This window comes from Raphanus sativus, chromosome 1 (genome assembly GCF_000801105.2).
Source record: "Raphanus sativus cultivar WK10039 chromosome 1, ASM80110v3, whole genome shotgun sequence".
NCBI classification, from domain to species: domain Eukaryota; kingdom Viridiplantae; phylum Streptophyta; class Magnoliopsida; order Brassicales; family Brassicaceae; genus Raphanus; species Raphanus sativus.
Genome location: NC_079511.1, coordinates 9,973,206 through 10,095,101, shown reverse-complemented (window position 1 = coordinate 10,095,101; position 121,896 = coordinate 9,973,206). Strand labels below are relative to the sequence as shown.

Genomic DNA, 121,896 nt, shown 5'->3' with positions numbered 1-121,896 from the left:
AAAAAAAATCATGAATAGACAATGCGGAAAACAGTTAGAGTAGTTATTACGCTATCGTGATAAAGAGTCGACAGTTTTGATAAATCTATAAAAGATCATAAAATATGTGTCGGCAACAAAGTAACCAGAGAGATTGCAACCGTAAAGAAGAAACTGTAAGAAAAGTCCAAAGGGTCAGTCGCCTAAGACGGCCGGCCAAAAGCAGCGTCGGAGATTGTTTCTGACCAAAGTTTGATGACCAGGTTGACCCGCGTGAGAGGTTTAGTTAGTGTTTTTTTAGGTTTAATTGGTTAAACTCTAAACAAAAAGTAACACGCGTAATGACAAAGATGTTTAAGGAACACGAAGTTAGTTAAGGAGCAGTTGGTAGTAAATGAAGAGACCCCACGAGTTGTGGCCTTCTCCGGCTCGGTCCAGACATGAAACAGCCATGCTGGACCACCTCTATTCAAAAAGCTCGCGACTGTAGCTTTCGGTGCGAAGGAACTCATCGATGGTTTATGTAACAATTGGCAATCCGAATAATGTTACTCCAAATTCATCAAAGTTACTCTCTTTTTTTTTCTCTATATGAATGAGATATTTTGGTCCAAAGTTCATACATTTCTTTGGGATTTCAATATGTTATGCTTTTTATGTTCTATTCAGTACTGGTCCTTTAATTTTAGGGATCCAATACGAAACTAAAAATATAGACCCTAAATGATAAATTAAAATAAATATTTGTATTTAAATTGAAATAGAAATTGACAATATCCCTAAAACTTATAAAAGTATCACTTCTAAAATTTATCTTTCTATTTTACTTTATATAAAATAAGGAAGAGAATATTCAAACATTTATCTTATTACATGTTAGTAAACCCAAAACCCTATATAAACTACCGACCCCATACCAATGTTTCTTATGCATGTGCTCAAGCCCGGAACTGGTTCTACTCTATCCCTTTTAAAACGATATATGTTTTGGAAATTTTGCGCATATTAAAAATATTAAAATTTGATTAGAAAATATTATTTGTGATTAACTATTTTTATCATTTTTACCCAATCAAAATTCAATCAATACAGTTATAGTTTCTGTTAATTTACCATCATTGTATTTAATAAAGAATACAATGAAAAAGTAGTTATGTATTTTTGAATTATTTATTTTAAAACATAAATCATTTTGAAACCGAGAGAGTTAGGGGTGTTAAAATGGATAAAAACTAACGGATAAATACAACTCAATCAAAATCATGAGTTTTAATGAATAGAAAAATTGGATACAAATAGATTTAATGGACTGTGTTAAATTGATTTGAATTGTAATGTATAATGAGTTATCCATAAACAAACCAGTAAAAAATTATAACATGCATAAACTCAATTTAAATAATAAAAAAACAATCCAACTTTCTAAACTAATTTTTATTTTACACCAAATTTTATCTTTTTCTCATATATTTTTAAAAAGTTAATAAATTAAATCTAATCCAATTTCCCATTTTTTATCAACCCCCAATCTCTCAAATAATAAATATTATTTGTTTATTTTTAATAAACCAAGTTTAATCAAAATTTCCCACCAAAATTGCAATTTTTTTTCACCAAGACCTCAAATCATTTTTTTTACGAAAACCACGAAATCGTGTTTTTTCCCAAAATTGTAAAATCAAGTTTTCCCACTAAACCCCAAATGGTATTTTGCCCTAAAAATCGCAAATCAATTTTCCAACCAAAATTGTAAAATTGAGTTTTTTCGCAAAAATCACAAAATCATATTTTCCGCCAAAACTGAAAATTTTTATTTTCTGTCAAAATTTCAAAATTGTATTTCCCACCAAAACAACAAATTTATATTTTTCCTGCAGAAACAGAAAAATCGTATTTTCCCGCAAAAAAATAGAAATTTATATTTTCCGCCAAAACGCAAAATCATATATTCCTGTCAAAACCGTAAAATTATGTTTTTTCCACCAAAACTGCAAATCTGTGTATTCCCGCCAAAACCAAAAAAAAATATGTTTTCCCGAAAAAAACAATAAGTCCATATTTTCCGCAAAACAACAAAATTAGATTCCCCGCTAAAACCGTAGAACTGATTTTTCCCACCAAAACTGTAAAATCATGTATTCCCACCAAAACTGCAAATCCGTGTTTTTCCGCTATAACCGCAAAATTTTATTTTTCCGCCAAAACCGCAAAATCATGTTTTCACGCCAAAACCACATAATCATGTTTTCACAAACTGCAAAGTCAAAATTTCCATCAAAACCGTAAAACTGTGTTTCGTGTCAAAACTGCAAAACTGTGTATTTCAGCAAAAAAAAAAACAACGAAAATTTGGTTTTCCGTCAAAACCACAAAATTATGTTTTCTGAAAAATCTTGAAATTGAGTTTTACCGTGAAAACCGCAGAATCATATTTTCCCGCAAAAATCGCAAAATCATGTTTGTCTGCCATACCGCAAAATCATATTTTCTGCAAAACCACAAAATCATGTTTTCCTGCATAAACCACAAAATTATGTTTCTGCAAAAACCGCAAAATTGAGGTTTTCCCACCAAAACAACAAAATCGAATTTTCTCGCCAAAATCGCAAAATCATGTTTTCTGCCAAAACCGAAAATTATGTTTCCCGCCAAAACTGAAAAATTAGTTTTCTCGCTGGTATCGCAAAATCGTGTTTCCCGCCATAACCGTATAATCATGTTTTCGCCCAAAATTTAAAATCATGTTTCACGTCAAAACTGTAAAATCAAGTTTTTCTCTATAGATGTACAATTAAGTTTTGTCGCAATAACCGCAAAATCTTGTTTTCTCGCAAAAATTGTAAAATTGAGATTTTCTGACAAAACTATAAAATCTCGGTTTCGTGCCAAAACATTAAATATATATTTTTCTGAGCAAAATCACAATATTATTTTTCCCACCAAATAGCAAAAGTGTATTCTTTCAAAAAATCATGAACCCGTATTTTTACAAAGTCTAAGTAATGCTTTTATTTTCAGTCCCCAAAATAATACTTTTACTTAATAATCATTTAGAACACAAAATTATTATCACATGTTAATTATTAAAACTATTAATTCATTAACTTAAATGAGTAATGGATTCACTCAATCCATTTGTGAAATGAATTAGTTTGAACCATAACTCATACTGTATAAGTTTAAAACTATGATATGACGGTGCTAAGGCTCACCGATTGGAGTAATGACGGTGCTAAGGCTCACCGATACGAGGACCTCAGTTTTTATTTCAGTCGACAACATTCATGATGGTCAACAGTGTCTGTTCGGTGTTCCCTTCTTGCCGCCGATACTATTCCTAAGGGTTTTGAGGACGACCCGACGCGATGGTGTCACTGGCCTTAAGGCGAACCCTCTTCCTGATATCTCACCTGCTTTGAGGAGTGCTATGTTTCTCCTCCTGCGCTTCATCTCCCATCTCTTTGCTCCGGTACATATTTGGTGTGCACCCTTGATGTCTCTACTGCATTCTAGTGTTGTGTGGCCGGTTGGGGGAGCTTAATACCGCCTACGCTTGACAAGGAATTGTTTTTCATCTTCAGCAGTGAAATGTTGGGTCAATGCCTTTGTTCTGCAGCCGAGTTAGCTTTGGGATTGTATTGCTCGGCGTCCTCCTCGTCTGGTGATCCGGGGCCGTTGCCAGTCGCCTCCGTCGAAGCCGTTTGGAGCCACCCTCGGGTGAGTGTTCGTGCGATCTCCTTTAGCTTTACTCTTGACTCTTTTGGTTCTATTAGAGTTATAGAAGTGTTATGAGGTTGGAATCATATGTTGTTGGTTGATCTATCTTCATATTGGCTCCATTAACACCTTGTTTGGTTGTTTTAGAGTCAATATTTTTACATGTTTCTTATGAGTTTTTTAAAACTTTTTGCGGCTTCTAAAAACAGAATAGCTTGTAAGCAGATTCTGGTTCATCTTCATGTAACCAAACCTTCATTCTATGAATGATATTTACAATTTAGCACAAAAAAAAACTATGATATGGTTTGGTTTGTATTGGTTTATTCATTTTGACACTTCTAGAGACAGGATTATAGAAGATTATTTTAATGCAGAATTAGAAGCATACAAATTATATACTTTTATTTTCTATGTTGGAAATACCATTTAATATCTAATGAAAATTAATCTAATAAATTATACAAAATAATGGAAATGCAAATGATCACAAAGCTAATATATAGATATTCTTAGGATAATTAATATTTCTTAATTTTGGGTGTGATTGGTAGTGGCTGTGGGTGCTCTCCACAGCCCTAATTATTTCTAAAGCACCAAAATCAGAGCAATCAAGTTTTAATTTATTTTTTAAAATCACAGCTCTTGAAATAACCTACAGCTGTAGAAATGCTCTGCAGAGCCAAATATCCAAAGCAATTTTTTAGTGCTTTCCATAAAACTCTACGGCAGTAAAATCTAAAACTATAATAAAAAATTCACAGATTTTTTTCTACAGCAATAATTTCGAAGCTACAGCTATTATCAATCAGACCCTTTGTATTCAATATATATATTACCAAGAGTAATGCTGAACTCATCTATAAGAAAAACTGGTTATTTCCGATATACGTATTTTAAAATTAGTTTCCTTAATGCTTTGATATTGTTTACTTTTTCTTGCATTATTCTTTTGAGCTATGCATGCATGGTGTGATTCTGTCATCTAGAAGACCAAGTTGCCCAACATGTTGATATAATAAAAAAACTATTTGGATACTTGTTAGGATACATAGCCTTAAATACTAGTTTGTTTTTTTCCTCTTTTCTGGGTTTCTTTATGTCGTAGTGTCATATTCTCAATTTCATCAAATTAATACGTTACATTGAAAACCCTTACAAACATAATAAATATCTGTTGACATAAGAAAACATAATAAATATCCTTACTGGACAATTGTAACTAAATATGAAAATATATGATTTATCGAACCCACCCAAATCATCTTTGATTTGTTGCATGATTGCACGGACAATATAGGTTGAACCATAAGGTTTAAAATGAATATTGACTGATAAGTTCATGTGCACACAAAAAAAAAGACTAATAGGTTCAAAAGAAATCTTAACGAAATAGTCAACTAAATAAATCTACTTATCAATGAAATTATCTAAAAATATATGTAGCATATATACAATGTTTTTGATAAAATATTTCCATTTTTTTACTAAGATATAGTTTTTAATACATAATGTTTGTAAATACATGTAGTGATTTTATTAATTTTGTAAGGGTTTGCATTAATAGACGTAAGCATGGATCCTCATCACCATCAGAGGGTTTCATTGTGTAACGTGCCTAGGAATTGTTGGAGTTCACCTAGTTTCCAGCTCATCGATTAGCATCTAAAGTTTTAATTTAGCTTTAGTTTTAGTTTTGATTAACTATTGAATTAAGATCTTCATCTAGCAGAAAAAAAAAACTTAGTGTTTGAATAGCCCCGAGATCATTTGGTTATGCATACGTTTACTTAAAAAAAACTTGTCCGAACTTTTCACTATAGTATATAAAAATATTTGAGTGACAATTAGATGCGCATGGTGTATAAAATTCGTGAAGGATTTGGAGAGCAAAATAAAGCGATTCAGATGCTTGATTCGACTATCTTATGTGATGGCGGTTCGATCGATCTAGAAATTGCTCAACCAGGAAAAAGGCGAGATTCTTTACTTAGCTAGATATTAGTCCCTTTTGAGCTGATAATTTGAAAGAGATTTAGTAGGTACCAAAAATTTTATAAGAATATTAATAGCAACGTTTTAGTATCAAACAGTGGTTAAAAGTCTAGGATATAAGATGATATTTTCAGCTTGACTAACATTATTGCCTAACTCCCTTTTCTCTTAAAGTAGATTCCAGTGTTGAATAGTACCTTTGTGCTAAAAAAAATGTAGTACCTTATTATTTTCAAATGAGCATATGGGTGATTTGCGTATACGACAAAAAAATAAATAAATAGTTGGACGAATAATTCTTGAGTTAACTAGCTCAATATACCAAAACAAACCCAAAATTAATGATCTACCATGTACAGTGTAAAATTGGGCCGAGAAAATAAAGTGGTGCTAGCAAAAATACCGAAAAACCCTTTTCGACAAAACTATTATGTTAGGTTAGTGGAGCTCGGGTCGGGGGGGGGGGGGGAGGCGGAGTCGAGCGTAGTGAATTGAGCGGAGGTGGCGATTGAGACGGCGTGAGCTAGCCCCTACTTCTTTTTCTCCTCTCAAATCCTTCCCTCTTATCAAAACTAAACCCTAACCCTCCTATGGATTTATAAACCCTTTGGAGACGAAGCGGTTCGAGCGGCGGCCGGAGAAGTCGGAAAAGTCGGACTTGAGATGACGGCACGGGGGTGGGAAGGGACGCGCTGCGGGAACCATCGACAGTGGTCGGGGTTGAGTTGTCGGGGGCTCCGGGGATGGGTGTTGGTGGTCATGGACGTCGGGGTAGGGAAGAGCGGAGGGAGGACAGAGAGGTCTCGATGTGGAGAGGAGCTCGGGGGCGGAGCTGGGCGTCGAGAGATCTCGGCCGCCAACGATCTCGGTGGGTGTTGGTGGTCATGGAAATTGGGGAGGCTTGACGGGGGTGGAAGTCGGGGTAGGCTTGACGGCGGAGGAGTTTGATGGAGATTTGAAAGCGGTGGAGTTTGATGGAGGATTTACGGTGGTAAAAACCAGAGAAAGTTTGAAGGTGGAGGAAAGGAAGCAAGCGGAGGAGAGAAAGAAGGAGAAGGAAGAAACATAATAGGGATATAGTGGTCTTTCTGTTTTATTGTACAGTGGATTACAGTTGCATATGGTATATAGCTAATTATGACATATGTTATGGGTAGACAATGCAAATATACATAATTCTTTGTATATGTAATAATACATAATACATTATTATTCTTATACAAGTTTATCTAACAAGATTTTTTTTACTAGATTCATATTTGTTTTAACTAGATTCACATTCACATGCAGGTTTTATCCAATGTAACTTATGAATATAAATCTAACCAAAATATATATAAATCTAACCGTATGTATATAGTACTACTCATTAATTAGTTAATGTTGCGACCATACATTCGACGCCTACAGGTCAACCACACTGGCTGATGTACGTGAGACAAGTTGAACGATACGCCTCTTAGTGAAAAGTTTGAGATCAGCGTATTTTTCCAGAGCAAGGCAAGTTCTTGAACTTTTTCTGTGCTTTTGTTTTCCTATAACTCTCTATAGACATTAATTTCAGATTGATTTCATTCACTAACTTAAATATTTAAATATAGATTTATTTTTAGTATGTCCAATATATCATTGTTTCCCCCTTAATCATTTAATATTACCTATATATATATAATATGATTAGTGTTCCTTTATAGTTGTTGTGGTAAGTTGGTAACTAATGCACCTGTCTTTTTAGGCCACCACCCTATAAGAATAGGTGGAACAAACTAGACTGATGTAAAATGGTAAAGTATGCAGCACCGTCTTTTTGGTCACCATCCTGTGCAACAATATATCATAGTAGGTGGTACAAAATATAGAATGTTGTACAAGCGACATTTAAGAAGAGAAACTGTTAAGCTTATCATGCTAAGGTTTGTACCACCTATTCAATGCTAATGCTTTTTTATTATGAGAACTGTGATTGGTCAACGTGATTTTAACAATATATAACCACTCGGATTTGCTAGCTTCAGCTTATCACTTAGATTAAAAGACCCTAAAAACAAAATTAGAGGTAAAATCAAGCTGAGTACGTAACTAACCACGGTAACGTATGTACCTAGTATATACGAACACTTTTGTCCGTTGGCCGTTACTTATGACACAGCAGTCAAATGTTAGAGACTCTTTTGTCTTTTAATTTGTGTCCAAAGTCAATGAGTCTCCGAGTGACCCCACTCCTTTCTTTGACTAATGAGTCATTAACTGAGTCTTTTTTTTTTTTTTTTGTCAACTGGTCACTTTTGGACCTTTTTAATCCTCAAACTGAGGTAAGTGGGGGTCGAACCCCCGACGTCAGGGCCCGAAGGCAGAGCTCAGCAGCCACTTGGCTACGAACGACCCGACAGTCATTAACTGAGTCTTAACTGTTTTTTTTCTCTTTTGTTTTGTTTATCTGCGAGTGCACGTAACCAACCTCCTCTGTTTGTTCGAAGACGCGTGAACTTCACTCTTCTCATTTTATGACGTGTCTTGCTCTCTTTTCTTTTCAGAAATTCCTTAATTATTCTTTTCTACCGACCATTCCTATACTTTTATCTTAATTTTTCTTTTAATTATCCTTGTTTGTATATTTGATTTATATTTCCTTTAATCATTTATTTAGTATTCTCTTTTGTTATCATTGTGGAGTTTGGTGTTAACTTCTCTTTCAAACTAAAGTGCACACCGCTTGTGACTTTAACTCATCTTAAATGTGTTATCCCAACAAAAATAAGCTCGAGATTTTTTTTAGAAATAGAATAATTTTTTTCACAAGTAAATTTGTTATATACGTAATAAAGGCCTTGTTTTATGGATGTATATTTTCAGAGCTTAAAAATCATTCAAGTTAAGGATAAGAACATAGCATTGGGAATATCGGACAAGATAAAACAGAAGAGAAAGCTTTAGTCAACTTAGAAGTGATAACATCTTAGTGAAACGCATACAAACCTTAAATATGAACAGACAATTGGATATAAATATAAACTTAAATGTTGAATTAGAAAATAAATATAAAATGAGTTTTAAAAAATAAAAAATCAATAAATATAAATTAGTAATTGAAAAGAGCGGAGTGGCAGTTAAATAGTTAATGGATAGTTTACTGAAGTCAATGAGTTAATAACTTCTCTTTCTTCATTATTCCTTTAATGCCATAAGTTTGTTGATCCCTAGAACTGGTCGACACCACGTCACTCGAAATCTCTGATACATAATTTATTGAATTATCTACAACTTTTCTTCAAAATATTAAGGTTTTCGTCTTTCGGTCAAATTTTAAGAGTGTAATTTATTCTTTAGATTTTTGCCTTACGTACTTCGGAGTCCTTTTCATATTAATATTTTTATTAATTTTAATAATTAAATAGGAGTTTTCAATTTTCCATATTTCTGAATCAAATGCTTCGTACTAAAATGATTTTTTTTAGGAATACTTACCTTAAAAGTCTTGATATTAGATATATGTTTATCCGTTGAAAAAAAAAAGATATATGTTTATCCTAGCCACCAACATCACGACTCGGATTTTTCTCTTCATCTTATTCATATTTTGACTCTTCTCATATAAGAAATTTTAAAGAATTAAGAAACGTAAGAAACAAATCGAGGCAAAACCCATGTTGCCGAGTCATTGCCAACTACGGGTGCATAATGATGAACCAAAGCACAAATCTTTTAACGCAAACTAACTACAACCTTCTTTAAGGGTCCCAATCCCCGACCCTAATGTTTTGGAATTAATAAAACTACTACTAGCATTCACCCAAAATAAAAAATCCTATGAAGTTTCCAAAAAAAAAGTATGAGGCCATTATAATTTCTCATCTGATTTTATTGATGAATAAATGTGGTTTCATACTACTTATCAAAAAGTGGTTTCATATTATAATTTCACACACATTTGGTTTGTATTATTTATATGGACCATGAAATCGTTTGCATATGAACTGCAATGATACTGCATCCACTTTGTTTTGTGGGAGACATTTACCAGATTTTGTTAAATTCGTTTTCCTCCTTTTATGAGCTGGGTTACTGATAGTCGGTGCAATCTTCTTTATTTTTATTTTTGAACTTCCAGTTTCTTTTCATTTTATCGAAAAAATCTGTTAAATCTTCGTGAACTGACAGATTATATAGCCATTGTGTTCGAAAAAAAAAAGCTTGAATGTGATCAAATTATATATGATCTTATTACAAGGCTATACGTGAATGATTTTATTTTACCCAACTAACAATAATATTCCCATCACAGTGTTTCAATAATATACAGGACATGTATATTTACCATGTCTAAGTCTACGTCATTTGACAGCATCACAACAAAACAAATTTAATTAAATTATCTCGAGGCAGATTAACAAAAAAACTTATTCAGATACACGTTTACAATTTAGCTTCTCATCTCTACTATCTTAATCTTCTTTTTGTAACCAAAACAACAATTTTCTGTCTAGTTATTTCTCTTTGACTTACGACCTCTACTTCGTTTGCTCTATTTTCTACTTTAATATTTCTATTTCACATATATACTACATATAATATTCTCCTTATCTTATATTTTTAACAATTAAGGCTAATAGTCCTATAATATAGGTATTTTATTTTAAAACATATTTCAAAATCATGCAAAAAACTATGAAATACAACAATCATTTATCAATGACTAGTGGGTCAACAATACGTTTCTTATAGGTGTGAGACTTCGGAAATAAAAGAGTAAATTAAATCGACAAACATGTGATCATATAATCTTAATAAGACCCAGATATGCCTGCTTATCTTCGTTTAATCGTGGATAAGAGAATATATAGTCAAAATGCCATCGAAATTTAAGACGATCTCCTTTATTATTTTTTTCTCCGGAACCATATTGATTTTCTTCAAAAGTCTTTTGTTGAAATATTTTGTTTATGTGGTTGTCAAATGGTACTATTCTCTGTCTTTATTCTCTTCACAATATATTTGTAAAATATCTTGAAAGCATAAATTTATGATTTTAAAAATAAATGGTGATTATATATATATATATACATACATTAAAGAACACACCAACTATACATGTGTATATTTCAAGATATTTAATACATTTTAAGTATGAATGACATAATTGTAACAAAATGACCCTTCCCTTAGTTGATTATTACTAGCTCTGTTTAATAAAAAGGTGTCATTAGATATTTTTACACATATTTAAAAATGATTGAAATGCATTTATATTTTCATTTATTATACTCCCTCCCTTTCATATTACTTGTCGTGCTAGATTTATGCACATATTAAGAAAATATTTAATTTTATATATTTTCAAAATAAAAATACTATTACCAATACACCTAACCATATATCAACCAATAGAAAAATAAATAAAAAATAATATCAATAAATTTGCATTGAAAACCGAAAACGACACTTATTTTGAAACGAAAATCCTACTCTAAAAAACAAGTAATTCGAAATAGAGGGAGTATATATTTAATTAATAGTATTTGAGATATACAGTTTGGTTTATAAAACTAATGCATTTTACAATCAATTGTAAACTAAAAGCAAGTATACAATTTGTATTAGAATTCTAAAACAACAAAAATGTTTTGTATAACAAAAAAAAAGAATGGTAAAATGACATTCTTTAAGAAACATAAAGATTACTTATTAGTCACATAGAAGAGTTGAAAATACAGATATATAATCGCCCAAAACTATAATCTATTCATCTAAATATCTGTAGAGATGTTTAAGTTTATCCTTTTGTTTGTTTACTAATAATTAATGTGTCTTTATGTGTATAAATCTTACGTCTGAAATAAAATAATAATAGTTTATCAAAATAGTGTAACACCAAAAATTATTCCAGTGCCACTCGCTTAGATCGAAATTCGGCAGTTATATTCTTTTTTTTCTCTTTAGCTAATTTAAAAATCACAAAATAACTTCAATCCGAATATATCTATCAGCATAGTATATGCTCTTACATATCAGTTCCGACTTTTCTCTATCCGAATTTCTCGGTTTATGTTTTTCTAAGATATATATTTTCATTTAAATTCCAGTTTTATAAAAGTAATTAAAAAGGTGTAACGAAAGTAAAGTGCCAGAGAATCGAAGGGTCCATATCAATAGATAGTAAGAGCATATATATATTTTAACCGCAGTAAGAGCATATTATTATTGGGATAATTTCTTATATGTAACATTAAGGGTGGGCGTTCGGGTATCCGTTCGGATTCGGATCGGATATTTTGGATTTTCGAGTATTTCGGTATAGAACTATAATATCTGTTCGGGTATTTCTGCATTTTGGGTCGGGTTCGGGTATTTTTAGTTTCGGTTCGGTTATTTCGAATCGGGTTCGGATATTTAGATTTTGAAAGAAAAAAATTTAATTTTCCATTTTTTAAAGTTTATTATATTTAAAAATATAGATTTTCCTTAACTTATTTTTTTAAATTTAACAGATTAAATAATTAATAGACTTAGAGATAACGTTTCAAAAATAAATAAACATTAGTTTTATTATTACTTTCAAATTTCAGATGTAAATTTTGTTAATAAATGAAACAAAAAGCTTAGCATGTATTTTAAGTGAATGTCAAATCATTTTCTCTGTAATTACATGTATATTATATGATCTTGAAGTATGAGTAGCATCAATATAAATATTTTAAATAAAATGAAAGATGTAAACTAGAAATATAAGGTTAAGTATATATATGTTCGGTTATCTTCGGATATCTATTCGGATTCGGGTATTACCCGTTTGGGTTCGGATATCCAATCTCTTTTTAACTTAATACCCATTCGGATTTCGATTCGGTTTTTCGGATCGGGTTCGGATGCGGCTTCGGATATCGGGTAAAGTGCCCACCCCTATCTATAACACTAATAAAAATTATTTTTGTAATCAAAATTTAAATATATAAAATAATAAGACCACTTATAGAATGACATGTGGCTCTTATATGTTCAGCAGAGGTTCCTAAAGAAACAATTTGTCCCATTTTGCACTTTTTCTTTCTTTTTAAACTTTTTTATTATTATAAATGTGAGAGATTACTTTCTCAATGCTGATGCTAATAAAGAAAGTGAAATCACGATAACAAAGAATTTAAGTTCCAAATACAGAAATTAATATGACACTAAAAAGAAAAAAAATATTTAAAACAGAAAAATTAATATAAGATGGACACGTGTCAGTACTGTACCCTACACCAAAGAGACTTCTTAATTTTCTTTTCTATGCTTCAACTCTATTAACTTGTCTCCTGTTCGGATAATCCTATCCCTCTCCTCCTATAAATACGGCTCCACTCTCCCCTATTCCACCACCACCACAACCATCGGAGACACCACCGAAAAAAAACAAAACACAAAACCCCTTAAAAACAAAGTTTTAGTTTCTTCTTTTTCTACTTAATGGAGAAAGCTTCCAACGGTTCCTCCGCGTTGGAGATGCATACGTCTGAGCTTGATCAGCCGGCGGCTCTCCGCAAGATCATATCGGTTTCCTCCATTGCCGCCGGTGTACAGTTCGGTTGGGCTTTACAGCTATCTCTCCTGACTCCTTACGTGCAGCTACTCGGAATCCCACATAAATGGGCCTCTCTCATCTGGCTCTGCGGCCCAATCTCCGGTATGCTTGTTCAGCCCATCGTCGGTTACCACAGTGACCGTTGCACCTCAAGATTCGGCCGCCGTCGTCCTTTCATCGTCGCCGGAGCCGGTCTAGTCACCGTCGCCGTGTTCCTTATCGGTTACGCCGCCGATATAGGTCACAGCATGGGTGATCAGCTCGACAAACCGCCGAGAACGCGAGCTATCGCGATTTTCGCCCTCGGGTTCTGGATTCTCGACGTGGCGAACAACACTCTCCAAGGACCATGCCGTGCATTCTTGGCTGACCTGTCCGCGGGAAACGCGAAGAAAACGCGGACCGCAAACGCGTTTTTCTCGTTCTTCATGGCGGTGGGAAACGTTTTGGGTTACGCGGCGGGCTCTTACAAGAACCTCTACAAAGTTGTCCCATTCACGATGACCAAATCTTGCGATCTCTACTGCGCGAACCTCAAAACGTGTTTTTTCATCTCCATAACGCTTCTCCTCTTGGTCACGTTCATGTCTCTATGTTACGTGACCGAGAAGCCATGGACCCCTGAGCCAACCGCAGACGGGAAAGGCTCGAGCGTTCCTTTCTTCGGAGAGATCTTCGGAGCTTTCAAAGAGCTGAAAAGACCGATGTGGATGCTTCTTATAGTCACTGCACTGAACTGGATCGCTTGGTTCCCTTTCCTCCTCTTCGACACTGACTGGATGGGCCGTGAGGTGTACGGAGGAAACTCAGACGCAAACGCAAGTACCGCCTCTAAAAAGCTTTACAACGACGGAGTTAGAGCTGGCGCGTTGGGGCTTATGCTTAACGCGATTGTTCTTGGGTTCATGTCTCTTGGTGTTGAATGGGTCGGTAGGAAAATGGGTGGAGCTAAACGGCTTTGGGGAGCTGTTAACTTCATCCTTGCTATTTGCTTGGCCATGACTGTTGTGGTGACTAAACAGGCGGAGGATCACCGGCGAGATCACGGCGGTGCTAAAACAGGACCGCCTGGAAGTGTCACCGCTGGTGCTTTAACTCTCTTTGCTGTTCTCGGTATTCCCCAAGCGGTAAGCCTCTATTAGTTTTGTTTTTTTGTTTACTTTACAGAAAGAAGTTTTGTGTACGTTAGTTAATTATTAGTATTAAATTTTGTTTACCAGGAAATATAATAATTTATTACCTAATTTGACCAGATTTATTTTCAAATTTTAATTAATTGCAGATTACGTTCAGTATTCCTTTTGCGCTAGCTTCCATATTTTCAACCAATTCTGGTGCCGGCCAAGGTAAATTTATATATTGAGTCATTTATTTAATTTAATCACGCGTTTTGTTTTGGATAATGTAAGTCTACAATCTTCGTAAAGTGTTGGGACCTAGAAAAGCTATAAGCATTTAATACGTACTGATTCGTAATTTAACAACTTATTGAGATGATTCTATAAGTAACCATATATTAATACATGGGGTCGGATTGACTCTATATACGAAATATATAATAATAAAATAAAGTTTTACCACACCTGAGGAAAACTATAATCTTGTATAAATAATTTAAAGTAAAGATCTGTATGTTTCATTTCAACAGGGCTGTCCCTAGGTGTTCTGAATCTGGCTATTGTTGTCCCACAGGTAAAAAAACGTTTGAAATGATCAATTGTATTTATTTCTTTACAAAAAATCTTCACATCCTTATATGTATTTGTTGTTTCATTAAAACGTAGATGGTGGTATCAGTGGGTGGTGGACCATTCGATGAACTATTCCATGGTGGAAACATTCCGGCGTTTGTGCTAGGAGCAATTGCGGCCGCAGTGAGTGGCATATTGGCTTTAACGGTGTTGCCTTCGCCGCCACCGGATGCTCCAGCTTTCAAGACTGGGGCTATGGGATTTCATTAAGTTTTAGCAGTGTTTGAGTGGCTATGTAACTCTCATAAAACAGTAGTGTTATTGTGCAAATCCTACATAAAGAGAAAAAGGAAATTAATCTCCTTGGGTTGCTGGTTTGTATTGTACCTAAACCCATTATGTTCCTTTTTTGTAACTGAAATTTTCAATTTGGAGTATAATTCACCGTTTGCCACCTTCAAGGCTAATTATTACTACTTCATTGTTTTTGATCTTTCAGTCATATCTCACACAAGAAGAATTGCAATTGTTTTTTCTTTGTTTAAAAAACATAAAATGTAATAGTTACTCTAGAAGAAGAATTACCTTTGTTGGTTTTGTTTGTCAAGTATGTTAGAACCGAAGAACAAAAAAAAGTATATTAGAACCGAGTACAAATAATAAATTTTTAAAAAATCCAAAATGCATTATGCCACCTTACTCAAAGTTATGCATACATTGAATTTTGCATCAACCAAGATACCTTATGTTTTACCTTCAGTTATAAGCCTAACAAATTACAAAGCTAAAGTCAGGATGAGCTAGGCTGATACTATATCTTTTCTTTGATGAGTGTAGCCACAGAGTGGTTCTTTCAACCCATATGATCCTGATGAAGAAATTGTCTCCTAGAACAGAACAGATCAAACACACAAAAGTTTAGTACTCCCTCTGTTTCATAATAAGTGTCACTCTGAGCTCATTTTCTTGTTACACAAAGAGTGTCACTTTATAATTCCAATGTAAATTATACTAACTTTCAGCTGAAAATTAATTGTAAACTGCATTGATTTTATAAATAATTTTATTTATTTAAAATACTATTGGTCAAAGAGGTATAATTAATTACAACTTACATATATTTCAACAACTTTCTTAATCTGTGTGAAAAATGTCACAACGACACTCTTTAAAAAACGGAGGGAGTACATTAATTCTTCATTAGCTCTTGACCTGCAAAACTGTATTTAATATTCAGATTAATTAATAATCCGAATATTAAATACGTGTCTTATTAATTAATAACGTTAGTCAGGGTATAGAACACCATCAATTCAGGACTCATCTGATTTATGAAGCTGATTTTTTTTTTTTTGCAATATAGTTAAAAAAAATAGAGCACAAAATGATGAAATATTCATTTTTGTTTTATATAGGATTAAAATAAATAAAATGTGCAGATTAAAATTTTAAGAGAGAGAGAGAGAGAGTCCGGGCGGGCTAAACCCGGAGTAACGTGGGTGGGCCTTATCTTCATCTTCCTCACCACACAAACACAAAACACGCACACTCGTGGATTTTCAGACTTTCAGAGTAATCTTTTTTTTTTTTTTCACTTTCAGAGTAATCTCATCGAGCATGATACTCCATACGTTATCTCCATCGTCTCCTCCCATTCACCGCCTCTATCTCCATCACTCTCAGATTCTCCCTTCTTCTCCTGTATCGCTCAAGCTCCATCCCAAAACGATATCTTTACAGGTAAACACTCCAAGTTTCTCTCAAAGAAGCTTACTTTATTGCAATATTGGAGAATTCACTGGCTTATAATACATATACGGTTGCTAATCTTCCTCCATGTTTTGTAAAACCTGTGGATGAAGGCAGATACATGGAAGGACTAACGCAGAACTTGCTGCTAGAGGGTTACCGGTTTTGAAAAAAGCTTCTTTGAAGAAGCTACCGAGCAAAGGATCTACCTTTCTGCTGGGGCATAGCTTGTTGATGGTCTCTGCTTATCCACAGCTGGCAGCAGCGTCAGAGATCGTGAAGCCTGAACCGATTTACGAAGTTGGAGAGTTGTTTGAGCTAGGGATTCAGCTTTCTTACTTGCTGTTGCTACTTGGTTTGCTCGGAGTTGGTACTTTCTATGTGATTCGCCAAGTACTTGTCCGCAGAGAACTTGACCTCTCTGCCAAAGAACTACAGGTATTGCTTATGATCCAAAAGTATTAACCTTTGTGGTAGATAGGATATATTACAATAATAAACTGAGATTAAATGTAGCAGAGCACTGATGAAATAGTATTTATTGATGCCTCTCATGTTTCTAGCAAACCACTGTTATTATACTGACTCAAGTAAGTACCCATACTTGTTGATCAAAACCCATATTCAAAAAAATAAAAAATCCCTAGACGGTAGTTAGCCGCTTTATAGAGGGTGATTGTTTAGGCAGGTGCTTAAACGCCCAGACCCATCGGGAAATGATTCGTGTTACTGTGCGAATGAGTTGAAAAGTTGTTTCTGGTTAGAGTCAATTTACTGATTAGGCGGGTACTGCTACCTATACCGATTTTAGAACACTGATCAAAAACTATGTTATATGGTTTTTTTTTTTGTCTGAATAATCTAAAGGAACAAGTAAGGAGCGGGGATGCAAGTGCAACAGAGCTCTTTGAGCTCGGTGCAGTGATGCTGAGACGCAAATTTTATCCTGCAGCCAACAAGTTCTTGCTTCAAGCCATCCAGAAATGGGACGGTGACGATCAAGATCTTGCTCAGGTAAATAATAAAACTTCGCACACACACACACACTGTATATCCAGCAAGTGCAAATGACAAGTACAAATTCTCGAGACAGGTCTACAACGCTCTCGGGGTGAGTTATGTCCGAGAGGACAAACTGGACAAAGGAATCGCTCAGTTTGAAATGGCGGTGAAGATTCAGCCTGGTTATGTAACGGCTTGGAACAACCTTGGAGATGCTTACGAGAAGAAGAAGGAGCTGCCTTTGGCGTTGAAAGCGTTTGAAGAGGTTTTGTTGTTTGATCCGAACAACAAGGTGGCTCGGCCTCGAAGAGATGCGTTGAAGGATCGCGTTAAGCTCTATAAAGACGTTGTGGCGGTTAAGTCCAAGAAACGGTGACGAAGAAACCAATAAACGGTGTCTCTCTCTTATGTTTAATTTTGTAAGGACATTTTGTGTTACTGTTATGAGTATGAAACTTGTTTCCTGTTTTGTTTACTCTTAAACAATAAATTACTCATCTTATTATTCGGAAATCGATTACAATGTTTTGAATAATGGCAACATAATGGGAAATATATAAGCTCACACAAGATACAATAGAAGCAAACATATAGTTTATTAGCTAGAAGATGATCAGAGCATGTAACGTAGAGGTTTTTTTGTAGTCTCAAGGACACTTGAGCTTATTGCCATGTGTACGGAGATTAGCGTAGCAAGGACATGATGCTGTGTTGCCTGAGGTCCCCGGCGGTACGCACTGACATTTTGCGCAGCAACTTCCACAAGCTCTGTAACACACTTTCTTCCTCGACGTCTCTCTGCATCTCCTAGCGCAGGCAGACCCACAATCTGCAAATATTTTGCTCATGCATTAATCAAGAAGTTGTCGAGTAGACCAAAAAAAAAAGAACCTGAAAAGAGAGGACTAGAGTGTTACTGAATCGTGGACGGTGATATGTTCTCTTAAAAGCCTCCTCTTGGTTCTCGTCGTTCATCTGAATCTATTAGCAACAAAAGAAACCAAATTTATTTACGGTATTGGTAAGTTTGTTTTAATATGTTTGTATCAGTTTTATTTACCTGAGAAAGAGAGGAAGTTTCACCGTTGCTGGGTGAAGATGCATCTGCGAGTACCTTGTGAAAGAACAAGACAATAACGTTTCAGTGTTTTTAGTTAATATGTTTGTAACAAAGAGAAGCGAATCTTGAAAAATGTGTTTGATCATTTTTTACCTGAGAAAGCTGAAGAAGAGAGATGAGCATAACAAAAGCCACCACTTTCATCTTCTCCATCTTGTCGGTTTGAAGTAGTTTGTGAAAATAGAAGCTGTGGATGGTTCTTTATATAGACAAAGTTTAGCTATTTTGTCTTCTTCCTCTCTTCTTTTTTTTATTGAGTGAAAAAAAACTCATGTTGGATAGATATCACATGCAATATAGGCTTTCATCGCTGTACTAAACATAAATCACAGATTTTAGATTGAGTTTAGCTGTAAAGTGTTGGAGCCTTGATACAACAGTTTTGATTGGTCTTTGAGGTTATATATAATTAATTTAATTAGCATGCACGGACGAGGAAGAAAAGTTAAACCTAGTCCACTGAAATCTAAAGCCAAGTCAATTTGTTACGTGAAAATTAGAGTAAACTTACAGTAGATTTCAGATGATTTTAACAATAATATATGTACTGTAATGCGTGCGACTTCACTGACTTGTCGATACACGTGTAGAGACAAGTGTACTAAAGTGTATAAAGAAGAGGCAATTAGGTAGTTTGAAAATTAATGTCTTAATGATATCTTTGCCATAAGAGTGATAACAGCTGTCTCTTAATTAGTTCAGACATAGAACAGCTGAGACTGAGAGAGATAGATGAAGATAACCGCATGCAGACGCAATGTTGTTCGAAAAAGTAGATGTCATTGTTTGGCTCCAATTCGTGAAAACGCAATACTATTACTGTTTTCTATAAACCACATTCAAATTTTCAAAGCGCGCATTATGAGACTTTAAACGGAGAACGAAACCGAATAACTAACTACTTAGGCCACGATTATTTGCGTAATTGCGTCTGTGTTGGTGTTTTCATGTTATATGCACCAAAGGCTAAGTTTTATAATTTTACTAGGATCGGCCCGCACTACGGGCGGGATTTGAATTATAAAATAATTTTAAAAACTAAAGTATATGTATAATAAACATTGGTTGTTATAATTTATTTTTCTATAAGCAATATAATCCACAAACATCGATAAGTAACATATATATTTCAATCATATGTTAATTAGACGGTTTAATGTAAGCTGACAATTACAAAACCATAGTATTGTAAACAGTAATTCTTTACATGAATAAATTTTTTTCTGAAGCGATGTTAGAAATACTATTTTAAAATTGAGATTTAACTATTTTTTGCTAACTTTGTAGTTTTTAGGATATGCCCGCCCTATGGGCGGGATTTACATTACTTATGATCTCAGTTTTTGTTCTTTTGTATGATTTTTTGGTTTGTATTTAGATTTATATTTCCAAGATATGTGTATAATAATGTTTTAAAAAAAAAATTAAGTTATGATGGATATTACATTCTCTTACTTAGCGTTTTATTTATTATATTAAAATATAAGTCATGACTTAATTCATGTGTGATTTGTTTTTGTTTGAACCACCCTTAAAAAATTGTTTAAATTATTTTTGTATAAATATTTCAATTATATGAATTATCCTATAACAAACAAATCAAATAGATATTTCTATATTTTCTCTCAAATTGTATCTGAATAAAAATCTTTTTATATCCCTTTTTACAATATAATATATATTAAATTTTTCATTAAAATAAACCTTATAAATATTTAATTAATTTGTTATATGTTTAAAATAAATGTATATTCCATTTTCACTTAAAACTTTTATTTTAAGTTAATTTCGTGTTTATTTGAAAATTGAATATATATTTCATTTTAACTAATCTCATAGACAATATTTTACTACATTTTCTATATTAATTTGATATAATAATTTTCAATTAAATTTTTGATCCTTAATCAATATGATTTTTCAATTTAGGATTTTAAATCCCATAATTTAATATATGCTTAAAATAAATATATTAAGTTACTGCATATAAACTATAAAATTGTTATGTTTAAGAATGTTATATTAAATAATTTATAATATGTTAAATATTATAGTTAACCATGTAAAATAAATAATTATGTATAGATAAATGGAAATATTCACCCGCAAGCGGATTGAGATCTAGTTTTCGTTTATATTTTTAACTTGTTTTTATTTTTTTTTATTTGTTCTCAAATACGTTTTCTGACATTAAGCTATTTTTGTTATTATTTTAGAGACCATTTGAGTAAAAAAATATCACATTTTATTTGGATTAATTTTATTTTCAAATTCTTAAAATTGTATAGTCAGAAATTACAGTTTTTTTTATTTGATTCTAACAACTAAGAAAGAAAGAAAAAGAGGTAGTCTCTTAAAAAACTAACCAAAGTGAATCAGATCACAGAAACAAAACTGGAGTAATTAATCATTTGAATTCTAGGAGACCGCAAAAGACAGCTGAGACCCAATCACCACGACACCGAATCACCACGACACAATGATCTAGGCATGAACTTTAACTAACGGGAACTCTATCTTGATATTTTGCAATGATGTTCCTCGACTCTTTCAGTCGCTCATCTGCACAGCTACACGATAACGAATTCACTTTGCAGAACTTGCTTCTTAACGTCAAGAATCATATCCATGGAAAAGCTACTGTGGGTTTAGGCAAGAACATATGAGTTAGTATAGTAAGTCTTACGTATTATTTGAACTTTCATTGTAACTGATACCTTTTCGTTTCTTGCGCAAACGTGACCTAGAAAAGAAGGCACCCATCAGATTCTGTGGTTTTCCTTTCAGAGTTAGGTTTGAGAAGCGGTGGTGATTTCTATTGCTCAGTTACATATATAAAAAAAAAGACACCAGTAAAGATTCGAGCTTTATAACCAATAACAGTTACAAAATCTAAAACACTAAACCATAAAATCTGGCATTACCTTCGAGTTAGCCATAAAGAGAGATGAATAAACAATGAATCTTAACTTTAAGCTAAGAATCTCAATAAAGTTCAAAACTTTTACGTACCTATTTCCCGAGGAAAATCTATCCAGGATACTCGACATCAGCGAGGCCCCTCAAGATCTTAGCAATCGTCAAAGGGAGGAAGCTAGAATCGGCCTCAACGTGGATTCCTCGATCCGCGCCCATGGCTAGACCAGTGCGAAGCGTGTCAACGCACTGCAAAACTTAGCACTGTGGTGAAGACTCGTATTTAGGAGTTTCATATATACAAAAAAAGACACCAGTAAAGATTCGAGCTTTTTAAGATCTAACCAACAACAGGTACATAATCCCAAACACTAAACCATAAAAACTGGCATTATCTTCGAGTTCGCCATAAAGAGAGATGAATATGAGTTAGATGAGCAGCAGAGAGATGTGGAGATCGCGATTTACAGAGAAGAGATACTAACATACTTATACCCGATTTCACCGACGAACAACGCAATTGAAGGTTTCGGAGTGGGCTTACGAATTAATAGGATTAAAGACGAAGAAATCACAACGCATACCGTTACAGAATCTGGATCGTCCCCGTACGATCGAAGAGAATCGAAGAACACGAAGGAGAGCTTTTGATTAGGAGACTGTGTCGACGGGCCGCAAAAGAAGCGCTGGACGAAGCCCACCGCAAAGCCCGTAAACATAAAACAACGCTTTAGTAAAACGGTGCGGATCTGACGTGTCGACACCGCAGAGCTCCAATTTGTGACGTGGCGTCCGAGCTGGCAGGTCTGGGAGAGAAGCAAGGTCTTCTTTATATATAAAGATACTAGGGTCGGCCCGGGCTACGCCCGAGATTTTTATATAATATTTATTTTTAATTATATTTTCTATTTATTTCAGTATTATATATACATATATATTTACATATATTAATATTATTAAAACATAAATCATTAGACAGTTTTCCAAAATGTAGGTTTTAATATTTTTTGTTTTTATTTTTTGTCTAACATATTGAATTTTTACCACTCAAAATTTACTATTTTCTATTATTTAAAATTATGTATTTCTTGATGAAAAACATATAAAATAATTAAAGTTATATAAGTTTATGTAAAATAAATGTTACATGTACATTTTGTTTGAATTTTATTTTGGCTTTAGGACCATTTAATTTATAACTTTCAAGGATATTAGGAAATTTACCTCTCAATATTTTTTCAAGTGGTTGCTTACTTAGAAAATATAAATAACTATGCTCAAACAACACGATTATACCTGAGCTGAGGGAAATTCCGAGGGACTATGTGTCCGTCGGAATATTCCCACGAAATTCCGAGGAAATTCCGAGGAAACACAATTTTCGTGTTTCCTCGGAATTTCCTCGGAATTTTCCGAGGAAATTCCGACGGACTGGTAGATCCCTCGGAAATTTCCGAGGAAATTCCGAGGGATAATAGAGCCGTTGATTATTCCGAGGAAATTCCGACGGCAACGGCTAGTTGGTCGGAATTTCCTGGGAATGTCGTGGGAAATATCGGCAGATTTAATCTATAAATGCAAGCACCCCTCATCCTCTTCATTCACTACATATCTTCATCCTCTCTCATTCTATTTTGCACACACGAATCTGATTGAAAAAATCATGTCTTCTTATAATTATCATCGCTCTTGGATAGATCGACCTCATATGGATCCGAACACGAGATTGCTTACGCCAGAGTTCGAAAATGGTCTAAAGGAATTCATGGGGAAAGCTCTCAACCAACCGGAAGCTAAATCAGGTATGTTAAGATGTCCTTGTTCTACTTGTAAAAATAGGAAGGTTATAAAACAGTTAGATGTTTGGACTCATCTATATACTCGAGGGTTTACACGGAGTTACAAAATTTGGTATCATCATGGGGAAACTGATTATGAATATGGTAGTACTAGCGAACCTCAACCTGCGGTTAGGTTAGAAGAACCAATTAGAATGGACGTAGATTATGGTGTAGGTACTGAGCAGATGGTAAATGATCATTTTAGAGGGGAAGATTTACCCAATACACAAGCTAGGAGATTTTATGATATGTTGGATGCTGGAAAGCAACCTTTGTACGAAGGTTGCAGAGATGGTCATTCAGCTTTATCATCTGCAACAAGACTGATGAGCATTAAATCCGATTATAATTTGGCTGAAGACTGTGTGGATGCGATTGCTGATTTTGTAAAAGGTGTTCTACCTGAGGATAATGTTGCTCCTGGTTCATACTACGAGGTTCAGAAACTGGTAGCTGGTCTTGGTTTATCGTACCAGGTAATAGATGTATGCAGGGATAACTGCATGATTTATTGGAGGGCGGATGAGCAGCTGGATGCATGCAAATTTTGTGGAAAGGCTCGTTATAAAGATACGGGTGGAAGAGTTCCAGTGCCATATAAAAGGATGTGGTATTTGCCATTGACGGAAAGGTTGCAGAGGTTGTATCTGTCCGAACGCACAGCGCAACCAATGAGATGGCATGCGGAGCATTCAACGGATGGTGAGATTAGACATCCTTCAGATGCAAAAGCTTGGAAGCATTTTCAATCGACCTATCCAGAATTTGCGTATGAAAGAAGAAATGTCTACCTTGGATTATGTACGGATGGTTTCAGCCCATTTGGGAAGCATGGGAGACAATATTCTCTATGGCCAGTCATTCTCACACCATACAACTTACCGCCAAACTTGTGCTTGCGTCGAGAGTTTTTGTTTCTCTCCATTCTTGTTCCCGGACCAGAGCATCCTAGGAGATCACTTGATGTATTTCTACAGCCACTAATATATGAGTTGCAACAGCTATGGGGTCAAGGTGCTGAAACGTACGATGTTTCATGTAAAGAAAACTTCCAAATGCGGGCAGTACTTATGTGGACAATAAGTGATTTCCCAGCATATGGTATGTTATCTGGATGGACAACACATGGAAGGCTATCATGTCCATATTGTCAAGATAACACTGATGCTTTCCAACTAAAACATGGAAGGAAAACGTGTTGGTTTGACTGTCACAGGAGATTCCTACCACCAGATCATCCATATCGCAGGAGTAGGAATTTATTTACGAAGAACAAGAGGGTGTTTGATGATCCAACACCGGAAATCAGTGGGAGAGAAATGTTGACACAACTAAGAGATTTTGGTGCAGAAAGGACCCCAGACGTGGGTGGACATGTGCATTATCCGGTAGATGCTGTTGGAGATCTACATAACTGGCACAAAAAGAGTATTTTCTGGGATCTGCCATACTGGAAGGATCATCTGCTGAGGCATAATTTAGATGTCATGCATATTGAGAAGAACTTTTTCGACAACCTGATGAACACGATCCTTAACGTTCAAGGTAAAACCAAGGATAATTTGAAGTCAAGACTGGATTTAGTCGATATATGTGCTCGTGAAGAACTTCATGTTGATGAGAATGGCAGGGCTCCTTTTCCCATATACCGACTTGATGCAGCGGCCAAAGATGCGTTCTTTGATTGGATTTCAAAGGATGTGGAATTTCCAGACGGTTATGCATCTAATTTGGGTAACTGTGTCGACAGAAGGGAAGGAAAGTTTACCGGCTTAAAGAGTCACGATTGCCATGTAATGATGCAGCGCCTCCTTCCGTTCGCCTTCAAGGAACTATTACCAAAGAATGTTTATGAAGCAGTTGCCGGGATAAGTGCTTTCTTCCGAGATTTATGCACGAGATCAGTTACTCCTGAATGTATTGAAAACTTGAAGACTAACATAGCCGTGATTAAGTGCAACCTTGAGAAGATATTTCCTCCTTCATTTTTTGATGTTATGGAGCATCTTGTTATTCACCTGCCAAGAGAATTGGAACTTGGTGGTCCTGTTCAGTATAGATGGATGTATCTGTATGAGCGGTATATGTTTCATCTAAAGAAAATGGTGAAAAATTTAAGTAGGGTAGAAGGTTCTATAGTGGCACAGTTTATCAGAGCAGAAACTTCAAACTTTGCGGAGCACTACTTTCCAGGAGAAGTGCAGACGAAAAGCAGAAAACCCGCTCGGCATGATGATAGAGGCGAAAGGGCAACATATTATGTTACGGTTCCAGACATCTTCACAGATGTTGGACGACTCAGCGGAAAACCAAAGAACCGTCAACTTACTGAAGAGGAACACAGTCAATTGCAAATATATTTGCTCACCAACTGCGAAGATGTTTTTCAATACGAGAGGTACAAAATTTAAATATTATTTTTAATATTTATTTTAGCAAGTTCAAATTTTTATATTATCATAATATGTACAGGATTTTCATGGCGGAAAAGCGGTTCGAATATAGACACGCCACAGAGGAGGAACTAGAAGCACTGAAGATGAGAGAATTTGCTGGATGGATGCGTACTTATGTGAGTGCAGAAAATAAATTTTTATACTATTTACCAAATTTTTATACTAACATATGTTTTATTAATAGGTGTCTGATGGTATGGCCAGAGGTGAAACAATTAATGATTGGCTACGCGAGATGATTTGGGGCCCAAAGTATGTTGTGAAGTCATATCCGAGATTTGCTTCTCGGGGATATGCATTCACAACTTCTAAGAGGAGACGTTCGAGTAAGACTTATAATGCTGGCGTTTGCTCTGCAGCTGGAGATGATGTATACTACGGAAACATACGCGAGATTTTGGAAATCGTGTATCCGGGCATGGTTGGATTGCGGTGCACAGTTTTCTATTGTGACTGGTACGACAACACTCCGGATCGAGGTGTCACAACAGATGCATTTGGTGTCACATCAGTACATTCGAGGCGAAAACTGCCATATTATGATCCTTTCATTCTTGCTTCTCAGGCCGATCAGGTAATTAAAAATATATATGTCAATTATTTTCAATATTTGCTTCATCATCATTCATACTTAATTAACAAATTTAAAAATGTTACAGGTTTGTTATATCAAATACCCCCGGGTTACGAACAGAGATGATCCATGGGTTACTGTTACAGCACTCAACCCGAGAAGCCGAGTTCAAGGAAGTTCTGAGTTGGAAGACCCACTCCAACCAAACACATCCGGCAACTTAAGTGCAGCAGGAGATGTAGCTGCAGTTGATCTTGTTATCGATTTCACCGATTTTGGAGACGAAGCCGTTGTTCACGTCGAAGATGAACCAGAGATTGGAGAGTTTCACCAAGATCCAGATTCAGATTCATCTGGTGGTGATGATGGTGACTCGGGTTCAGAGGATGAACCAGAGATTGGAGAGTAGTATAGTTTTTTTTTTTTTTTTTTTTTTTTTTTCAGAATTCCGAGGAAATTCCGAGGATCTTGAGGGTTTCCTCGGAATTTCCTCGGAATTTTACCTTGTAAAATCAGATTTTAGGGATTTGATTTTAGGGTATAGATTCCTAGGAATTTCCTGGGAAAATTCCCAGGAAATTCCGACGGATATCAGCATTTCGTGGGAAATTCCTGGGAATTTTCCCAGGAAATTCCTAGGAATTCAGCATTTCGTCGGAATTTCCTGGGAATTTTCCCAGGAAATTCCTAGGGAATAAGGATTTAGAATCGAAAACACCAATTTACGGTTCCCAGAAGACTTACGTAAGCCTTAGTAAGTGTCTTCAATTGATTATGGGACAAGACATTGGTGTTGTACCAATTAATGGCCACTTTTCCGATTGTTGCACCGAGATCCCCAAACAGCAATGCAAGATAAACACTTATACACTTTAATGAACCTAAACGACAATACTTATACTCGATTCAATCATTTTGTAATTTGAATGTTTATTTGTCATGTACTATCAATATAAGTCTTGAGAAAACTGCCAAATTGTTCAAGGAACGGTCTAAAGTTTGTAAATCATTAATCCGAACCCCTAAACTATGGTTCCTCGGAATTTCCTGGGAATTTTCCCAGGAAATTCTGAGGAACCATAGGATTCCTAGGAATTTCCTGGGAAATTTCCCAGGAAATTCCGAGGAACCCATAATTCCGAGGGAATTCCGACGGAATTCCTGAATCCCTCGGAATTCCGTCGGAATTCTGGTAAACCGGTTCGTAAACCGAAAATTCCGACAGAATTCCGAGGGTTTCATTTTCCGTCGGAATTTTCGGGGTAAAACCAGATCTGCGGATCTTCTTCCCCATTTCTCTCTTTTCTCTCTTTTCCCTTGGCGATTTCCGGCTCCTCCTCCTCTCCCTTGGCGATTTCCGGCTCCTCCTCCTCTCCCTCTTGATATTCGGGCTCCCCCTCCACCCCCACTCCCCTAATCTCTCCCTCCTCCATGTAAGTTCTCTTCTCCCCCTCTCTTATTAGTTCTAGGTTAGATTTTAGGGAATTTTGTTAGATTTTAGGGAATTTGAGTAGATTAGGTTTTAATTAGAATTAGGGTTTGATTAGGTTTGATTAGGATTAGGGTTTTGATTAGGATTAGGGTTTTGATTAGGATTAGGGTTTTGATGTTAAGTTTTGATTAGATTTTAGGGTTTGATTAGGTTTTGATTTTAGATTTGATTAATTTTAGGGTTTCAATTTTTTAGTAATTATTTTGGCTACTTTATAATTTATAAAAATTTTATAAGTCATTTAATAATTATTTTAGTTAATTTCAAAATTTTTAAAAATTTAAAAAGTCATTTTATAATTATTTTAGCAAATTTCATAATTTATAAATAATTTTAAAAGTCATTTAAAAATTATTTTAGCAAATTTTATAATTTATAAATAATTTTAAAAGTCATTTAATATTTTTTTAGATATTTTGAAATTTATAAATAATTTATAAGTTATTTAATAATTCTTAAGACATTTTTTTAATTTATAAATCATTTTAGCTGTTTTTATAATTTATAAATATATATTTTAAAAAATAAATTTTATTAATTTTAATTCATTATTTTTAAAAAATTATAGGGATTCTAGTGACCAGAGTGCGAGGGCTCGATCTCGTCGGGCCCCACCGCGAGGCCGCGCTACTTCGACGACCCCTTCGGATTCTCGGGTTTCGTCTAGCCGGTCTCGGGGTTCGTCATCCTCATCGCAGAGCCCCCGTCCCGCTATGGTTCAGCATGCGGCTCCTTCTCCCGCTGCGGCCCCTCATCTTCCTCACGACTTCCCAGACATTCCCGAGCCTCATGTCGCTCCAGGAGTGATGACTGTTGCACAGCTGGTGCAACAGCCAGGTCGTGACCATCTCCCTTATCTCACTCTGTATCCTAGGGAACCCGGTCAGACTTGGTAAGTGAAAGTTTAATTTTCTTTATTTGAAAAATTAGATTCATTTTTAATAAGTTGTTTCCTATGTATTAGGTTCGACCGATCCCATAACGGGATCAGCGCTTGGATCAACAGGATGATGTATTCCGACCTCAAGAAGGGATACGCAACCTTCACAGTGATGCCGAGGGATGAGCAGGAGCTCTGGTTTCGTCAGTTTGCTGTAAGTATTCTAACTTTTAAAAATTTCTATTTTTTTCCTTTGAAATTTTATTTCTACTAATCAGGTTTTGTTTTTTCCAGCAAGAGTTCAACTGGCATCCGGATAACACGACGTTCATCCGCAACGCCTTCATCCACAAATGTATGGATTCATATTCCGGGCAAATATATGAATGGAAGCAGAAGTGGCTAGCGGATAAGGTATTTTCTTTTTTTTAACTTTATTAATATATTTTTTTAATTCTATTTAACTTTAAAAAATTTTTTTTCATTATAAGGTCCCAAAGTGGATCAACATGACCACTTGGGAGGAGTTGTGTGTCCATTGGGACAAGGACTCGACGAAGCAGGTCTCTAACACCAACTCCGCCAACCGCAAGAGCGATCGTGGCGGGAAGGGCATGTACAAGCACAATTTGGGTGCTCAGTCTATTCCCACTCTCGCAGACAAGATGGTAAGTTCAAACTCCTTTTCTTTTTAATTGTAAATTTTTAATTTTTCTGCTTTCTAATGTTTTTTTTGAATTTATGTGTTTTCCTAGGCGCAAGAAAATGAAGGTGAGCCCGTGGGTGATTTCCCTTTGTACAAGAGGATCCACACCAACAAGACCACGGGCCAGATTGATGACGGTCTTGCGCAGGAGGTTGTCTCCCTGGTGGACAGTATGACACAAGACGAGGAGGCCCGTCTCTCCCAGATCCAGGCCGATCTCGATCTTGACGCCACATCTACTGAGTCCACTGCCCTCTCTCAAGTCCGAATCAACGAGCTTCTTGAATCGGTAAGATATTTTGTAAATATCAATTTACTTATTAATTTTAAAAATTTTTTCTATGATTAAGATTTTAAATTTTCTTTTTCAGGCGATTCCAAAGAAGAAGGGACGTTTGGTCGGTTTGGGTCGTCGATCCAAATCGGTTCCTCCTACGTCTCAGGTGCCAGTTGATCCTACTCTGATGGATCAACTGAAGGATAAGGATGAACGCATCCGTCAGTTGGAGGAGAAGATGGCGGCTCAAGAGAGAGCTAGAGAGGCAGACAGGAGGCGGAGTGAGAAGATGATGGCGGCCTTCATGAGGCAATTCCCGGACCAGAACTTCGACGTCGACGAGGACGAGTAGTTCTAACTTTAATTTATGTTTTAAACTTTATTTTTATTTTCTGTTTTGTATGAATATTACTTTTGAACTATTTATATTATGTTTTTTATTTTAATTTTCAATTTAATAATTAATTTTCGAATTTAATAATTAATTTTCCAATTTAATTAATAAGAAATAAATTAATATTTATTTATTAATATAAATTATATTTTACGAAAATTCCGAGGAACGAAGGCCCTCGGAAATTTCCGAGGGAAGTGTTCCTCGGAATTTTCCGAGGGAGTATTCCGTCGGAAAATTCCGAGGAATATTCCCTCGGAAAATTCCGAGGAACAGTTTCCTCGGAATTTTCCGAGGAAATATCCCTCGGAATATTCCGAGGGAGAGTTCCTCGGAATTTTCCGACAGTGTTTTCCGAGGGACATTCCCTCGGAAAATTCCGAGGGATATTCCGACAATGGGATCACCGTAGGTGTTCCTCGGAATTCCCTCGGAAAAAGTCTCCGTCGGAATTTCGTCACAAATTTCCGAGGGAATTCCGACGACTTACGTTATTCCGACGATATTATTCCGACGGATCATTTCCTGGGTTTGTCGTCGGAATACGTGAATTCCGACGACATTCCGAGGATATCTTCCCTGGGAATCGAGCAGTTTTCTTGTAGTGTTACGTACCTATTTCCCGAGGAAAATCTATCCAGGATACTCGACATCAGCGAGGCCCCTCAAGATCTTAGCAATCGTCAAAGGGAGGAAGCTAGAATCGGCCTCAACGTGGATTCCTCGATCCGCGCCCATGGCTAGACCAGTGCGAAGCGTGTCAACGCACTGCAAAACTTAGCACTGTGGTGAAGACTCGTATTTAGGAGTTTCATATATACAAAAAAAGACACCAGTAAAGATTCGAGCTTTTTAAGATCTAACCAACAACAGGTACATAATCCCAAACACTAAACCATAAAAACTGGCATTATCTTCGAGTTCGCCATAAAGAGAGATGAATATGAGTTAGATGAGCAGCAGAGAGATGTGGAGATCGCGATTTACAGAGAAGAGATACTAACATACTTATACCCGATTTCACCGACGAACAACGCAATTGAAGGTTTCGGAGTGGGCTTACGAATTAATAGGATTAAAGACGAAGAAATCACAACGCATACCGTTACAGAATCTGGATCGTCCCCGTACGATCGAAGAGAATCGAAGAACACGAAGGAGAGCTTTTGATTAGGAGACTGTGTCGACGGGCCGCAAAAGAAGCGCTGGACGAAGCCCACCGCAAAGCCCGTAAACATAAAACAACGCTTTAGTAAAACGGTGCGGATCTGACGTGTCGACACCGCAGAGCTCCAATTTGTGACGTGGCGTCCGAGCTGGCAGGTCTGGGAGAGAAGCAAGGTCTTCTTTATATATAAAGATACTAGGGTCGGCCCGGGCTACGCCCGAGATTTTTATATAATATTTATTTTTAATTATATTTTCTATTTATTTCAGTATTATATATACATATATATTTACATATATTAATATTATTAAAACATAAATCATTAGACAGTTTTCCAAAATGTAGGTTTTAATATTTTTTGTTTTTATTTTTTGTCTAACATATTGAATTTTTACCACTCAAAATTTACTATTTTCTATTATTTAAAATTATGTATTTCTTGATGAAAAACATATAAAATAATTAAAGTTATATAAGTTTATGTAAAATAAATGTTACATGTACATTTTGTTTGAATTTTATTTTGGCTTTAGGACCATTTAATTTATAACTTTCAAGGATATTAGGAAATTTACCTCTCAATATTTTTTCAAGTGGTTGCTTACTTAGAAAATATAAATAACTATGCTCAAACAACACGATTATACCTGAGCTGAGTCTATGTATTGCTATTTAGGGATGGTCTGCAGTGTGTCCAATTTGGAGAGGTAAGTAAGAGACAGCCATGGACGGTGATTATCGTCAAGGAGAGCGTTGGCTGAAACAGATGCTTCTGAAGGGATGTAAATATTGGTGTTAATGGAGTCAGTATATATATATAAGAATCATTTTTCAGACTGATCGATGTACCTGAAATAATACACGGTCTTCCTCCTCCACGTTTTTTCATTAGTTGCTTGTTAGCTAAGAAACGAAATAATGAGTTAATCTACTGTGTATCTGACAATCAAAAAATACTTCTGATTAGAATATGGAGGTGACTAACCATCTGGGATTGTCTGCTGCGGTTTTGTTGATCGTCTGAGCATACGGGCTTGTCGAGATGCTCTTGCTGAAACTGCTGTATGATCACAAAAATGTAATAAGCATGTACAGGACTGTTGAACGGATGATACAAACTCAACTAAGCAACATGATGTTGAGGTACTAAAACTATTAAAATTCTTACATTGCAAATTCTCTGAAGATGTAGCTATGACGTTAGGATAAGGGACTGTGTCCTTATTTTAAAGTCTACTTTAACCTGTGCGTATATCAAAAATAATTCATGCTGAAATCAACCCATTTTAGATTTTGGATAATAGCTTGTACCGTAAGATACCTAAAAATTGTATGAAACATGAGGAGTACCGTTCAAACTATATACCAAGGCAACTCCAATCGACAATAATGCTGACCACATTATTTATGTATACAGTATACTAATACAGACCGGCTATGTATGTATTCATAATACGTATTCAATTAACTAAGTGAATGGACTTGTGTAAACAGAACCCATGTGTAAACTTTATTTATAGGCCTGCTAAAGAAGCCCAAATTCTGATCTTATCTTAACTTCATCTACAGACCTGTTTAGTATTTGACGGTTTGGATACTGATTACTATACGTTAAAACATAAAGTAATTTTTAGTAGATATTATGAAGAGTGTCTGAAAATTATCATCAATATGATCTACACAATCGAAGGTAGGAAGGATTGGTATGACAAATTGTAGGAACATTGGATTTGTGTTATGGTTTCCGAGTGGAGTGAGCAAGTGATTATGTCCCGGTGGTACCACCAGAGACAGCTAGAACGGTTAATATGTTCATGTGAGCGTCCAGGTTAGAACCTTCCACTGGTCAAATGGGTTCAAGTCATGGTAACTTTGCCACAAGCTTCAATGTTGATTTAAAGAAAGTGGTTACCATTTACATGACTTTTTTTAATGTGAATACTTAGATTTGAGCAGGCACTTCGCTCAATGTTATACACAGAGTATTCACTCATGCTTAAAAAAATTACATTTGTCACTCCATTTGAGAATCTCTATAGCTAACTTGAGATAGGAATCAACATGGTGGGGGTCTAATTCTAGCTCGAGGAAACAACCATTTTTCCCGGTAAAGGTATGGTAATACCTCTTAACTTCCATGTGACGGAAGCTAACCAAAGTGGGTTTACAGTTTTCAGAACAGTGACGACTGACCACAAAATAGAAATATTGGAACCAGCGGCATCGTCTCTCAAGAACTCCTTCGACCTTTTTTTGCCAACAGATCTATTAAATTTTAATTTTCCCCGAGGTCTCGAGAAGCTGTAATCCTATTAACTGATACATGGAAAAATACATGAAAAGTAACTTCAAATATTATGAAACCGACAAAATACAAATTAGACTTACTATAGCAAAGAATATTGGTATTTGGAAGGATCAATGTTCTCTTTGGATCCAAACGCCAACACACTAATTATAAAGAATACCAAAAAAAAAAACTGAAACAATCAATCCTTGATTTTTTTTGACAGACCTGGCAAGAAGCGTAGGAAAGTGAAATTGAGTTTCTGACCATACTTTTCTAAAAACTGCATTGGAGTCAGTGGCGGACCCAGCACCAACTTTATGTGGGGTCAATATATGTTTTAAGTAAAAAAATTGTCAAGTAGGAGTTAGCAAGAATTCTCTATGTAATCTATGCACAAATCAAAAATTTATTAACTTTCTGTGGTGTCACTTGACACCACTCCTTCCTTAGTGGGTCCGCCCCTGATTGGAGTGTTAGTCATAGTGTTGATCATGTATTCAAACTCGATTTTCCAAGGCAACTAACTAAGGAATTACATAGTTCATACTTATGTCATTAGCAACAGATGTGTAGCACAGAAGAAAATATGATTGCTTACATTAATTCTTCCTTAAGTCCTCATTTCTGCTCAAATAGCCAAATCTGGATCTGAGCTTTCTGCATAACAAATACAAAATGAATAGAACACGAATCAGAGCACCTACTACAAACCCTAAGAAAATCAGTGGTTCTAAAGCTTCCACTTTGAAGAAAATCAAGTTTTAGATGCATTGAAACCACAACAAAGCAGAATTATGTCAATGAATAGAAAGAGAGAAAGTAGTCAAACAACAACTATATGAAATAGAGAAGATCCGAGTAGCGTACAGTTGCCTGGGTCATAATCTTCTGAACGTTGGTGCTCAATAATAGCCATGGCTGCCGATGTTTGATACCTCTTTGAAGCTTCCGAAAAAAAAAATCTGGAAGAGAAACACTAAATTAAGCTTCTGAAGGTGTGTTTACGGTGAAAAGAGGAGAGTTATGAACCATCTGTTTATATAGATTGGGAGAGTAGAAGCCCAAGAGAGTTTAGTGATGGCGGTTTTATATTTTAGAGAGCTAATAAATAGTGGAAGTTAATACCGATAGTGGATGGTCGGGATTAACAACACATGGGGTCTGATAACTGTAACCGTCAAATTGGAAAGATAGAAGGTCGAGGCTGAAATGGAAGATGAAGGTCTGTACTCGGTGTTGGTATGGGATCCCAATCGAACTGAATAGTCAAGTCGAGTTAACGAAATCTGTATCCAAGATGGCTGACGATGAAGACGGTGAGAAACCTAATTGGCGATGAATGCGTGTTCGCCAGCGGGCTTGACAATAACATAACAAAGACCCAATTGACAAAAAAAAATCATAACAAAGGCCCAGAAATAGATAAAACCTGACTCAATTGGTTTACAGATTAATGAAACGCAGAGCTTTATGTTTAGACACGTGTCAGCGCGAGAACACTCTAGTTTCTGATGTGGCATCTTAGGTGGTGCAAAGAGGAGAGAGTAAAGTGAACTTTATATAAATAGATAGTTGACAGAAAAAGAATGAGAATAATGATTCCATGCAGAAAAAAAAATCTAAAACAAAAGTCATTATACAGTTCTTTTTACTAAAATATAAAGAACGAAACACAAGGTGCAAATTGCTATGTAATACATTAATTGATCGAGATTGGAAAACGACTCTAGAGGAGAATAAGAGCTTGATTGGTAAAACAATAGCATAAATATTATATTTATTATTATTCAATCAATATTTATTACAAAAACATTTAGAAAAATATTTACAAGATGCTAATGTTTTTTAATTGGTATTTACTCAATAATTTCATATGAAATTTTTGGTAAAGCATTTGCAATTAGAGTATGTAAAAAATTCAAAATAACTATATATAATTAATTTATTTTTCTTTAGTAATATAAAAATATGTCCATAATCAAAAAAAATATATATATTTTTAAAACAATATTTCACATTTAAAATATACTATAGTTTATATAATTATACATATCATTCAATATTTATATTAAAAACATAAAATAATATATATATATATATTATACAATAAACATATCTATATTATTTAGAAATAAATAAATTATATGTCATCTATTAATTTTTATGATATATTATATATGAATCATTTACTGCTTTATCAATAAATAAATAATGAATTAAATTATTTTATTTAATGATATCAAAAATTATATTTATATCCAAAAATAAATTTTATATTTTAAAATATTTTTTTTTAATAATAATATTTCACATTTAAAATTTAGTTTAAATAATTAAATAAAACTCATTGTTTTTAGTAAAAATATATTATTAACTCTTATGATATTTTAAAATTGTATACTCATATTGTTTTATCAATCACTTTATCAAAAAGTTTAACGAGATCATCAAGTTTTTTCAGCATACTGTTTATACAATATACTGGACCTGGTTTGAGTGTACTACATAAGATGATCACAAAGAAAAAAAGCTATGGTAATTATTTAGATTTTTGATATAAATGCGAGCTGGACTATTTTAGTGTCAAATGTGAAAGTTGGATTGATTACATACTTCTAATTAATTCTCAAATCTAGCTAGAATTTCTATTATAAAATACCTAAGATTTTCATATGAACGTTTATTTTATTAAAAAGTGTTTTTAAGTATAGTTTTAGTTGGTGCACAAAAAGGTATAGTTTTAGTTTTGTTTACTATAAAAATCATTAAAATGTTACAAACTAACAATCCACAAGTTTCAAAAATCATTAATTGAATACTACCAATTCTAGCATATATTAAAAACCACCGAGCGACTAAAAATATTATGAGCACGAAGAAATGCATTATGGTACATCTTATTCTCGAGGATTCAAATCAAGGCGGAGATTTGTTGAATAATGCCTTAAATCTTTTAGGCCTTAGTCTTTTGAGGCCCATTAGTGCTAGGGTTTCTAGGACACAACTATATAAGTTTTGTACCTCCTCTAAACCTTGGCAGCAGCCGGAGAGAAAACTAAATATGATTTTCCTGTGTAGACAGATCTTTGTAAGATTCTCCATCAAAAAGTAGTCTTGCATGTAACCAATTGGAGAACCACGTTAAATATCTGTGTTTTTCTTTCTATTCATCTAATTTGTTAATCTGTTTCTTCTCATGTCCATCACAACAGATGCTTACAAATTTTGATTTTGGGATCTATTTTTCAGAGTATGGTATAAACATTCAAGCAGTTTTTGTGTCGAAAGCAGCAGGAGAAACATTCAAGAAGTACGCTGGTTTGGTGGAAACAAGATTCATGCTGGTCCCTCGTTTGGAGGACTCATGGTGGTGTTTGTTCGGGAGCACAGCATTGGTCGTATCACTGATCATGTTTTTTGTTCTAACCATTAGTCTCTTCATCTATAGGCGTTGCACATCACGTAGAAACAATACATCCCAGTTCCATGGGATGAGCCGTAGGATGGTGAAAGCAATGCCGAGTGTTACTTTCACTTCTGTACGTGGATACATCACAACTGCTTTGTCTTGCGCTATTTGCCTCGAAGACTACATTGTTGGGGAAAAGCTTAGAGTCTTACCTTGCTGTCACAGTTAAGTATATGGGATTTAAACATATTTTGTTAGAAACAAACTAACTTATGATTCTATGGCCTTTTGGTGTCTACAGAGTTTCATGCCACTTGTGTAGACTTGTGGCTTACATCATGGAGAACGTTTTGCCCAGTGTGTAAACAGGATGCAAGAATAAGCACGGACAAGCCATCAGCTTCAGAGAGCACGTCGCTCCTTGCAGGATCATCTTTAGTGCATATAAACCCTCCTCCTGTGGGATCCTCAATTTTGCACACGATCTCGTCCTACAATCAACAATCTTTTGGGTCTGCCTCTGATGTAAGCTGGCCATCGCCAATAAATGTCAGCCATATATCTGCCGATTTCGGGCAACAAGCAGCCTCTCCGTTGCGGTCTTCATCGCAAAGATTATACACCACCTGTATAGGCTCGTTGGACTCACCATTTTACTCAAACATATCATCTCTCAACAAGATGATGCTACCATATCAGACTAGCCCAAGCAATGCGTCCCCTGGGTTTGTGCAGGCAACAAGTCATCGGTTCAATTATTTGCTTTGTAGGGAATCAGAAGGTTCATCATCTCATTTCGCCTCTACACACTCGGTTGAAGAATGTTAGACCAAAGATTCAGGCAGACACCATGGATTCTTCTGCTTTTAGTGTTCTGTCTACACATCAAATTCTTGTAAAGCTATCTATTAGTCAATAAAGATCGATGATATGTATATTACCTCTCTGTCCAATGTTGGTTTCATTCTTATACTTGTTCTTGATTTTAAATATAATGTCAATTTTTCATTCGAATATTATACTATAGTGATCTTATTTTGAGTGCCTTCTCATTGACGCCCTAATCACTTTTATGTCACTTCATGTACCGCATGCTTTTTGATAGATTGTTTCATACACATACTTATCCGAAACATCAATGCATATTGCATTGTAAAAAACATTTATGCATATTGCGTTGTATATCTTTTTTGAGTATAGTAGAATAATCTATCAATTTTGCGTTGTATATGGACAATCATATTGTTATATAATCCTAAGACGGTGAAATAAACGTAAACCTCCCATTCATCTGGTGAAAATATTCTATGATAGCTAGCAAGTAGCAATAGTATTATAATCTGTCATCGAAAGACTTTGCGGAATCTATGTGAAAATATGTCTTTTGTTAAATTTACACGCATGCATAATTAAATCTTGAATACCAAGAAGATAAAATCCCCCCCCCCCCTTCGATCACCAGGTACTTTTTTTTTGACGAAAGGGCTTGATGACTACGTATTTAACAAAACACGAAGAAGTATTTAACTACACGGCTTTTAATTATAATTTGTATATAAAAAGTAATATGTATTCCGCTTTTTGTACTCCCCCCCCCTTCGATTACCAGGTACTTTTTTTTTTGACGAAAGGACTTGATGACTACGTATTTAACAAAACACGAAGAAGTATTTAACTACACGGCTTTTAATTATAATTTGTATATAAAAAGTAATATGTATTCCACTTTTTGTACTACAAAGTGGAAATTTCAAAGCTCTAGTAGTAGTATATATTAAAAGCCATGAAACAAATAAGGTTTTGCACACAGATGTAAATCAGGTCAATTTATATAGCCAAACGGGTGAAATAGACGAAGATATGATCAATACCTCTAAAAAAAATTGATCAATACCTCTCACTCTCTCATCTCAGCTGCTATCGACTATAGGGCCTGACTTGAAAGCAAAAACACATATCTCTGATTTAACATCGTCCACGTGACTCGCATGCACCACCAGGCTCCACTGACAGTTATATTTTGCCAAATCCACGTTTTATTTGATGGAAATATAGCTACATATCAACTTGACAACTTGCAATGATAAAAGTTTTATCAACCATTTACGCAATAATCAACTTTCCTAATCATGATTGATTTACGAAGTAATGTCATTTATCTGATAAATTGGTTTGGAGTATCGTTTAGTATCTTTATTTTCTTGTTAAGTACAGTACTATAAGAAACATTTAATTTGATTTGACGAACAAGTAATGCGACAGCTATTATTTCACTCAGAACTTAATGTGTCTCCTAAAGAGTATATTGCCTAAATTTGGAAAACGCTAATTCAGCGTGACGAAAGTTTATTCTTCGTATATATACTTCCTCACTAATAGATCCGATCCTATCCTATCCACATATGTTGCGTGTAAACCAAACCACCCAAAAAGAAAAACATTTTTGCGTATTTACACGTATTTAATACTTGTAAAAAAAATACTTACTAAGCAAACGATACAAACTGGTAATTTCAGAGTCCAACTTGCTCGAAACAATAATGAATAAAATCGTGAGTAGATAAGTGGGATCTTGAATTCCGACAGGATATACACATTGGCGAATTTTGATTGGTTCTACAATAACTAAAGCCATATTTAAAAGACTAATAATAACACATACTTATAAAAAAAGTCGATAACGCCGATCGAACCCGGCGAAAAGTCCAGTGGCCCAATCGATGCATATTCGGCCAGGCTAGATTGTCAGAATAAAACGATGTCGTTTTCTTTCCCGTGAATACCACGCTCCAATAACCTTCCCTCTACGACAAAAGCAACTAGCCTTGTCTCTTATTTCTCTCTCCACGAGAGAGAAAAACGAGAGACTTTCCACGTTCGTCGTTTCTCCTCTTCCTCTATATATATTACACTTCTTCATTTCGTTTTCCTTTTTTCTCTTCTTCTTCTCTCTCTCTCGTATTACCTCTCGCCGGCCGGGTTTTTCTCCGTCTTTAAAGGTCCGTTCTATCCTCTCCTTCTCAGATCTGAGCTACAGACTAGCTACACGAACCTTTACAGTATTCTTTGTTTTTTCTACGTATCGTTGTTTTAACGATAATCTTTTTACACCCATAACAACAGTACTAATGGTTGTTAATATTTTTTTTATCTAGATAAGCCTAATCTTTAATGTTTTCGTTACGTTCCAAGATCCTCATCTAACAGAAATTTAAACAAATCATTTCCCAAGAACGCTCTAATAACTTTTACCTTTTTTCGTGTGTTCCAGATCTATACTTGAAACAAAGTTTGTCATTCCCCATGGACGATCTCCGAGTAAACTCACAAAGCTCGTTATCAGATGTGGACGACCTATCTCGGTTACTTGACCGGCCGAGGCTAAACATTGAACGCAAAAGGTCGTTCGACGAGAGGTCGTTCAGCGAAATGGGAATCCTGGACAGCGGCGTCAATTCTCCCGGTGGCCGGTCAGGATGGGAAACTCCAGGTTCGTCCACCAGAAACTCGTTCGAGCCTCATCCTATGGTCGCCGAGGCTTGGGATGCTCTACGGCGATCTTTGGTTCACTTCCGTGGCCAACCGGTTGGTACTATCGCTGCCTACGACCATGCTTCTGAGGAAGTCTTGAACTATGACCAGGTATCGTTTATTGGTGTGTCTCATAGTTATGTCTGAAGCTCTGTTTTGAAATGGTTCATGATGACGTCGGGTCTTGACCAATCACGTTTCTGATTTGTAATAAGCGAATGTTTTATTTATTTATTTTGTATAACTGAAATGTATTTTTTATAATATATTTTGCATAAACGTCTCTAAAGAAACCTTTGAATAAATGAATTCTAATTTTATTTAAAATGTTTTATTAGGTTTTCGTAAGAGATTTTGTTCCAAGCGCACTAGCTTTCCTAATGAACGGAGAGCCAGAGATAGTCAAGAACTTCCTGCTCATGACAATTCAAATCCAAGGAAGGGAGAAAAGAATCGACAGGTTCAAGCTTGGAGAAGGCGCGATGCCTGCTAGCTTCAAGGTCATTCACGACCCGATCAAGAAAACAGACACGGTCATTGCTGACTTTGGAGAGAGCGCGATTGGAAGAGTGGCTCCGGTTGACTCAGGTTTCTGGTGGATCATTCTCCTCAGAGCCTATACAAAATCAACCGGAGACCTTTCTCTAGCTGAAACACCTGAATGTCAAAAGGGCATGAGACTCATTCTGTCTCTTTGTCTCTCCGAGGGTTTCGATACATTCCCGACACTGCTTTGCGCTGATGGCTGCTCCATGGTCGACCGAAGAATGGTAATAGTTCTCTCTTTCTCTCTATCATCCAGATCAATAAGAGTTGGTAGGGTTGAAAAATCGGTCGGTTTAATTAAAATTAATATTTCCGGTTTAGTTTGTTTTACATATTTTTGGTTTAGTTTGGTTCAGTTCTTCGATCAAGTTATTCGGTTTTGATGAACCATATTTTTTTAATAATATTATTTGATACCCTCTGTTTAGAATTATATGTTTGAATTTTCATATAAATTAAAATAGCTAATATTTTAATTTTATTCTTATTTAACTATTGAAATTTTATAATATTCATTATTAGCTATTATTTAATCAGGGTAAAATAAATAAATTAATTCAAAATATACATTAAATCAAAAAAATTATTTGTTTTATAATGATTTTTTTTCTAGAACTACACTTACTTTGAAATAAAAGGAGTATAATTAAACCTATTTTCTAATATATTTTAGCTCAAAACATAAGTTTAGTGTATTATTTAGCTATTTCCGTATTGGTTTGGTTTCTTTGTGCTTTCAAGACAAGTTAGGTTCGGTTCGGTTTGTATAGCGAACTAATGTCTAACGTGACGGAGTCTTGCGTGCGCAGGGGGTTTATGGGTACCCGATAGAGATCCAAGCTCTCTTCTTCATGGCTCTCCGATCAGCAATGTCGATGCTAAAGCACGACACGGAAGGGAAAGAGTTCATGGAGAGGATATCTAAGCGGCTACACGCGCTTAGCTTTCACATGAGAAGCTATTTCTGGCTGGATTTTCAGCAGCTCAACGACATTTACCGTTACAAGACGGAGGAGTACTCACACACGGCGGTCAACAAGTTCAACGTCATCCCTGACTCGATCCCTGAGTGGGTCTTCGACTTCATGCCTCTCCGTGGCGGCTACTTCATAGGAAACGTCAGTCCAGCTCGTATGGATTTCAGGTGGTTCGCTCTTGGCAACTGTGTGGCGATCCTTGCTTCTTTAGCCACGCCTGAGCAGTCGGCGGCGATCATGGACTTGATCGAGGAACGATGGGAAGAGCTTGTCGGAGAGATGCCGGTTAAGATTTGTCATCCGGCTATTGAGAGCCATGAGTGGAGGATCGTTACTGGTTGTGACCCTAAGAATACTCGGTGGAGTTACCATAACGGAGGTTCTTGGCCAGGTGACTCTTTTCTTTCCTTTCTTGAAATTATTCTCGTTTAGATTATGATGAAAGTTTAAAAATTTACATATTTTTTTACTTTGTGAAAGTCAAAATTTATAATAGCGTTGATCTGTCGTAAAGTAGTGTGTTTAGAAAGCTATATAAATAAGTTTTAGGCTTAAAAAGTTGGAGACAATATTATTGAGGAAAAAATGCATAAATCTACTCTTCTTTACGGAAAGTGTTATCATTAGTCAAAATTCATCATAAAGTATAAAGTATTTGATTTATTTCATTGGAAAAAGAAATAGCTTTTGGTAGATAAATTGTATGTGGCTACCACAAAATGTATATCCTCTAATTGCTTATTACTATTTGCTTTCATGTAATGATAATTATATTTGTTCTTTTTTTTTTCTGATTCTTTCTATCCGGCGATCGCGCAGTGCTTTTGTGGCTATTGACAGCAGCGTGCATAAAGACGGGACGGCCACAGATAGCGAGACGGGCCATAGACCTGGCGGAGTCACGGTTGCTGAAAGACGGTTGGCCGGAGTACTATGACGGCAAGTCGGGAAGGTTCATTGGAAAACAGGCGAGGAAGTTTCAGACATGGTCCATCGCTGGTTACTTGGTCGCCAAGATGATGTTGGAAGATCCTTCTCATCTTGGAATGATCTCATTGGAAGAGGACAAACAGACCAAGCCTGTCATTAAGAGATCTCATTCTTGGACTTGATAATCCTTGCCTTGTCAATCTTTGAGAATATTCGGCTAAGATTTGTTAGTTTCTAATTTTTTTTTACAATTTACCTTCTTTATTTAGTATGTGTTTTCCTATATCTTTTCACTTTTCCCCTACAATCTCTATGCACATTCACTCTTATGTTGGTAAAATTGAGGGTTTACTCAATCAGTAGGGGTACATATTTTCAGCTAATATAATTTGTTGAATAAAAAGTGGGGCAATTCTCCCAAATACCCCCCTTTTAAGTTTTTGTCACAAGGATCGGCAAACGATCAAAAGTGTCCATATATACTACTAGGTACATACGTTACTGTGGTTAGTTACGTACTTAACTTGATTGAAAATTTGAAAACAATATCCCAAACCTCATCTCTTAATGCTAAATTCTAAATTCATATTAATTAACCTAAATGATACAAATGTATAGTTTATTTTTCAATAAAACTTCGTTTGATCACTTTTTATATTTGAATGCTATTTTGTGAAGATAAATTGAAAACGGATGTCCAAGGAAATTCCTGTGATAACTTGTAGGAGATCATTCAAATAAAAATCACATAGATAGTTTTACATTATGTTTTCTTTCATAACTGTAAAAGCATGTTTGATGCTCCAATACTAATTTTTACTAAAAGTTATCTCTGTTTTTTATAAGCTCAAACAATATTAGATCTAGAAGCACTAGTTGTACATAGCTTTTGATTGAATAAAATTTACATTCATTCGGAAAAGAAAAGAAAAGCAAACTTATAAATGAGCGAATGGCTCTTGAATCATGAGATTTGCCAACAATATTTAAGATGACAAAGGATGAGGGGTCAGGAAGTGTTTTTTTGTCTAAGAAATCATCACCCTAACTAAGGTTTCGAATGTTACGATTCGTTCCGCACCACATTTAACATTTAAAAAAATCTCAACATATACTATATATTTATACACTTTTATAACCGCTAAAATTACAAAGCAGTTGAACTGGCTCAATCCACTGTTACCATTCAGAGCCTAAAATAAACTATAATAGAAAGCAAATATAGTTTAGAGAGCAGGAATTCGCAGGAAAAAGAAAAATGATTTCTGACTACATAAATTATTGACATCACATGGCTAACCATGCAAACTAAACTAATGTATACTTAGTTACACGAAGTATATATTATGCATGACAACATCGCTCAACTTATGATGTTATTAATTTAGTTAACATTACGAGTTTAATTTCATTCATCCAAAATTGATGTGTATGTCAGAAACCGTTTAAATCTCGTTTCATCAATTTAAATATGACAAACATGATGGTAATTTATGTAAATTGGAAAAATATAACTATAATATTTTTATTTATCTTAAATATAAAAGTCAAATGAGCTATTATTTAAATTAGTTTTTTAATTATTTTAATCTGTTTTTATGAACTTTTAATAAAATTTATGTAGTTCGTTTAATTAATTTTCTGGTATACACTTATTTGATAAATTTTTTCTTATAAAACTTTTTTTAACGTCTGAATCGATTATTATCGATTAATTATGCTATTACAACGATGAGAATATTACAAAGACGATTTTACAGCCGACAATTCTATCATCCTGTGAGAATACACGTCTGACTGCACCACTCTGAGCCGTCCTATGAGATCCATGTTCGATGGTACGCCCTGCACCAAGCTGAAGATCTCCTGTAACATATTTCTCCATAATCTGCATAATCTTTTATTATAAAACTTCTTTGATGTCGATTTATTAATTCTAACATTTTATCTGTTTAATATGAAGTTAATTAAGTTAATGCTTTATTTTATATTTATTTTCATAAACATAAATTGCACTCATTTAAACTTAGTAAAACTTTCATATTAGATTCTTATTTTTTATTATTTATATTCTTAAAAGTATATAATCTATAATTATTTATGCACTATTATGTTTGGTTTAAGTTGACATCAAATAAGTTTAAACAAATAAAATGCTAGAGTTAGTAAACTGACAATAAATAAGTTTTATAATTAAAAATTTATCAAAGTAGTATGTATCACACAATTAATAAAAAAATTACATTTTTTATTAAAATTTCAAAACTAAACAGATTAAAATAATTAAAAATAGATCTTATATAACTTTCATATTAATATAAATAAAAATAATACAATTATATAGTTTAAAATACACTAAAATAAAAATGTTAAAACACTACTTATCAAAAATGTTATAACATATTGTATTTGTTAAAAATATTTTTAAGCTTCTAAAATGCGGATCAAAATCTACTTTAAATTACGATAGGGTCTGTTATATTTTAGTTGATAAAATGAGATATTTAAAGAGTTTATAAACTCGTGATGTCTACTACATGACGTCATAAAGTTGAGGTATGTTGTCATGTATCACATATACTTTGTACGACTATATATTACTTTAGTTTGCATGGTTAGCTATATGATCATCAATATTTGCATAGTCACTAATCATTTTTTCTTGGAAGAAAGATAAAAAAAAAGGAAACAGAAATAAAACTAAAGATTACGAGAAGCTTGTCTTAATAGGAAAATGCAAGCAGCCAGAGCAGCACCAACTCCGATCAAGAATGATACGATGAAGATCCACCACTCAGGTTTGTTTAACCTAGGAACCAACAACACACTGGCATTGATATGGCCCACACCAACGTACTTGCTTAGTGTTTCTCCATTTGCTTTGCTGACAAAAGCTGCATGATCAATCTTAATCTTGGAGTTATTTGCCTCTGAAAACATGACTCTACCTGGTACCAAAATGTCGCGGTGTACATCATCATGAACTATGAAAGCTTTAAAACCAGCTCTAACCACGTTTTCTACTTTCTCCTTAAAATTGCATCCTCCTCTTGCGATCAATACAAAGGGGGAAATCCCATTAGGGCTCTGCTCTGGTTTATTGCTCAACTTTTGGCAAGCGTCGAGAGGCTCAGCCACGTAAAGCACTCCTTCTCTTGGCCCAGGTGACTTCGATGATGGAAGTGAAACTGTTTTCATTAGGATTAATTACATTGTAAGAAACGGGAAGTTGCGTCATGATGCACAAAAGTTGGAACAAAGTATGGAAAATCAAAAACAAAACAACAACTTACAGAAATTAGCTTCGAGATCGGTATTGGAAGCCATCAAAATCACTTTGCCTGAAGCTGCACAAGAACACAATGGAAAGGGAAACTGTAAGAAGAAAGCGACAAGATTCATACTCTCCTAGGCCAGCGCTTTGAGTACAAGTTAATAGTTTATTTCCAGATCTGTGAAATAGGGAAGGAAAGGTACTAGTTGCGTATTCAGACGGTTTGTGTAAAACCTAATAAAACCTAATTAAAAGTTAGTCCACATGGAAGAATAGCAGAAAATAACTCACAGAAATTAGGTTTGATGTCGACAAGAGAATCCGTCCAGATATGTAACAGCGCGAGGATCCCGAATACGAGAGCAACAAGATTCATCCGTCCTTCGCTGCTGAGAAATTCTACAAATAAACGTGCAGAAAGCCAAACTTCTTGAATTTGTATATTGATTGTGTAACAAATTTTAGTTTCGTATATAGCTTTCTCTTTTTCTTGTCGACCGTATTAAAAGCTTTTTAAAAACTAATTTCCTTATCTTAAAAGGAAGTTTTCTAAACCTAACAAAATCAAAATTTTATTTTTATAAAATAATCTATTGTTGACTCCTAAATAATGTGAATTTATGAATCTATACTTTTTTAAGATGGATAATTATGCTATTACAATATTAAATATAATTCTACAGCTGATAATTTTATCCATATCTTATGAAAATTTACGTTTGGATGCATCACCAGAACCGCCTATCGGATCCATGCTTGATGAAACTCTTTGCGTTATGCTGCAAATCTTTTTGTAAACTTTCTCTCCATTAATTCACATAATTTCTTTTTTACTGAGACTTGAAAATCAGATCTCCTGATATAGAAACATTAATTAACCCTTAGTCAAACTACTGGACCAAGGGAGCTTCCACCAATTTATACTATTATTTGCGAAGTGATTTTTCGCAACGGAGATCTCACGTTAAAAGTTAGACTGACTAAAATCGATGTTACCCTTAATAAATATATTCAATTCATATATATAACTAAAAGGAATTTCATATTAACAACATAATATGTAATACTATGACTGGCCGACTCTACGGACGGGATTTACTTTGTTTGTGATCTAGATTATTATTTTTATATGATTTTGCAATTTGTGTTTTAGATTTACATTTGCAAGAGATATGTATTTCAATATCACCACTCTCTCTTCCTAGAAGCTGAGAACAAAGAACAAAGCATACATAAAACTAGCATTCAGCGGCAAATCCTCCTAGAGAAACCACGATGATTCACTAAACTCATCGAATCCTACACGACGGCGAGATAGTACCTTATCGCGAACCCAACCACCCGCGACGCGAAGCTGCGTGTCGAGGTTGCAAAAACGGAGAGTACCGAGAAACCGATCAAAAATCTCCCGCTCGTTCTCAGTGAGATCAATCTTCTCCTTCAAATCGACTGAGAGCTTTGATTGCTTCCCCCCCCCCCCTCCTCCTCCTCCTCCTCCTCCTCCTCTCCATCAGTCGTCGTAGTCATCGTCGCCTTCAACGCGTCGAGAACCAGCAACGGCACAGGATCGGATAAACACCAGCGAGAGCACGAAACGCGACGGTTGAGAAACGGTTAGGTTTACAGTGGCGAGAAAGAGGAATCAGGAGAAGGGGTGGGTCTTCGCAGGTTTTTGATAGTACCGTTCGTTGACTGTTGACTGGAAAAGACAATCTCAGGTGTTCTTTTTTAGCGGCACATTTTAATGGCGCGTTTTTTCTCTTCCGCGGCGGGATGTGTATTGCCAATTTGGATCGGTGAATGTTAGAACCATTAACAGGCCTAATTTGATTACAAATTAAATTTGTCTCCAACTGCATGAGACCATTTTTAAAATAAACCTTTAGTTGATGTGTTATTAACCACTATGCCATTACTTATGTGTCTTCACCATATTTCACCTCAGCTTTTTTTTATAAAAGTTCTCTTTTGTCTAGACTATTTACCTTTTATGCCATGTCATTGCAATGTACATATATTATATTTTTTACATATATTATTCACCTAAAGAACAGCAAGTTCACGAACATATATAATCAGTCTGTGACGGTTACCTAAAATACACATATTGCAATAACTAAAAGCATCTCCTTCCGTATTTTATTTTTGATAGTACTATATGTTGATATCATGATGTTGGCCATGATATCTAAAGTCCAATATTTTATTTTTCATGTTGCTTTGTAAATTTTCGATTTTTATTTTTGAATATATTTTGTATAGAAAATGGTAATAATACAGGAACCGACTGTAATGAATGTTTGTAATATAGTACATATGTATAAAAGGTTTTATATGGACGTCAAATTATTAGTGACTGGACCAAGATATTGTTCATTACAGTATAAAAATAAAACAACAAAGTGACTATTAATAAATTTGTATATGTATTTGTATATGTTAAAAACTAAACATTATTTTGCAGCAGCTAGAAAGATATAATCTATGCGAACCTATAAAACATACACTTTTGCGTGTAATGAAAAAGTGTATATATTTAATAATTAAACTGATCAATGTTTTGTAAATAAAAAATGTTTGAATTAAGGTAGTCCATACTATGAAACCATCGCTTGCATGTCGCCAAAAATTATTCAATACTTGGTAAAAAATTATTGTTTACTTCTGTTAAGTCAACTGTGTCTTTTATTTTCCTATCAATCTCTTTGAGACTATCATGTTAAAAGAGTCATCTCTTTGCAATCCATATACTTAATGACCCGATATCTTTGTAATTGAAAGATCTTCATAAATGTTAATTTATTTTTGGAAAAAAATTCTGATTTAACGCGATTGCAACATTACCTTAATAGTACACCTACGTTTCCATTAGGTTTGTGGTTATATTTCTTATGGAAAGTCAAAAGTATTTCTTTCCAATTTATGATGAAAATATTTGTTGTTTAGTCAAAGATTGATCGTATAAATATATGATTAGTAACCTTCGATTTAAAATCAGACTGTCAAATCCCATAAACTGCGTTCTTTCCAAATTATACATATTTTGAACGATCAATTACTCATTTTATTGTCTTAATTATAGGTGTTATTTGATTACCATGATATTAAATCGCCCATCCCTTAAATCCTATATCCTCGATTGTATATATATATATATATATATATATATATATATATATATATATATATATATATATATATATATATATATATATATATATATATATTCCTACACACTTCTTACACAGCCATCACAAACTAAATGTATTTAAAAGCAACATCGAAAATGAATGCTATGAACTTTATTTCGGATTTAAAGCCAAAGAAATCTATGTGAAAAATAAGGGTGAAAATAATTAGATTGTGAAAGCAATATTCGACGGCTGGTGAAGAGATCCTAGAAATGGTTTTCGTGGATGCAAAAATAAGTCCGCCGTTCCATCATGCAGTTACATACAAATTCTTTTTCGTGTTGAATATTTTTTTCTGACCGAGTATTTTTTTTTCAAGGAAATAAAATCCATGCGTCAATTAAAGTTCACCAGTTTGAACCATTCTTCAGCCAAGGATGTTCCAAGATTTTTTTTTTTACTTTTCCTTGATACCCTCCTGCGGTTCTTACCGGACAACCAACCACCCTTACAAGATTGGTTTCTTTCCTACCACCCGGATTCAAAACTGTGAAGACCTCCCGAACCAACTCTCTGGGCTCCAACCTGTGACCTATCGTTCGATTCTAGATGGAACCCTCGATCCTGATTTTTTGGTTGGTAAGTGATCATTTTCTATATCTCAAGTTCCAAGAGAGTAAAATACTAATATTACTTTTGTTAATATTATTATCTCAGATGTTATTGGAGCTGGTTTCTGTGAATGCAGAAAGTTACCAAATTATATGACATTTATAACATCTATTCCAGCCTATTTTTGTTTTTTTCTTCAAAAATAAAGAATTCTATTAGAGGTAAAAATAGCATTCCTCTATAATAGAGATATATTTTTATTTATAAAATAGCCCTTTAAATTTTTGTAATTATAACAAAAATATATGTCTATGGAAAACCTAATTTCTTTTTATTTATAACAATACAGTTTTTTGTTTACATAATAGCAATTATTTTATAATTTAGAAGAAAATTTTATTTAATAAATGGTATTTAAAGTTTTATATTTACCTAAGATTAAAATCAAAATTTAATTTTTAAAGTTACATAGATTTTTCATACTGATAACATATTTAAGTTCAACCTAAATATTTTTTTTTGTAACACAACCTAAATATTAGTTATTTGAAATACTCCAACAACTTTGATAAAATTTTCATTTCTCATTTTGGGATGCATAATTAATCATTTATAGTCAAATATATTAATTGATGGTTAGATGATATCTATTTTATTTTGTTTTGTTTTGTGTCTTTCTGGAGTAAAATATATAGTTTAAAAAATACTGAATTTTTATGAAAATAAAAATTACAATGAATGGATCAATTAGTAACATTAATAAGTAAAAATCGTTAATTTTAAAATAGATAAAAAATCTTATAAGAATATTCATTTTTAGAAAGAAAACAGAGAAATACATTGAAATATCTTAGAGACTAACAATTCATCACTATTGATCCTTTTGTTAAGATTTTTATATTATTAAATTATAACAAATAAATAATATAATGTAAATATTTACATATTATAAATTATCATATCTCAATATAATGTAAATAACTATTCGTAAAATATCTTGAACCGCGCAGGACGCGGATATCACCTAGTTTGTATTTATTTTGATGCTGCATGTTTTCAACATCTTAAGATTTGCTGATTTAATTTTATAAACTGTGATATACAATCTTTTGTTTTTGAGAAAATTATATTATTTACATGAATTGTGAACTATAACTGATAATGTAGTGTTATCACTGTTTGTTTTGTGTAATTTGAAATTATATTTTTAATTTTTTCGTCAAAATCAGAAAAATGCAATTTCCCATAAAAATTGGAAAACTTCAATATAATTAAACATAAAATTATAAGTATTAGTTAAATCAAAACAAATGTATATAATTCATTTGTTGATTAAACTCATTCAAACAGAAATAAAGATGTATAAATATAGATGATATATGTAAATGTTCCATTTGGATAGAAAAATCAACATTGTCAAACTACATCTAAATGAATCATTTGGATGGATCACCTAAGCGAATCATTTGGATAGAGTTGACAGATATACAAACTAAAAGGCCATTTCTTACATCCTTCAAACTTCAAATAGTATCCTTTGTAAACCATATTAGAACCCTACGGTGTACTAGTTTTAGTTAGAACTTAATCTCTTCCAGAGAATAATCACAATTTCTTCATTTTATATTATGTCACCGAATATTATTATTACAATGTTAACCACCGTAATACACTAATACTAATGCGTTTTTCTTATGCCATGATTACTGGCCACGTCAAAGTGTATGTAACTGTTCGTATAAGTCATGCCGATCATTAAGTTCAATAAAAGCTTAGTTTGTATATTTATTTTTTCCACGAATGATTGATTCAAAACTTGTACAATAATTTGTTTTCTAACTAGCTGCATGTGCAACATCATCACTTTCTCCTCACAACTCGTACTATCATTATTTTGCACATTTTAATGATTTTTCTTCTTATATACCTTGAATTGAACATTTTATTATATTTATCCTTTTCAATTATTCATTTATCATAGATTTGGTTACCTACCACCCAACATCTCACATGTTGGTTTTATCTATCTTCTATCCCATTTCTCACATGGTTATGTTTTGTGTTCAAAATCTTGGGCACCCAGTTAATGTATGATTGGAATTTAACCGCCAATTTCACTCTGTTTGGATTAAAAAATCGTTAGCCGATTGAACCGATTAATCGGTCTATTATTTGATTAATCGGCGCAACCCAATAAAAATTGTAAATAATGAAAATAGGGCTTACTAGAAAGCTCAAATAATTGACTATGTATCAACCACGAAGGACACTATATATAGATCACAATTTCACTTTTTTCTCTCACTAACCCATGTGGAAGGTAGATTGGCATCAGTTCAAGTGTCCAGACCAGTCAGTATAAGTGTCCAGACCACTGGGAGATGTTGACTTGTTTGTTCAAACACACATATATTAATATATATATATATATATATATATATATATATTAAAAAATACAAAATCTAAGTCTCGATCAATCCCTGCTGAATCAGGCAATTTACTAGATCCGGAATTACCGTCCGACTAGCGTTTAGTATAGTTCCGAACATAGACTTCGGTATGGATTACTATTATTTTAAAACAAAATAGAGGTAATTAACTTGTTTGTAAATTATTGAACAAATAATCCTTGTATACTTATCTAGTATCGGCAAAATTTAACTCAATTTTTAAACTTCTAAAAATATAGCTGTTTTTTTAATATAAATTGAGAATTATAAGAAAAAGAGTTTTAATTTTATCTATACTCAGTACGTACCTATTTGATCACAAGTATTCAAACCTATTTAAACTTTTGCTGTTTTTATTTTGGAAAGAATTACATACAAGGTCACTTTTCATCTTAGTAATATCACTATAGGTCACTTTAGTCTACCAAGACACTTTCATCGACTCTTTACACATATAGAGGAAGATAAAATTACCATGATATCCTCCTTCTTTCTAAATTGATTTTGTATTTACATTTTTTTTCTGTCACAAGATTTTGAGTGGATATCAATATATTGATATCAGATTTAAAAAACGCTCTCTAACCCTAGGCGGCGATAAAAAATGAGATCTTTTAATCACGGTGAAGATTGAATCGATCGGGAGGATCTTTGTGATTCTCTTAACTAGAATCAACGAGGGGATGGATTTCGACGGAATTGGAGATGGATTCGTATCAAAGGATTTTTTGGAAAAGAGGTGTTTGGGACAAAGATGGAGAGTTTTTCTGGGAATTTCCCAGCATGATGAGTTTTATCTATAAAGGAAAGGGGGATATTCCCGTTTGGTTTGCTTTGATTATTGGAGATCTGGTGTGCAAGGGATGTGAAGTTTTCAAGGTTCAGACATGGAAAGTGGTCTCATTTGCAATATCCGATGGGGAACGACGGATCTTGAAAGGTACATACTTTTGGATTGGGTAAAATTGAGGTTTCAGTCATAGATTCTTCATTTACACTGGGATTTGAGAAGGATATCAATTTTAGAGAGGTGTTTCATTCTAGTATCATGTTTTGGATTTGAAAATCAATTTATATGGAGTATTCTAGGAAATTAGGAATGATGAATATTTGGTTCTTCAAACATATAGATGACTATGAGGTTTTAAAAAGAAAATCAGACCAATTCAAAAACCTTGGTTACAAAGTTTCAATCTTTTTCCAAAATTGAAAATCTTATTTTAAGATTTAGAATGTTTTTGTGTTTTTCAGCTACTCAGATTGTCTAGTACTTTTCATGAGCAGGATCCGACTACTCAGATTGTCTAGTACTTTTCCCACTCTTTCCATGGCTTTTGCTATGCTTCTCCAAAGAACTTTCACATAAGAAGAGCTAGCTAGAGCCACCAATGACTTCTCTGAGACAAAATTGTTAGGACAAGGCAAGTTTGAGATGCAATGTCTTTTAAGAGTTATTTACTAGCCACCTTTGTAACCTTTTTGAAATGTGTCAGTTGTATAGTATCCATGTGTACATCAATATCACAGTGTACAGAGGTGGTCATATGTACATCAATATCATAGTGTTGTACATCACTAAACTCAGAACGGTACATAAACGCATGGCGTTGGGGTTATAGATCTGTGAATCTCTAGTCATTAAAATGTCCACATGTATGCCCATATCTTGTGGACACTCCAGCATATCGTACACATAGACGCCACTTCTCATCTTCAGTCATTAAAAGATTAATCATTTAAGTGAACTGAACAGCAAAACCGAACCGCAGTAAGAATGACTTTTATTCAAGTAAAGAATTTTGTGGACTGCGTTAATAGTGGCGTACATGTGCATTAAATTACAACAATGTACACGTATACCGATTGATATGTGTACATATGTATACATTTTCGATAAGTAAATGGTCACAACTCTGTGTGTAGCCCACCCATTCACCTTTCAGAGGCTCATCTTCACTTGTTTCCCAGGCTCATCTTCAAACAAAATTAGTAACCTATGATTCCATACTCTTCAGTTATGTGGAGTTAAAACAAAATTCAGAACTAAATTATCTGATTTGTAATAAAAAAAATTATTGGTGAAAAAATACATTTATATAGTCACAGCTCAACTGAATCAAGACTTTGATTTTTAAATAAATGTTCAAACATAAGTTCCAAAAAAATTTGGTTCACTTGCTTTCAGATGAGATGAGATGGATAACTCACAAAGAACAAAGAGTTTCTCAGAAGGATCAAACTTTAATCGGTGTTTTGTAGGTAGAAATTATGCAACTTATGATTGGAGGGGAAGGTATTGGGTGCTGACTGTGAACCGATCCACCCAGAAAAAGAGTTTCGAAACGGAATTTTGAAGAAACTCCGATCCCGGCCATATATTTTCCGCTGTCATAAATTAACTGTCTCTTTTCACGTTTAGGATATAAGATCCAGGACACAGAAGGATTGACCCATGGAGAGAAACATAGCTTTATTGTTTGTTCAGACCAGAAGAATAGAGAGAGAAGATGAGATCTAACGTGAGAAAAAACACAAACTAAATTTAACTTCAAACTCACGTGGAACAACAAGAAAATGTTTAAGTTGAGGACAGTTTAGTCTTTTTAGCACAAAAAACTGTCCCAGTAGTATAAAGTGTCCTAACAAGTAATAAAATGTTGAAAAGTGACTTATAGTGTTAAAAACTCTTTTATTTTGTTTCACTTTGTATGTAAATAAAATCATATATATATATATATATATATATATATATTTGTCATGCAAACATATTGTTGGATTGTTTGTTTCCAAAAATGGTACTTTTATTTTTTATTTTCATATAATTGTGTGGAAAATGTTTAAGGCCACAAAAACAGGCTTCATGTTACAAAAAGAAAAGGACTGAACGGTTCAGTGAAATAAGAGCTGTCTCTAGATGCATACAATAATCCAATATTTTATATCTGTAAAACGTACCTGCATATACTTACTGTTATCAAACCAGCTTTTAGGTGAGATTCTACCTAAAAGAACCTAAACTACGATGTCATGATACATCATTTTAAAGTAAAATATGTTTCAAGGAAATCACATGCTGAAACCAGACTTGAGCTGGCACAGTGGCACGTTACCTGATTTCTACAGTCCACTCTAAAAAGCTTAAAATAATGGTGATGATTATTTGTTATTAGTTATGCTTATGCAACAACTATACAATAACTTCTTTTTTTCTGTTATTACCATATTAACGGGCTTTTCTTCTAAAAGCTTAATGTGAAAATTTATATTTTGATTGCTGACTAAGGGTGTTTTTATTTTTTAAAAATTGCTAATGCAACATGAATAATCTAGCTAGTTTTAAAAGAAAAACCCTTGAAAATATTATTTTGTTAATATCTAGCTATCAACTTGGTGTCATTATGTGATATTCTACAGTTGTGTACTTGTCATTCCTCTACTAACAAAAAACGAAACCGGAGAACGAAGTGGAATCAATCCACGTTGACTTTAAAATTTCTTGGTATAGGATAGGGATAAGAACTGACTTCTATGGACAACACTTGGTAACAAGTCAACTGATAACTTTTTTTTTTTTTGCTAAAGTCAACTGATAACTTACATGATGTTTGTCAGTCCAGAGAGATTTTGTGTTTTGAGATCCCTCCAAATTTAATCACATGTTTGCATGCCTTATGCAAGTACACTCGAATTGCTCTACTTTAAAGTCTGAAATAAATAAATAACTAAATTTTGATTGGGGCTTTCTAAATGCAGATTTGTTTTTTTTTTGTGTATGAGATTCGTTGTTTATTGATCTGAAACTGATTTGCAAACTATCACTATTGTGGGTTGGAATCACAATAAATGAGTTTTTATGTTTTTATCATTTATTTTTTTCTTCAAAATATGAAATTTGTTCGAAATACATTTAAAAATGATATGTGTGATTTAATAGTTTAGATATTCTAAATTGAAGAACATATGTTCTCGTTATTGAAATGTAGTAGTGATATAAATTGTCGATTCTAAACTGAAAATGAGTTTTTTCTTGTCATATATTTGTATAATTAGTTCTAATCATTAATCTACACTATTTTTATACCTATTCGATTTAGAAGGTAATATTATTTTTGGAAGCTCAAATAATTTTTGAAATACTTTGATAAAATTTGCATAACTTTATAAATTTTTATTAGAAAAAATAATTAAAAATGTTTGAGTTTTAAGAAGTGGTTTCATATCCGACTAAAATCCGTGGTTAAACTGATAGATCTGGTGCTTTGTATATAATTTCATTTGAATGTAATGAAAAAATTAGTTATTTAAAAATCCGATAAAAATATGTAAAACCCAAAAAATCACTATTAACATGCGATCTAATACGCATTGATCCGATAAAAACATAAACATTTGATAATATTTTAGATTTTTAAAATTTTGATTAAATTTATTTGTATACTTTTTAAATGTTACATAAACTTATGATTCCTTAGAATTTAGTGAATTTTGTATTATATATGTAAATAAATATGATAATATAAAAACCTTATTGGTATGACATAATTATTTTAATTTTATCTTGACAAAAAAATATTTTAGTTTTGTTATTAATAACCTATTATAAGTTTGTATTTTTTATTTTAGATTAAAAATATAATTGTATGATACTTTAAAAAATATTCTAAAATACTTGTAATTGTCATATCAATATTATGTACAAAATGACATAGTAAATATTTTTTAATTTTTGTGTATGTATTCATTTTCGTGTTCGTGTAGTTTATTACACTAATTTTTAAATTTAATTGTAACAATGAAAATCGGTGATAATTTACATACCATATAAATTGTATGTATGCGTGTAGTTTTTTTTTGGAAATCGGTATCAATGCCATTAAAAGATTTGCAGAAATGTCTATAGCGATTAAACCATAAGCCCGATTTGATTTTTGTTTTGTTTTGGGAACTGCAAAAATAATTTGATGGAGATTAAACTCATAAGCCCGATTAAATTTATAGTTAAGTACATATAACTTTTAGTTATTTAAGCCCAAACATGTAAGTTATACTATAAGCCAAAAATGTAATGACTAATTTGCCATGAATGAATGTTTAATTTTCTTTGAAATAGTAATGATATATTTGGAAAATTTTAATATTTCTTTTAATGGTATTGATTAATGGTATTGATAATCAACATCTCAATGATAGTTAAGGGTATCTTCAATCCTATGTATTTATTATTCTAAAACAGAGTAAAATAGAATATGGTATAGAAATTGTTTCATTTCAACTATATATCTCAATTTATAATAGAATGTACTTTATAAATGAAATAATCTATTTTTTATTTGTTCATTAATCTATTACGAAATGAGTAATGTAGTAGGTTTTGAGTATTTTTACTCTATATTCCTTTTTACTTCATTTCGAAAGAAAAGATCGAGTTTTATACTGGAAATGCTCTGACAAGACCTAAATATATACCAAAGTATTCACATATGATTTATACATTATAGATGTAAAATATGGTCTTAAGTCTTAATTAATGGTAAGAAACTAATGAAAGAAACTTATATCTAACTTTCTTCGAACTTGCCTGCCAGCACAGTTTGTTTCAAAACGAGAAGTGTTCACATTTGATAGATTTATGGTCGTCATTACTTGAGATCTTTTCTGTCACGTTTCAATATTTTGTTTAACTTTCTTAATAACACGTTTAAACTTTTTTTATATAACTTAATAACACGTTTGAACTTCCTAGGAAACTAAAAACGAACATGCTGAATCCAGGGTTAGTTATTTGAAATATGGAAAGTAACTGGGTGTAGTCCGTTAAAATCATATTATTTGTTTTTTTTGTTTGTGAAAAGCATTTTTTTGTAGTAATTCTGTCTCACGAAATCATATAATTGAGAGTGTTCTCCTCGTTGGTTAAATGTTAGGATGGAGCAGACCAAGAAGCGACTTACCTGAAATCTCTCCCACTCCCAATCTTTACATTAGTGGACCGATACCGTCCAATCCTATAACAGGAATCTTTCCATGTCAGACGACCACAAGATGAAACCGGGATGCGAATAGCAAACCAAGAAAGACACATACGAAAACCTTTCAGACCAAACATTTAGGTATGCTTATGCGTCAACAGTCCAAAAAATTAGGTATTGTTTTGCGTCTGCAATCAAAGACTGCCTAATTGCTCTGCATATCCGTGACTCGGTGACACGTAGGTGTGTGGATTTAAGAAAATCTAATTAGTTATGCAAAGCTTTAGCTTTTTACCTGAAAGTTGAGATTGAAATATATCTACAGATTTGATCAGATAACAAATAATAATACTACGTTAAATTAATCTGTTTCCAGCAGAAAATTTATCCTACTTTTTGTTACTTGATGCATTCATTACAAGAAGAAACGTAACAAAACAAAACAAAAATACAGTTACAAATTAACTAATATATAAAATATTCCTAAAGAATTTTCGATTCCCAGATGGTTCGAGCATCCGAAACACGACAATTAGGACACGACTCATTATGAAACCCTATCCGACAACACAAACACACTTCAGCCTGAGCCCCGAACAACTCGGATCCCCACCGTCCAGTGGACTCGACCGAGTCAAGATTTGCCTTCCGGGTGGACTGGTACCTCGTAGTAGCCAGACCAACAGAGAGTTCCAAATTGAGTACACAATCGTCGTCCGACGTCGTTCCACTGCTCGTGGAGTTATTATTGTTGATATCATTATTAACCTCTTCCCGGTCTAGCGCCATCGTTTCCGGTTTAACCGTCTGATGTTGATCCGGTTCGGCCAAATCGAATTGTACAGGCTCGTCGTTTAGAAGTGACGGTATTGTTGTTTTTGAAGGATGGATTGCGGATTCGTTGATCGGACGGTGGGTGTTTGGGTCAATCCCGCGGCTGACAAGCTTCCTCTTGATGTGAGTGTTCCAATAGTTTTTGATCTCGTTGTCTGTTCTTCCTGCTAATCTCCCAGCAATCAACGACCATCTGCAAATGAAAATCTTGATCAGATTCTAAATAAAATAAAATATCACTGAGAAAGAAAGAGAAACATCCACACATGATTCTTGTTTTTTTTTTTTCTCTTTTAAGATCCTCTGTTATGATTCATGAAGCAGAGAGAGAGATGGAGGAGACTAACTTGTTACCGAGTAAGCTATGGAGTTTGATGATGAGTTCGTCCTCTTCCTCAGTGAAATTACCTCTCTTGAGATCTGGTCTTAGATAATTCATCCATCTCAACCTACAACTCTTTCCACATCTCTGCAAACCTGTCAAAATTTCGTAAAATTCAATCAAACCATCCTCTCTCTATATGCATAGAGAGATACATGAATATGCATATATGTACCGGCGGCTCGAGGGAGAGAACGCCAGCAACCTTCGCCGTGTTTGCGGATGTAATCAACGAGAAGATGATCTTCTTCTTTAGTCCAAGCTCCTTTGTTCATGTGAGCTTTCTCGCAACAAGGTGACCTTCCCATTTCTCTCTCTCTCTCTCTTTAATGGCCTCTCCTTTCTTGGATCTCTATTGGTGTGTTTTTTTTTTGTTGAAGGAAGAGAGTTCCTGTCTGATGTTCGGTTTTGAATGTTATTTATAATAACCTAGCAAACTATATTTTAATAAAAAGTTATATAAAAACGATCTACAAATGAAATGAAAAAATATTGTACCAACCAGGGAAATAAATTGATTGTACACTCACAGGAGGAACATGGGGGGTTTTCCTAACTTTTCCTTTCGTATTAATCATATTCAGATGCAGATCGTACGGTTTAGTTATTGACTTTTCTTTTAGGTGATCTGAGAAGACATCATAATAGTTAAGTTACAAAACAAAACAAAAAAACATCATAACAGTAAGTTTGCAGTTCCACAATTTCTTAACAATCACAAGATTGATCATTCAAAAAATTAAATGTGACATTACTATTTTTTCTTCGTGTAAAAAAGGGTGTAGATTTGCCGTTTCTAAAACCATATGCAATTTTTTTTTTTTTTGAAACTGGAAAGGGTTAAACCCAGGTCACTATTGGAACCAGACCTAACCCCCGGGGGAGTCGCAAGCCCGCGGATGGACTCCTTCTCCTGGGTATTCAAATGGATCCTAAAGCATGGACCCATATCCGCATTAGGTGAACAGAACAATGTGACTTAGTTTTGCATAGCAGGAGGATCGAACCTGAAACGTGTTAGCGTTCCAGGCCCATCCACTGCCACTTGACCACAAGGTCCGTTCAACCATATGCAATTCTTACTGCATCATTTAAAAAAAAGAAATATAACCTAAGCTTAGCATGAAATATATCAGCAATGTTTTTTTTTATTTGGGTCTAGAAAACAGGATAAAAGAAAGAGAGTAGATCTGGATGAAAGTAGGTAGATAGATTGGTAAGATGAGTAGGTAGCTGTCTTTTTTATCTCAATACTCAACCTCTCTCTTCCTCCAATCACTCACTCCACACGCTACTTCTCTCATGTACTCCCACGTGTCCTATACTTTAATTATTACTTTTTTTTCTAGTAAATTAGTTGGATAACTGAATTATTTGGGTTGGGCATGTGCATTTCTTCTGTCTCTTCCTGTTGTGTTGTGTCCGTTAAGCCATGTTCGACTTTCACACCGCAGTTCTAACAATGACGGTCCAATTAAAAATATAATGCAAATGTAGTACGCAACAAATGTTTATTAAATTCTCATAGAACCATACAATTGTTAACATTCTTTCCTACGCGGTTGTATAGTCATTTATACAATTTATGAAAAGTTCCAAAGTGTTGCAGTATAGAATAGAGTTGAGTTTTTTTTTTTTTTTTTTGCCATCTTAATATTATATTAAAGGCCAAAGGCCAATAGAATACAAACTATTTAAAACATAAAGCCCAACAACACAGGGCTAACACTACAAGTCTTAAAAGGCCACCCGCAAGCCCATTAACAAAGAGTCAACCATTGGCCTAAATTACAAAGCCCAACCGAGCCCATTCAGAATAAGACCGACTTCCCTACCCACGTGTACGACCACACATCATTCAATCCGCCACGCGTCCCGACGAAAGTCAATCTTCTTCCTCCGGCTTCAGAAACAGCAACACGACGGCTCTCCGTCGGCGGCGGATTCATAACCGGGACAACACCCTTCAACCAAACCCAACACTGCTCCCTACGAGCTGTTGGCACATGACAGATCTATGAAATCATCATATAGATTAAACGCCTTCTATCAATCCTCTGTTGCCAACATAACAACATGCAGCACCAGACAGAGATTGAGAGGCAGAGTACAGGTAAGCAAGAGATATCATAGATCGAAGCGAACGGAGAACCCTAATAATAGCCGGCGATGACGGAGCGAGATAAACCCCCGCCTCCCGGAGACAAAAGCCGGTGAAGCCGGGGCTAAAGAAGCCACCGCTTCCCAGAGGCAAAGCCGAACCACCGCTAAAGGAAAAAAAAACAGCGCCGGAATCTATAAACTATAAACACAAACCAACACAAAGAAAAAGAAAAAAAAAAGAGATCCGACCGACGGTGGCTATAGGAGCCCCAACCGTCGGTCGGAGAATCGAAGCCCCTTTGTTTTTTGTTTTTCTCTTTCTAGCTCTCGCTTCTCTCTTATATGTTATATTTTGTTTACGTAAATAGAGTTGAGTTTTACAACGTGATGTAATAATAATACACACACAAACATAAAGCTTATAAAAGTCTACTAACAACGTTAATTTTTAATATATTTTTTCATAGCCCCAATGATAAAGTTTATAAATATCTTCAACCTTCGACCAATCTATTATCACTCCACCAAACAAAACTAAAAAGTCTGCTATTATAATTTTGGAGATATATTAATTTTCTTTTTCTTTTCCTAATAATTTCGTCAACCATTCAGTTTTTCCGAAGTTTTCTACAATATCTGTTCAGCGTTTTCTGTTTAACTACTGTTCAACAAAAAACATTCTGGAGTCCACTATTCAATGCTTTGTTATGGGAACCATGAGCTATGCATAATTAAGGACGATCGTATGAGTCAAGGGACTTTTTGTTCAAGCCTATTATCTAAACCAAACATTCCGCTATATAAACAAAATCAGAAGTCTATTTTGTATTGATTACTTTTCTTCTCAAAAAGAACCACAAACAAAAGCAACACAAGATGTTTTTCTTGCAATTTAGAATGCTGAAGCTTCTTCAACTTTTAGTTAAATATTGGATAACTAAGCTTACCAACAGCGTTGGAATCGGTCTTAAGATTTATAAAGTCATAAATATTATTTTCTTTTCACAATTCAGAGGTATGAAACTATTTATATCACAACTTTAAAATATTTTGGGATACTAAAACGAATGTCTTATTGGACTTCACCTAAAAACAGTCTGGTTACTAATATATAGTAAAATCATTTATATGGCCCATATGTTTTGGGCTTTTTCGTATAAATGAAAAAGGCCTAAAGATATATAAACGATAAACACAAATCTCTAAAACTATAAAAAGCACGGAGTAAGTCCCTTTCGCCCATGCGAGTTCCAAACTTTCCTAGCGCTCGTTCTTCAATCACAAATGATCTCCTGAAACCTTCCTTCGCCTGCTTCAGAGAAACACGATCGCGAGACTAACCTGCCATGGCGATTTAGAAATTGAAAACCCTAGATTGAGTTTCGTGGCTGTGTTCTTATTATATGTTTTGGGCAGAGGCTTATTGGAAAAAAGACCTCCGGTGGTAAAGATGCGAGGATCAATTCCACTCTTTTGGTCGCAAGGGGACCTCGAAATTTAGTGCCAGGCCTGATATTTTCTGTGAGAAACTAACGTAACATGCGTCTGTTATCTCTCTATTAGACGATTTTAACGTACGTGCGTGTTATTGATCTTCCTTTTTTTTTTCTGGTTGTTTCGTCTCAGTACAGAGGTATGATCCCTACATACGAGTCAACCAAAATGCATTTTGAAGACCTGGTGAATCTTAGTTATGATCAGGTAGAGGCAAATAGAACCCTGACATATCTGCTATATCTCTTAGGCATCATTAATAATTTTAATTACCAAGATAGTTTGGCTAAAAACTCTGTATTTTTGTTTCTATTGAATCTCCTAGTAGTAACTAATATAACTTATTGGGAGTAGATTCTACCTGCACTCTGGGAGCTGGATTGTGATCACTACATGCATGCATCAGGGATTGGAAGATGATATTTTCCCTGGAAGCGGGTAAGATTTACTTTTAGTGAGCCTAGTATGTGTCAGGTTATGGGTTAATAATACTTCATTAGATGCAAACAAAAATAATATTTTGAGATGGTGCCTGAAATGGACGTGACGTTTAAGCGATTTATGAACCCGTTCATGAAATACCAAACTTAAAATTTCCAAGAAAGATGTTAACCTCTGGCTCTGGGTTACGTATGATTTATAATTCTGGTGTATTGCAGGGTCCTCTCCATCCCGAAACCGATGAGTGGTGTATTGGAGTCAAGCTTGCACCATGTCCAGCTTTCAGAGAAGACTTCTCACGGAAGAAGCTGACGTCGTTTCACAAACTTTTTTTTTTCTTTTTTTCACAAACTGATCGAGCAGACGTGCAGTTCAATAAAGAATGTGAGGCTTTGTAGTGAGACAGACCAAAGACGAGGTGGCAGCACTGGTGTGGCTCCTGATGCAGCGTAATGATCCTCACTGGGAATGACTAACAAAACTTGAATCTGGGTTTTTGTGGCATTTAATAGGACGTTAATCCCTATATGTAAATAGAAAGATGGTTCCTAGTTTAGAAAAGAACAGAGATTTTGGTTCAAACCAAACCATCACTTTTTGAGAATAATTAGTTTAATTTTCTTGAGTTTCTCTCATCTGCAGTGAGATTCAGCACAAGAGCCCGATTTGGTTGTTTGGTTCAAGAAAACCTGAAGAGAGTGGCTCTGCCACAAAACCTGGCGAAGACGCACTGAGATACGTGTGGCCTGGCGTGAGAGAGTCAACAATTTCTGCAACTTGGACTGGCTTTCTGAGCCCCACAATCATGAGGAAGATATCTTCCAAAGGTATTGATTCCCCTTTTCCTTCCCTGTCCAACGACAGCTTGGCATTTTGGAAATCCATATTCTTTTTTTTTTTCTCTCTAGTTGCATCATATCACTCACTTGTTGCTTTGTGTAGGTACCTACCGATCACATCAACCAATGAGGCCAATGGTTGGTATGGTGCGAAATTTACAGACATTACGCTGAGTTCTGTCAGGTTCAGATTCTCGATCTTACTGATTTACATCCACAGATTAATAGATATCTTTGAATACAACTCAAAATTCCGTTTCTTTAAACAGTGTCCAGCTATGGAACCGTTTGACAACGATCATGAGTTAGAACAGAAGAACTCTGCGGAAGTTCTGCGCATGAACACAGTCGATGTAATGGACATGGGAGAAGAAGAAACGGATACTTCGCCAAAGATCCTTGTTGGCTATCCAGATGTCTCGTCGGGATGATAATATCCCAAAGGTCATTTAACCACAACCAATGATTTTTCTCTGCCACAAGAACATAACGTCTCACACCACACCAGACACTCTCCTCTTTTGCTTGTATGATTTACATGAAATCTTATTTTGAGCATTGTGAAAAAAATTTGGCTCATTTTATTTCACTAGCGGTAGAATATTGGAACATCATACATAATATTGGGGAGTACACACATTCAGGCAAAACTAGTTTCCTTGGCTTCACTCTACAAGTTTCTCCAACTTATATGTTCATACACACTATTACAAATACAATGATGTTTTTTTTTCGTTTACCTAAAGTAGCATATCTGACCTGGCTGGTAATCTCTTGAAGAAGTTGGCAGGTACTGAAGGCATTCTGCTCCTGAACCGTGGATGACGCAGCATGAACAGTCCGAGCAAGATGGCAATCACCTGGAACGGTGTTATGTATATAAACACAGCCCATATCAACGACAAGACGATGAATAAAGCAGTTGCTCTCGGGTCCCTCCAGCTAAGTAAGGCTTGAATCCTCTCTCCTTGTGTCGCCAGGTCCCCCACCACTGTCTGGACTCTTCCACCGACACTCCTAAGCCTGTCATACCTCATTCTGACAATGTCTGCTGGTCTGCTAGTCGGGAAAGTGTCAAACTCCTCGTCAAGCTCGTCTGGGTGGGTGTTGTCTGCTTGGGACACACGAGCGTCCATGTGAGGCGGGTGTCTCGGTCTGTACCGGTAGTTCCACATGCCTATCACAAAGAGGTAGAGGAAGATCGTGGGTAAAATCAGCTCCGGGTAGCAGACAAGAATCAGGAACAGAACATGGACAAGACAGGTTGTGATTGGGTTTCTCCACGTGCAGATATCGTTGAACCACTTGCAGACCAGAGTGACCGAGGAGAGAAGCGACATGATTCTGCTGAAATTGGCTTTGCTTCTCCTTAGGCTGAACATATGGTAGTCTACATCAAGCATGTACTCCACAACCTCTCGTCTCAGCGGTGGCTCGGACCTTGACAGTCTCGTTGCAACTATCTGCATCGCCTGATGCCTCAGCAAGTCGATGTGCCTGACTGGTATCGGTTGAACATAATGCATTTTGGGCAGCAACGGTCTTCCGTACTGAGCCATCATGTTAACAAAGGAGGTGCAAGTGTACCTCAGAGCTAGCTGAAGCTCACCGTTCTTCTTCAGACCACCGGGAGTGAGAACCAGCAACGGGTAGTAATGAGTGTAAACCCGGTCCGTCTCAAGCGTAGACAGCCTCACTCTAACTTTCCCAATCCTCTGGTCCTTGGTATCACCACCGTCGTTGATCTGACCATTGTCAAAGACCCCAATCGTTATGACCGTGCAAGGATCATGAACTTCCCAAGTATACTGCTCGTTCCACCTAGGTGCAAGCGCGTCCAAAAGCGTCCTCGTCCTCACCCATTTGTTCCCATATTTCGCCACACAGTAGGGATCAGTCATCCTCCCATCTTTAGCCTTCATAGGCATCAAGTTCCTAGCACTGAGAATCCCCAGCTCGAGAAGCCCGATGCTCGGCTTCCTCAAATGCTTCGAAGACGGTTGAAGATCGCTGCTGAAATGCGTTGACTCATCAAGAACATGGTACCCAGCTTCAATACAAAGCCTAAGCAGAATCTTACTAGAGAACTTCTCTTTCTTCTTCTCAGTCTCTTCCTCCATAGACATCGAATGCCTCTGAAGATTAAACCAACGCGGATCAGGCATCTTCCCAGTCTCTTGCCTCACCTGAATTTCCCTCACCGGTATATACACCCTCCCCAGTATCTCATCTTTCCCCGGACCAACCCTATCATCAACCGACACGATCACCATATCCTCAAACGGCTCAGACACAATAAACATAATCTCCTCCCCCCACTGAGGACTCATACTCCTCATCTGAGGCGTCCTCGTAGCTCTCATCTGATTCCCCGCCTGAATCTTAACGATCGCATCAGGCACCCTCCCTTTATCAGACGGGACAAGATCCTGAGCCTCCATCACATGGATCCTCAAGTAATAAAGCTTCGGCGAGAAGTAAACCTTGGAGCGAGTGTTGGAAAGATTAGAATGGCTCACGCGGTGCGCGTCAGAGTGCCACGCGTCGGGGAAAGACTCATCCGCTTGAGTCCCCATCCAAACAGCGAGCATCACCTCCCCTCTGTTCGTCTTCACTCCTCTCTTGTCGTCGAGTCTATACCACTGCGGAGCAAGAGGACTATCCGGAGGAACCCTGAGAGGAACCTCCGTGAGATCGATCAACACTCTTCCCACGAAATCATCTTTGGTGATGAGATCTTTGTCTTTAACAGTGACTTCGAGCTGATTCGACTGAAGCCTCTCTTTAGAGAAAGCGAAGATCTGTTTCCAAACAGGGTTCTGATTCTTCTCCAAGTGCTTGGTCAAACCCTTGTAGTTACCAATCTTGACCTCCACGTAAGGATCCAAGCTTCCGGAGACGTCCATCACGGGGAGGTCACGTGCCTTGACGACGCTCACGTAGAGGTAATGCATCTGCTCCACGAGGTCGTAGGTACTGGAGGTTTTGTCTCCCCCGCTGCTCCTATAATAGTAAGACTGCCTCCTCCGCGCTGCTAACGGAGGACTCGTCTCGATGAGCTGAAACTCGGGGTTCTGCCTCGGTGGGCCCGGCATCGGCATCTGCATCACCGAGGCTCCGGGAGGTGGGCCCGGAGCTCTCATGGGATCTGAACGAAACTCAGGTTGGTTAGGAGGGAGGTGAGAAGGAGGCTTTGCTTCAAACGGTAGCTCGGCTCCTATCGAGTGGAAAGTTCTTGTTTCTTTCTCCTTCTTCTTTGGCTTCATCGCCGCCTCTTCGTACGAGTTTTGGTTTTGGTTTTGGTTATGAAACTCCTGAGGCTCGAACTGCTTCTCTTCCTTCGTCACTTTCTCCTCCGCCGGGGCCATCGGAGGTGGAATGAAATCGGCGCCGTCGTATGGAGCGGCGTAGATTCTGAGGGAGATGTCGCCTTTGATGTGAGAGAAGAGACCTCGTTTGTCGAGGGGATACCTCTGGGCGTCGGCTTCGGATTCGGACAGCGGGACGACGGCGCCGGAGATTTTTACGCGGCCGAGGAACTTCCCGGGCTGGTTATCGCGGCGGTCGTCGTAGACGGTGACGTCGATGGTCTTGTTGGCGAGACGGCTGGTGGGGTCGGAGTCGCCGAGGTTGAAGACGAGCTTCTCGTTCCAGTGAGGGTTTAGATCTTTGAAACGCGTTTGCGTTCTCTGACGCTGGTCGTCGAACTCGACCTCCACGAAGGGACTCGCTGAGCCTTGCCCGTCTTTGGGCATCAGGTCGCTCGCGTCCACGATTTCGACCACTAGTTTGCTCATTTTCGGAAAGTTTTTTTTTTGGGGGGTGAATTCAGACGAAGAAAGACTCGGTGGTAGAAGTGGTTTTGAATTTTTTTTTTAAGAGAAGAGTTATGAGGAGAGAAGAAGAGAGAAGAAACAACTTATCATCTTTTGATTTTTTTTAGTATTTTTATTTTTGTGTGTTTGAACTTCGAAGAGGGTGTAAAATACGCAAAACGAAAAGAAGATGATGTGTTAAAGAGGAGTAAAACTCGGGACATTCAGACAGAAGTCAAGAGGAAGACGTCATTTACTCATTTTTCGATTTCTCCCAAATTTAATTATTTTATTGTTATTTTCATATATTCTTTATTATTTGTAGAAATAGATGGAGACTCTAGAAATGAAATTATTCGTATTGAATATTCAAACAAAAAGTGTTGAATATTCTTGATTATTACTCAAACATATGAATCATTTGGTTTTATATCTTTCGAATATCGTCCTCGTCGGTGATTTTCACCGAATATCCTTACGTACCATTTGGCTGGACATAGTTATCTGACATGGTAGTTGATGAAAAATAAATAACCTTTTCTATGATTTGTTTAATTATAACAATTTTATTTTAAAATTATTGTACGATTCTTTTTAACACTCAATTTGTGTACGCTTAAACAAAGAAGAACTGATGAGAAATATGTAAGAAAAAAAAGGGTGAGTGAGTGAGGTGTGGGTCCATGAAAGATGTACCATCGTTGTCTAATGTGGTGGTGGCCATTTGTGCTTTGTTTGGTATTGCTAACGATAATTAGAAAGTGGACTAGTTTTATTTCTTTGTCTTAATTATTGTAATAGTTTATATTACAATGACAGCAACAATGAAAAGGAAGAGGAATTTCATTATTCGTTTTAGTTATATTATATGTGAAATTTTCCATCATGTGATCTAACATAGGTATTGAGACTATTAAACAATCATAATCATATATGAATTTCCAAAACTTATTTCAATTTATACAGCTTAATCTTTACAACATTTTTAGTGGCTGTACGTCACTACGAATAAAGGATAAACTCATCAATGGTTTAGTTGAAAAATAGTTGTATTTAATAAAGTAGCTAGTGTTTACGACGATGATTTTAAAATTGGACTTTCTGTTTTAAGTTAGAGGTCGTATTGTTTAAAGACTGTTCATATCTATATAGTAAATCATTTCATTCTGAGTTAATATAGTAACTACATATCTATCTAAATTACGAGTCAGTTGACAAATCTATCTTATTAAAACAGAAACATTCTGTTAGACCTAATATTTATTTTGTAAGTTTTTAAATTAAATACATCTTTATACTTTATAGTTAAATCTACATTAAATCACTAATGTTCCTTTCTTTGTACTACTATCCATGTTTCCAAACAATATACTTATTTATTTATATTACTATCAATGTTTCCAAACAATCTATTTTTATACTACTATCAATGTTTCCAAACAATACAATAATTAATCTTAGTTATTTTATATATATCATTTTCTCTTTAAAATTTTGTAGAAACGTTATAATTTCATAAATTGCAAAATAATAAACTTTAAAATTTGGATTATAAGATTACAAATTATGAAACTATTACAATTTGAATCCAATTAGATTACATATCGGCCATCCATCAGTTCAATCGGTTAGTCTCGGGTTTTAGTGATTTTTTTAAATATGTATATTTTAAAAACCTAAATTGAATTGTCAGATCTTCGGATTAACCGGTATAATCACAATCGGGTTGAATTTAAAAACACTGATTTAAATGCAAAAATATTTTAAATACACACTCTTTAAAAATTACCAAAACATTTGTTAAATTATTAGTGAAATTTTTCATCGTAAAATATTCCGCGCTTCCAAAGCGCGGATCAAAATCTAGTATGGATTATAAGCTGAACATTGTCAGAGAGTACATACATCTCACTTATTATTACAAAATAAAACACAAAGCACCAAAGAGATAAACGGTTTAAACCGTACATAAAACCAAAAACTTTTAAATTTATCAGTTCGAAGTTGGTCTTCCGTTCTTCTATTAATTAAAAGCAAATGAACAAAACTTTTATTTATAATGCTTTTAAAACTGAGTGTTTAATTATACTATTTTATATAAAAGCCATGGTAACATAGTTCTTTTAGAAACGAAAGAAGGTGATAAAAATTATTCTCCATAAACTGGTCACTCGATTAATATATTGTGTTTAGTTTCATAAACCAGCCGAAGAAACGTCAAATTTTTCTTTAGAACTCAACTCCTAGCAAAAAAATAAACTCAACGCCAATCAAGATTCAAGACAGTTGTTGCTTTGATGATTGAGTAGAGAATTGCAAAACCTTTTATTTTATTTTCAAAAGCAACCTTATTCGTAGAGCATCTTCAAGGATTCACTCTATTTTTTACTCTAAAATAGAGTGACTCTATAATAGAGTTGGAGTTTGCTTCAATGGTATTCTATTTTAGAGTAAAAAATAGAGTGATGAATAAAAAAAAAATTACTTATTCTATATTTAGAGTAAACCTATTTTTCATTTTATTATAGAGTGAGAAATAGAGTACCATTAAAGCATTTTTTACTCTAAACTTTATTTTAGAATAAAAAATAGAGTGAGGTTGGAGATGCTCTAAGGTAGATAAGATTTAAGTGGGTGAAGAAAGGGACACAAAAAAAAACCTCATTCCAGTCACGAAACTATAAACCTTTAATGTCTATTGTATCTCCTTTATTAATCGTCTAATTTCCTACTTAAAATGTTAAAATTTTCTTCCATGAGAGAGTAAGAAAAAAGGAGAAACCCAACTCTTATTGATTGGATCTCTCGTTTTCAAGGATATCGGTGTTGCCCCATCATGAAATCTACAGTATATATTGTCATGTCCTTTCCTAAAAAGTGAACCTAAACTTTGTTGTATCATCATCACCAATTGTTTGATAGCTTTCATATGTGTGGATTACATATTTTATAACTTGAATCTATGTACACCGTTGGTTGATACATTTTTTTTCTCAAGTTCGACACTGGATTTGATATTACATAACTTGAATCTATGTATTTTACTAGTATTTTGTTTGGAAGTGCTCCCTACTTAGTTAATTAGTAATTACTGAGTAATGTATTGATATCATCAATTATTATAACAAACAAAAAGTATTGATATCAACAATTAAAGTGCCCGCTCCGTGGAGATTACGGAGGGCGTTGGTCGTTTGTTAGAGACTTCAGAAGTGAATAAAAAATCCTTAAAGACAATGGAGTTTGAGATAATTTAGTTCAACTGCAATCTTATTCTCATATCTTCATGTTTTGTCGGCAGTTCACTTAGTTATACCTCTATTTAACTGGTCCTTTTAATTTTATAAAGATTTCATGGTTAAACATGTCATTTTTATCATTTTGCTGACCGAAAAAATCAGCATATACAAGTTACATGCTTACTAGTACTATTCGATAAATAAATTTATTTTAACTCTCCTACCCCTCCTTAGCATCACATATAACCCAATTTAAACTTCTACGTTTTTCTCATCTCTTGGATAGGTCTTCATTTCAGTGATGATGCCAGGAATAATACCGTCGTGATTAATAATATGCCATCAAGTTTTTTGGTTATAATATTGTTATTGTACAAACTATACAATCGAAAAGGAGGAAAATATGAACTAATTATTAAATAAAAAGAATTAATATGCCATCACGTTTTTTAGATTTATACGAACTATAAAACGAAAATGACGAAAATAAAACATGAAGTAAATAAAAATGATACTCGTTTGGTAAATATATAAAGACCGCTGATACCCACTAATTTTTAATTTGGAGTCTTGCTTTTAAAGGCAACAATGTTCTCCTTCGGAGCTAAGGTTCAATTATTTTTAAGTATTGTTCTTTAATTTCCCATTTCACGCACCAGATTTTCATGGATAGAACTTTTTTGCCACCAAAGTCTTCTCCCATCTTTGATGTGTTATCAACACTCAGCGACAAGCCGACACCTTAGTAGACTGGTTTCTCTACCGCGCCATCCCCCATTGGCTCTAAATTCCACCATAATATTCGTGAATGAGATTAATATCCATTAATATATGGGCCTATGAAAGAGAAGATAAAAACGAAATGTAAATTAAATGAGTCTTGACAGAAAATGAGGGTTGATGGTATTAAATTTCGTTAGCAAAGTTTGGTAGAATCTCACCGAAATATGTTTCATGTTCTGGCGTGAACTCAAACACGTGGTGTAGAAAACTTGGTCGGAGATGTCTGAGTTAATACTGTTAGTAGTTAGGGTAACGTCCGAGAAAAGTAAAACCAATGCAGAGAATATTGTTAAATACCAGTAACTGCGTATCAAACTCCTTCGTACTTACTTTGTCGTGCTATCAACAAATTTGTATTCATTTTCTTCTTACATCAAATGTACCATATAAGAACTTAAAAAGAAAATATAATTAAACTATTTAGTATAGTTAGAATTTCTTTAGGTAGCTAAAATGATTAATGACAAAAGTTTCTTCGGAAGGAGGAAAGTTCGAACCTCACAATGCTTTTCATTTTTACCAAATAAACTATTTGGAAGTCTCACCTCTCACGATCCAAGGAGAGGTATCAATAACAAGTAGGTTTGGTTCTAGGAGTTGTTCATAGCTGTTCTCCTCCGATCTCCCTCGCTTGAATTTGCATGGTTCTCTCTCTTCTCCTTTCATGTTTAAAATAAAACGCTGCTCCTTTTAATTAGATTATTTTTGGGTTTAGACTAAATAATAAAAAGAAACGATCGTGGGTTTGATCGTCTTTCTTTTTCTTCTTTTTGATATCTTTTTACTCGTCCTTTCGTTTTCATAAAAGATTGAGAGAGAATGTGGCTCGTTAAAATTAGAGCTTATGCATAGCGTTTTTGCAGACCCTACGTCTATAATCCACTCATTGCAATTGCGTGGCATTGTAAAAAAGTTTCTAACTAAGATTGCAGAGTATTATTTGGTAAAAAAATTGTAGAGTATTATATAAAACTATTGTAGAAATAAACAATAAAACGACGATGTCTTCATCCTGTTTCATGTTAAAGTGAATTATAAATTATAAACTTATTCAGTCAAAAAAAAATCTGTCAGGATCTTCATGAATGTGGTTGGTGACTGTGTGGGCACTGGTCAGTTCTAAATAATCGTTCAATGATGTTAATGTATAATAGATTAATGCCACTAAGGTTGGAAAGGCGAACAAAAAATTTATACTAAAATAAACATTTGTCTATTTGAAAACAAAGATAACTTATGTGTGATCGTAAACAAGTACTTGTATGTGTGTGTGTGTGTGTGTGTGTGTGTGTGTGTGTGAGTGTTGTTGTGGGCGAATCTGCAAAGGAAGATACAAGGTGGCTGCTTTATTTTTCCTGCATTTTGTTTCCTTGTCTAAGTGCCTTAAAGCCACATGTCATCTCACATGGCCTGTATCTCTTTTTTCTTTGTTATATAATACATATCTCATCTATAAATAATGTACTATAAGTGCAAATAATACGATGCATACCCTGGCATTGCATTGGTTTTAAACATATGTAATTTTTTGTTGTTTAGTTTTCATCTTTTAAAATCTAAAAACTCAACATATATCTTCAATCAAACGTTAAAATTGATTTGATTAAGAAAAACCAGTTTTATTTCATTTTAGTTGATTACTACAATGTTAGAAGTCTGAAGTTTAAAACCACAAAGGCTCCATTTAAATCCATAGAAAAAGAAATTAGTACGAAAAGTGATGTTTGGTTCTAAATTAAACTTAAACCCATACAAAACAATTCATAGAGAAAAGTGATTTTTTGCAAGAGAAAAGTGATATTTGGTGATTTAAATTCTCTTTTATAAAGGAGGGTTGAAGCTATCTTGCATGCAATTTCTTTCCCTTTCTGTGTCAACTTTTGCCGGCCACTCGACGAATATTCCTAATTCTACATCTAACTCCTCTTTAAGCCTTTCAGATTCTATCCATCATTCATTCTATTTCATTTTCTACAGTCTACTTATTGTTCAAACCTCGAAACCTTTCTATTTCTCGCTTTACATTTTTTTTGAGAATATTCCATCATGATTCGCAGAATTTGGCCCCCTTCATTCACACGTACGCTTCAAGTCCAAAATATATATTGGGCCTACTACATGTGAAAGGCAGGCTCATCGCGTAGCTTATTCTATATTTTTTTTTTTTTTTTTTTTTTTAATGAAAATCTTCTTTATTCATCCCGAAAACGGGGATTCAGTTTCGGTTACAAGTTTGATTTGAACAAAATTTCCTAAGTCAATGTATTACAGCATAACTTTGCCCACCCACTAGACCTGGCACATTCCGCTAAGTTGTTTTTAAAATCCTAAAGGAATCGGTTACCGTTCTCAACCATAAACGATGACCACAGGACCGTGAGGTTCTCCTCATCGCTTCGGATGCCGGGAACTCCCGTGTCGTCTCCGGAGTAGCTAGCTTCCGATGAACTCCTCGAAACTTATAACTGTCACTATCGATGAAACGCTGGACGAGCATAGAGATGAATGATACTCTTACCAAGAGAACTCCACTTCCAATGCCGTCGGGACAAGCAAGAAACCGGGTTGATGTCAGCGCCACACCCTGTCAAGAAGCCTCAAACCACCTGCAAGTAAAGTCAAGCCACACTGTCGCAAAGAACAAAAGAACTCAAACGACACCGGGAAGTGGAGCTTAGACGAACTGTTGACCCGAGACGATCAATGACTCTCCCGAGAATCACCTCTACAATTCTGGCTATCGAGAATATTAATATCCCACATCGTTTGGGATAAGTGTCCTTGGGCAATATATATGTGATTGGGTAATCCTCCACTCTTGAGCTAGCTTTTGGGTGTGAGTTAGGCCCATCACTAATATGGTATCAGAGCCAGGTTAAGCCCAGCAGATGATTTCCCATATAAATAGTTGTCTACCTATGTAGCCTATAAAAATGGTCCATCTTGCTATGGTATGTCCGAGATGTTGGGCTTGGGCTGTTTCCGATTGGACCGTTTCCCACCCACATCTCGAGAGGGGCTATTAATATCCCACATCGTTTGGGATAAGTGTCCTTGGGCAATATATATGTGATTGGGGCCATTTTTATAGGCTACATAGGTAGACAACTATTTATATGGGAAATCATCTGCTGGGCTTTCACCATGGGCTCTGATACCATATTAGTGATGGGCCTAACTCACACCCAAAAGCTAGCTCAAGAGTGGAGGATTACCCAATCACATATATATTGCCCAAGGACACTTATCCCAAACGATGTGGGATATTAATAGAGAACCGACAGACCGTTTACTAGACCGTGAAAATAAACAAGCTTCGGAGTCAACGAAGCAACTGTCAATGAGACGCATTAAGACTGCTCTGAAATGAAAGCGGCCACTTCCAAGAACGGAGAACCAGACAGGGAGCCGTGAAGGAAGAATTGGAAGAGAGGCGGAGCAACGGGTAACCATCTAGAAGCCATAGACGACTGTCTGTCACAGTTACCAGCAGCAACCGCACATGCCTAGACAGAGTCAGATACCATCTCCTCCTGCATATCATGACTCCTGGCGTGCAACCGTTGAGAAGACCCATCGAGACTCTCTTGATAACAAGAGGAGAGAGATGAACCTCACCGACACCGGAGAGGACCAAAGTTACCCACCACCGCTACCGATTGACACCACCCCTCGACAAACGACACCGCCATAGTCTAATAGGAGGAGCAAACCTTCAAAATCCTTCAACGACGCAGAGATCCGACGAGATCTAAAACCAGATCTAGAAAATTGATCTCGTCATAAACCCTAAAATCCGACAACTTCACCACCAGACCTTATTACCTCCTCGCCACAACACCAGATGAAGCATGTACTCGCCGGAGATACGCCCCTTGCGCACGGAGCACTCGCCGGAGAGACGAACCAACCCAGGACTGCGAGCATATCGGAGGAAAAGCGAGAGGAGGAGGAGCAGCAAACCACAAACGAGGAGAAGGGAGAGAAGCTCCTCCGGCGCCGGTACGCACGCTCACGCGCCGCCGGACGCCGGAGAGATGCACTGTACTTTGCTTTTGGTCTGCGAGAGAGAAGAGAAAGGTGGAAAGTCGAGGAGAGAGAAATTGCCGTGTAACAGTATTTTTTTTTTTTTTTTTATATTCTATTTCTTCATTACTCACCATTTCTGAACGAACAAGTAGTGTTGTTGATGTTAGAGGAGTTTACAAGGAATTTTCCTCGCAGGGAAGGATCCGAAGGCGACAAGTAAATGCCATGGAGACATGTGTCGTTTCAACAAACTAAAAATACTGAAGGTTTGTTAACTTTGATGACCATATAACCGTGAAAGACGGCCACCGTGTTGTTGAGATGTAAACGGCAAAACCAACACTAGAGTCTTGGTTTCACAGAAGGCGAAGAAAAGTGGTTAGAAATGTGAAAAAGTGATAGTAAGCACTAGAGGACGTGTCGGCCAAGTAGAGGAGTGTGAACTCCACATTTCGCCAGGAGAGCTGATATGAGATGAGATCGGCAAGTGTAAGCACTAGAGGACGTGTGTACTGGGGAAAAAATAGGGTATATAGGGTATAACTAGTTCGTTAAGATTATACTTGTAATTAAATTTGTGAAACATATAACATTATTTTTTATTTATATTTTTTGGGAAAAGAGTGAAATTTAAACTCGTTTACATTATTTTATTAATTTTATTTTTTTTTTTTTAAAAAAATTGAGCACAAATCGCATATTGGTAAAAGTAACAGTTTAAAAGTAATTACAAAAAAACTAAAGTGGTATATTGGTAAAAGTGAATCTATACTATTAAAACAGAAGGTTCTTTTTTGAGGTGCCAATCTATTTTAACAATATTTACATAGATGTGCTACTGATTTTATTTTAAAACAATGTTTTTATTTATCATATATTCAACGCTTTTCTTTTTAATGCACCTTTTTAAAAATAAAAAAGTTTTTTCCCTTTTTCCTGTAACTAAACGAGTGTATGCAATACATTGATGGACCATTGTGTATGCAATCTTAAACCATCTAGACAATTTCCTGAATGTACCATTTTTTTATGAAACTTATATCATCATGTCCCATCAACACTGATGCTTCAACATTTAAGCTTCGACATTTTGATCTATACATTCTTCAACTGTGAAATCCATTCAGTTCATTTTTATTAAAGTATTATTTAGTTAAAATCGATTGCAATCTTATCAAAACACATCTTGCTCTATTCAAAATTATACATCATGTGACAAAAAAATGTTCAGTCACTTTATATATATCGAAGCTATTAAATTTAAGATGTGTGGAGACGAACCCTCAACCCCAAATACAATCATGTTTAATTTATTCATTAATTTTTAAATTTTTTTTTTAAATTAACACAGCAGCCTAATTATATGGATAATCACTAAACAAAAAGATTTCGGCCAACTGTTCAATATACTCGGCCAACGTATACAATTTGCAGATCTTTGTAAATCACAAACCAAAAAAATATTTACTAGAAAATAAAAGGCTAATATTTAGGCAACTATTCTATATTTTCTAAAGTCCCGTAAATTTAGTATAAGAAACGAAATCTTTACTATTTTTATACTTAATTAACAATAACGAATCATCTAAATCATAAATACCCAGTCAATCATATATTCCCATATCTTCAACGTGACAATAACATAAAATCAAAACAAGAAAGCGTGAATTTGGTAACTGAAATATCGATAATAATATACCAGAAAACCTAATGTTTCATAACTTGAATAAACTTGGTTGTCAAGATAATAGATTTTCCTAAACTCACGGCCTCTATTTTATAACTAAATTGAATGAGAAAATCTAATGTTTCATAACTTGAATAAACTTGGTTGTCAAGATAATAGATTTTCCTAAACTCACGGCAACTATTCTATATTTTCTAAAGTCCCGTAAATTTAGTATAAGAAACGAAATCTTTACTATTTTTATACTTAATTAACAATAACGAATAATCTAAATCATAAATACCCAGCCAATCATATATTCCCATATCTTCAACGTGACAATAACATAAAATCAAAACAAGAAAGCGTGAATTTGGTAACTGAAATATCGATAATAATATACCAGAAAATCTAATGTTTCATAACTTGAATAAACTTGGTTGTCAAGATAATAGATTTTCCTAAACTCACGGCCTCTATTTTATAACTAAATTGAATGAGAATATTCTAAACCTGATGCCTTTACTTTTCTTTTATATATTGACGATCTACAATCAAACAAGACACGCCATCTAGACTCAAAGCTTCATTTCTCATATAATGTCTTCTAAGAAAAAGATGGTGTACCTCGATGAAAGTAGGCCATGGAAAAGAACTTGGTTTATTGAAACCAAAGTCATTTGGTGAGACTTTAGGGATCATATTTGCAGACAGAAAGGTAAATAAGTACTGCCACATTTTTAAGTTTTTGGTTTAAGCTTTTTTTTTACTGAGATTATGATTAATGTGTTATTTTAATGTAATTTGTTTCAGGGGATCAAAATTCATGCTACTTTTTTTTTAATTCATGCTACTTGTAGGAATAACTATTTGAAATCTTTGGGGAATCAATGTATTGTTTGGCGAATGGAAGACTATTGAAAACTTAAACAAGATGAGTTTTGGTTTTATATGCAGGAGTTCGAATCTACTCCAACTGACACAATTTGGTTAATGGAAGTGGCTGTTGATTTGGAAAAGAGTGATGGAAGGACTAAGATTCAGGACACAAGATGACATAAAAAATAAAAATAGGTCCCATAAAGGATGGTTTGTGATTTTTTGTTGGATTTAAAAATACATCATTGGCTTTTAAATACGAGACCCAAACTGGTGTATTCTGCTATATATCCTTCGAGTGTCTCTGGTTTCCAAGAGATCAGAAGACTATTGGAGGACACACGCATCAAAATGCTTTAACTGGAGTACTGGATATCTATAAGTGTATATCCTATTTAGTTTGGACGATGTTCAACAGCGTACGTAATTTTGTATGCAGTTTCCATTATGTGAAGGAGATCAATGGTATTTTGAATATATTTTATTTATACTATTAAAACAGAAGACTTTCTTTTGAGGTGCTCTTCTGTTTCAATAATATTTACGGATCTTACCACTTGAATATTTCAAACCTATGATTTATACTAAATTCTGTATTTTCCTAATTTCTTTTTATTTAACCAACAGAAATTCTTCTTATTTAAACAACAACACCTACATTTAATTAATTTATGCTTTTCCTATCACTATATACCATTTTTTTCTTTGAACCTAACCAAAACGTCTCTCGAGTTGCCAATTTGTTTAGGCTTTGAAATCATTCTTTTCTGTATCACATTTTTTTTTGTAAACTTCTGTATCACATTTTTTTACAGGTAAGATAGATTTTTTTCAGTAAAAAAAAGATAGTTTTTTACTTTTGCCATGATCACCATTTCTGATGGATTATAAAGAAACACTATCCTTAGGTGGAGAGGAGTAGAGTAGAAGATGTAAGAGCATCATTATTGCAAAAACCCACTTGGGTTTCTAATTTTTTTTTTTTCGTTTTTTATGTCCGAATTACAAAAAAAAAAAAATTAAAAACGTACCAACCGCGGGCCGCCACGTGTCGTGGGGCCCGCAAACATCAAGAGAAACCAGTCCTTCTTTCGCGACTTTGGCGTTGAGTTTGTTGATGTTGTGTGGGGCCCACATGCACTTTTTCTCTTCAAAACTCCCAAGAGAAACTGCGTTATTAATGCTCTAAATGAGGGTAAGACCAAGGTGGATCATACCTGACACGTTTTTTTTTTTTGAAACTTAAAATGGATCATGACGGTTACAGGTATGATTTGCATAGATAGTCTGTTTTAATTTTTAAACGTCGTAGTTTGTAAACCTTTTTTCTAACAGACTTATTTTTTATTTTAGTTGTTTAAATATATATTAACATTTCTAATAACATTTTTACAATAGAAATATGAGACTTTTTTGAGGTCATCTTAGTTTGTTTTAGTATTTACAAATATGCCACTGAAATATATTAAACATCAGAAATTTAAATTGCTTACAATATCTTTACAAGACTTTTAGAATACTTGAACAAAACAATTAATACTATTAAAACTGGATCATGATCAGTTGATAAAGGTTATGTCCACATTAAAATATAACTACATCTAAAATATAACTACAAATATTATTAAAAATAACACAAATATAAAATTAAATTTCTCAAAAAAGGTAAAACAAAAAATATACCCGCCCTCTAAAAGGGCGGGTCAGAATCTAGTGTACTTTTAAAGCTATAAACTTTAGTTTAATCGGGTATCCAATTGGATTTGAGTAAAAACCCGAACCGGATCGATACCCACAAATATTCATAAAAATTATCCACTGGTTAAACATGTTCTATCCTAAACCAATTCAGACCGGTCCATTTCTAGTCGTATCCGGCTTGGTATTCGGTTTTGGTTAAAAATTTCGCACCTCTAACTATCAACTTAAAGTTAATTGAATATTTGCCAAAATCTTTTATGTATATTAGTATTCGTCTCTTTAACCTTTCGATGTGAAATCTTAACACATGTCATTTCAAGATAATAGCTCTTATTGGTCTATCTCAAACAAAATTCCACTTTTTATAATCGGCAGTAAATCTTTTTCTGTACCACTTGCTTGGATCAACAAACAAGTGAACAAATATAAATTAAAAAATGAAAAAATTAAAAAACATATAAGGAAGAAAATCTTCATTAAAAATCTCATAAATTGAATACATTGATCTAGACCTGGCACAGATCGAGTATCCAAAATTTTAAAGATATTTGTGATTTGTGGTAAAAGTAATAGTTTAAAAGTAACTACAAAAAACTAAAGTGGTATATTGGTAAAAGTGAATTTAATTTTAAAGCTATAAACTTCAGTTTAATCGGGTACCCAATTGGATTTGTGTAAAAATCCGAACCGAATCGATACCCACAAATTTTTCATAAAAATTATCCATTGGTTAAACATGTTCTTTCCGAAACCAATCCAGACCGGTCCATTTCTAGTCGAATCCGGTTTGGTATTCGGTTTTGGTTAAAAAGTTCGCAACTCTTACTATCAACTTAAAATTAATTGGATATTTACCAAAATATTTTTTATATATTAGTATTCGTCTCTTTAACCTTTCGTTGTGAAATCTTAACACATGTCATTTCAAGATAATAGCTCTTATTGGTCTATCTCGAACAAAATTTCACTTTTTATAATCGGCAGTAAATATTTTTCTGTACTACTTACTTGGATTAACAAACGAGTGAATAAATATAAATAAAAAATGAAAAAGTAAAAAACATATAAGGAAGAAAATCTTCATTAAAAAATCTCATAAACCGAATACATTGATCTAGGCCTGGCACATATCGGATATCCAGATTTTTGAAGATATTTTTGATTTGCTTCGAAAAATACGGATATTAAGAAAGACGAATATTCGGAAAATAAATAAATATTTGTGGATATTTACGAATATTTACGGATATCTCATATTTTTTAATTAATACAAATAATCTTTAAAATTCAATACAAATTTGTTTTGTAAAATATTTTGTTTTTCATGGTATAAAAGTATTTATATATTGCCGGATCGGATCGGATTCTGCTTCCCAAAATTTTAATATTTGTGATTTGCTTCGATTTTAGCGGATATTGATTTCTAGTATTTGCTTTACTTTGAAAGTTTAGAGATATCCAAAAATTTTGGATCGAATCGAAACGGATAACAAATCAAATTAGATTTTAGTGATAAAATGTCCAGCCTTACATTGATCCTGACCAGCTCTAAGCGATGGTACCGAGAAAGCCAAAGAGATCAATATTTTTATTTTATTTTATTTTTATTCTTTTTTCAAAGAGATCAATATTATTCTCTTCATCTTTAATAAATCATAAAACAGAAACATTCAAGACAGTAATCCTAACAATGACAATCCATGAAAATAAAGCATAGTTGAATGTTTTTGAAAGGCTATTCATTCTATCATGACGATGGCTGCTCCTGATTCTACAGCCTTGATTCTTTCTCTGATGACTTTGATCTTCTTCTCAACAACATCGGCTGCTTTGATCAGATCTTCCGAGTAATCACCATCGTTTATATCAGTAGACGAAGCTCTTAACCCAAGTTCCATCACACGGCTATGCATCTGCTCTTTCTCCAACCTCTTCTTTGCGTCTTGGATCATTCTTGTCATCAGATCTTTTTGGTCCATCATGAACTTGGTCTGTTTCTCTACCGGGAGTTCCCTGAACCGGTTGAGAAGAACACGAACCTCTTTGCGGTTTGGCCAGACCTCAGGGCCTTCCTCGTAGTCGCTGTAGATGATGGCACAAGCGCGTAAGCCGCAAAGAATGGTTAACTCATTGAGCTTCTTCAACAGACCATGTTTGCGTTTTCTGAACGTAACTCGGCGAGTGGAGTTGTCAGAAATCAATTGGTGTGTTACCTTTCTTCTGCCCATGGTGAAAAAGAACAAAAAATGACAAGGAGATGAGGAGTTGTGTGTGTTTTAGGGGCCAGATGGGTAAAAGGTTATATAGGGTTTCTAACTTTGATTCCTTAGCTCGGTCCAAAAGAGGTCTCAACAAACTATAGAAAGGTTTTAAACGAGAAGTACATATTAAGGTCTAATGACAAATAGCAATATTATCTTTCTAAATAAGAAGATTTTATCTAAGGACAATTAGCAATATTATCTTTCTAAATAAGAAGATTTTATCTTAAGGAACTTTTAATTTTATTATGTGTCTAATGTTGGTTCGTCTAGAGAATATCTACAAGATAGAGAGGTAATGTTTTATATATTAACACCCCATAAATATTTTTTATATAAAGTTAATTTGAAATTGTGGCTGTCAATAATATCAAAAAAAAATTAAACTAAAAAGAAACAAAATCCGTAATTTTTAATATATATTATAATCTTGTAAATTATAGAACAACATTGTTAACTCCGTCATTCACATTCAATTCTAGTTAGAAATGACTATTTACATTACTCGAGTTTTCAATAAAAAGTGAAACAATTTTTTTTGTTACAAAAAACAACATTGTTAAAAATCAAAATTTTGTCTCTTAACTATATTGATAATAATTATATATTACTCAATTTAAAAAAAAAACAATTGAACATCATTTATATAAGGCTCATTTAACTCTAAGCATGTGATAACTAAAAGTTAATATAAATTAGATATTTAATATGTTTTCAATAAATTTAATTATTTTAAGCAAAATTTTAAAATTTGATAAATATTTTAATGTTTTTTATTTTAAAAGTTATATCAAATAATGGGATTAAAATAAAATTTAATAAATGAAAGTTAAGATGTTTTTAAAAACTGAGGGCTGAAAATTAAAAAAAAATATTATTCTTTTATAATTTTGTATAAAATTTTATATTAATCTACTAAAGTTTTAATATTTATTTTTGACTAAAAAAGGCCACGTATTTTGACTTGTTTGTTTTTATATAGATCACAAGTTTTAATTCATACCTACACTAAAAATTGACCCACAGAGCCAACAAATCTATTCAAAGTCGAATGAGGAACTTTTACTCGAATTTTCAAGTGGATGAGATCGGTCGAGTGGTCTATTATACATACTATTTTTGATAGATACATACTTCATGTAGATATACAAAATCTGAAAATAGAAGACTAAAAACAACTACAATTTTGTATTGTAGTGTCCACAAGAAATTAATATCTAATGAAACTATATCTAGTGAAACCGTCGATAGAATTGATATCTCATTTAAAGAGAAAGATATCAAATATCTGGAGTTTCTTTTTGTACATTATATACATGATCCGATCCGCGAGGACCATGACTGTGAATTGTTTGATCGATCTTTTTCTAAATAAGAGCCAAAACATAATAAATTTTAAATCGGGACAGATATTCAAAATATACCTGACATTATATATGATATGTTTGCGCATATTAATTTAATGACTTAATGATAAGGAACATATTTTTCTAGGCTTCGTAAAATATGATGATTCGTCCGATAAAAAATACGATATGTAAAAAAATTCAAAAGGTTTATCAACTGTGTTAATAATTTGAATTATGTATCTTAATTTTTAATTTTTGATAAAATATACATCGACCATGGCTGTAGAACCAACCCAAAGTGAAATTCACCCAAACAATCGATTGTGACATATTTTCATATTTTAAAAAGTATTTATATGAATATAAAATTCGTAACTTTTGATATTGATAATATTCATAATAATTTGCATTATTTACAAATGATTTATTTATAAATATATTAGATAATTGTATTGTTAACTAATAGTTACTTTAAAATGTGAAATTTCTTATTCAAAATCGTTTTAGTGAAATTATAGTTAGATATAGTCAAATTTTTGTGATAACTTGGCTATGAAATTAACTTTATGAAGTTATCTTAACCAATTATTAATGAAATTGAATTAGTTTATATTTTTTATTGTGACTTAGATGCTTATTGTGAATTAGTTTAAATTTTTTTACTATTTATTTTTCATTATTCTAGTTTCTAAATCAAACGAAATTTAGTAAATGCAATTAATATTTTGAATTTTGCAATTTATCATTGTTAACTATCAAAATTGCATAAAATGTAGAAAATGTATTACATTTTAAAATATTTATTATTTAAAACCCGAGGAAGTATATAATTTAGATAAAAAAAATATAAGAGCATGTTGTTAATATTTTGCTTAGGACATCTAAAAATGCTTGACCGAATTGTATGGCAGCGTTAAATTTTCTAGTAATAGTGCTTATCTGGAAACTGAATTATTTTAGATTATATACAATGGTTAACAAATTCAACAACAAATTTTTTATCTTTTTCTTTTCTTCATCATCTTCTCTTTCTTCTACATATTAATTTAATACTCTCTTTACTTGTATATGCTATAATGATTTTGTTTAATAAAATTTAACATCTTATATAATTATTTACTTATTAATACTATTAAAGAATTTAAATATTAAAATTATTATTAATATCTATTTTCTTTAAAGTTTTAAAATATAAATAATAATTTATTAAAATCTATTGTAAGAAATCAAACTAAAATTTATTAAAAATACTAACACATTATATTTAAATGTTTTTATTTTGTTTTGTATGTAAATCAAATGAAACAAGATTCTATTTCTAGGCATGAAAAATTAAAAAATTTGATATAAAATAGAAATAATAAATTTATTTATATAAAAAGTTATTACAAATAATTATGGTCAAAATATAAAACAAAATGGAGCAGAAATAGCCAATAACCTAACAACAATTGTCATTGTCTATCTCCTCTTTATATTATTTAAGGTGCTGAATAAACTCAACACAAATTAATCCAACTCACTTTCAAAACTTTATTCAACATCACTACACCAATTCTAACGCCATCATTTTCATGAGAGAGAAAAAAGACAAAACGACTAAAACTACTTTTTCTCACAACAATTCTGATTATTTAACTGTTTTTTTAGTGACGAAGAAACAGCAAGGTGTTACCATGGACAAAAAAAATTACCTGGGTTTAGAAATCCCTCTGGTTTCTTTGTTGTTATTCATCGGTGTATCAGTTCTCGTATCAGTCCCGATCTATGACCATGTGTTTCTACCTTTAGCAAGAATGTTTTTTTTAATAACAATTGAATGTTAAATTGAATTCAAAAGAAAAAGACATTGTTACATCAAGTGTGTCCTATATAGAGTTCATGAAAATTTATCTTCTCCTATCAATTTAAACAAATTTTTAAAAACTCAAAACTCGTTACAACTTTACCTAGATCCAAACCAATACGCCATTCCTCCATCCAACTCCTTGGTCCCTTTCCTCTGTAGAATGGTGAATCTGTTTCTCATATTTTTATCAAGCCTCCTGATCAAAACTGCATTTGGAAAAGGAGACTCATTACGTTTCCTTCGATTCCTTTCCATCCAAATAGCATGTACTGTCGACTGTAACATGCATCTGCAGGTTGTAAAGAGTTTGACCTTACTTCAGTTAGAGTCCTCCGTTGTGAGCCTAACCAGCCTTCCCCAATCCACAGTAAACTGATTTCCCATCACCCCTTTCACTAAGACTTCCCATATTTGCGCAGAGTAGGAGCATTTGAAGAATAAATGATCTGCAGTTCCCAGAGGATCTTGACACAGAATACAGGATGCATCCACATTTATATTCCAACTCCTCATGTGGTCTCCTGTTGATAATCTTCCATGCATCATCATCCAAGTTACAAAAGAGTACCTCGGGGTTGCGTGTTTGAACCACACAGCAGGATGCCAAAAGCAGAGTTGGTGTTTCTCCCTAATACAGTGCCATGTTTCTCGAGTGGAGAAATTTCTTTTGTTTTTACTCTTCTCATTTCTCCACATTTATATACTCCTCTTGCACCCATTTCGATTTGTCTGCCGGAATCACTTTATCTTTTTTTCTTGTGGTGGTTTACGTTCAAGACAATGTTAGCTGGGCCCTTGGTTTTTGGGATCCCTTGTTTGTTCATGGTTATGGCTCTTGCTCTCTTCTTGCTAGGAAGAAAAACTTACAGATACCCAAGAGGAAACCACAAGGAGAAGAAGAATGCTTTTGCGAGGATTGGTAGAGTTTTCATCGCGGCTTACAAGAATTCGAAAACTGAATCTATAGGATTCGAGTTTGAGTCAAGTTCTATTAGAGGATGGTTCATCACAGAAACGTAAAGGTTGGCTTTGAGTAAGTTGCATAGATGATACATCCCTAAGTTTTGAATTGTTTGATATAAGGTTTAGAGTTTGACTTCATTTTGAATTCAAGGTTCTTAGCGAAAGCGTTGGTATCAGGAGAATGAGGTGCAAAGCCATGTAATACTAGGGACGTGGAAGACGCAATGGCTTTGGTGGGTACACAAGAATTCTTCTATGACCAGGTTCCAACGGAGCTATGGAGCACTGGTCTCGCGCTTTCTTTAAGTGCAATGGGTCTGTCAAGCTTCTTGAGTGGTTTCATCATCACTGTGATCAATTGGGTTACCGGAAAAGATGGTGGCGGTAGCTGGTTCAACACTAACATGAACCGAGCCCATATCGATTACTTTTACTGGTTGCTCGCTGCTTTCACCGCCGTTGGGTTTCTTAGTGTTTTTGTTCTTCTCCAGGTTTATGTGTATCGCCGGGTAGATCAAGTCTAAAAATAAGAGAAGTGTTTTATCGATATGCATATTCGTTGTTCATAAGGCGCGAATGATATAAGATCATGAAAAGACTATACCACAAACTTGGAAAGCTATGCTTATGCGCATTACAAACAACATATGCATACTTACATTCTATGGTTTAAAACTACACTAAAATGTGCATTACATGCTATATGAGTAAATGAACATCTATATGACTAATCTGATCATAATCAACCATGGGATAATATAATTGTGCAATGAAACTGTATTTAAAAGTTACAGAGAAAGATACTACCTGCAACATTTTTACACGAGAGATATAGGGTTTAAAGGGTGTTGAGCCTCTTAGAGACGTAGGCCTTTGAAAAATACAAGTAAGAGGCTAAGCCAATGAAGCTGAAACAAGCAAGTAACCAGTAAAAGTAATCCAGATGAGCCTGGTTCAGGTTATTTGCGAACCAACTCACTTGACCAGATTGGCTCGTCGCTTTATCAATAACTGATATCATGAAACTGCTGAGAAAGCTACCAATACCGAATATGCTCAAGTACAGAGCCAATCCCACGCTTCTCAGCTCGCTCGGGACCTGGTCGTAGAAGAACTCTTGAAGACCCACCATAGCAAAAACATCCGCGATACCAAAGAGAACATACTGAGGAACTAACCACCATACACTCATTGGAACCGTAACTTCTGGTAAATCGATGAGCCCGTAATCCGCAGCGGTTTTAAGCCTTTTCATCTCCACTAGAGCGGCTATTACCATGGCAAGGAAAGAGAGGAATATCCCTGTGCCTATTCTCTGAAGCATGGTGATTCCGCCTGGCTTATGTGTAAATGATCTCGCGATTGGGATGAGTACACGGTCGTACACGGGGATGAAGATGACTATAGAGAGGCTGATGAAGGACTGGAGAGTAGCCGGAGAGATCTTGTAACTCGGTGTGATGGATCTCTCCATTGTGGCTCCTTGTTTAGTGAAGAATGTTGGAGACTGCGCGAATACAACCGCGTAAACCAAGCAAGTTAGCCAGATCGGAGCTAGCTGTTAAGTTTGAAGATATCGATTCACTGTAAAAGCAACAAACTCAACTTTCTATAGCAATTCCAATCCGTATTACAATCTACAATAGCAACTCAAGAAGCAATCTCTATCTCTCGATATCGATTCTTCTCTCGCGAATCCTCAATATGAGAATCGCCTCAAGTCTACGACTCTATCACTCTTGATTGATCACAAAACGGATAAAAGAATAATGAGCAACAAGCTCAACAGATATAAGACTCTAACGACTGTAACTGACAAACACTCTAAAACAATCAGAGACTTTCAACTATCTTATTCAAATGATTTATTTGAAGTTCCCGCCTCCAGCTCAGCGTTCCACTTCTTGTGCCTTCTCACTCTGTTTCCCCTGTTTCTTTCTCGAATAATAAACCTGCATCAGTGTATCAATACCCCCCCCTTCAACATTAAGCTTGTCCTCAAGCTTGAACAGTGGAAACTCTTTTTTGAACTCCTTCGCCAACACCCACGAATCATCATGCGACTGAAGCCCTTTCCATTTAACCAACAATTCCAACCCTCCAGTCGAATTGTAACGTGTTGCTACCACTGTCTCTGGTTGCACAACCACTTCCTGTAGATCATCACAGACTGGTGGTAACACTGACACTTGATGGTGATCCCCCAAGACTCTTTTCAACTGTGAAACGTGGAAGACGGGATGTATCTTTGACTCCACCGGTAAACGTAGACGGTAAGCTGCCTTTCCTACACGCTCCATAACCTCATAAGGACCGAAATACTTGGCAGAGAGCTTCTGGCACACTCGTCGCGCTACTGATTGCTGCCTGTACGGTCTTAGTTTCAAAAACACCGATGAGCCAACCTCATATTCTACATCTCTCCTGTGCTTATCGGCGTTGTTCTTCATCAATTGTTGAGCCTTGATCAAATGTTCTTTGGCATCTCGGAGTATATCGTCTCTTGCTTTAAGCATTTCTTCTAGCTCAAAGTTCTCTGTTGACCCTTCCTCATAGCGTAGCAAAGCTGGTGGATCTCTGCCATACAACACCTTGAAGGGAGATGTTTGAAGTGATGAATGATGCGATGTATTATACCATAACTCAGCCCAACTCAGATACTGGAACCAACGACGAGGATGACTTGAAGTGAAACAGCGAAGGTAAGTCTCCATCGTGCGATTAACCACTTCCGTCTGCCCGTCTGTCTGAGGATGGAAAGCCGTACTGAAACGCAGCTTCGTACCAGCCAGACGAAACATTTCTTTCCAGAATATACTGAGAAAAATCTTGTCACGGTCAGAGACAATGGACCGAGGAAACCCGTGCAGACGAACAATCTCCTTGATAAACTTTTTGGCCACATCTACTGCTGTAAACGGGTGACTGAGTCCAACAAAATGAGCACTTTTCGAAAGACGATCCACGACGACAAAGATGACGTTGTTGCCGTAGGAAGTAGGAAGGCCCTCCACAAAATCCATCGATATATCCTCCCAAACCGTCGATGGAATTGGAAGTGGTTGTAGAAGTCCTGCAGGTGACATTGTTGACGTCTTATGTGTCTGACACACTTGACACTCGCTAACATACCTCTGAACGTCCCTCATTAATCCTTCCCAGTGAAACACTCGCTGAATCCGCTTAGCTGTTTTAAGAACCCCCGAATGGCCTCCCATTAAACCGTCATGATTCTCATGCAGTATTTGCTGAATGAATTGAGAATCCTTTGGAATCACCAGTCTCTTCTTGTACCATAGACGACCATCCAACACCGAATAGCTCCTGTTAGTCGTTGTATCGTTCTTCAGTTGCTTGATAATCTCCTGAATCCCCACATTTTGATCGATCTCCTGATATAATTCTTGCAACTGAATAACCGAAGGAATCGTTAGTGCTAACAGAGCTGAACTTGTTGACTGTTCCACTGGTTGATTCATCCTGCTCAAAGCATCAGCTGCCTTGTTCTCAATACCCGGTTTGTAGATGATCTCAAAATCAAATCCCAGCAATTTAGTCATCCACTTTTGATATTCCATGTTCACCTCCTTCTGTTCCAGCAAAAATTTTAAGCTTTTCTGATCCGTGTGAACTATAAACTTGCGACCCAACAGGTAGTGCTTCCATTTGTTGATTGCCATTACCACTGCCATGAGTTCCCTTTCGTATACCGGTTTCTGCTGCTCCCTTGGTGTTAACCCATGACTGAAAAAGGCAATTGGTTTACGTTCCTGCATTAACACTGCTCCTAAGCCAAAACCTGATGCATCTGTCTCCACCACAAAGGTTTTGTCGAACTGAGGAAGAGTCAAAACAGGTGCTGTTATCATCCTGAGTTTCAAGGCATCAAACGTCTGTTGTGCTTCAGAAGACCACTGATACTTGTCCTTGCGAAGCAGCTCCGTTAATGGTCTTGCTATTGAACCATAATCCCGAACAAATTTTCTATAATAGCCTGTTAGTCCGAGAAACCCCCGCAGCTGTTTGATGCTTGTAGGCGTAGGCCATAGCTTCATAGCTGCTATTTTTGAAGGATCCGTAGAGACTCCCTCAGCAGAGATGATATGTCCCAGATAATCAACTTGTGTCTGACCAAATAGACATTTCTTTTGGTGCGCGAATAATGTGTTCTTTTCCAAAATCTGTAGCACCGTCTCGAGATGATGTACATGCTCGTCCATGTTCTTGCTGTACACCAATATGTCATCGAAGAAAACCAACACGAAGACACCCAAATATGGTCTGAACAAGTCATTCATTAGAGCTTGAAACGTTGCTGGCGCGTTAGTAAGGCCAAACGGCATGACTAAGAACTCGTAGTGACCATCTTGTGTTCTGAATGCCGTCTTCATAATGTCTGAGTCCACCATTCTTATCTGATGATATCCTGCTCGTAGGTCCAACTTAGAGAAGATAGTGGCACCATGTAGTTCGTCCAATAGCTGATCGATCATAGGTATAGGATACTTGTTGGGTATTGTTGCTCTGTTAAGAGCCCTATAATCGATGCAAAAACGCCAAGACCCGTCTTTTTTCTTCACCAATAAAACTGGACTTGAGAAAGGACTTGTGCTTTGACGTATGATTCCTGACTCGAGCATCTCTTTAACCATAGTTGACATGGCTGCCTTATGCGCTTGAGGATAGCGATAAGGCCTTACACTGATTGCTTCAGTTCCTGTCTTCAGTGTAATAGGATGCTCTCTTCCACGCAGAGGTGGTAATCCCACTGGTGGTGCAAAAACTTTCGCAAAACGTTCCAAAACCGTGATTACCCGCACAGGAATTGGTGTTGCTACTTGTGGTTGCACCTGGTGATTACCAAACCAAAGCTCAACCTCCTTCGTCCCTGCTGAGGTTGTGGATATTAGTGATTTCAAAGATTTTTGAGGTTTTGAAATCGTAGAGTCGCCTCTCAAAGTCACTTGACGACCCTTATATTGGAAACTCATCTCATGCATTTCCCAATCTACTTCGCATCTCCCAAGTGTGCGCAGCCACTGAATGCCTAGCACCACATCTACGTTACCAAGCTCCAAAGCAATGAAGTCAGTAGAGAACTGCAAATCTTGGACTTGGAATGTCACGTTCCTACAAATTCCTGCCCCGTCTACTGAGACTCCTGTTCCCAGCAGTACATTAAGCTTGTCGTCACACTCCATCCTTAGTTTTGTTTTCTTGGCTAGTGCAGGGGATATGAAATTATGCGTCGCTCCACTATCCAACAACACTATGATGGGTTGCTTCTCCAACACTCCTCTAACTTTAGTCGTCGTTAACGTTTCGATCCCCATAAACGCGTTGAAAGATATAGCCATCAGATGTGTGTTCTGACTACCTTCATCGCTAACTTCTGCTTCATTACCCTCTTCTAGTACCTCCATTTCTAGTCCATTGATCACTGTTATCACTTGTAATTCTGCGTTGGCACACACATGAGTTCTTGACCATTTGCCTGCACACTTATAGCATAGGTGGTTGTCTTTGCGGTACTGCAATTCTGCATCTGAGAGATGAAGACGAGGGCGTTGTTGAGGCTTTTTGTTTTGTTGCTCACTTGACTCGCCTTGACTTTTCGGAGTTACATTTACTGCCTTGAAAGGTGTATATGTATATCCTTTCTGATTTTTGTTCGGCATTGCTTTAACTGCACTCAACGCCTGACAAAGTAAACTATCTTCCATTTGAACCACTGCAGCCTTATGCGCTGTTAACCCCTTCGGTTCCTTCAGCCGTATGATCTCTTTCATTTCCTTCTTTAATCCCTTGTAGAATATGTTTACCAAGTTCTTCTCGTCTATACCAGTGACCTGAGCTCTCAACTCCTCGAACTCACTGATGTAGTCCTGTATGGTGCCCGTTTGAGTGATGTTGCACAGTCTTTTACCAGGTTCATCTTCGATTGAAACGGCAAACCTAGCCAGCATTCTTGTCTTGAAATCAGTCCAATCTGTAAACCTCTGCTCTGCCATCTCTCCCTCAAACCAGTTCAACACTCTCCCATCTAAACTCAACGAAATCAGCTCAAGCTTCTGTTCTTCGTTGTAGCGTCCTACACGAAAATATCTTTCCACACGAAATATCCAGCCGTACGGCTTCACACCATCAAACACAGGTAGTTCTATTTTTCTCAACAAATCATCTCTGTTCTCTAAAGATACACCAAGATCCCGATAACCTAACGGTTCATTCCTCCGATGATGAGGGGAATTCGAATTCGGTACCTGAGACACCGGATCGGATTGTGATTCGTGAGATTTGCCGTTCGGTTTGACTCGCTGGTGATTCGTCTCGATTCTCTCCATTGATTCCGCCATTTTGAACATGTGTTTCTCTAATAGATCGAATCGCTTCTCCCAAGCCTCCATTCGCGTAAACGATTCGTCAATCTTCTTCGACATCTGTTCTCCCGATGAAGCGAGCTGCTTATACGAATCGTTGAAGACCGTTAGCTCGTTATGGATATCTTCGATCGATTGATCCATCTCATCTATCTTCAACTTCGCTGCTGCTGCCGCCATTGCGAAGATCAATCCAGTCACGAACGCACCAGTTGTTAAGTTTGAAGATATCGATTCACTGTAAAAGCAACAAACTCAACTTTCTATAGCAATTCCAATCCGTATTACAATCTACAATAGCAACTCAAGAAGCAATCTCTATCTCTCGATATCGATTCTTCTCTCGCGAATCCTCAATATGAGAATCGCCTCAAGTCTACGACTCTATCACTCTTGATTGATCACAAAACGGATAAAAGAATAATGAGCAACAAGCTCAACAGATATAAGACTCTAACGACTGTAACTGACAAACACTCTAAAACAATCAGAGACTTTCAACTATCTTATTCAAATGATTTATTTGAAGTTCCCGCCTCCAGCTCAGCGTTCCACTTCTTGTGCCTTCTCACTCTGTTTCCCCTGTTTCTTTCTCGAATAATAAACCTGCATCAGTGTATCACTAGCCTAAGTACTGATTTTGCTTCCTCAAGTTCATCTAAACTACAACCATTCGTTCCGACCAGAGCTTTGTTGAGAAAACTACAGTTGTAATAAAAACCAAGATGTTACTATATAAGGCCGAAACCAAAGGAGACAGGAAGCGTTCTTACCTAAGCTGCTGCGACCTTGAATGGGAGATTAAACCAAGCCTCTCTTCCGCATCAGCTACATCCGAGACTGACACACTCCAGTTCTTCACAGCCGTTACATAAACACTCCCAATCCTCGCAAAAGCGCTTCTACTTTCTCTTTGAATACTAAACCGGTAAGTACTGGTTCCGAGCAAAAAAACAACCAAAGCAACCACCATCGCAACACAAGGTATACCAAACCCTAGAGCCCAGCTAAGATTGTCTTGTATGTAGTTCAACACCCACAGAGTCACCAAGGTCCCAAAACACATACAAAAATACCACCAATTAAAAAACGAACTCTTGGCTTTACACTCTTCAGGCTCCTTCTCATCAAACTGATCCGCTCCAAAGGCCTGTACACACGGTTTATGCCCGCCTTGAGCTAGAGCCACAAGATACAAGGCACCGAAGAACGTGATAACTTGAAACCTAGGAGGTGAGCATGAGGTGAGTGGGTTGGTAACTTTGCAGTCTGAAGGAATCATCGCAGATAGAGTCAGTAAACCAAGTCCCTGTTTTGTTCATCGACCGTTAAAATTCAGTTATTGACCGTTAGAGAGTTTGTTACAATCACTTTTTTTTTCTATAACTGATAAATAACCACACGGTTTACATTAAACCGGATGTACAATAGAGATAGATTCGTACCAATACGTAGAGAGCAGAGGCGGCGAGGATCGTACGGAACCGACCTAGAAACGAGTCAGCTACGAACGCACCGAGGAGAGGGAGCAACGACGCCGTTCCATACCAGGCGTTGACGTTAGCGGCGGCGGTCGCCGTGGATTGACCTAGCGGTCCCGTCAGATACGTTATCAGATTCGACGAGATCCCGTAGTAAGCGAACCGCTCAGCTACCTCCACACCTGCCGTCGTCGACAAAAGCAAAAAAATCAGAAGAAGGAGACGAAGAGTAACGGATTTTGGCGGGAAAACTCGGAGAAGTACCGATGATGAATCCGGCGGATCTCCAGCCTCCGGAGGAAGATCTGACGGCGGGCTCGTTTCTGTAGTCAACGGATCCGTCGACTGTTTTAGGAAGAAGCGGAGTTCCGGCCTCGTTATCAGCGCCGGCGATCGCCATTCTCGTCAGTTATTGGTTTCTCCGATTCGAGAAAGTCGTCTTCGTGTGTGGCTGTGTGGACAGTGTGGTGTTGCGTAGCTACAGTTGAGAAACATCTTTGTATTCTATTGGTTTCGTCGTCTTCTTCTATTGATTTTGGACTGTGTTTAACACGTTGTAAAGTTGATGTCAGTGATGGTGAAAGTAGTTAGAATTGGGCTTGGGCCTGTAGTGAGCCCAACATAATTGGTAAATTTTTGCTTCAACTTTAAATTTTAAAATTAAAGCTACAATTAATTATATATATATATATTGTTTAGAAAAATAAATAATACTAAAGTAGCAAGCTTGATCGCAATCACTCACTAGCTTGACAAAAAAAATGTGGTTTTGGAAACTCTTGCCAAGCCCTCTAACAGTGAAATACGACTTATGCGGTTACCAAACTGCTGGGAGTGTTTCCAATTGGAAAAAAAATTCACTCAATCATATTTGTGATCGCATATGAAATATTTTTGTAAATGTAATGGCCCATCTGAGGAGTTGTAAGTTGAAACTTGAAACACTGAGGTGTGTGATATAGGTGGTAGGCCTACGTGCATAAGCCCGCCTACTAGATTTTAAAACTATAAACCTAATACTTATCGTGACAGCTTCATTCTCTTGGTATTTCCCAGTTAATATTAGATCTTAAATTAATTTTTGATTTCTACAGATAAACAGACATTTGTCTTTGATTTAAAAGAATACAACGCACCAAATATGGGTCCAATTTTTATGTTATGGAAATAAAATCATTAGACAGCGTCTTTACGTGCGAAGCAGTATGTTGATTTTATATGTATGCCATCCTCTCATGATTTCATGCTTTTTTATTTATAATTATTAAAATAATATTATGTTTTATTTGTAGCAAAATGAATAATAGTTAGCATAAGATAGTACCATATTTATGCTTCAATAAGTCGTTGCCATGTAATTCTTGTTTAGTTTGATTTTTTAATATATAACATAACAAGTTCACATTCATGACTTGGATCCGAATTATATGTAAACCAGGTTTCTAGAAAGCGTGTTGCACAACTTGTGAAAAACTTTCTCGTACTTTTACTATATAGAGACGTGAACAATTTGAACAAACAAACAAAAAGTTGGTTTCAGTCTTTTAGATTGGTCATGCCTGAAAAAAATATTCTTGCATGGATATATTGGTAAACATTTTTACTCGAGAACGAGTTAATGACATGATACGTTGTTTCTTAGGACTTTCTTAACTATTAACAGGAAGAAAAAACACAAATGTTAATACTTTCGACAAATGACAACATAGCTCGACTGTTTTCCCGTTTTCTTTTGGGCTTATTTGTGTAATAATGAAAAAACAATTAGTTTTTTTGTAACTAAAGAAAAAGAAAAAAAAAACAATTAGTTTTCTTGAGAAAAGATAGAGAGATGCGTTTTTGCTTACTTAACAAATTTGGATTTTTTTTTGGTGGTTAGAGAGTGTAATTTCTGTTTTCTTTTCTATCTTGCAATCTTTTTTTTTCATTACAAATCTCTGTCTTTCTTTTTGTTTTGGTAAAAATGCAAATCTCTGTCTTTCCTGACCCAAATGATGTAAATTTGCACGAACAATCTATCTTGCAATCTTAATACTATTTAGGTTGGTTGTTTTGCATGTAATTGACTCGATTATGTTTTCACATGTAGGAGTTATATTCATATGTTCACAAAAATGGAACGAAAATGAAAATACACTAGTGTAAGAAGGTTATCGTTTGATTATTTATACACTTACCGAAACAAGAAGACGAAAACTCTGGTTGGAAAGAATCGACCTTTTTCTTGTATTATCCCAAACTCATTACATAGGTGATGATAATATGGTGTCATGATTTGACAAAAGCTACTTTAGTTATTTTATTGAAACCCTGATTAGCCCTTTTCTTTTTAATATGAACCTGATTAGCTCTTGCCTGACATATGATCTTCTTCTCCCAAAATATTCCACTTTTTTCCTCAAACAAAAACAAACATATAGTTATCATTATCAGTCCTTAAATTCAGAAGTTTTCTTAATGCAATGTCAAGGCATAACCCGTCTCTTTCGTGTCCTGGATAAAATATCCTTAAATTTTGATTTAATTATTCTTTCAATGTGAAACAGTAATAATATATAGTATTGGTAAAAAATTAAATAAATCACATATACTAATATTTTTTAAAACATATATCCGATATGATATGTTATATATTTAAAGAATTTTATATATAACTTATATAAATAATATATTTCATATAGGTTTACAATATTTTTATTTATTATACTAGTTATTAGATTAAAAATATTTTTTTTTTATTTTTTTAATAAAACATTATTATTTATACTATTTTGAATTTTTATATATTTTTAATTTATTTGTACCGGTCGAATCAGATATCCGATTAAAAATCTCAAAATTTTCAGATATTTTGAACATGGAATATCTTGGTGGTTACAAATTGAATCAAGTCAGATAATTGATTATATAGAAAAATTATAAATACTTCCAAAAACCAAGATTTCTATCTGTGCCTACCCCAATTGCATATAATAAGCAGCCGATCAATGATGTTATAAAATGACACAAGCTATTCAAGAATATCCTTCCTCCCATACAAAAGTCTGAAAATCAAATCCCCTATATATTATTTGAGGAGCATTCATTGAAAATAACCTTGTGTTAATGTGTGATTTACATGTGTGTCATTTACACGTGGCAGCTCCACAAACACTTTCATCCCTTAAATTTAAGACCCTTTGCTAACTAGAATAATTACAGAAATTGCCATTGATCAATATATTATAACTTTACTAATATAGTATAAGCTACTTTGTTATTGACTAACCAAACAAATTAAAACGTAAATTTTTAATGCTATGACTTTATTATTTTTCTATCTTAAAGATGAATGATTTTATGATCTGCAGATGAATTATTTTCTTATATACACGTCAAGAGGATTGTATATTAAACGTTGACCCCTAGACAAAAATAAAAAATTATGTGCAAAGTCTCAATCCTATGTAGTATATTCACAATGTTAGAGAATTCTATTATATATTCATCCAATTTATCTTGATTTTTACACATTATACATATACTTCACATTATTTTGTTAGTTGAGGTTATAACATATAGTATATGAATTTATTATATTTACGAGTCTGTTATGAAATTATTTGCAGTTTTTTTTATAAAGAGAAATAATTAAAACCAAACTATAACATGGGTTCTGATATAAAATGTCTAACTATATATAAAATGTAACCATCAAGAAGTTCTATATATAGTTAGACAATATATATATTTATATATATATAACGTGTTATAATAAGGATGCCTAACTATAGTGTTTACATAGATAGTGTAATGTATAACTATAATGTCGTCTATATATCAAGTATCAAATAATAATAAAAAAAACAAAACAAAACTGTAATTAGACATATACTGAATTCATATAACCTACCAAATTTATTATGTTAACTTAATCAATTTTAAAATGTCTAACCTACAAATCTGGGTGGCATTAAATAAAACGTGATTTGCAAAGACAAATGATATCGTGTTTGTTAAAAGGAAACTTCTAATAAGTTTGATATTTTTTTTTTACGATTTTGGTAACTAAATTTGCTGATTAAACTCTCAATAATCTGCGGTGCCATTAATTGGCTTAATTTCTGTATATTATTAGGGAGTTGATTATGGTTATACTCTTTTAGCAAAAACATGATTGTTTTATATAAGGAAATTATATTATATTATGGATTCAAATTTTTGTAATCAATTAATAATCGACTGAATTTTTTGAACTTTATTTTTTTCATATAAAAGGAAGTTTCATTATGGTGCCTATCTAATTTAGGTTAGTCTTAGTATAATTATCGCGCAAGTTATGTGAAATTAAATAGGTAATATTATCTTTAATTACAGCGATTTGGAGATAATTACTATTGCCCCACATGTATTTCACTTCTTAGTATAAATATGTGGTTTTTATAATAAAATCAAAATCACCACACACTTCTCCTCAACTCAAACGATTAATATAAATAATTTCACAACCAAACTCATGGCTTTTTTTAAATTCATGTCCGAATTTTATTTTATAGTCAAGTTAAGTGATCATAAATATGCTATTATTTTGAGTTCGACTGTCTAAAGTTGTTTTTTGTCTGAAAATATGAACCAAATATTTATGGGGTTGTAGTAGGAATATGATTTCTTGAAGAATATATGATAAAACCTACGAACGGGAGCAATGATTTCATTGACCATAAAATCCAGTTCTTTGTAGTAAACATGGAGTAAGTATTTCACATTTAAAATTAAAAGTTATGCATTTAATTAGTTTTATATTTTCTAAATTAATTTGGTAAGCAGCTATGTTTAGTTTGGTAAACTAATTCTTAGTTATTTCTTTGTATATGATTGCAAATCAGAAATTCTAAAGATTTTTTTCGTGGCATTTTGGTTTTATCATTTTTTTGCTTATAATTTGTTTCTTGCGTAATTTATTTTACTACTATCTATGTTTCTTTCAATATTATAATCATACTTTTTATTATGCAAACAATAAATCTATTTTATATGTTTTGTTTTGAATTAAATTCGAAATAAATAGGTTGAAATTATTGCATACTATTATATATTTTAACATAAATTAAATCTAATTAACACATAACCAATTACACAAGTTTGTTCTATAAAAAAATATTCGTACATTGTATATACATTCACAGTTTCGTTCGATATGTACCATTAGATCTAATATTTGTGTTTATAATTTTGAAAATTTCTAATATCGTTAGATTAAAATAAAAATCTTCCACTCCGCAAAGGGTGCGGATTATCACTTAGTAAGAGAACCTAGTAAGAGAGAATATGATTAACTACTGGTTAAAAAAGAAAGTTGTTAATTAAGTTATGATTTAAAATTGGGATGTGCGATCCTTTGAGACGGCCGTTTTAGAGAAAGAAAAGGGGACCCACTAAGAAAAGTATCGAAGAAGTAGCTGTCTTAACAGCTCCGACCAGACTGTTTCTCTTTTGCTCTCATAGAACATCTCCTCCATTTTCTCTCTTCTTTTTTTATATAAAGACATCTTCTCTTCTCTCTTCTCTCTCAAAATTCCATCTCTTTCTCTGATCATTGAGAAGTCAGAATCAATCATGGCTCAAGAAGAGATACAGAAGCCTGCTGCTTCAACCACCACTGCTCCTGTTCCGGCAAAGGAGGAAACTCCTGTCGTGCCGCCGGTTAAGGAGGTTTCTGCACCTGTTACTACGGAGAAATCAGTGACAGCGCCTGCTCCTGAGTCCAAGGAGGAGCAAGTTGTGTCTGAGAAAGAGGCGCCTGTTACGGTGACGGAACCGGAGGTTACGGTGGAGGAACTGGAGGTGACTGCGGAGAAGGTTGAAGAGATCGTGACGGGACAAGTGATCGCGCATGCAGAATCGTTTAAGGAGGAAGGCTATTTGGCTTCAGAATTGACGGAAGCTGAGAAGAATGCGTTGGCTGAGTTTAAGGAGATGGTGAGGGAAGCTTTGAACAAGCATGAATTCACCGCTCCACCGCCACCTCCGGTGAAAGAAGAGACAGTCGAGGAGACGAAAACAGAGGAAACAGAGGAAGTGAAAACAGAGGAAACAGAGGAAAAATCGGCAGTGGTTGAGACCAAACCAGAGGAGAAATCTGCTGCTCCCACCGCTGCAGAGACCAAGACGGAAGAAAAATCCGCCGTTACTGCTCCAGAAGAGACCAAACCAGCTGCTCCTGCCCCCGCAGAGATCAAGAAGGAAGAAAAAGCGGTCGCTCCTACACCTGTAGAGACCAAACCGGCTGCTCCGGTCGTAGCAGAGACAAAGAAGGAAGAGACACCAGCTCAGGTGGAGACCAAACCGGCTGCCCCGGTCGTCACAGAGACAAAGAAAGAAGAGACACCCGCTCCGGTAGAGACCAAACCAGCTGCTCCAGTTACCACTGAGACCAAGAAGGAAGAGAAACCGGTTCCGGTAGAGACCAAACCGGCTGCACCAGTCGTCACAGAGACCAAGAAGGAAGAGAAACCGGCTCCGGTAGAGACCAAACCGGCTGCTCCAGTCACCACTGTGACCAAACAGGAAGAGAAACCGGTTCCAGTAGAGACCAAAGCGGCTGCTCCAGTGACCACTGAGACCAAACAGGAAGAGAAACCGGCTCCGGTAGAGACCAAACCGGCTGCTCCGGTCACCACAGAGATAAAGAAAGAAGAAGAGAGAGAAGAATTGGTAACAATCGAGAAGGCTTTCGCTGCTGAAGTAGAAGAAGCAACCAAAACGGTCGAAGCAATCGAAGAATCGATCGTCTCCATCACTCTTCCGGAGACAGCTGCCACAGTAGAGCCAGAAGAAGTCTCAATCTGGGGCATCCCACTTCTCCAGGACGAAAGATCCGACGTCATCCTCCTCAAGTTCCTCCGAGCCCGCGACTTCAAGGTCAAAGAAGCCTTCACCATGCTGAAAAACACCGTCCAGTGGCGCAAAGAAAACAACATCGACGACCTCGTGGAAGAAGATCTCCAAGGAGTCGAGTTCGAGAAGATGGTTTTCACTCACGGAGTTGATAAGCAAGGACACGTTGTGATCTACAGCTCGTACGGTGAGTTCCAGAACAAGGAGATTTTCTCAGACAAAGAGAAGTTCAACAAGTTCCTCAAGTGGAGGATTCAGTTCCAAGAGAAGTGTGTGAGGTCTCTTGACTTTAGCCCCGAGGCTAAGTCCTCGTTTGTGTTCGTCAGTGACTTCAGGAACGCGCCAGGACTCGGTAAGAGATCATTGTGGCAGTTTATCCGACGCGCCGTTAAGCAGTTCGAAGACAACTATCCAGAATTTGTCGCTAAGGAGGTAAAGATAGCAATATTTTTCATCATGATAACAATTAATTTTTTTTTAAATGTTAATATGAATTTGAGGGGTATGTTTCAGCTGTTCATTAATGTCCCATGGTGGTATATTCCTTACTACAAAACATTCGGGAATATCATTATATCTCCACGGACAAGGAGCAAAATGGTCCTTGCTGGTCCATCCAAATCCGCTGAAACCATATTCAAGTATAAATAATGTTTTCGTTGAAACTTATGTACTACGTTAGATTTAATGTTTCTCTTCACACACTAAGCTTTATATACTCTGTTTTTTTTTATGAAACAGATATGTAGCTCCTGAAGTTGTCCCGGTTAAATACGGTGGACTCAGCAAAGAAAGCCCATTCGCTGTTGAAGATGGAGTCACCGAGGCCGTAGTTAAATCCTCAGCTAAACACACTATTGAATTGCCTGCTTCCGAGGTACGTATGATCTGATCTCAGTTGTTTGTTTGCGTTACAGTCTTACATTTAATGTCTATTTTTTTACATGATAACGTAATGCTGAAACAATCGAGTGTATGTTATTTTCCCCCTTGGAGTGATGGTATATGTATTGATTATTAATTGTGTGGACCGTGTTGATTAATTATGAGGATTATTGCCACTACTAGGGTTCCACGCTATCCTGGGAGCTTAGGGTTCTGGGCGCGGACGTGAGCTATGGAGCTCAGTTTGAGCCGACCAGCGAGTCAAGCTACACCGTGATCGTCTCTAAGAACAGGAAAATCGGTTTAACTGATGAACCCGTGATAACCGATTCTTTCAAGGCGGGTGAACCAGGAAAGATCATCATTACGATTGATAACAATACGTTTAAGAAGAAGAAGGTGATCTACAGGTTCAAAACGCAAGCATAAGACTATGTCACGATCTTAAAAGAAAAATGGTTATTGCGTACAAGTTTTAATTAATTTAAATTAGAATTTTATTTGTTTATGTACTTTTAAAAACCTCAAAAGGGGATTGTGCTTTTGTCAATGGTTTTGATTTGCTTTGGTGATGGGATTTTTTTTTGTTAATGATTTTTATTTATACAAATGTGTGAGTGCTGAGATGTGTTTACTTTTTTTTAGAAATAATGAGATGTGGTTACTTGACAATTTTCTTTTGGTTCGAAAAAAGTATTTGATACATTACTTGATGATTTGTGTTTATTTGAAATTATGTTTGTGTTTTCAAGTTCAAGAACCCATCTCGCGTCAGATAATTACGTGAATCAAGTATTTCAGACTGGTTTTGATATACAATCCTAAGTCATATGTTTTTATGGAGTAGGATAGACTAATCAATTTTGGTTTATAAACTATAATAACCAGAGGTAAAGTGTTCATTGTTCAAAGTTAGCATTTGTGGCTTAAGGTTTTAGTTTTCTCATGCTATATATAGTATCTTTTATATTTACTATGCATTAATTAATCAGTTTGAATTCACCAATCTTTAATTCGGTTTAGGGTTCAGAATTTATAGTCTGGAATTTAGATTTATGATTTATGGTTTCATGATTTAGGATCTAAGTTTTAGGTTTAAATTTGTAGAGCTTTGAAAATTTGTAAAATGAGAAATAAATCCATAGAGAAACAAAGTACAAAAAAAAAGACAATTAAACACACAAACACTAAAGATATTAGGACTTAGAAACGACAGCACCAAAACATGAAAAATGATTGGCCACACTGGAAAACGATACATGAGCCCTAAGAGAAACACACACAAATAAGTTATTAGCAGTTGAAAGATGGATTACTCGTTCAAACGTGTCATATAACATGTAAAGCCATCATAGTAGCTTCAAAGATAATTAAAACTTACACATGGGCAGCTTACTAGAACAAAGGCAGCTCCACATATAAATAAGAAAATTCAAAAAACTCAGGATTATTTTACGAGGTTATAGTAGAATCCTTATATGAGGTTAATAGCTAACGCTTTTTAATCTAGGATTCTTTTTGTTCGCATAATCTACTAAGTGTGTGTTAAATCCGGTAAAACCGAACCAGTTAAAACCAAATCATACTGAAATAGAAAAAGTAACTTGGATTTGGTAATACCGAATATACTGAATGAATGTCATTTCAAAAACCGCGGTATATGAATATGGTTTGATATATATACTGATCAAACTAAATAAATCAATCAATTAAAATATAATAATATAAGTATATGTAAATTATATAATATAATTAATAATATATACATAATTTATTTTAGTGATATGATCTTTATACTTGAATGATGATTTTATTAATTTAGTATTAAAGATTATTTCTATTTTTATTAAATTTAACAAAAAATAACTTTTACTTTTCATTGACAAATATATATTAGTTATTTAACAGTATTATGAATCACTAATATTTTTATATTGAAATATTAATATTATTAACTAAATATATTTACTAATTATTTAAATAGTAAAATAAAAATAATCTATTTAAAACCAAATTATTGTCGTGTTGTATTAAATTTAAAGCTGATATATAATCATATAAAGTAAAATTTACAAAATATTACAAAAGATAAATACATTTATGGTTTTTGGTATAAAACTAAATAAATCGAAACAGATAATATATAAACTGAACCAAACCAAAGTAGATATGAATTTAATATGGTAAATATTTTTTATAAACCAAAATACTGAAAAAATAAATAAAAAGAATCGAACCGAAACTGAACCGATATCCGAACTGAACACTCCTAGCCTAGTGTGATTTCCTTATATGAGGATATTAGCTAACGCTCTTTAGGATTCACTGATTTTCAATTGAGAATGACCTGCTTCCTGCATCGTATTTGATCGGATGCATCTGAAAGTCGGTGCAATTTACAGAATACGCCCAATTGATATAGTTCCGGAAGGTGGTTCCTCATTTTATTCCCGGACTATAATCACATAATACACTCATCTAATAACTTACGTTACTCACCTGTACTTTGTATCCATCTCTTGTCAGTATTCTTGGAAATGATCGGTTTTCTCGATGATCTAGTCATAGCCCTTTTTCCTCTCCATGTTGCTGCCCTCTATCTATCCGTTCTCTATTTCCGTCATGGTCGTTTTGAACTTTTGGTTAATGAATCTCTCCGTAGTTTTAACATATAACTTAGTAATGGTTAGCCCTCTCTCAAAAAACTTAGTAACATGGTTTTCTTGTTATGTTTGATGTTTTGACAGTCAGAAAACTTAGGATAAACCAAAAACATTTATTTCATTTCAGCAGAAGGAGGTATTGAATTTCTTGATTAAGAAATTATATACACAGCCGTCTACACAGAACTCGCATCACCGGATCGTAGGTAAGAACGTTCACCTACATTGTTTTTTCCAGTGAATAACCGATCAAATGGTGACCTTATTGCTAAAAGCAAACTTTTGGGTGCACCAGTACGTTCCTGATAATCATCTCCCCCGTTGATAACCCCACTCGGAGACCTGCTGAAGCCGGTCCGGTACGGAGGAGTGATAGAAAAAGGTCTTCGGTCGAACCGACCGTCTTGATCGAACCGTTCAAAATAGAAATAGTTTCTTTCATTCCCTAGGCTTCCCGTTCTGTACCCTCGTATCGAGCTCCTCACTTGAGGTAGCGCAACGGGGCCTTTTGACCCTTGGTTCACGAGCTGATCATGTATCTCCTGCGGTAACCTTAGCGTGAACCGGTCTAGATTCTCCCCGGTCTGACCGTAAGAACTTGACCGGCTAAACAATCCGGCTAGTTTCCACCCAGTAGACATGGACTTACGTGGCATGCTTTGGTTACCTGTCCAAACCACTGAGTCAAGTAACCGCTCGTCCGGAGAAGCCAAAGCCATTCTCCGGTTATCATTAACAATCGACGTTAGAGGAGAGCTCTGACCGGATTCCCTAGCTAAACCGGAGATCTCGAAGGAAACAGACTCACCCGGTGCAGGAACGAGATTGGCGCGGCAGAGGGGACACGTGGCGTGAGAACTTAGCCAAGCATCTATGCAACCGGGATGGAACACGTGGCAACATTGAGGAAGCAAACGCAGCGTTTCATCGTCTTCGAACTCGTTGAGGCAAACGGGACACTCCAACGCTTCTTTGCCGATTCTCAACGTCTTCACGGTAGAGTAACGAAACGTCGGAAAAGTTTCTATGACAGAAGCGTCGAGTCCACGTGGCGTTTGCTGCCTAACGTTAAGCCAGTTTCCCGGGTTGCCGGATCTTCCGTCCTCGATGCCTAGAGCTTGCTCGAGACACCTTCGCATGTAGACGGAGATACATCCGAGTGAGAAAAAAACGCTGACGAGTACGATCATGACTATAGCCGTGGTTGGATTGAAACCTGCCCCTTGTTCACTGCTGCTCTGAGCGGCAACGAACCGTAACAGAAGCAAGAAAGAAGAGTAGAAGCCTAATCGTGACATGACCATAGTTTAACAATCTCCGGGCTTCATGAGGATCAAAGTTCTGTCGTTATGGATCTATGGTTCCGGCGGGGTGAACGTGTAATAAAATAATTAAGGGGTTTGCTTAGCTTAATGACTACAAGATGGTTGACTTTTTGAGATTGTACCAATGCACTACTATTCATAAATTCTTTTTAAGGGAATATTAATGAAGCACAATTGATGGTCGAAAATATAGGTGGCATAAGAAATTATGATGGAATAAAGAATTTGAAGTGTTACAATTGCTTCTAAAAATCAATATTTCATATTTTCAATGTATGTAATAATGAAAAATTATAAACTTCAAAAACATTAATTGTATTTACTGAATTTTAATTTTTAAAAAATCATAAAAATAGTTAAACACAAAAATAAGAGAAATTGCCAAAAATACCATTTTCATAGTACCACTTTTCATGTTTACACTAACCACTTTTACCACTACTTTTAATGAAGGGTTTAGATTTGAACATTTAGGATTTAGGGTTTAGATTTTATGTTTTAGGGTTTAGATTTGATGTTTTAGGGTTTAGGGTATAAAGTTTAGGGTTTAGAGTTGAGGATTTAGGGTTTATAGTTGAGATTTCAGGGTTTAGGGTTTAGGATATTGAATTTAGGGTATATAGTTTAGGGTTTAGGGTTTAGAGTTGAAGATTTAGGGTTTAGGGTTTAGAATTGGGGGTTTAGGATTTAGAATTTTGGATTAAAATTTTGAAAAGCATATAAAAACAAAGATATAAGAGTCTTTAACATTTTAATAAAAAAGGTATTTTTGAAAATGTGTATTTAGTGGTGGTAAAGATGAATAATGGTACCTTCAAAGTGGTATTTTTGAAAATTCCCCCAAAAATAATGTATTAATTGTCAAAATTTTACGTGTTTTTTTAATAAGTGAAACTCTAGAATATACATAATTTTAAAACGGAAAATATTATAGTACAATTTTTATTGTGCTTTTAAGTGAATCACCACTTTTGTTTTATTTATCACCATTTTTGTCATCTTGTGTCTTATTTCCATTTCATATCAAATGTCATTTAAGATTTTAAATTCTGTTTCATTATAAATATTGTTTTACATTTTAAATGTAAACATTAAATGTTTTTTCTAATTTTTATTCTTACATTTAGATCGTTAGTTAATAAAATCAAGCAAAAAATACTAAGTAATTGTAAAATAGAAAATTTAATCATTTTGTTTAATCTGTGTGCAAAAATTTTAAACAATACTTATAATACAACTGACAGAGTATTATTTTCTGTAACCACGATGTATGTTTTGCTATTATGATACTTTCAAATAGATATTATCACCTATTAAAGCAATGCATTGTTTGTAAATTATTTTTGTGATAAGTTAATTTAAAACACCATGCACAAGGGGGATAAGTGGTTATGTCATTGCTAGTTTGTTGTCTTAGAACAGAAGATCCACATATCTTCCGAAATGACAAATCAATACAAACGAGATCAAAGCTAAAGTTATCCCTAGCTAGCAAGTCAACTTTAACATGCCTTACCATTATAAAGAAGGTCTTAAGTCTTCTTAACCATCGTAGGCCAACGCAATTACAGAATGACAATGTTGTATGTGTGATTAGATTATATTAAAATAATTGGTCACACTTGCATCATCCATCATGCTCATATCCCATGTTGTGATCACGTCGCCTCCAAGGCTCCAACTGTTTAATTTTGATCATTTTAACGGGATTAGTCTGTATATTGATATGTATATCTGATCAAATTGGTGTGGAAAATTAGTGGAGATCTGTATATCATACAATACAATAACTTGGACAACTGGCCTCATTTATTTTATACTTACTTTGGATAATATGAGGTCATTCAAATAAAAAAAAACTTTCATTCAGGACGATTTCAACATAGAAATAAGTCCGCAAAACATAAAAAAGCATTTAAAATACTTATATGTATCTGATCACTGACCAAATGCATTCTAATAAAACTCAATCGAACATATTAAATTGCTAACTGTCTGATCAGATAACGTACATAAATTTCTCTATCGATTAGGTTTTAAATAGTTTTAATATTTAATAGTGGAGTGGCCATCTATAAGATATGAGATATTTGTCCCTAATACACTTTCGTTTTTTGAACATTAATTTCAGAATGTTTGGAGTAAGATCGATGGATCGACTTTGGACTAGATCGATGATAAGTTTGGATTATATTATGGGATTCCAATTTAAAATCAATTGATGATTAGTGGATTGTCTATAACCATTTATATATTATTTAATGTTCCTTATAATTCTCAATATGAGATATACTATATCTAACCTATGTCTTCCTTTATGCTTTATATAAGTTATTATGATTTCATTCAAAATTTCTTCCATTTGTGTTTGGTTCGTTTTACATAACTAACGGCAGTTGTTCTGTTTACTCGGTCTCATCTGTTTGTTCAGTATGCTACACTAAAAAAAAAAAACTTTGATCATTGTTCGGATGTTCGGATGTAAACTATAATCCGATTTGATGGCTTTAGGCCTTTGTGAAACAGAAAAGGCTCATTTACTTGAGAAAATCTGTAAATTCAAACAAGCCCAACAAATTGATATAGGCCTTAGTTACACTCCCTTAAAAATTCCATACATTCTCATTTTTTTTTTCTTTTTTAGAACAGATGAACAAAAACAAATCTGAACCAAACAACGAATGATAAATTTTAATCGAATTGATTCTTTTCTTTTATATTATGGCATCTCCAATCCTACTCAATTTTCTCTTCCAAAATGAAGTAAAAGTGAATATGGAGTAAGGATTGCTCCAACCTAATCTCATATCTCACTCCATAATAGTGTTTACTCTATAAATGAAATACTCTAGTTTTGTTTGTTTATACTCTATTATGAAGTGGAAATAGAATAGGATTGAAGTTTTTTTACTTCATTTTCACTTTTACTTCATTTTAAAGGAAAAATAGAGTATTACATTGGAAATGCTCTTAGTTCCGTTTTTCTTAAAAATCTTGTTTGAAAGTCAAAATATAATTTTCAAAGCAAATTTTACAGTTCATGTAAAGACATCTTCAACACAACTCTATTTTTTACTCTAAAATGGAATAAAAATGAATATGGAGTAACAAATACTTCAACTTAACTACATATCTCACTCTATTTTAAAGTTTACTCCATGAATAGAGTAATCTATTTTTTGTTTGTTCATAATTTCATTATAGAGTAAAGAATGAAATAGAGTTGGGGCACTTTTACTCTATTTCATTTTTACTCCATTTTGGAGAAAAAATAGAATTTTACATTGGAAATGCTTTAAACGTATTATACGGGAATTAGAACACAACTTATAAAAAAAAGAATTAGAAAATCACTCAAGAGGACCATATTATAAATGAAACTATGACAAATGTTATTCTAAAAAAAACTATGATAATTGTGGTCAAGTACTATATACAACATAGTATTATTACAATCGAATCTACAACTGTAAAAATTTATAAATATAAATAATTTGAAAATATAAGCTATTTAAGAAAATCAGTGAACGTTTGAGAAAATATTTAAAATTTAGTCTAGGCAAAAAATAAATAAATAACAAAATATAATAGAAAATTAACAGATTTGGGTATTGATAACTTCATTTTTTTTTACGAGAAGAATCTAGTGAAGAAATGTGTAGAGAATGTTTTTTTAGAACATGTGTTATGTTCTTATCTTCTGTTTTCTCCATTCCAAAATACTGTATATTTTAGAGTTTTTATATTTATTAAAAAACACGTAAAATTTTGATAATAAATGTATTTTTTTTTGTTTAGCTATCAATCAAAATTCAGTAAACACAATTAATGTTTTTAAAGTTTACAATTTTCATTATTATATACATTGAAAATGTAAAATATGGATCTTTTAGAAATAAATTCTTTTTCTATAACATGGATCATTTTGAAAAGGAGAATATTATGTATTACATGTTATAGTCCGAAGTCATGTTTAGTGTATTTATTTATTTTACTTGATTTATCATTTATTAACATTTACTTAGGTGAATCAACAGTTATGAATAAAGGTTTTATTATCCTATTGAACAATCCAATTCAAGAATAAAATCTAGTTTGACTTTAATCATGTCACTCATTGGGTAAGAATCTGAATTCGTGGCTCGACTTTGTTTCGCTCCAGCTGTGCATTTTACTTTATTTATAAACCTCTATATGATCATTTATTGAGCCTTAGAGCATAATTATCGCTGTTTCTTAAAGCAACTCTTACACTATTTTCGATTAAAAATTAAATCAAAAACACATAATTATCTAAGAACGTATCTTAATTAAGAATCGAAATTAGACGATTCTTAGGGACACGTGTAGGCGCATAAACCAATTGACCCCTCTCTCTCCTTCTCTCGTCTTCCTCTTTGAATTTTGGCTCTCCTCTCTTCGATTTCCAGCGGAGAAGACGACCGTACGACCTGATGATTCACCGATTGTTTATCAGAGTGTAATTCTTTAAAACCCTAAATTTTTTTGCATCGTTTATTGATTGATTTGTTGTTGTACAAATCAATTCGAGTCATAGAACCTTTTGAATCTTGGGTCGTTTTTGAAAACCCATGTTCGTTGTTTGTCTCCTCTATGCTTGTCTTGTGTCTCCAAATCAAAATTTGATCTGAATTTGTGTTTTTTTTTGTCTTGGGTTTGCTTAGATTTGCGTCTTCTTTGCATATTATGTTCAATCGGATTGTAAAGTTCAAAACTTTACTTCTAGGGTTCATAGAACATGATTTGGATTTATTGCTATTAATAAGCTTAAAGCTACTATTTTGATTATATCATTAAGATGATTTCAAGTGTTGTAAGCATTGATGAAGTTTGTTTCTTCCTTTGGTACAGAGCTGAAACGTTACGGTGTTGTTTTGTTTCAGTAGAGATTGCTAAAAGCTATGACTTTGGGAGGTTGGGATCAGAGGTTCACACAAGCAGCTTCTTCTCAATCAGATGATTCTGCTTCCCATTTGGTTCATATCAGTGGTAGCGTATATGGGTCTCATTTACCTTGGCCTAATGTTTGTATTCAAAGCCGTGATACGCAGGTAAATGATGCATCAAACTCCTCTCTGCCTCTTTTGTATGTTACTTGTGTGATTGGGTCTGAAACTCATGAGTCTCAGAGGTATATTAATATATGAATGGCTGCAGGGGAGTAGTGGAGGAGGAAGAGATGCATAAAGGAGCTGGAGTGAGAGAAGAAGATGTGAAGAGGATGTTCAGAGTCATAATGCCTTACCTCAACGAGTCTCTGCTTCAATTCAGAGCTCTTTTCTCTGGCGATCTTTCTACCACACTCAAGGTTAGTCCCCTCTTCTCCAGCTTCCTACTTCCATTGAACTTAAAAAAGAGATGCTAATTTACTAAGAGACAATAAAAGTATCTGCCAATAATTTGTACTTTTAACAATGTATCTTAACTTTGTCTTTTAAACTTCAAATATTAATAAAAAATGCTAAGAAACTTAATTTTTGTCCCAGCAATAATGATGCTCTTAATGATCTGGAATTTACGTCCTCACAAGTAAACAGATACACTCTCTTTAATACTACTAATCTAAATAATTAATCTATTATATAGGGGTTATTGGATGCTGTTCAGCTATGGACATCCAGCCCTACAAATCTATTTGCATATTTACATATATGTACAAAAAAGTATAGAATGAGTGTATACAGCGTTGAGGGTCTAGCTATTTGAATAGAAATATAAAATCCAATTACACTACTTAACCCAATTGTACCTTTGCTCACTATATACGAGGCATGTAAAATATATCCCTCGGTGAGGCATATAAAGCTATTTATGAAAAATAACTTCTCATCTCTTGATAAATTATTTCTTTCCGATCCATTATGCGTATACATTTTGTTAACTAGTGATAACTAACAAGTAGGGTTGGAATTTATTATCCCAGTTCCACTCTGGATCTATTCCAAAAATAAAATATCTGAAATGTCTATAAGATAAAATTTCAGATCCGTCAAAATCAAATCGGGTCCAAATATCCAAAATATCTTTAAGGTAATATTTTAAACTATATTAAAATTTTAATTTTACTAATAATTACATTTGATATATTAACCAAAATTAGTCTTATAATATTATAATTTTTATAAGTATTTATTGATGTATTACTTTAAATTTTTAGTTTTTTAATTTCTTAATTATTTTTATGAATCCAGATAGGCCTGCGACTTAAACCCGGAACTGAATATCCGAACCGGATCCGACCCGAAATTAACCGGTTCGGCTCGGTTTCGGATCTAGGGAATTTAACCGATGGGTAAATATATGAATATCCATGGGTATCGGGTTGGGTTCGGTTAATACCCGAAACGGCTCGGGTAACCCGATTAATCCGAATTATCTGGGTGAGAACATGAATTATAGATTGTTTTTCGCTTTCCACGTTTAAAATTGGTGATTATATGTCAAATCTTGAAGTTTTATGTGTAAATGACAAAAAAAATGTATCAAAATGGTGTTTTTATGTCTGAAACATGAAAGGAGGCTGCAAATTAGGGTTTAGAAAAGGGGAAACACGAAGAAGAAGATGAAGGAATTTAAAAAATTGCCATTCATTAAAGAAAAATAAATAAATTAACAAAAAAAGGTCATCTCCGGTGTTCGAACTTAGGTGGGCATCAACTTTTAAAACATACTTGACCGCTGGGAGACTTTAACTGATTGTCCAGTTCAGTCAAGTATATAAATATAATTACATTTCGGGCTTTAGTTGGATACCCGGAACCGAATCGAAACTGGCGGTATCCGAATCGAAACCCGAACCGAAATTTTCAAAATACCCATTGGATATAGAATTAATTTATCCGAAGACCCGGACCCGAATGGATATTATCCGAATCCGAATCGAATATCCGAAGTCCGAGGCCTAAATCCAGATCTGAATCTGAATACATACAGATATTGTAATATTTAGATGGATATCCAAAATTAGAATATCCGAAAGCCACATTTCCAGATACTAATTACATCCACAGAGGGGTCCAACGACTACTTCCAAATTTTCTTGATATCCAGATTTGTTCCACCCCTCTACTAACAAGTACTAATAGATGTATATTAAATTATTAACATTTTGGTTTGCATATAATTACTTAAATAGGTTGAACTGGTATGAAATGTGTCAAATGATCTAATAAACCCCTCTCGTATCAAATAGGCACTTCTACTCTATTGAAATAAGTACAAAAAAATCTACTATTAAGAAATTATAGTTAGACTATTAATTAGAAACACAACAAAATATGATAAAATAATTGTATACGTTATTTTTCTAATAAAAAGCATCATACATTTCAACAATAACAAGAATATCTTTGGATATTGTGAAGATATTTTGGTAGATTTTGAAACGGGTTCACCCCTAGGGTAATGATAAAGAGTGACGTGCCAGAATGGTTGGAAGCGAATCTTGATTCATGAAGTCACCATGTCGCTCCAACTGCATACTTTCAACATTTCCCAGAATTTTAGGTACCAGTATCCCCGGTTTTCTAGGGGCACTCAATCCCCTAGACTATATTTGCGAAGTGATTTTGCCACATGTCCTCTTCAGAATCAGTTTCGCAAAAAAAAATGTGACATGTCTACTAAATTTGATGACATGGCATATGAAAAATATGACATGGACAACTATATTTAATGTAAATTTATATTTTTGGTAATTTTTTTAGAATATAGTAATAACTCATATATTACATTTATGTTGATTTATATTTTTGGTAAACTTTTTAGAATATAGTAATAATTCATAGATCCTCATTAAAATAAAATATTCAAATATGAACATTACTAATTTCGAAGTCTTATTTAATTATATTTTTATAACTATACAATTTTATTACTTTAAATTTTCGAAATTTTATAGAATTTTTAAAAATTTATAAAAAATAAACCTAAAATCATTAATTTCTTATATATTTACAAATTTTATAAATATTTTTAGCTATACTTTTTCAAAATTATCAGTATTATATCATTTTTTATTAATTATGTAGTAATAACTCATATATTACATTTATGTTGATTTATATTTTTGGTAAAAAAATTAGAATATGGTAATAACTCAAAGATCCTCATTAAAATAAAAATATTCAAATATGAACATTGCTAATTTCGAAATATTATTTAATTATATTTTTATAACTATACAAATTTTATTACTTTAAATCTTCGAAATTTTATACAATTTTAAAAAATTTATAAAAAAGTAAACGTAAAATAATTAATTTCTTATATATTTACAAATTTTATAAATATGTTTAGCTATAATTTTTCAAAATTATCAGTTTTATATCAGTTTTTATTAATTATATATAAGTTGATCTCTATAATATTATTTGAAAAGTCAGTTTCCTACGTGTCGCGCTCACGTTAACTCTCACGGTGGTTGATTATGATGATACCATTAACGAATCAAATATATCTAATTATCATTATTAAACATTTATTTTATTTTATTTTTTATTTTCTATTTAGGTTTCCTTTTTTTCTTCAAATAACCTATATATAAAGAAAATATATTAATTTAAAAACGAAAATATCTTTTATATATAGTGTAATTCATAATAAAGAAATTTCACAAAATAATCTTAATTTTAAAGTAAAAAATATATAATCTTCCCTTTTTAAAAATAATCTTCACAATATAATATATATTTTTAAAAGTATTAAGCATTTTATTTAAATTAATATATTTCTCATATTATTACAAAATAATTTAAATAGCATAAACTAAGATATCTTTAGTGAATAAAATTTAATTTAATCTTTTTATGTTCCCTTTTATATTTTTCAAATAACATGTATGATAAAGAAAATATTTATAAACTTAAAGCGAAAATAATTTTTATATATAATTTGATTTCATAAATAGGAAATTTTAGAAAAATAATCTTGATGATATTAATATAAAGAACTATATTCCTTTTTCGAATGTATCAATTATATTTTCATGCAATTTCATATCTATCATCATTATATTTTTATAATTTTATTTGTGATAATTATCATATTCCAAATTACCAAGTACTATAAAATTAACATAGGCATAGGCTATTTACAAATAGTCAATTCATAAATATATATACACATCTAATACGAAAACCAAACTAATGCAATGAATACAATGAATATGATTTGGTTGAATAAGATTAGAAATAGTTATACTTGAATTTAACGGAAATATATAACACAATATACCCACAAATGAGTAACTAGATCATTCCAAATTATTTTATACAAAGTCAAACAATAAATAAAAATAATATATTATCATTTATTCTCAACATTTTACTAAATAAATATGAAATTCTCAAATTATACTACAAATATATTAACCAACTATTACAATTAAGATGTAATTTTGAACCGATCAACACTTTAGTTTACTTTTACTATTTAATTTTCAAAACATATATATAAATTATACATAATCCGACCAAATATATATATACAAATTTAAGGGAAGAATCAAACTATATAAAAATAACAAAATTAATCAAAATTTTAATCTGTATAACAAAATATCTTAGTTGAATCGTAAAAAGTAAATGTTATATAATATATCCAAATAATAACCAAACAGTCGAGATATTATATATCCAAAATTATAATCTAATTAAAATAACGCAAAGCTATTTAAAACAAACCATGCATATTGATTACAATATAAATAACAGAATAATTAAAAAATTAAAAAATATTAATAAACTATCATAGTGTAAATAAAATATTATAATGTATTTACTATATAAATATTTATACCCGTGCATGAGCACGGGAAAATCACCTAGTTAATTACATTACAACTATTTTATAATTAGTTGAAATGTTTTTTTTGTAAACTAAAATACTTATTTTCTATCGCACTAGAAAAGAGATTAAACGTTAAATAAGTATGTTCATAATAAAATTTACTTGAAAATGATATTCCCTCCATTTCTAAATAGATCATGTTTTAGAGAGTTTTTAATATTTTAAAATAATCGATATTTTCATATATCAATGTATCTTTTAATTTTATCAAAACTGTATAACTAATGATATAATGTAGTCTGAAAAAAAGAAAAAGATATAATGTAGTCTGTTTTGTGATTGGTTGAATTATTTTTAATTTTAATTTTAATGATTCCTTTAAGATTTTTTTGTCAATGATTCTTTTTAGATAAAAACAATCCTTTTTAATAATTGTGTACAATCTTAAAATTTTATGTATTTTGAAACTGAAAGAGTATTATATCATTGCATATACACAAAATCCATCACTAGGAGGACCGGCGGGAATGTCATTGACTCATTGTTATTCTAATTATTGAATTGGCTTTGTTTACTATTAATATTAGTGGAACATTTCTCTTTCTGATTTCTCTTTCTTTCTTCTGCTGTGATTTTTCGATAATAAGTACGCTCAGCTGTTGAGATTCATTGCAGACCCAATGACACAATGAAGATAAACCCATATTTGGCAGTGCAAAAAAAAAAATTGACTAACAAATTCAGTTGTCTTCTTGTAAAAGCTGTTATTTAAAAATTCAGTAGAATCTATCATAAAATCAAATATATAGTAAATATTAACAAAATATATACCAGTAGTCAAGGACTTTTGTAGTAGGATGGTAAGAGACGGGCTTAGATACTAATACATTTTAAGTTTTAACTAGATCTTGACCTGCGCTTTGAAAGCGCAAAATATTTTACGATGAAAAATTTCATTAATAACTTAACAAATATTTTGTTAACTTTTAAAGAGTGTGTATTTAAAATATTTTTGTATTTAAATCAGTGTTTTTAAATTCAACCCGATTGTGATTATACCGGTTAACCGGAGATCTAACAATTCAATTTTTTTTTTTTAAATATTCATATTAAAAAGTCACTAAATCCCGAGACTAACCGATTGAACTGATGGATGACCGATATGTAATCTAATTTGATTGAAATTGTAATATTTTCATAATTTGTAATCTTATAATCCAAATTTTAAAGTTCATTATTTTGTAATTTGTAAAATTATGACGTTTCTATAAAATTTTAAAGAGAAAATGATGGATATAAAATAATTAAGATTAATTATTATATTGTTTGGAAACATTGATAGTAGTATATAAAATATATTGTTTGGAAACATTGATAGTAGTATTAAGAATTAAGTATATTGTTTGGAAACATGGATATAGTAGTATAAAGAAATGAACATTAGTGATTTAATGTAAGTTTAATTATAAAGTATAAAAGTGTATTTAATTTAAAAACTTACAAAATAAATGTTAGATCCAACAGAATGTTTCTGTTTTAATAAGATAGATCTCTTGTTATACAAACTAGTCATATTTTCCTAGACACTCACATGAATATATGTTTTTTGTTTTCATTTGAATATCCAGAGAAATATCTATCTATTAGAGTACTATCGCTGTTGTATAACAAATGATTTTAATATATAATTTAAAATAAAAATTTTGTTTTACTTGAAAAATTGTGCATAAAGAATATTTTTAAATATGGTATTATCCTACTTAAGAAAATTAGTTTACATTTTGGTTAAATTATTTTTATATTATTAATTCATCTGTTGAAAAAATAAAACAATAATTGTAGTTCTGTTTATTTTGATTTGGTTTAACTATTTCACTTGATTTTATTTAAATTTGATAGAGTTAAAATTATATTTTATAAAAAAATCTTTACTGTATTTAATGATTATTTATTTTGAATATGCCTTTTATTATTTAATTTTAAACATGTATTTCAAATATATAAATTCTAATAGATTTTAGAATTTTTGTTTACTTAAAATATGTAAAAACAGTAAATATCAATATGTTAATTAACCTAATGAACCGACAAATTTAAATAAAAATTTAATCACTTAACTATTAACAAATTTGATTAGTATTGTTTTAATTTTGCATTTGTATATATACTTACAATTAATGTTGATAATATATGTATGCATATATATATATATATATATATATATATATATATATATATATACGAATATGATATATAATTTAATATACAAAAACTATTTGTAATTATATTTAGTTTACTTAATCGTAATATATATATATATATCACTAAAAATAAATAATTATATAGAAAATTTACTTTACTGATGATATATGAGTTTATTCATTAATATATTTAACAACATTGCAAAAATATATTTTTAAAGAAAAATTGTACATGTATAATTTAATCAATGTCATGTGACATTTTTAAAAGCTATGTCACTTTTTAGAATTAATATACTAATATCATATATGAAAACCACTCCGTAAAATAATATTTTAGAGATTATACTTCCGGCGAAAAAAAGAGATTATACTTCCAAACCCCTAATTAATAACAATATACTCTCTATGTTTCTAAATAATTGTCACTTTGATATTTTTCACACAAATTAAAAATATCTAAAATAAATGTAAATTGTTATTAATTACACTATACTTCTTTGACAAATAGTATTTGAAATAAATAAAATTATTTATAAAATCATTACAGTTTGCAATTTATTTCCAGTTAAGATAAGTATAATTTACATTGAAATTGTACAATAACATTTTTTATGTAACAAGAAAAAAATGTTACACAAAAAATATTAATCAGAGTTTGTGGCTTGGTGGTGATTAACTTGAAGGTAAAAATCTAATACGGTGAAACCATCAAGATTCGACTCTTGACCAGTGGAAAATTAATATTTTGGTATCGCGAGGGATATGAGACTTAGTGTGGAATACTTTTGTGGAATAAGGATACTCTTGTATAATTCAAAAAAAATGTTAAAATGATAATTATTATAAAACAAAGGGATATATATTTTTATTTATCTAAATATAATTCAAAAGACTCGCGCATACACCCGATATGATCCTCGTGGTCGTGAGAAACGCAAGGTGGGACCGAGGGTCTGTATCTATCGCACTGTATGTTAATTGCTGTTATTAACAAACTTAATTAATTAATAATATGAAAATCTGACGAGGGACTGGTCTGGACAAGTACACAATATATCTCATGTAAGAACTTAAGGCAGCGTAACTTACGGTCACCACATGCTTCTATTTATATTCTAGTTTAAACTAATGTCCCATTACCACTTAAGGAGTTCTATGTTAAACATATTAGGTCTATTCCATTAGGATGCTTAGTTGTAAACCATTCTTTAGTATCACCTCTGCTGTTGATAAGGAGGACCCGTCAATGACCGCAGCCGCTGTCAGCACATCAAAGAGGTTTATAACAACCTGGTAGATGATCGTTCGAGGCTAAAAATTAAGGATAGGACGGATCAGATATACGAGATATTTTAAGGTATTCGGATCTGGATCCTTATCCCGCGGATCTATATTTTTACTATCTTTATCCAGATTCAGGGTTTTTGGATATTCGAATGTCAGATATCCTTCTAAAAATTATAATATCCGGGAATATTCGGATCCGGATTGGAATCCTTCAAATAATATTAAAATATATAAAATATTAACAATAATTTTAAAATAAAAATATATGTAATATTCTTTTAGTTATATCTATGTTTACTAATACAAAATTTATATAAATTTATATATTTATTAGTATAGATATAAAAATATAATAAATAAAATTAGTTTATATATATATTCCTATTTTTAAATAATTATCAGTAAAAATTATGGATCCAGATATCTAGACTTAAAAATCAAGATATTCGGATTCGGTTTAGAGAGATCCAACATTTTACTATCTGGATTCAGATCCGGTTCCTTCGGATATCTTGACTTTCGGAGCAGATCCGGATTGGATCTCGGATCGGTTCCGAATCTTGAATAATAAATCCGAGGCCTACTAAAAATGAATCTAAAATACAGAATTTTTTATCATTACTAGTTTTTTTTTTGCTTAAGAATCATTACTAGTTATTAACTGTAAATGAAAATTTTCAGGATTCAACCTAGAGTACTAAAGTATTGGGCAAGTCTTTTATTGATATGAAACTCCAAGTTTTGTATTAGTGATTTTGTGATAGTTTCCTCTATAAATGTTTAGAGTTACGGAGACCAAGAGCTGCAGCCTGAAGTTTTAGCGCGAGACCAACACAACAATTTTGAACTGAAACGTTGAAAATGTGTTGATGTTTTCATGTTTGATCATATGTAAATGTATATAAATCTTGGAAAAATTGATCTGGTCCAGTATATCAGTAGATTTTATACATTTGTTTTCATTTTTAACAATGTTCTTGACACTATATAAGGTTAAGCTTGTTTTAATTATAAAATTACTCTTAGTATATATGTGACTCAAAACCATCAAATTCGTTTAGAAACATGAACCAGTATCAGTCCCAAAAAATGAATCAATAATAGAGAAGAAATATGAGAGACTACTGACAATAACAGTAGTAAGTAAATCATGAATTCTTCACTAGGGCTAAAAGTATCGTCACAGTACGACCAAATTACCAACAGGGCTTTGTGCTAATGGCTTAGTACTGTTAATCAGTTATATTGTGCTCTTAGTTCGGTTCTTATTAACGGCATCTCCAGCCTAAACCTATTTTTTCTCATTAGTTTTTACTAAAAAGAGTAACTTTATTATAGAGTAAGTTTTGTTCCAATGATTTATTATATAATAGAGTTACTCTATTAAAAAAGAGAAAATATAGAGATTTCACCTTTTTATTCTATATTTAGAATAAAATAGTGAAATCCCTTAATTTTTTATTATAAAGTAAATCATTGGAGCAAAACTTATTAATTATTATATAATAGAGTTTTTCTATTTTTGTAGGAATTATAGAAAAAATAATAGATTTGGGTTAGAGATAGTTTAAGAAAGTAGATTTATATTATGCTTGGGTATTACCAACCTTATCGGTTGGTACTTTTTTCTAAATTTCTTATTACTTTTATATCAATGTTATTATTTTCTTTTTATCTTATATTTACTTTTCAAATAAAAAAATGTAAACCAATCTAAAATCAGA

General features: G+C 34.1%; 15 protein-coding genes and 5 long non-coding RNA genes across 28 annotated transcripts; 11 read left to right on the top strand and 9 right to left on the bottom strand.

Annotated features, from left to right (window-relative positions):
* Positions 1-13,033: 13,033 nt before the first annotated feature.
* LOC108806433 (sucrose transport protein SUC2) lies at positions 13,034-15,394 on the top strand. The gene is made up of 4 exons (XM_018578555.2): positions 13,034-14,376; positions 14,532-14,595; positions 14,898-14,941; positions 15,034-15,394. Exons 1-4 carry the CDS (start codon positions 13,135-13,137, stop codon positions 15,208-15,210), a joined length of 1,527 nt encoding a protein of 508 aa, XP_018434057.2. The 5' UTR covers positions 13,034-13,134; the 3' UTR covers positions 15,211-15,394.
* Positions 15,395-16,387: 993 nt separating this feature from the next.
* LOC108806307 (tetratricopeptide repeat domain-containing protein PYG7, chloroplastic) lies at positions 16,388-18,135 on the top strand. 2 transcript variants are annotated; one of them, XM_057010145.1, is made up of 5 exons: positions 16,388-16,519; positions 16,550-16,680; positions 16,807-17,127; positions 17,557-17,703; positions 17,783-18,135. In XM_057010145.1, exons 2-5 carry the CDS (start codon positions 16,558-16,560, stop codon positions 18,065-18,067), a joined length of 876 nt encoding a protein of 291 aa, XP_056866125.1. In that variant the 5' UTR covers positions 16,388-16,519; positions 16,550-16,557; the 3' UTR covers positions 18,068-18,135. The 2 variants fall into 2 exon arrangements, with proteins under 2 accessions (XP_056866125.1, XP_018434001.1); XM_018578499.2 differs by lacking the exon at positions 16,388-16,519 and having other exon boundaries at positions 16,527-16,680; positions 16,803-17,127.
* Positions 18,136-18,169: 34 nt separating this feature from the next.
* Positions 18,170-19,043, bottom strand: LOC108806454 (gibberellin-regulated protein 9). Its single transcript, XM_018578618.2, has 4 exons — positions 18,905-19,043; positions 18,752-18,805; positions 18,609-18,672; positions 18,170-18,520 (listed from the first exon to the last, which is right to left on the bottom strand). Exons 1-4 carry the CDS (start codon positions 18,962-18,964, stop codon positions 18,339-18,341), a joined length of 360 nt encoding a protein of 119 aa, XP_018434120.1. The 5' UTR covers positions 18,965-19,043; the 3' UTR covers positions 18,170-18,338.
* Positions 19,044-21,039: 1,996 nt separating this feature from the next.
* Positions 21,040-22,436, bottom strand: LOC108857401 (uncharacterized). The gene is made up of 3 exons (XR_001950352.2): positions 21,824-22,436; positions 21,529-21,626; positions 21,040-21,451 (listed from the first exon to the last, which is right to left on the bottom strand). It is a non-coding gene; the product is annotated as an uncharacterized LOC108857401 (long non-coding RNA).
* A 1,074-nt stretch (positions 22,437-23,510) lies between these two features.
* LOC130512315 (uncharacterized) lies at positions 23,511-30,434 on the top strand. Of its 2 annotated transcripts, none has more exons than XM_057010141.1 (7): positions 23,511-23,529; positions 28,659-28,982; positions 29,055-29,184; positions 29,265-29,384; positions 29,462-29,638; positions 29,726-29,965; positions 30,048-30,434. In XM_057010141.1, the coding sequence occupies exons 2-7, from the start codon at positions 28,804-28,806 to the stop codon at positions 30,303-30,305; spliced, it is 1,104 nt and encodes a 367-aa protein (XP_056866121.1). In that variant the 5' UTR covers positions 23,511-23,529; positions 28,659-28,803; the 3' UTR covers positions 30,306-30,434. The 2 variants fall into 2 exon arrangements, with proteins under 2 accessions (XP_056866121.1, XP_056866118.1); XM_057010138.1 differs by lacking the exon at positions 23,511-23,529 and adding an exon at positions 27,702-28,031.
* Positions 25,056-27,018, top strand: LOC130496903 (uncharacterized). Its single transcript, XM_056989558.1, has 6 exons — positions 25,056-25,113; positions 25,231-25,522; positions 25,691-25,966; positions 26,041-26,140; positions 26,209-26,598; positions 26,684-27,018. Exons 1-6 carry the CDS (start codon positions 25,056-25,058, stop codon positions 27,005-27,007), a joined length of 1,440 nt encoding a protein of 479 aa, XP_056845538.1. The 3' UTR covers positions 27,008-27,018.
* A 3,843-nt stretch (positions 30,435-34,277) lies between the features above and the next one.
* Positions 34,278-35,191, bottom strand: LOC108854653 (uncharacterized). Its single transcript, XR_001949932.2, has 3 exons — positions 34,931-35,191; positions 34,673-34,767; positions 34,278-34,462 (listed from the first exon to the last, which is right to left on the bottom strand). It is a non-coding gene; the product is annotated as an uncharacterized LOC108854653 (long non-coding RNA).
* A 1,640-nt stretch (positions 35,192-36,831) lies between these two features.
* Positions 36,832-38,249, top strand: LOC108852141 (receptor homology region, transmembrane domain- and RING domain-containing protein 3). Its single transcript, XM_018625647.2, has 2 exons — positions 36,832-37,438; positions 37,516-38,249. Exons 1-2 carry the CDS (start codon positions 37,018-37,020, stop codon positions 38,040-38,042), a joined length of 948 nt encoding a protein of 315 aa, XP_018481149.2. The 5' UTR covers positions 36,832-37,017; the 3' UTR covers positions 38,043-38,249.
* Positions 38,250-40,022: 1,773 nt separating this feature from the next.
* Positions 40,023-43,525, top strand: LOC108854097 (probable alkaline/neutral invertase D). 2 transcript variants are annotated; one of them, XM_057010129.1, is made up of 5 exons: positions 40,023-40,293; positions 40,486-40,856; positions 41,084-41,515; positions 42,101-42,659; positions 43,088-43,525. In XM_057010129.1, exons 2-5 carry the CDS (start codon positions 40,518-40,520, stop codon positions 43,378-43,380), a joined length of 1,623 nt encoding a protein of 540 aa, XP_056866109.1. In that variant the 5' UTR covers positions 40,023-40,293; positions 40,486-40,517; the 3' UTR covers positions 43,381-43,525. The 2 variants fall into 2 exon arrangements, with proteins under 2 accessions (XP_056866109.1, XP_018483138.1); XM_018627636.2 differs by having other exon boundaries at positions 40,026-40,213.
* Positions 43,526-44,038: 513 nt separating this feature from the next.
* Positions 44,039-48,356, bottom strand: LOC130512305 (receptor homology region, transmembrane domain- and RING domain-containing protein 2-like). Of its 4 annotated transcripts, XM_057010121.1 has the most exons (5): positions 47,794-48,356; positions 46,764-46,871; positions 46,492-46,545; positions 45,910-46,386; positions 44,060-45,064 (listed from the first exon to the last, which is right to left on the bottom strand). In XM_057010121.1, exons 2-5 carry the CDS (start codon positions 46,846-46,848, stop codon positions 44,922-44,924), a joined length of 759 nt encoding a protein of 252 aa, XP_056866101.1. In that variant the 5' UTR covers positions 46,849-46,871; positions 47,794-48,356; the 3' UTR covers positions 44,060-44,921. The 4 variants fall into 4 exon arrangements, 3 of the variants coding, with proteins under 3 accessions (XP_056866102.1, XP_056866101.1, XP_056866100.1); XM_057010122.1 differs by lacking the exon at positions 47,794-48,356 and having other exon boundaries at positions 44,056-45,064; positions 46,147-46,386; positions 46,764-46,975; XM_057010120.1 differs by lacking the exon at positions 47,794-48,356 and having other exon boundaries at positions 44,093-45,064; positions 46,764-46,975.
* A 4,735-nt stretch (positions 48,357-53,091) lies between these two features.
* LOC130512302 (uncharacterized) lies at positions 53,092-54,281 on the top strand. The gene is made up of 2 exons (XR_008945821.1): positions 53,092-53,605; positions 53,950-54,281. It is a non-coding gene; the product is annotated as an uncharacterized LOC130512302 (long non-coding RNA).
* Positions 54,282-58,970: 4,689 nt separating this feature from the next.
* On the bottom strand, positions 58,971-60,284 carry LOC108844884 (transcription factor MYB3). The gene is made up of 3 exons (XM_018618172.2): positions 60,026-60,284; positions 59,816-59,945; positions 58,971-59,661 (listed from the first exon to the last, which is right to left on the bottom strand). The coding sequence occupies exons 1-3, from the start codon at positions 60,156-60,158 to the stop codon at positions 59,118-59,120; spliced, it is 807 nt and encodes a 268-aa protein (XP_018473674.2). The 5' UTR covers positions 60,159-60,284; the 3' UTR covers positions 58,971-59,117.
* Positions 60,285-63,211: 2,927 nt separating this feature from the next.
* Positions 63,212-63,886, top strand: LOC130505187 (uncharacterized). Its single transcript, XR_008941588.1, has 3 exons — positions 63,212-63,474; positions 63,580-63,654; positions 63,802-63,886. It is a non-coding gene; the product is annotated as an uncharacterized LOC130505187 (long non-coding RNA).
* A 1,399-nt stretch (positions 63,887-65,285) lies between these two features.
* Positions 65,286-68,710, bottom strand: LOC108805327 (multiple C2 domain and transmembrane region protein 6). Its single transcript, XM_018577347.2, has one exon. The coding sequence runs from the start codon at positions 68,522-68,524 to the stop codon at positions 65,468-65,470; it is 3,057 nt and encodes a 1,018-aa protein (XP_018432849.2). The 5' UTR covers positions 68,525-68,710; the 3' UTR covers positions 65,286-65,467.
* Positions 68,711-75,499: 6,789 nt separating this feature from the next.
* Positions 75,500-77,201, top strand: LOC130512293 (uncharacterized). Its single transcript, XR_008945820.1, has 2 exons — positions 75,500-76,674; positions 76,789-77,201. It is a non-coding gene; the product is annotated as an uncharacterized LOC130512293 (long non-coding RNA).
* A 5,125-nt stretch (positions 77,202-82,326) lies between these two features.
* Positions 82,327-83,274, bottom strand: LOC108854874 (agamous-like MADS-box protein AGL80). Its single transcript, XM_018628551.2, has one exon. It carries the CDS (start codon positions 83,065-83,067, stop codon positions 82,579-82,581), a length of 489 nt encoding a protein of 162 aa, XP_018484053.1. The 5' UTR covers positions 83,068-83,274; the 3' UTR covers positions 82,327-82,578.
* A 4,746-nt stretch (positions 83,275-88,020) lies between these two features.
* Positions 88,021-95,644, bottom strand: LOC108806048 (protein NRT1/ PTR FAMILY 5.10). The gene is made up of 5 exons (XM_018578071.2): positions 95,387-95,644; positions 95,087-95,304; positions 94,415-94,950; positions 94,269-94,343; positions 88,021-88,820 (listed from the first exon to the last, which is right to left on the bottom strand). The coding sequence occupies exons 1-5, from the start codon at positions 95,520-95,522 to the stop codon at positions 88,100-88,102; spliced, it is 1,686 nt and encodes a 561-aa protein (XP_018433573.2). The 5' UTR covers positions 95,523-95,644; the 3' UTR covers positions 88,021-88,099.
* Positions 95,645-100,596: 4,952 nt separating this feature from the next.
* LOC108806040 (patellin-2) lies at positions 100,597-103,591 on the top strand. The gene is made up of 4 exons (XM_018578060.2): positions 100,597-102,430; positions 102,512-102,639; positions 102,740-102,875; positions 103,067-103,591. The coding sequence occupies exons 1-4, from the start codon at positions 100,718-100,720 to the stop codon at positions 103,310-103,312; spliced, it is 2,223 nt and encodes a 740-aa protein (XP_018433562.2). The 5' UTR covers positions 100,597-100,717; the 3' UTR covers positions 103,313-103,591.
* A 1,564-nt stretch (positions 103,592-105,155) lies between these two features.
* Positions 105,156-107,216, bottom strand: LOC108860032 (E3 ubiquitin-protein ligase ATL15). The gene has a single exon (XM_018633940.2). The coding sequence runs from the start codon at positions 106,848-106,850 to the stop codon at positions 105,723-105,725; it is 1,128 nt and encodes a 375-aa protein (XP_018489442.2). The 5' UTR covers positions 106,851-107,216; the 3' UTR covers positions 105,156-105,722.
* A 3,877-nt stretch (positions 107,217-111,093) lies between these two features.
* Positions 111,094-121,095, top strand: LOC108860536 (reticulon-like protein B21). Of its 3 annotated transcripts, none has more exons than XM_057010117.1 (4): positions 111,094-111,351; positions 111,744-111,943; positions 112,050-112,200; positions 120,957-121,095. In XM_057010117.1, the coding sequence occupies exons 2-4, from the start codon at positions 111,849-111,851 to the stop codon at positions 121,029-121,031; spliced, it is 321 nt and encodes a 106-aa protein (XP_056866097.1). In that variant the 5' UTR covers positions 111,094-111,351; positions 111,744-111,848; the 3' UTR covers positions 121,032-121,095. The 3 variants fall into 3 exon arrangements, with proteins under 3 accessions (XP_056866097.1, XP_056866096.1, XP_056866098.1); XM_057010116.1 differs by having other exon boundaries at positions 111,095-111,351; positions 111,776-111,943; XM_057010118.1 differs by lacking the exon at positions 120,957-121,095 and adding an exon at positions 119,569-119,855 and having other exon boundaries at positions 111,100-111,351; positions 111,776-111,943.
* Positions 121,096-121,896: the final 801 nt, after the last annotated feature.

Excerpts from the sequence above, each read along its gene's own strand:
- LOC108806433 (XM_018578555.2), top strand. The coding sequence starts at position 13,135 with ATGGAGAAAGCTTCCAACGGTTCCTCCGCGTTGGAGATGCATACGTCT. Across the intron at positions 14,377-14,531 it reads TTCTCGGTATTCCCCAAGCG|ATTACGTTCAGTATTCCTTT; the intron begins GTAAGCCTCTAT and ends AATTAATTGCAG. Across the intron at positions 14,596-14,897 it reads CAATTCTGGTGCCGGCCAAG|GGCTGTCCCTAGGTGTTCTG; the intron begins GTAAATTTATAT and ends TCATTTCAACAG.
- LOC108806307 (XM_057010145.1), top strand. The coding sequence starts at position 16,558 with ATGATACTCCATACGTTATCTCCATCGTCTCCTCCCATTCACCGCCTC. Across the intron at positions 16,681-16,806 it reads CCAAAACGATATCTTTACAG|ATACATGGAAGGACTAACGC; the intron begins GTAAACACTCCA and ends GGATGAAGGCAG. Across the intron at positions 17,128-17,556 it reads TCTCTGCCAAAGAACTACAG|GAACAAGTAAGGAGCGGGGA; the intron begins GTATTGCTTATG and ends AATAATCTAAAG.
- LOC108806454 (XM_018578618.2), bottom strand. The coding sequence starts at position 18,964 with ATGGAGAAGATGAAAGTGGTGGCTTTTGTTATGCTCATCTCTCTTCTT. Across the intron at positions 18,673-18,751 it reads AAACTTCCTCTCTTTCTCAG|ATTCAGATGAACGACGAGAA; the intron begins GTAAATAAAACT and ends TGTTGCTAATAG. Across the intron at positions 18,521-18,608 it reads ATATCACCGTCCACGATTCA|ATTGTGGGTCTGCCTGCGCT; the intron begins GTAACACTCTAG and ends AAATATTTGCAG.
- LOC130496903 (XM_056989558.1), top strand. The coding sequence starts at position 25,056 with ATGCATATTGAGAAGAACTTTTTCGACAACCTGATGAACACGATCCTT. Across the intron at positions 25,523-25,690 it reads ACTAACATAGCCGTGATTAA|GGTAGAAGGTTCTATAGTGG; the intron begins GTGCAACCTTGA and ends AAATTTAAGTAG. Across the intron at positions 26,141-26,208 it reads CTGGATGGATGCGTACTTAT|GTGTCTGATGGTATGGCCAG; the intron begins GTGAGTGCAGAA and ends TTTTATTAATAG.
- LOC130512315 (XM_057010138.1), top strand. Across the intron at positions 29,185-29,264 it reads TCTGGTTTCGTCAGTTTGCT|CAAGAGTTCAACTGGCATCC; the intron begins GTAAGTATTCTA and ends TGTTTTTTCCAG. Across the intron at positions 29,385-29,461 it reads AGAAGTGGCTAGCGGATAAG|GTCCCAAAGTGGATCAACAT; the intron begins GTATTTTCTTTT and ends TTTCATTATAAG.
- LOC108852141 (XM_018625647.2), top strand. The coding sequence starts at position 37,018 with ATGCTTACAAATTTTGATTTTGGGATCTATTTTTCAGAGTATGGTATA. Across the intron at positions 37,439-37,515 it reads AGTCTTACCTTGCTGTCACA|AGTTTCATGCCACTTGTGTA; the intron begins GTTAAGTATATG and ends TGGTGTCTACAG.
- LOC108854097 (XM_057010129.1), top strand. The coding sequence starts at position 40,518 with ATGGACGATCTCCGAGTAAACTCACAAAGCTCGTTATCAGATGTGGAC. Across the intron at positions 41,516-42,100 it reads CCATGGTCGACCGAAGAATG|GGGGTTTATGGGTACCCGAT; the intron begins GTAATAGTTCTC and ends TTGCGTGCGCAG. Across the intron at positions 42,660-43,087 it reads TAACGGAGGTTCTTGGCCAG|TGCTTTTGTGGCTATTGACA; the intron begins GTGACTCTTTTC and ends GCGATCGCGCAG.
- LOC130512305 (XM_057010121.1), bottom strand. The coding sequence starts at position 46,848 with ATGAATCTTGTTGCTCTCGTATTCGGGATCCTCGCGCTGTTACATATC. Across the intron at positions 46,387-46,491 it reads CGATCTCGAAGCTAATTTCT|TTTCACTTCCATCATCGAAG; the intron begins GTAAGTTGTTGT and ends TAATGAAAACAG. Across the intron at positions 45,065-45,909 it reads CCTATTAAGACAAGCTTCTC|GAGATCTTCAGCTTGGTGCA; the intron begins GTAATCTTTAGT and ends AATATGTTACAG.
- LOC108844884 (XM_018618172.2), bottom strand. The coding sequence starts at position 60,158 with ATGGGAAGGTCACCTTGTTGCGAGAAAGCTCACATGAACAAAGGAGCT. Across the intron at positions 59,946-60,025 it reads TTCTCTCCCTCGAGCCGCCG|GTTTGCAGAGATGTGGAAAG; the intron begins GTACATATATGC and ends AAATTTTGACAG. Across the intron at positions 59,662-59,815 it reads CATAGCTTACTCGGTAACAA|ATGGTCGTTGATTGCTGGGA; the intron begins GTTAGTCTCCTC and ends TTTCATTTGCAG.
- LOC108805327 (XM_018577347.2), bottom strand. The coding sequence starts at position 68,524 with ATGAGCAAACTAGTGGTCGAAATCGTGGACGCGAGCGACCTGATGCCC.
- LOC108854874 (XM_018628551.2), bottom strand. The coding sequence starts at position 83,067 with ATGGGCAGAAGAAAGGTAACACACCAATTGATTTCTGACAACTCCACT.
- LOC108806048 (XM_018578071.2), bottom strand. The coding sequence starts at position 95,522 with ATGGCGATCGCCGGCGCTGATAACGAGGCCGGAACTCCGCTTCTTCCT. Across the intron at positions 94,951-95,086 it reads CCTCTGCTCTCTACGTATTG|GGACTTGGTTTACTGACTCT; the intron begins GTACGAATCTAT and ends TGAACAAAACAG. Across the intron at positions 88,821-94,268 it reads GAAGCAAAATCAGTACTTAG|GCTAGCTCCGATCTGGCTAA; the intron begins GCTAGTGATACA and ends TCAAACTTAACA.
- LOC108806040 (XM_018578060.2), top strand. The coding sequence starts at position 100,718 with ATGGCTCAAGAAGAGATACAGAAGCCTGCTGCTTCAACCACCACTGCT. Across the intron at positions 102,640-102,739 it reads TCCGCTGAAACCATATTCAA|ATATGTAGCTCCTGAAGTTG; the intron begins GTATAAATAATG and ends TTTATGAAACAG. Across the intron at positions 102,876-103,066 it reads TTGAATTGCCTGCTTCCGAG|GGTTCCACGCTATCCTGGGA; the intron begins GTACGTATGATC and ends TGCCACTACTAG.
- LOC108860032 (XM_018633940.2), bottom strand. The coding sequence starts at position 106,850 with ATGGTCATGTCACGATTAGGCTTCTACTCTTCTTTCTTGCTTCTGTTA.
- LOC108860536 (XM_057010117.1), top strand. The coding sequence starts at position 111,849 with ATGATTCTGCTTCCCATTTGGTTCATATCAGTGGTAGCGTATATGGGT. Across the intron at positions 111,944-112,049 it reads TTCAAAGCCGTGATACGCAG|GGGAGTAGTGGAGGAGGAAG; the intron begins GTAAATGATGCA and ends GAATGGCTGCAG. Across the intron at positions 112,201-120,956 it reads ATCTTTCTACCACACTCAAG|AGTTACGGAGACCAAGAGCT; the intron begins GTTAGTCCCCTC and ends ATAAATGTTTAG.